This window comes from Pan troglodytes, chromosome 15, assembly GCF_028858775.2.
Source record: "Pan troglodytes isolate AG18354 chromosome 15, NHGRI_mPanTro3-v2.0_pri, whole genome shotgun sequence".
Lineage (NCBI taxonomy): Eukaryota > Metazoa > Chordata > Mammalia > Primates > Hominidae > Pan > Pan troglodytes.
Window position 1 is genome coordinate 17,765,619 of NC_072413.2, and position 144,179 is coordinate 17,909,797.

Consider the following 144,179-nt stretch of genomic DNA (forward strand, 5'->3'; position numbering starts at 1 on the left):
GGTAAAACTTCATCTCTACAAAAAATACAAAAAAATTAGCCAGGTGTGGTGGTGTGTGCCTGTAGTTCTTTCCAGCTATTTAGGAGGCAGAGGTGGGAGGATCACTTGTGCTGGAGAGGTCAAGGCTGCAGTGAGCCATGATCATGCAACTGCACTCCAGCCTGAGTGACAGAGTGTCCCTATAGTCATCACTTTTATGATTCCCTCAAATTTTCTAACAATTTTTTTGAGACAGAGTCTCATTCTCTTACCCAGGTTGGAGCACAGCAGCATATCAGGGATTGTGAGTCCTCCAACTTAGTTTCTATTTCTCAGGATTCCTTAGACATTCAGGGCCATTTGTGGTTCCATGTGATCATCAGCATTGTGTATTCACATTTCTTAAATTTCTGTGCATAATAAAGTATCTAATTAGAGAGTATGCCGGGACTGTTCTTCCTCTGGGATATTTTGATTCATGTACATTTTTAATAATGATCAAATCAGGGTACTTGTCATATCTGTTCTCTCATACAGGTATTCTTCTTTTGTGAGAACATTGGAATTGCTCCCTTCTAGCTTTTCTGAAAAATATTATTTTTTGTTAACCAGAATCACCGAGCTGTGGTGTAGAGCACAAGAATGTATTTGTCCTAACTGCAACTTTGTTTCCATAACCAATCCTCCCATTCCCTCCTTCCCTCTTCTCAGAAAACCACTACTGTGCCTTCTACTTATCGAAGGCAAAGTTTTCTGGATTCCATATAAGTGAGATGAATCTGCTTGTTTTTCTGTGCTTGGCTTATTTTATTTAACATATTTTCCAGGTTCATCCATATGGCTCCAAATGAAAATTACGTTAGTTTGTTATGGATGAAGAGTATTGCGTTGTGCAGCTATACTGCAGTTTTCTCATCCCTTCATCTGTGGATGGACAGGTAGGTTGATTCCATATCTTCTGTATTGTGAATACTGTCATGAAACATGGGAAGGCAGGTAACTCCTTAAGGTACTGGTTTCCTTTGCTTTAAATGCATACGCAGTGTGAGGAACATCCCAACTTTTTCACAGTATATTCACTAATTCACATTGGCATCAACAGTATATAAGAGTTTCCCTTTCTGTAAATCTACATTGGCTGCTACTTTCCAAAAATGTTATTGCTGTTTCTGGTAATATTCATTCTCAGTGGAGTTTGATGGTATCTGATGTTGGAGTGTGATTCTGACTTACATGTTTGGAGTGATTAGTGATGTGGAGAAACTTTTTTTTTCACCTGTGAAATCAGTTTCATGGCCTTTGCAGAAGTGGTTGTGCAGGTCCTTTGCATATTTTTAGCTTGTGTATTTTTTTTTAATCTTTTCTCCACTTAGTAGCTTTAGTGCTTGAATATGTTAGATAACAACCACTTCCAAAATTGCGATTTTCCACAATTTTAACCCAATCATCCTTTCCGCCAAGGTAAGATGCTTTCTCTTTGGGTTCATTGTTTTCTCCCCAATGCAGAAGCTCTGAAGTGTTGCTCTCAGAGGTTTATATTTGCTTTTGTCAGCAGAGATTTCTGTGTCCAATCAGAGAGGGGAAAAAAGAGATCACAAAGTCATTGTATTGTGTATAGGTATTTTTGCCTGTAAGTGAGAGCATGTGGTATTTAGTTTTCTGTTATTGTGTTAGTTTGCTTAGCATAGTGACCTGCAGGTCCATCCTTATTGCTGCCAAAGCCATTAATTTTTTTTTTAAGCTGGGTAGGATGTTGTGGTATCTATGTATAGCACTTTTAAAGCATGTAATCAACTGTTAAGGAGGGACATAGGTCGATGTTATTTTATATTTCCATGTGAATAGCACTTCCAAGAACATACCCATGCCTGTGTCATTTTGAAAGGAGGATTTATGATTTATTTTCCTTTGTGTAGATACCCAGTTATGCGATTGCTCATTTGGATGGTAGTTCTAAGTTCTTTGAGGAACCTCCAAACCACTTCTCATAGTGTGAGAACTAGTTTTTATTCCCACCAAGAGTGTAGCGGGGTTTGGTTTCCTCCGCTGCCTTGCCACCATGTTAATGCTTGGACTTAGGACAAATGGCCATTCTGACCGATTTGAGATGGTATCTCAGTGTGCGTGAGAGTTGCATTTCTCTGATGATGAGTGATGTTGAGGTGTTTGTTCATGTTCTCTACCCATTGTTTGAATGGTTTGTTTTTCTGCCTCTTGATTTTTTTAAGGTCATATTAGAGTCTGGCTATCAGACCTTGGTGAGAAGCATAGTGTTTGGGAACATTTTCTTCCATCCTGTAGCCTGTGTGTTTACTGTGCTGGTGATTTATTTTGCTATCTGGCAGTGTTATAGTTTCTTAGGCCCAGCTTGTCCTTTTGGTTTTTCTTACTGTTGCTTTTTGTTTAAATGCTTTTCCAAAGCCCGTACTGAGAAAGATATGTCCTAGGTTTCCTTGTAGGACTTTTATAGTTTGAGGTATTCTCCTGAAATCTTTCATTCACCTTGGGTTAGTTTTTGTATCTGACGAGAGTTAAGGCTCCAGTGTTGTCCATCTGCATGTGTCTAGCCACCTAGCCCAGTGCCCTTCACTGCATAGTGAGCCTTTTGTCCATCTGACGTTTGGTGTTTCAGCATGGCTTTGGAGTTTCAGGGCATTTTGTGGTCCCATGGGAATTTTAGCATTGTTTGTTTATGTTGTTTTTAGGAAACAAAATTGGCCCTGTCCTAAATATGTACAACTAGAGGGTAGAGTGGGACATTTGGGTCCATGCATGCATTGTATAGGGATGAAATCAGGGTATTTAGCATCCTTTTATGCCTGGTAGAGTTTTCATGTCTTTGAGTGAGGAGAGCGAGAACCCTCCTTTCTGGCTGTCTTGAAGACCACCCTTTGGTAAAAATTTTCCCTAGTCATCCTGCTGAAGAATAGAACAGCAGGTTTCATTCCTCTCATGCAACGTGTCACTTTGTACCTGTTTCCTATGCCCACCCATGCCCAGCCTTCTGTTCCAACCCTGGCAAGCACGATGGTGCTTTGTAGGTCTCTGTGAGATAAAGTTTCCTAGATTCCTCATGAGTGAAGTGATGCGAGGTTTGTCTTTCTCTGCCTAGTGTGTTTCGTTTACCATAATGTTCTCCAGGTTCCACAGTGTTGCCGCAGATGACCTGATTTCAGTACCCGTGTCTGGCTGAAGAGTATCTGGTTGTGACTGGATACTGCAGTTTCTGGATCTCATCCTCTGTGGGTGGACAGGCAGGTTGATTGCTTATCTTGGCTATTGCGACTGGTTCCACAGTCAGCGTGGGAAGGCAGATAACGTCTTCTGTGTACTGATTTCATATGATTCCAGTAGCAGCACAGCTCAGTGAAATGGTAGTTGTAATTTTAGTTTTCTGAGGAACCTCCAGGTGGCCTCTGTAGTGTGCATACTAATTACCTGTTAACAGTTGTGGATAAGGAAGCTAACCTCTCTGGAAATTCACAGCAGCTTCTTTTAGGATACACAAAGGTCTTTGTAATAATCGTTCCACCAAGAGAGACAGAGTATCTGAGTCTTGTTCTGATTTTCATTTTTGCCATGATTAGTGGTGTTAACCAGGTGTTAACAAGCATACTTATTTTCAGTTTTATGTGTTCTTTGCAGAAAAGCCTCTTTGGTTTCTTTATCCAGTTTTGGTTTGGTAATTAGTTTCTGTTTTCTGGTATTTTTTGCTAGTTAGTAATGTTAGTTACTTACACCTTTTCCAAAAAATGCCTCATCAGCTGTGTTTTTCTCCAAATGCTTCTTATCATCCTTTGTATGTTTCTTTCTTTTCATTCATGTTTTTCATTCTTTCTTGCCCACAAGCCATGTAGTCTGATGCAGTTTCAGGTGTGTGGAGTGTTCTGGTTTTCCCTTACTTTGGTGACTGATGAAGTTAAAGAAATTCACTAGCTTATCAGTCTGTTGTCAGTGAGTTTTGGTTGTTGCTTGTTTGTATTCTTTTTTGTCTTCTTTATTTTTTCTGTTTTCCTTTTTGCAAACCATGAGCATAGATCCAAGTTGACCCTGGTATCTGCACACTATATGCTTTCTTCTTAGAGAGTGACTTGATCAGTTTTGGGTTTAGGTCTTTCTTTCATGTTGAATGAATTGCTGTGAATTTCGCACAATAAGGACCATATGTTATTTTGCTTAGGGATATCCAGTTCCCCGAACACTGTATTGGACAGACTCTCCCTTCCCAGGGTGACTTTTGTGGTTGTTTTCAAACATATGCTTACTCGTATGTTGTTAAAGGAAAGTATCTTGGTCCCCCAAAATCACTAAGGAAAACTCAGGCTGGAAACTGCTTAGGGCCAACCTGTCTCTCATTCTATTCAAAGCCACCCCTCTGCTCACTGAGATAGATGCATATCTGATTGCCTCCTTTGGAGAAGCTAACCAAAACCTCTAAATAATGTAATTATTTGTGTATCTCTTATCCGTGACCTTGAAGCTGCTCCCTCCCTGCTTCCAGTCTTCCTGCCTTTGCTTAAAGTTGTTCCACCTTTCCAGAACAAACCTATGTAGTTCTTAACATACATTGATTGTTGTCTCATGTCTCGCTAAAATGTATAAAACCAAGCTGTGCCCTGACCACCTTGGGCACATGTTTTCATGACTTTCTGAGGCTTTGTCATGAGTGTGTCTTCAACCTTGGCAAAATAAACTTTCTAAATTAACTGAGACCTGTTTCAGATTTTCAGAGTTCACCTTTTGGTAACCACGAGGGATTCTGAGTGGAGATGCCCCTGACCTTTGGCAAATCTCCTGTCAGTGCTTGGGACCAGTGTGAGCTCACTTTATGACCCAAACCAATAGGACAATTTGCTGAGATCTGAGAGCACCCCCTCCAAAGAATCCTTCATCTCCAAAACTTTGGTCAAGATCTAAAGTTTATTTTGCTGTACAACTCCTCTTTTTTTTTTTTTTTTTTTTGGAGTTTTACTTGCGTCCAACAAGACAAGTTTTCACACCTCCATGATGTTGGAAGGCAGGTAACTACTTTATAGAGTTTGAGCTCACTTCTTCTATTAGGCAAATTTGTTTTGTGTGTTTGTTTGTTTGTGTGTTTTTCCTGCTTCTAGGATAGTAGAGAGTAGTTTGCAGCCTGAGATCCATCACTAGGTAAGAAACTAGTTTTGGATTCTGTCTTGCAAATTCCTTTTAAAGAATAAAGTTAACATTTAATAACCAGCCGGTGTTAATTTCTGCTTACACGTTAGAGTGCTCAGAAATCATATAATTTGTGTGACCATTGTTAGTTTAGCAGCATTTTGTCCTCGCTGAAATATGGTAATAAGATTAAAAGAGTTTTGTTTAAAGGAGCACAATTGTGTAAAAGTCAGCTTAATTAAAAGGGTAACATCCAGATGTGTGTGCATGTGTGCATGTTTGTATTTGAAAGGCCTTCATGTTTTTGGTTTTTTTGTTTGTTTTACTCTCCTAAGACCTTGTTTTTTGCTGTTGTTGAGCAAATGTGTTTATGTTTTTTTGGTCTTTTTTTTCTCAGTTGACTGAATTCTGTTTTCACTTGATTTTTCTTGACTAAAGTAGTTATTGCAACAGAGGCTACTCTTGGGTTTTTAAGGAAGAGTGTAGTTTAATTTTATGTTTAATTTGGCTCGAAGAAAATATTAGTGTCTCCCTCTAGCACCACCAGACTCTTTCTTTGTGTGCTTTATGTAGTAAATTTTGCTATTTGATTTTCACCTGAATTGTTTCCCTTAACGTTCAAATTTAAGGCTGTTTAGTTGACAACGGCCTAGGGTTGTGAAACAAGTTACCAAGAATCTGAAAGTCTAAGAGAGAAAAAAAGGGGGAGTTCTTCAATCTATAAAATGTACTGTGACAGCCCAATGCATTCACCTTGCCCGCTGCCTAGACAGAACGGATTTATCAAGATAGAGGAATTGCAGTGGAGAAGGAGTAATTCACGCAGAGCCGGCTGTGTGGCAGACCAAAGTTTTTACTCAAATCGGTCTCCCCGAGCATTCGGGGGTATCAGAGTTTTTGAAGATATTTGGTGGGTAGGGGCTTGGGAAGTGGGGAGTGCTGATTAGTCAGGTTGGAGATGGAATCATAGGGGGTCGAAATGAGGTTTTCTTTCTGTCTTCTATTCATGGGTATGACGGCACAACTGGTTGGGCCAGATTACTGGCCTGGGCAGGGTCTGCAACACAAATCAAGCCCTGATCTTAGGTTTTACAGTAGTGATGTGATGTTACCTGCAGGAGCAGTTTGGGGAGGTTCAGAATTTCAGAGCCAGAGACTGCATGACCCCTAAACTGTACATTCTAATCTTGTAGCTAATATGTTAGCCCTGCAAAGGCAGACTGCTCCCCAGGCAAGAAGGGGTTCTTTTCAGGAAAGGGTTGTTATCAATTTGCTTTCAGAGTCAAACCGTGAACTAAATTCCTTCCCAAAGTTAGTTGAGCTTACACCAAGGAATGAACAAGGACAGCTTAAGGGTTAGAAGCAAGATAGAGTCGGTTAGGTCTGATTTCTTTCACTGTCATAATTTCCTTAGTTACAGTTTTGCAAAGGTGGTTTCAGTACTTCCATAGATATGCCTGATAGATTTTTAGATGTATTTATGTATTGTGTACAGAATGTTGAACTACTAAAAATATATAAAAGCTCTAATCGGCTTAAAGAAAAATAAAACCACTTAAGTTAAATACTAAGAAAGACTTGTCAAATGCTTTTTCAACTTTATGTAACTTAAGCAAAATCTTTAATAAATAAGCTATCTTTAAAATTATTGGTAAAATAATATTAGAAATGTCTTAAAAATTCGCAGCATACATTTTTGTTTACATTTAGTAACCAACCAATTTCATACATATTCCTGCCAAATACTATAAGGTGTCAAAATTTGGCTTTGGGGTTTCAAAAGTATAAACCCAGCCCAAAACAGAATGATCTTTACTTGTGTAATTTTTAATAAGTAAGACATTGATATGGGGTTTAATAAAAACAGCTGCATGTTGAATTTAGTAAGATTACTAGCACTTCTAATCCTGTGGCATTTGGCAGTCTAGTCTACAGACAATAAGGAAAGGACTGTTACTGCCTTTGTTTCAAATCTAAACTATAAACCAGGTTCCTCTCAGTGTTAGTTCAGCCTATGCCCAGGAATGAACAAGGACAGCTTGGAGGTTATGAGCAAGGTGGAGCCAGTTAGGTCAAGTCTTTTTTTCACTGTCTCAGTTATAATTTTGCAATGGCGGCTTCATAACTTTAAATCATGACTATCACAGATTTCATAAATAATCTAGATAAACAATTAAAATAATTAGGTAATTGTAATGGGATAAATACTTGTAGACAAACTGGTCATAATTTAGAATATAAAGTTAAGTTAAATAATAGATATTTCATTATTTGGGTATTTTCCAATACACATACATTGTAGGAAAACATTCTTGCCAAAAAAGTGTCTTTTTTTTCTAAAAAAAAAAAAAAAAGAACAAGTTTTGTCTAATTCAAAGGTTATTTAAAATTATATATAAAACAAAGTAAAAGGAACCAGGAAATAAAAAAAATGTAAAGAAAGTTGTAAAGAGGTAGTTTTTGAGGTAAAAAGAGTTTAAAGAGAAATACTATTATATAAGAAAGAATCCTGTGTAGTAAGTTTAGTCCTAAAATAAAATAACTGGTTGTTTAAAAAGAAGGGATGTTCACAACAAATCAGAAAGTCTGACCATGTCATGAACAATGTAAGTTACAATAAGGATTTATATATTTAAAAAATCCAAAAACTTTTATATAATAAAGTTGTCACATTAAGTTTTGGTTTACTTAGGAAAAAAACCGAGATTTTTTAAAATTGAAGTTATTACATCCATGTATCTTCCTGTATATGCTTTCAAAATCCTTGCAACATTGAGTTACAGGGCTTTTTAACTCCTATGTCTAAAAACGAAAACCAATTCCTGCTAAATCTTAAATACCCACAGCAATTAAAGCCTCATCTTCAGGACCAGTAGAAGATGCCAATTTAAATAAACTGCTGCATTCCTGAGACACAGGGCAGGAAATGAAAGCTATTGAACTCCTCAAGACCAAGAGACTATTGTGAAAGAGGTGGGAGCATAAGATTTAAGGGCCGATTTTGAAAGATAAAGTTGGTTCAGTTTCTCTATACATTAATTATCAATGTCAAAGTCAACTGATGCAAAACCAGTATATGGACGCCTGTGTCAGATTAACAAGGTTTTCTTGAAGCATTTACCAACTCCTTAGTACAGGTTATAAAAGGCTTATGGAAGTTATATTTTATAATCAAGATTACATTTTATAGATTTAGAAAATTTTTAAAAACAAATGTAATTGGCTTCATGCTGTTTTTATTAGGGCTTCTTGTTTAAAAAATTAAGTCTCCTGTCTCAAAGGATGCAGGTTTTCACTTTTAAAAAATCCTTGAATTATCACTTTGGTTAAATAAATGACTTTACAATGACCTGTAATCCTATTATTTAATATCAAGTGTTTTAAACATTTTATATTTGACAAACTGTCCAAAATCAAATTATATATTATGTCTTTTTTCATCCTAAATAGAACATTAGTTTCTCTAAAGTCTAAAAATGACATAATTTGGCTTATCTGGTATAAAATTTATACAGGAAAGTATTGTCAGATAAGAAATGGTGTTTGGCTTTCTTTCATATCCATTTGTATAAATATGTTATTGGCTTGTGTTCCAAAATGATGGGAAACTCCTGTAATTCTGATATAACTTAGTGTACATTATTCGTAATAATCATAATTGCTATGTTAAAATTATCGTGTGCCACGGAGGTAACACATTCACTTGTCAATTGTATCTTTTAACTATGGCTGCCTTTACTTTTTTTTCATCCACAGACAGTTGTCTTGTTTTGTCTTGTTTTGTCTTGTTTTAAACCCTCTTTATAAGGTGGGTTTATAATCAGCTGTAGGACTCTTAACAGGTGCACTTAAATTCAGGTTTTCTGATAATTTTGGAAATTGTTACATTGGAATAAAGCAAAAAATGTCGGAACTCTCTCATGGAGAGCTGAAATGTTCCTATCAAACGGAACAGGAGTTAATTGAAATAACTGAACCAACAGAAAATTGAAGTAATCTTTTTGACTTTTTGCTTAAAACATTGCTGGTACTTTGTTTAGTTTTTCAGAGTTAAGAAAACTTTGTTAGTTGCAGCTTTTAACAATAAAGTATATTCCTGTGAACAAAATTTGGAGCATATTTGTTTTTCTCTACCTAATTTCTCCAGAATTTGGAAACTGGGGGTATTCTCAATTTATGGCAATATAGTTATTTGCATAAGTGCAATAAGAATCTGTTTATTTTGCAATAGGACACATTTGGAGAAGTTGGTTATTTTATCAAGGGTTTGACTGAAATGGTGTGCTTTCCTTTAAGGAATCAAACTTGACTTATAGAAGTCAATAAAGCCCGTGGAAAAACTGGCCTCATATTTTGTGTACACAGTCCCTGTACAGGGTTTTGACCTGTGGTAAATAAAGAATGTCACTTTCTGACAGGTGCAGAAGCCCCAGGTTTATCTTGGAACCTCAAGAGGAGAGGAAATTCACTGAAATCATAGGTATTTGATGGCACAAATCCATGGCTGGGCTTGGCTTTAAAAAAGTCTTATCTAAGATTCCTCCTATGGAACAAAGTTCCATGAAAGCCAATTTAAAAGCCTGTGTAAAAAATAATTACTGTTGTTGCACTGTATGCAAGTAATTAGGCCAAGAATAATAAAGCAAATCAGTTCTAACATGATTTATCTTTAGTAAAAATGGAAAACTGGAGATAGAAAAAATTATGTTTCAAAACTACAGTAGACCTGTTTTTAGATTCTAGTCTTGCCTAATATTTTTTTCAATTTTTATTTTCTACAGTTGGGACCAAATTCTAATTTTTCTTGGCTACAAGTCTTTAATGTTTTCAATTTTTTTTCAATTATTCCTAACTTGGAGTCACTGAAAACTAAGCTGTGCTTTCTTAAAACCCTGTGAACTGAAGCCAGACAAATTAAACTTCAGAAGAAAATAACAGCAACCTGTTTACATACCTAAGCCACTTTCATACCTGCCTACTGAGGCATGGATTGCAGAGTAATGTGGCTTACATTGATTTTTCCAGGATTGTTCTTTTGTTTGTTGTTGTTTTTTCTCACTTCCTCCCCCCTATTTTAACTTCAAAGGATGTGAGACATCACAACCTGCTAAAAATGAGCTTTTGGGACCTACCTCTCTAGGAATAAACCCTCCTAGCCATGAGAGATCAGATGAAACTCGAGACCAGAGACTCATTTTCTTGTAAAATGCTTTTTCCAAACGATTTTTTAAAAAGAAAAGGGGGGAAATGTGAAAGGAAAATATCTTGGGCCCCTAAAATCACTAAGGAAAACTCAGGCTGGAATCTGCTTAGGGCCAACCTGCCTCCCATTCTATTCAAAGTCACCCCTCTGCTCCCTGAGATAGATGCATACCTGATTGCCTCCTTTGAAGACTAATCAGAAACTCAAAAGAATGTAACCATTTGTGTATCAGTGATCTGTGACCTGGAAGCTCCCTCCCTCCTTCCAGTCTTCTGAGTTAGCTTCAACTTGTCACACCTTTCTAGACCAAAGCAATATACTTCTTAGATATATTGATTGATGTCTCATGTTTCCCTAAAATGTATAAAACCAAGCTGCGCCCCTGACCACCTTGGGCACATGTCATCATGACCCTGAGGCTGTGTCACGAGTGTGTTCTCAACCTTGGCAAAGTAAACTTTCTAAATTAACTGAGACCTTCATTTGAGTTTGCTGCTGGACACCCTCATTGTGTTTGTCGGCCTGTGTTTCTCTGTTAATGCCTATCACGAATCGCTTGGGTATCTAAAGCTTTGGGAAGTAGTTGAAAGTGGAAGAGTGTGATGGCACTCCACTGACTTTGTATGTGCAGAAACTGCTTTGGGAATGCGGGGCATTTCATTGTCCCACGGGATTTTTAGTAGTGTGTTGTGATCCTATTTGGAAAACAAAAATATCACATGGTCTATGTTTTTATTTAAAGGGTGCAATGGACCTTTTTACATGAATCAATGAAACTACAGGACCTAGCATCTGTTTCATGCTACAGTGAGGATTTCTTGATGGAGAGAGCATTCCAAATTCTTTCCAGCAATATTGAATATTATGCTATGATATTGTTAAGCCTAGTCACCCTGCTGTGCTGTAGAACACCAGGGTACCTGTGTCTCATCTGAGCATCCCTTTGTAGCCATTTCCAATCCTCCCCCGAGCCTCTGGTACCCACTGTTGACATTGCTACTGTATGAGATTCACTTTGTTAGATTCCACGTGCATGAGATTGCACAGTATTTGTGTTTGTCTTCCTCTGCCTGGCTTATGTTTTTTTAACTTAATGTCCTCCAGGTTTCTCCATCTTGCTGGTAGTGAACTGATGTCCGGAAGTTTGATGGCCGAAGAGTATACCGTTGTGCATATATCCTTCAATTCCTGATTTTATCATCTGTAGAAAGACAAGTAGGTTGATTCCCCACCTTGGTTATTGTCCAGAGTACTTCAGGAAACACGGGAAGGGAGATACCTCCTTAAGGTAGGTTTCCTTGGCTTTGCAGGTATACCCAGTGTTGGGATGGCTAACTGGTGGTTGTGTTGTTAATTGTTTCAGAAACCTCCAGCTGTTTCCCAGTGGGTATACAAATTTGCATTCAAACCAGTAGTATGTAATAGTTCCTCTGTCTGCAAATCTACACTGCCCTTATCTTCCAAAGTTTTATTGCTGTTTCTGGTCATACTCGTTCTCTGTGGAGAAATTCTTCTGATGTGGAGAAACTTCTATTACCTGAGAGGCTGTTTCAGGTTTTTTCAGAAATGCCTATGCCAGTCTTTTGGGCATTTTTAGCATTGGTTTTTGTCCACTTAGGTGTGACAAGCATTGTATATTGGTTTTTGTCCACTTAGGACCATTAGTTTCTTGAATATGTTAGATAAGAAGCCCTTCCAGATCCACAGTTTTCCATAATTTTCTCCCAGTCCATAGGATGTTTTCTGTTGGGTTCACTGTTTTCTCTCCAGTGTTGAAGCTGTGTGAATCTCTGAAGTTGTCCTTAGTTTCACATGGTCACATTAGCTTTTCTTAGTGGTGATTTCTGTGTCCCTTTGAGAAGAAAAGCAAGATGGTGAAGCCATTGTATGGTCTATGGGTATTTGGTTCCTATGTCTTCATTTTCTGCTTGTAGCTTAGGTTCACAGGTTCAAGTTTCCCCACAGTAGACATACACCCTATGCGTTTTCCTTGGAGATTTTGGTTTCAGGATTGAACTTAGGTGTTCAGTAGATGTTGTGTCACTTTTTGTGTCTTGGGTAAAGGAAGGGTTCAGTCCTTTGCACGTGACCCCCCCCACCTCACAGTTTCCTCAACCATTGTGCCTTTGGTGTGCTTTTGGGGTAAAAGCAAGAATCCCATGGGTTCAGTGTTTATAACTGTGGGTTGATTATTTGGCTCCTTCGTTGTGTCCATTCTGTTATCTTTCTGTGTTCATGCCACTAAGAGGATGGATTGGGTCACTGTAGGCTTTTTGTTTTGTTTTGTGTGTTTTCTTCCTTTTTTCTATTTTTATTTCCAAAGCTGGGTTTTCTAAAATGATAGCTACTTTTATTGTGATCAAGGGGTACGCCTGCAGGTTCACTTCACTACATGGCTATACAGTAGAATTTTGATGCTTGAGGTCCTAACGTACCTGTCGTCCAGGCAGTGAACACAGCAAAAGTTGGGTCTTTCTTCCTCCAAGGCTCCCTGTCTCCCTTCTTTTTCTGTCTGGTAGTACCCAACGTCTGTTGATTTCATATTTATGTTGATATGTATTGGGTGTTGAGCTTCCACTTATAAATGAGAACCTGCAGTGTTTGGTCTTCTGTTCTTGCCTCAGTTGCTTAGCAGAGTGGCCTCCAGTTCCACCTATGTTCCTACTGAGGGCATGATTTTGTTTCTGTGTTTGATTTTCCTTAGTGGTTTTTTCAGCGTTCTGTGATGTATAGGTACCACATTTTAAAAAATCCAATTTTCTGTTGGTGGGCATCTAGGTCAGTTCCACATCTTTATTCCTGTCAGTAACACTCCCATGGACACGTGAGTGTCTGTGTCTTTTTGATAGATGCATGTGTTTTTCCCTGGGGTAGATGCACGGGGTGGGATTGCTGCGTCAAAGCGTAGCTCTGCTTTCTGTCCTTTTTTTTTTTCCAGAAATCTTCAGACTGATTTCCACAGTTTGAGATCTAGTTTGCATTACCTCCAAGAGAATAGCCATGTTTGCTTTTCTCTGCTGCCACACCAGCATGTTATGTTTTGACTTAGGACAAATGGCCACTCTGACCAGCGTGTGATGGCACCGGTACCTCATCTCTGATGATTGGTGATGTTGAGCATTCCCCATGCCTGTTGGAATGGCAATCCCTTGGAAATGTCTTCTCAGTAGTTACTACCCATAGGTATGTTGCTCAGGCCACTGTGTGGCCCCAGCACTTGGTTTGCATAGGGACTTGGGGATTGTTTGTCATCATTAGCCGGGACAAATGTTACACTGCTGTTCCTACAGTGAGTAGTGGGAGTGGCGTATGGGGGCATATGCTTATGTCCACAGTTCCATTAGAAATGCCACTGCCTTAAGACAGTCTTACGGAAACTGAGTCCCAGCCTTGCAGCACCGGGTAGCCCTGTGGCATTTTGACATTGGGTGTGTCTGCATTGTTGAAGTCACTCAGCATGTTGCCATGCGTTTATCCACTTAGGTCAACCTTAAGGGAAGTTCATTGCCTCTGCTTCTTCAGTGACTCATGTCTGGTGCATCAACTGAATGCATTTCAGGCTTTTAAGCAGTTCCCCCAGATCTGTGGGTAAAAAAAGGTTTTCACCATGCCCACCTCCCCAGTGAGTGACCAATGTCTCATTGTTAATGCATCTGATGCACAGAGTTTAGTGGTCTGAGGGAGGTCAGTTGCCAAGCAGAGATTGAAATCACATTTGTATTTACATTATTACTTTTCTACAGTTTGGTTTCTTGCAGGCTTTCACACCTAATCTGGACTGAATCCTTGAATTACTTTGTCTACCAAGGGTTTCAAAGAACTTGATAAACTTGTTCTAATTAGCCAACATATTCATCCATGTTGTCCGTATACCAGGTGTAAAAATAAAACGTTTCTTAATGCACACAGGACATGGAAGGCAATCTACACATTTTCAAGTGTAGACTTTGCTTGTGACTCTTTTGTGAGGAATAGTCATTGTTACTTTAGGAAAACCCTGAGTTTATCCAACTCTTGTTAGAATTGGATAAGTGTAAAAACCTACAATAGAATGCAAGTGTGAGAGCCAATTCCTCTGGTAAAATAAACTCATATTATTATTTATATATGTCTGGTCATTGTATTAATAAAATCAGTTTGTTTTGGCTGAAACACATGGTTGGCTTTTACAATAGATGTGAAAATGGGCTTATAGATCGTTGCTCTTTATTGTGAATATTAGGTTGTATTTATTGCCAGACCCTTTCAACAGCTTCTAAGTAGTGAATTTTCAGTGCATTGTTGTTGTTCTCCAAGTACAAGCAGCCACTTCAGTTTTACCACATTCATCTTCCACACACTGATGAGCCATATGGAGACAGCAGGAATTGAAGTAGAACCAGAGGGAGTAGTTAGGACAGACATTCTGATTCATTCATTCTGATTCTCACTATTGTCAGTGAGTAAAGGTTCATTGAATTTTTCTTCTGATGAATAAAATGGTCAGTTTTCTCAGTGCAATGGCTTACTTTTGGAAGAGCAGCTCTAAAGACTTTACTACTGATTAGTAAAGTCTAAACTGCTTTCTGTATGTTTTTTTTAAATTCAACTTTTATTTTAGATTGAATAAAAATGTGCAGGTTTATTGTGTGATACTGAGTTTTGGGGTATGATCGAAGCCATCACTAAGGTAGTGAGCATCTCACTTTCTCCTTCTCTTCACTCTGTTACAGAGAACAGACCCTCCCAGTCTTCAGTGCACTCTAAATACTGGCTAATTCTGGCCAGTGGAAGGCATCTGTGGAAGAAAAAAGCCTCAGATCATGTGCTATCTGTCTTTATTCACTGTGACATATTAGGTAATGGTCACAGACACTCACCATGGCCCCAGTTTTTAATAACATGACCCTGCTTTTGTGTTCCAGTAACTTCTGTCGTTTTCCCAATCCTAAGTATGATAGATACTTCCTGCTGCTGCTAATCTCTGGGTTCCATTTAAAATCCTTCCATCACATGAATACTATGCTGTGTTCTAAATTTTTCCATAATTAAATACTTAAAATTATTTTTGCCTACTTCTTTTGCCCCTTAGTGATATGTTTTAAAAACACTTATAATGTGTCACAATATATTTAGCAAATGTAGGGAATGACATTTTTACTTTCATCAGCATTTACACTAGCATTTATGGAGCGATGCTATATAAAGTATTTTTAGTAATTTAAACGTTATATAACATATCCTTTGATTCCTTTGTTTCTATGTAAATAAGTATACTTGAGATATTCAGTAAACAGTATTAAATACGTTTCATTTGTATAATATAAAATTATGATTATTCTTTTTAAACAGTACATCATATTTGCTTGTTGGCTTTATGATAACTTAGAAATAATATTCTGGATTAACTGTGTGACTCATGAGAAGATTTGTGCAACTATGTTTCCAAATTTACTTGATTTTCAAGACTTACACTAGAACTGTGAGAACAGGGTAATAAATAAGCATATGTATTAATATCACCTTTGGTCAACTCTTGGGTCGCCCCAACGGTAGTGTAGGAATTAATGTAATTTTTCCTACTAAAAGTATTGGATTTGTTTTGAGAGACCACAGTTGAAAATCATTGACATACAGTTTAAAAATTGTTGGGTTAAAAAATTTTAAATGCATTTGAAGTGGTTTTATAGAAAAATAATTATCTAACTTGGTTTACGTTGACAGGTTGTTTTCTTGGATAAGAACTAGATGAACAGAAAGGGAGAGTAGTGATAAATGTCCAGGTTTTCAAGTTGAAAAGTAACAATCAGTGTATTACAACAGATGGATGTGATGTCAAATTACAAATGCTGAAAATGTTATATGTAATCATGTAGCCAGAGTAATCATACAAGGCAAAGAACGGAAAGGCATCCAAATAGGAAAGAGGCTGGAGTGCAGTGGCACCATCTCAGCTCACTGCAACCTCCACCTCCCGGGTTCAAGTGATTCTCCTGCCTCAGCTTCCCAAGTAGCTGGGACTACAGGTGCGTGCCACCACGCCTGGCTAATTTTTATATATTTTTTAGTAGAGACGGGGTTTCACCATATTGGCCAGGCTGGTCTTGAACTCCTGATCTCGTGATCCACACACTTCGGCTTCCCAAAGTGTTGGGATTACAGGCATGAGCCACCATGCCCAGCCAATATAGAGATAATCTTTAAAGACTCCATAAAAAAGAAAAAAAGTGTTAAAGCTGATAAACGCATTGAAAGTTGAGTTACAAAATTAACATACAAATAGTATTCTTGTTTCTATACACCAATGACAAACTATTAACTGAAAAACAAATTAATAAAGCAATTCATTTTATAATAGCATCATAACATATATAAGTAAATAAAAGACTAAGGAGTAATTTTAATGAAGGATGTGAAATATTTGTATAATGAAAATTTATAGCATTGTTGAAAGAAATTGAAAGTGACATAAGTAGAAAAACATCCCATATTTATGGATTTGAAAAATTAATATCGTCAAAATTTCAGTGCTACCGAAAGCAATCTACAGATTAATGCAATCACTATCAAAATCCAATGCCATTCTTCACAGAAATAGAAAAATTAGTCCTAAAATCTGAGTGGAACCACAAAAGACTCTGAAAAACCAAAGCAATCTTGAGCAAAAAGAACAAAGCCAGAGGCATCAGGCTACTTGATTTCAAACAATATTAAAAAGTTATAGTACTTAAAACAGCATAGCACTGGCATAAAAACAGACACCTAGACCAGTGTGAAGGAATGTAGAACCTGTAAATAAATCCATGTGTCTGTGGTCCGTTGATTTTTGATAAAAGGACAAAGAATACACAATGCGGAAAGAAAATTCTCTTCAATAAATAATGTAGAGAAAAACTGACTATTCACGTACAGAAGAATAAAATTGGATTGTTATTTCACTCTTTATACCAACATCAAGTAGCAGTGCATGAAAGACTTAAATATAAACCTGAAACCATAAAACCGCTACAAGCAAAGATAGGAGAAAACCATATGACAGTGGCCTCAGCTATGATTTTCTACAGATGACCCCAAAAAGTACAGGCAACAAAAGCAAAAATACACAAACGAGATGCCATAAAACTAAGAAGCTTCTCTGCACAGCAAAAGAAACAGTAATAGAGTGAAGAGACAACCCACAAATGGGAAGAGAATGTTTTTAAACCGTATCTCAGGTAAGGGGTTCATACCAATAATATGTAAGGAACTCAACCCAGAAATGAGAAAACAAGCTTACTAAAAAATAAGTAAAGGAGTTGAATAGACATTTTCTAAAAACAGACATACTAAAGGCCAGATTTTTATTAAAAATGTTGATAAAAAACATCAACATTCCTAATTATCAGAGAAATAGATGTCAAAACCATGAAGATATTATCTCACAGATGTTACTGAGGTTATTATAAAAAAGATGTGGCCGGGCACGGTGGCTCACACCTGAAATCTCAGCACTTTGGGAGTCCAAGGCAGGTGGATTGCCTGAGGTCAGGAGTTTTAGATCAGCCTGGCCAACATGGTGAATCCCCGTCTCTACTAAAAATACAAAAAATTAGCTGGGCGTGGTGGCATGCACCTGTAATTCCAGCTACTTGGGAGGGTGAGGCAGAAGAATTGCTTGAACCTGGGAGGTAGAGGTTGCAGTGAGCCAAGATTGCGCCCCTGCACTCCAGCCTGGGTGACAGAGCAAGACTTCACCTCAGTAAATAAATAAATAAATAATTAAAAAAGGGTGGAAAATAACTGTTGATTAGAATGTGGAGAAAACGGTTGTACACTGTTGGTCGGAATTGAAATTATTACCACCATCTTGGAAAATAGTATGAAGCTTTCTCAAGAAATTATAAATATATTTACATTATGATTCATCAATGCCTCTTCTGGATATACGTCTAAAGAACTTAAAATCAGTATGTCAAAGAGACATCTGCAATTTCATGTTCATTGCAGAGTTACTCATAATAGCTGTGATTTAGAAACAACCTAAGTGTTTATCAACTGAAGAATGGATTAAAAATATGTGAAAATTTGAAACCCTTATACACTGCTGATGAGAGTTTAAAACAGTCTGGCAGTTCTTCAAAAGGATAAGTATAGAATTACCATATGACTCAGTAAATTAACTCCTATGTATACTCCAAAAAGAAATGAAAACAAACGTCTACTCAAAAGGTAGCATACAAGTACTTAATAGCAACAAAATGTGGGAAGCAACAGAAATGTCCATGAATTGCAGAGTGGATTAATAAAATGTGGTCTGTCCATGAAATACAATAGTATTTGGCAATAAAAAAGAAAAAGGTATTAATATGCATGCTTCAAAAAGGATGAACGTTAAAAACATAAGTGAAAGCAGTGGGTCACATGTAACTATGTATTATTATGATTCCATTGACATGAAATGTCCAGAACAGGCAAATCCTTCCAGAGTAGGCAAATCCTTAGTTAGGAAGTGGGTGGATGGTTGCCTAGGGCTGGGAGGGGTTTAAAGGAAGTGGAGAAAAAGGGAAAAGATTGCTAATGAGGGCAAGGTTTCTTTTAAGGAGCATAAAAATGTTCTAAAATTATATTGTGATTGTTTATCCACCCAGTTAATACACTAACAAATTGAAATTTACACTTTAAATGAGTGAATTAAATAATATATAAATTACATCTCAATGAACTTGTGAAAAAAGTTAAAAAATATGTGATGCATACACAGATACACAAAAACTTATTGTATTTTTTAATTTCCATATGTTTTTGGGGAACAGGTGGTGTTTGATTATATGAGTAACTCCTTTAGAGGTGATTAGTGAGATTGTGGTGCACCCAACACCTGAGCGGAATACGCTGTATCCAATTTGTAGTCTTTTATTCCTCACCCGCCTCCCATCCTTTCCCCCAAGTCCCTAAAGTCCACTGTAGTATTCTAATGCCTTTGCATCCTCATAGCTTCGCTCCCACTTGCGAGTGAGAGCAAACTGTGTTTGGTTTTCCATTCTTAAGTTACTTGACTTAGAATAGTAATCTCCGATCTCATCCAGGTTGCTGTGAATGCCATTATTTTTTTCCTTTTTATGGCTGTGTGTGTATATATATATATTATATCGATTATATATATATAATAATTTCTTAATCTACTCATTGATTGATGGGCATTTGGGCTGGTTACATATTTCTGCAGTTGTGAATTGTGCTGCTATAAACATGCGTGTACAAGTATCTTTTTCACATAACGACTTCTTTTCCTGTGATAGATAACCCAGTAATGGAATTGCTGGATTAAATGGTAGTTCTACTTTTAGTTCTTTAAGAAATTTCCACACAGTTTACTGTAGTGGTTGTACTAGTTTACATTCCCACCAGCGGTGTAAAAGTGTTCTTTTTTCACCATATCCCCACCCACATTTATTATTTTTTGATGTTTTGATTATGGCCATTCTTGCCAGGAGTAAGGTGGCATGGCATTGTGGTTTCGATTTGCATTTCCCTGATCATTAGTGATGATGAGCAGTTTTTCATGTTTGTTGCCCATTTTTATATCTTCTTTTGAGAATTGTGTATTCAAGTCCTTAGCCCATTATTTGAAGGGATTGGTTTTTTTCCTGCTGAGTTCTTTGTGGATTCTGGATATTAGTCCTTTCTTAGATGTATAGAGTGTGAAGATTTTCTCCCATTCTGTGGGTTGTCTGTTTACTCTGCAAATTGTTTCTTTTGCTGTGCAGAAACTTTGCGGATTAATTAAGTCTCACCTGTTTATCTTCATTTTGTTGTCGTGCTTGCTTTTGGGTTCTTGGTCATGAAGTCTTTGCCCAAGCCAATGTGTAGAAGGGTTTTTCCAATGTTATCTTACAGAACTTTTATGGTTTCAGGCCTCAGATTTAAGTTGACTTTTGTATAAGGTAAGAGATGGGGATCCAGTTTCATTTTTTGGCATGTGGTTTGCCAGTTATCCAAGCACCATATGTTGAATAGGGTGTCCTTTCCCCACTTCGTTTTTGTTTGCTTTGTCAAAGACCAGTTGGCTGTAAGTATTTGGGTTTATTTCTGGGTTCTCTATTCTGTTTCATTGGTCTATGTCCTTATTTTTATACCAGTATTATGCTGTTTTGCTAACTATGGCCTTGTAGTATAGATTGAAGCCAGGTAATGTAATGCCTCCAGATCTGTTCTTTCTGCTTAGGCTTGCTTTGGCTATGTGGGCTCTTTTTTGGTTCCATATGAATTTTCGAATTATCTTTTCTGTTTCTGTGAAGAATGATGGTGATATTTTGATGGAAATTGCTTTGAATTTGTAAACTGCTTTTGGCATTATGGTCATTTTTACAATATTGATTTTACCCATCTATGAGCATGAGAAGTGTTTCCATTTGTTTGTGTCATCTGTGATTTCTTTCAGCAGTGTTTTGTAGTTTTCTTTGTAGAGGTCTTTTACTTCCTTGTTAGGTATATTCCTAAGTGTTTTATTTTATTTTTTTGCAGCTATTGTAAAAGGGGTTGAATTCTTGATGTGATTCTCAGCTTGCACATTGTTGGTGTATAGCAGATCTATTGATTTGGGTACATTAATTTTGTATCCTGAATTTTTGCTGAAATTATTTATCAGTTTTAGGAGCTTTTTGGAGGAGTCTCTAGGTATACAATCATATCATCAGCAAACAGTGACAATTTGACTTCCTCTTTACCGATCTGGATGCCCTTTATTTCTTTCTCTCATTTGATTGCTCTGGCTGGGCCTGTCAGTGCTATGTTGAATAGAAGTGGTGAGAGTGGGCATCCTTGTATTTATTGTTCCAGTTCTCCGAGGAAATGCTTCTAACTTTTCCCCATTTAGTATTATGTTGGCTGTGGGTTTGTCACAGATGGTTTTTATTACCTGAAGCTATGTCCCTTCTATGCGTTTTTTGCTGAGGGTTTTAATTATAAATGGATGCTGGATTTTGTCAAATGCCTTTTCTGTGTTTATTGAGATGATTATATGACTTTGCTTTTAATTCTGTTTATGTGATTATCACATTTGTTGACTTGCCTGTGTTAAACCGGAAGAGCTGGGGTGTTCTCAGGAGCCACCGTGTGCCACAGCAGCTTCGGGATAACTTGAGGCTGCATCCTGGGGAAGAAACACCTCCTGTCCGTGGCGCTGACGGCTGAGGACAAAGCTTTGGTGTGGCTTCTCTGCGGCCGGCTTCTTCGGGGAGTTCTTCCGTCATGGTGAGTACAGAAGCTTTCGTTTTCTGGAATGTTCTATGTATTCCTGATGGGTCTTCCTTTTTCTTTCTTTCCATCTTAGTATGAATTTTATAGTAGTACTCAGTCCCTGAAGGCTTTTGAGGTTGGAAAGAGTAGGAGGCTTTAGGGCTGTTTCTGAGGGAGACTCCCCATGTAGATGGAGAGAGAGGAAAGCTCTGGCTGTGGGAGGAAGAGGAAGCCCGTCCCAGGTGGGGTTTTGGGACCAGGCCCCAGTTTGGCTGCCTTGCATCCAAGCCTCAGGTGGAAGGAAAGGATCCCAGCCACCTCCAGGGTTTGCTGATTTTTTAATTGTTTTTATTTTTTTGGAGATAGGGTCTGGCCCTATTGTGCATCCTGGAGTGCAGTGGCAGATCTCAGCTCACTGCAGCCTCCACTTACTGGGCTCAAGGGATTCTCCAGCCTCAGTCTCCCCATTAGCTGGGCTTGTGCCACCATGCCCAGCTATTTTTTTTTTTTTCATATTTTTGGTGGCCATGGGGTTTCACCATGTTGCCCAGGCTTATCTTGAACTTCTGAGCTCAAAGCAATCCTCCCACTTCGGCTTCCCTAAGTGCTGGGATTACAGGTGTGAACTACTGTGCCTGGTCTGCTGAATTTTGTTTTTCTTGTATTTTTGGTAGAGGCAGGGTTTCGCCATGTTGCCCAGGCTGGTCTCAAACTTCTGAGCTCAAAGCAATCCTCTCGCCTCGGCTTCCCAAAGTGCTGGGATTACAGTCATGAACTACTGCACGTGGTCTACTGAATTTTTACATTTGTTACCCAGCCGTCGGGACATAGGGGTCACTTTTCTCAACACCCCCCGCCCCCCACAGCGTCTGCCTAACTCTGTCCGTCTAGTCACAGCCACCTGACTGTGGAGGAAGCTCCCTTCCATGTGGTTTAATGTGTTCTTTGCAGAAATGTCTATTCAGGTTCCCTGCTCAGTTTTGGATGGATCATTTGTTTGTTGTTGCTACTTAGTACTATTAATGTGTTGCATATTTTCCATAACAACCCCCATTAGCCGATATGTGATTTGTTCTCCCAGCCTTCCTCTTTGGGCTCATTGTTTCCTTTTCCTTGCAAAAAGTTTTCACTTTGATGTAGCCATGCATGTTATTTTATGGCCAGGCATGATGGTTCATGCCTGTAATCCAAGCACTTTGGGAGGCCAAGGTGGGCAGATCACTTGAGCCAAACAATTTGAGACCAGCCTAGGCAACGTGGCAAAACTTCATTTCTACAAAAAAATACAAAAAAATTAGCTAGGCGTGGTGGTGTGTGCCTGTAGTTGCAGCTATTCAGGAGGCAGAGGTGGGAGGATCACTTGTGCCAGAGAGGTCAAGGCTGCAGTGAGTCATGATCATGCCACTGCACTCCAGCCTGAGTGACAGAGTCCCTGTCTCAAAAAAATTTTTTTGATCTGTTTAGTAACATTCATTTCAATAAGAGTGAAATGACATCTGAGTGTGGTTTTGAAGTACTTTTTTTTGATGAACAGTGATGTCGAGGACCTTTTCTCTTACCTGTTAGTTTTATGTCATCTTTGCAGATAACTCTATTCAAGTTTTTTGCTCAATATGAGTTCAGATATGTATTTTTATGCTACTTAGTATTGCTTTTTTCTGTGTACATGTTTGGTAACAGCAATTTATCACTTCTATGATTCCCTCAAATTTTCTAACAATTTTTTTTTGAGACAGAGTCTCATTCTCTTACCCAGGCTGGAGCACTGCGGCATATCAGGGATTGAGTCCTCCAACTTAGTTTCTATTTCTCAGGATTCCTTAGACATTCAGGGCCATTTCCATGTGATCATTAGCATTGCATATTCACATTTCTTAAATTTCTGTGCGTAATAAAGTATATAATTAGAGAGTATGCTGGGACTGTTGTTCCTCTGGGACATTTTGGTACATGTATATTTTTAGTAATGATCAAATCAGGGTACTTGCTGTATCTGTTCTCATACAGGTATTATTTCTCTGTTGTGATAACACTCAAATTGCTCCCTTCTAGCTTTATTGAAAAATGTACTATTTTGTTAACCAGAGTCACCCAGCTGTGGTATAGAATGCAAGAATATGTTGGTCCCAACTAACTGCAACTTTGTTTCCATAACCAATCCTTCCATCTCCTCCTTCCCCTGTCTTCGGAAAACCACTACTATACCTTTTACTTATTGAAGGCAAAGTTTTTTGGATTCCATATAAGTGAGATGAATTTGCTTGTTTTTCTATGCCAGGCTTATTTTATTTAACAATATATTTTCCAGGTTCATCCATATGGCACCAAATGAAAATTACATTATTTTGTTAAGGATGAAGAGTATTATTGCATTGTGCAGATATTCTGCAGTATCTTCATCTCTTGATGTGTGATTGGATAGGTAGGTTCATTCCATATCTTCTATGTTGTGAATAGCGCTTCATAAAACATGGGAAGGCAGATAATTTTTTATGGTACCAGTTGCCTTTGCTTTAAATGCATACCCAGTATGAGAAACTCCCAAGTTTTTTTCACAGTATGTTCACCAATTTACGTCGACATCAGTAGCATATATGAGTTTCCCTCTCTGTAAGTCTACACTGGTTGCTGCCGTCCAAAATTTTTATTGCTGTTTGGGTAATATTCCTTCTCAGTGGAGTTTGATGGTATCTGATATCGGAGTGTGATTCTGACTTACATGTTTGGAGTGATTAGTGATGTGGAGAAACTTCTGTTTTACCTGTGATTCAGTTTCATGTCCTTTGCAGAGGTGGTTGTGTATATCCTTTGCATATTTTTAGCTTGTGTATTTTTTTAAATCTTTTCCCCACTTAGTAGCTTTAGTGCTTGTATACGTTAGATAACAACCCCTTCCAAAATTATGATTTTCCACAGTTTTCCCCCAATCATCCTTTCTGCCGAGGTAGGATGCTTTCTCTTTGGGGTCATTGTTTTCTCCCACATGCGGAAGCTCTAAAGTGTTGGTCTCACAGGTTTATATTTGCTTTTGTCAGCATGGATTTCTGTGTCTCATGAGAGAGAGAGAGAGAGAGAGAGAGAGAAAGTGAGAGAGAAAGAGATGGCAAAGTCATTGTATTTTCTATGGGTATTTTCCCCCTAAGTGAGAACATGTGGTATTTGGTTTTCTGTTCTTTCCTTAGTTTGCTTAGCATAGTGGCCTGCAGGTTCATCCTTCTTGCTGCCGAGAGCATGAATTTGTTTAAGCTGTGTAGGATTTTGCAGTATCTATATACAACACTTTAAAACATCGAATCAACTGTTAAAGGGAACATAGGTCAATTTTATTTTATTTTTTCTTGTGAATAGCACTACCAAGAACATACCCATGCCTGTGTCATTTTGAAAGAAGGGTTTATGATTTATTTTCCTCTGTCTAGATACCCAGTTATGCGATTGCTCATTTGGATGGTAGTTGTTAAGTTTTTTGAGGAACCTTCAAACCACTTCTCATAGTGTGAGAACTAGTTTTTATTCCCTCCAAGAGTGTAGCAGTGTTTGCTTTCCTCCGTTGCCTTGCCAGCATGTAAATGTTGGACTTTGGACAAATGGCCATTCTGACCGGCGGGAGATGGTATCTCAGTGTGTGTGTGAGTTGCATTTCTCTGATGGTGAGTGGTGTTGAGGGTTTTTTTTGTCTATTGGTCACTTGTACATCTTATTTTTACAAGAACGTCTTCATGTCTTTTACCCATTGTTTGATTGGGTTATTTGTTTTTCTGCCTCTTGATTTTTTTAAGGTCACGTTAGAGTCTGGCTATTAGGTCTTGGTCAGAAGCGTAGTTTGGGAACATTTTCTCCCATCCTGTAGGCTATGCTTTTACTGTGCTGGTGATTTATTTTGCTGTCTGGCAGTGTTTTAGTTTCTTAGGCCCAACTTGTCCATTTTGGTTTTTCTTGCTGTTGCTTTTAGGGACTAAGTTATTTAAATTCTTTACCAAAGCCCGTGTTGAGAAAGGTATTTCCTAGTTTTTCTTGTAGGACTTGTATAGTTTGCGGTCTTCTGCTGAAATCTTTCATTCACCTTGAGTTAGTTTTTGCATCTTGTGAGAGGTAAGGCTCTAGTGTTGTTCATCTGCAAGTGGCTAGACACTATCCCAGTGTCATTCATTGCACAGTGAGCCCTTTCCACATCTGAATTTTGGTGTTTCAAAGGTCAGATGGTTGCGGGTATGTGGGGTTGCTTCTGGGTTTCCTATTCTGTCTAGGTGGAGGTGGGTCTGTAGCTTTTCTGTGAAATTTGAAATTGGAGAGTGTGGTCCATCTGACATCATCTGGATCTCCCAGCCTGGCTTTGGAGTTTCAGAGCATTTTGTGGTCCCATGGGAATTTTAGCATTCATTGTTTCTTCACATTGCTTTCAAAAAACAAAATCGACCCCATCCTAAAGGTGTACAGGTAGGGGGTAGAGTGGAATATTTGGATCCATGCATGCATCACATAGTGATGAAATCAGGGTATATAGTGTCGTTTTTTGCCTTGTAGACTGTTCCTGTCTTTGAGTTGAGGAGAGCCAGAACCCTTCTTTCTGGCTGTCTTGAAAACTATCCTCTGGTAAAGTTTTCTCTAGTCACCCTGCTGAGGAATAGAACAGCAGGTTTCATTTCTCTTATGCAATGTGTCACTTTGTACCTGTTTCCTGTCCCCACCCATGCCCAGCCTTCTGTTCCAACCCTGGCAAGCACTATGGTGCTTCGTAGGTCTATGTGAGATTAAAGGGTCTTAGATTCCCCATGACTGAGGTAATGTGAGGTTTGTCTTTCTCTGCCTAGTGTGTTTCATTTACCATAATGTCCTCCAGGTTCCACAGTGTTGCCGCAGATCAGGTGATTTCAGTACCTGTGTATGGCTGAAAAGTGTTTGTTTGTGAATGGATATTGCGGTTTCTGGATCTCATCCTCTGCAGGTGGACAGGTAGGTTGATTCCTTATCTTGGCTATTGCGACTGGTTCCAGAGTCAGCATGGGAAGGCAGATGTGTCTTCTGTGTACTGATGACATAGGATTCCAGTGCACACCCTGCGGTAGCGTGGCTCAATGAAATGGTCGTATTTTTAGTTTTCAGAGGAACCTCCAGGTGGCCTCTGTAGTGTGCATACTAATTTACCTTGTCAACAGTTGTGGATAAGAGAGCTCCCCTCTCTGGAAATTCACAGCAGCATTTGTGTTTTCCCTTCTTTTAAGATATATGAAGTTCTTTGTAATACTCTTCCCTTTGAGAGGGACATGATATCTGAGTCTTGTTCTGATTTTCATTTTTCTTATGATTAGTGATACTAACTAGGTGTTAACAAGTACATTTTTTTTCAGTGTTGTGTGTTCTTTGCAGAAAAGACTCTTTGGTTTCTTTGCCAAATTTTGGTTTGCTAATTACCTTCTCTTTCCTGCTGTTTTCTGCTAGTTAGTAGTGTTAGTTACTTACACCTTTTCCAAAAGTCTCCTTAGCTGTGTTTTCCCCGATATCTTTCTTATCATCCTTTGGATGTTTGTTTCTTTTCATTCATTGTTTTCATTCTTTCTTGCCCCCAAGCCATATAGTCTGATGAGTCTGATGCGTATTCAGGGGTGTGCAGTGTTGTGGTTTTCCACTATGTTGGTTACTGATGAAATAAAGGAAATTCACTAGCATACTAATCTGTTGTGAGTTTTGCTTGTTTGTTGTTTGTATTCTTTTCTTTCCCCCATATTTTTTCATTTTCCTTTTTGCAAACTGTAAGCATAGATCCAGGTTGACCCAGGTATCTGCACACCATATACTTTCTTCTCAGAGAGTGATAGTTTCAAGTTTTGGGTATAGGTCTTTCATTCATGTTGAATAGATGGTTGTGAATTTCACACAATAAGGACCCTATGTTGTTATTTTGCCTAGGGATATCCAGTTCTCAGAACGCTGTATTGGACAGACTCTCCGTTCCTGTGGTGACTTTTGCGGTTCTTTCTAAACATGTGCTTACGCTATATCAATTTGAATTTACTCCTGGGCATCCTCATTGTGTCCGTTGGCCTGTGTTTCTCTGCTAATACCTATCACAAATCATCTGGGTAACTAAAGTTTTGGGAAGTAGTTTAAAGTGGAAGAGTGTGATGGCTTCACCGACTTTGTGTGTGTAGGAATCTGGGTAACTAAAGCTTTGGGAAGTAGGTTAAAGTGGAAGAGTGTGATGGCTCCACCGACTTTATGTGTGTAGGAATCTGGGTAACTAAAGCTTTGGGAAGTAGTTTAAAGTGGAAGAGTGTGATGGTCCACTGACTTTGTGTGTGTAGGAATCTGGGTAACTAAAGCTTTGGGAAGTAGGTTAAAGTGGAAGAGTGTAATGGTCCACTGACTTTGTATGTGTAGGAATCTGGGTAACTAAAGCTTTGGGAAGTAGTTTAAAGTGGAAGAGTGTAATGGTCCACTGACTTTGTATGTGTAGGAATCTGGGTAACTAAAGCTTTGGGAAGTAGGTTAAAGTGGAAGAGTGTGATGGTCCACTGACTTTGTATGTGTAGAAATCTGGGTAACTAAAGCTTTGGGAAGTAGTTTAAAGTGGAAGAGTGTGATGGTCCACCGACTTTATGTGTGTAGGAATCTGGGTAACTAAAGCTTTGGGAAGTAGTTCAAAGTGGAAGAGTGTAATGGCGCTCCACTGACTTTATGTGTGTAGGAGCTGCTTTGGGAGTGCGGGGCACTTCTTTGTCCCACAGGACTTTCAGAAATGTGATGTGATCCTATTTGAAAACAAAAATTTCACATGGTCTATGCTTTTACTTTAAGGGTGCAAGGGACCGTTTGACATATGGATCAGTGCTGTTGTGATCAGATTACAGGAACTCGCGTCTCTGTTTCAGGCTACAGTGAGGATTTCTTGGTGGAGAGAGTACCCCGATCACCCCTTCACACTATATCGAATATCATGCTAGGATATTGTTAAGCCTAGTGACCCTGCTAAGCCGTAGAACACCAGAATTCTTGCCTTTCATCTGAGCGTCACTTTGTAGCTGTTTCCAAGCCTCCCCTCAGCCTCTGGTACACACTATTGACGTTGCTCCTCTATGAGATTCACTTCGTTAGATTCCACGTGCGTGAGATTGTGCTGTGTTTGTGTTTGTCCTCCTGTGCCTGGCTCATTTCCTTTAACTTAATGTCCTTCAGGTTTCTCCACCTTGCTGGAAGTGACCTGATATCCAGAAGTTTGATGGCTGAGGAGTATACCATTGTGCTTGTGTCCTTCATTTCCTGCATTTCTTCCTCCATGGATGGACAGGTAGATTACCTCTATACCCTGGTTATTGTCCAGAGTACTTCATCAAACATGGGAAGGCAAATATCTCCTTAAGTTTCAAGTTTCCTTGGCTTTGCCGGTATACCCAATGTTGGGATGGCTAGAGGAACTGGTAGTTGTATTGTTGTTTCAGAAACCTCCTGCTGTCTCTCCCAGTGGATATAGAAATTTGCATTCCTACCAATAGTGTGTGAGAGTTTCTCTGTCTGCAAATCTACACTGCCCTTATCTTCAAAAAGTTTTATTGCTGTTCCTGGTCATACTCGTTCTCTGGGGAGTTTGGCAGTATCTCAGTGTAGTTGGGATTTACATTTAGGGGATGATTACTGATGTGGAGAAACTTCTGTTACCTGCAAGTCTGTTTCAGGTCTTTTCAGAAATGCCTATGCCAGTCCTTTGGGCATTTTTAGCGTATGTATTGGTTTTTATGATTTTTTCCACTTAGGACCATTAGTTTCTTGAATATGTTAGATAAGAAGCCCTTCCAGATCCACAGTTTGCCATAATTTTCTCCCAGTCTGTGGGATGTCTTCTGTTGGGTTCACTGTTTTCTCTCCAGTGTTGAAGCTGTGTGAAGCTCTGAAGTTGTCCTTAGTCTCACGTGGTCACATTAGCTTTTGTTAGCGGTGATTTCTGTGTCCCTTTGAGAAGTAAAGCGAGATGGCAAAGCCATTGTATGGTCTACGGGTAGTTGATTCCTATGTGTTTTCTGTTTGTAGCTTAGGTTCACAGGTTCAAGTTTCCCCACAGTAGACACACACCCTATGCGTTTTCCTTGGAGGTTTTTGTTTCACAATTGCTCTCTGGTGTTCAGTGGATTTTGTGTCATTTTTTGTGTCTTGTGTAAGAGAAGGGTTTATTTCAGTCCTTTGCACATGAACCCCCCAGTTTGTTCAACCATTGTACCTTTGATGTGCTTTTGGGGGAAAAGCAAGAATCCCATGGGTTCAGTGTTTATAATTGTGGGTTGATTATTTGGCTCCTTTGTTGTGTCCATTCGGTTATCTTTCTGTGTTCATGCCACTAATGGATGGATTGGGCCACTGTAGGCTTTTTCTTTTGTTTTGTGTGTTTTCTTGTATTTTCTTCCTTTTTTTCCATTTCCATTTCCAAAGCTGGGTTTTCTAAAATGATAGCTACTTTTATTGTGATGGAGGGGTGTACGTCTGCAGGTTCATTTCACTACATGGCTATACAGCAGACTTTTGATGCTTGAGGTCCCAACTTACCCGTCACCCAGGCAGTGAACACAGCACCAGTTGGATCATTCTTCCTCCAAGGCTTCCTGTCTCCCTCCTTTTTCTGTCTGGTGGTACCCAGCGTCTGTTGATTTCATCTTTATGTTCGTGTGTGTTCAGTGTTGAGTTTCTGCCTGTAAGTGAAAACCTGTGGTGTTTGGTCTTCTGTTCTTGCCTGAGTTCGCTTAGCAGAGTGGCCTGCAGTTCTATCTATGTTGCTGCTGAGGGCATGATTTTGTTTCTGTGTTTGATTTTCCTTGGTGGCTTCTTAGTATTCTGTGGTGTATAGGTAACACATTTAAAAACATCTGATTTTCTGTTGGTGGGCATCTAGGTCAGGTCCACATCTTTATTCCTGTGAGTAGCACTCCCATGAACATGCAAATGTGTGTGTCTTTTTGATAGACACATGTATTTTTCCCCGGGGTAGATACACAGGGTTGGATTGCTGGGTAGAAGGGTAGCTCTGCTTTCTTTCCCTCTTTGTTGTTGTTGAGAAATCTTGAAACTGCTCTCCGCAGTGTGAGACCTAGTTTGCATTACCCCAAGAGTGTAGCTGTTTTCGCTTTTATGTACTGCTACACAAATATGTTTTGTGTTTGGACAAATGGCCATTCTGACTGGTGTGTCATGGTACCTCATCTCTGATGATTAGTGATGTTGAGCATTTTCTCGTGTCTGTTGGTCTTTTTTAGGTCTTGTTTTGACTAGTGTGTTTGTGTCATTTGTCCATTTTTTACTTGTGTTATTTTTCTGCTTCTTGATTTAGGTAAGGTCCTCTAGATTCTGGCTGTTTAGAACTTGGTCAGATGCTTGGTTTGGGAACATTTTCTCCCATCATGTAGGCTATGTGTTTACAGTGTTGGCAATTGCTTTGCTGTGCAGCAGGTCCGTAGTTTCTTAGGCCAGACTTGTACTTTTTGTTTTTTCTTGCATTTCTTTTGGGTACTAAATTGTCTTAAGTGGTTTGCAAAAGCCTATGTTGAGAAAGGTGTTTAATAGGTTGTCTGTTAGGACTTTTATATTTGAAGTCTTCTATTTCAATCTTTGGTTCATCTTGAGTTAATTTTCCATATGATGAAAGCAGGGCTGCAGTGTTAATTGTCCTGCACATGGCTAGTCATGTATCCCAGCGCCATTCATCGCATAGTGAGCCTTTTCTTTATTTCTTATTTCTGTGGTTTTGTGAAAGGTCAGATGGTTGTAGTTCTGCCAGGCTACTTCTGCATTTTCTAACTTGTCTAGGTGAAAGCTAGGTCATTTTTTTTCTGTTACGATCTATTCTGATTTCTTGGGTTCAAGAACAGATAAATAAATTTTAGAAACTGAAGAACCCACTTACATTCTCAAGGTTAGAAACCATCACCATCATCCTATTCTGTGATGCTATGGACTTTATTGAGTTACATCTTTGCCCTTTTCCCTCAAGTCTCTCCTCTGGATTTATTTTGTGAAATTAGATTCTGAATCACATTTTGTTGCATAAACTGTGTTTGAGCAAAAAAAAATTTTTTTTTCTAAAAACATCCTTAGTATACATGGGGTGAAGAACAACAAACGTGTCTCCTCTTTCCAGTAGTTACACCATTACACTCCTTTCCAGCCTCTTTGCTGCTGCATATGGCCATTCAAATGAGCCCTGGCTAAGTACACGTCGATAGAAGTCAATGTTTGCTTCTTGCAAGCCTGGCCCGTGATTCTATGTTCTGATTTAGAACATTCTGATTTAGAACATAAAAAGGAAGTGAGACTTGCTGAATGAGACAGAGAAAGCACTCTTGAACACTTCCTCTGACAAGCTCCAAGGCACACTAGTTGTCTTGCAGTGCTTTGGACAGCTACTCGTTTGTTGGACAATAATTTCCCAACATGGGGACAACCCAGAGCATTTTCCACGTTCATATTCTGCTTCAGTTGCTCATGTTTTTGATCAAAGCTAGACAGTGACTAATCCAGGAGACTCAGACCCCAGGCCAGCGTGGAGTCCTGTGGTTGAAGACAGGCTGGACCATCAGAGGAAGAAAACAGCCATTTTTTCTGGATTTTCACTTTCTCTGTTTTCAGGAAACCTGAAGCCGGCTATGTTATTCAGGCATGACTGAAAAGAGATTATTTTGAGTTGTTTTGGTGGCACCAAGAAATGTGCCAATGTGACGGCCAAAAAAGCAGAAAGACCAAGGCATTGAGAGTGGGAGAGCCACTGATGATGCTGGGTTTGGTAGGCTTTTCGAGATCTCCCAGCCCCAAAACAGCCAAGCAACGTTGTCCTGGGTTGTGAGTGGGCTCAGCCCCTGTGTACACCCATGCTTGGATTCTGGCACACATGGCACCCACAGGAGGCAACGCCCCCTCCAGGAGACCGGTTGGCAGGACCCTGTCTCCACACGTGAAGACAGCAGGCAGAACCCACACGTCCTCTACTTCTCCCAGTGCCAGTCACCCGTGGGGGTTCACGATGAGACCCACAGGTCCAACCTGCAGGCAGAGTTGCCACCCCAGCCTGAGTCAAAGTGGACCTTTTTCTGCCAGAGAGGTCGGCTTTCCCATTGGCCAAAATGGCCTCAAATGACAGAGACAGAACAAGGCACAAGTGCCCATTAGAGTGTCTGAGCCCACCTGGTGTCTGCTCCCACACATCTCCTGGGAGGTCCCAGCAGGCACCCAGGCCTGGGCCACAGCTTACCCCACATTCAGAAGTGGATAGCACAGCTGCCCTGTGCAGGCCTCAGGGAGGAAAGGGAGAAAGAGAGATGACAAAAGCAAGACAAGAAATGCAGCAAAAGCACACACACACACACACACACACACACACACACACACACACACACTGACACTCATCTGGGGCAGGCCATCCTGTCACCATGATGAGCAGTGCAGGCAGCCGAGAGCCGGGCAGGAGGCGGTGCCGCTGTCCCCTGAGTTAGGGTCTGGATCCAGGGAAGAACATAGAGTCCATAGAGTCAAGGGCCACTGACCTCAGGACCTGCAGTTTGCAGGGAGGGGATGCTGTGAGAAGAACTGTTCCACGTCACAGCTAAATATGTCTGACTTCAAGAAAATATTTCAAACCAAAGTACATTTATGGAAGATTCTCGATGATATAAAAAAGCACAGTTTAGAAAATGTGAAAGCAATCACTGGACAGATTCATATATTTTCATCTAAATTTAGTTACAGAGTTTTTCTAAAACTGGGATCAGGCCAGGTATGGTGGCTCAGGCCTGTAATCCTAGCACTTTGGGTGCCTGAGGCAGGAGGATCACTTGAGGCTGGGAGTGGGAGACCAGCCTGGGCAACATGGTGAGACCCCTTATCTCTACCAAAAATAGAGAACTTGGCCAGTCATGGTAGCACACCCCTGTAGTCCCAGCTACTCAGAAGGCTGAGGTGGGAGGATTGCTTGAGCCTGGGAGGTTGAGGCTGCAGTTAGACAAGATTGCACCACTGCATTCCAGCCTGGGTGACAGCCCGTCTCAAAAAATAATAACAATAATTCCTGATTTTAATAACGATTCTGGAGTTGTGTAGGTTCTCACTCACGTGGGAGCTAAAAAAGCTTGATCCCATGGACAAAGAGAATACAATGGCAGTACCAGAGGCCGGGAAGACTGGGTATGTGGCAGGGAGAATGAAGAGAAGTTGGCTATTGGATACAAACCTACTGTTAGAAGAAATAAGCTGTAATGTTTGACAGCAGGCTGTGGTGACTAAGTAACATTATTCTGTGTAAATATTCAAAGTAACCAGAATACACATTTTATGCATGTAACAAGTATTTGTATGTACCCTACAAAGAGGTAAAATATTATGTGTCAGCAAGATGGAGAGGTTATGCCCAAGCCTCCAGAGAGGGGCTCCTTGGATCCACACAGCACATCTTGCCCACCTGCATCCACTGCTGCACTATGCTCGTCATATCTGGGCCTTCATGTTCTGGTCCCCAAGGCCGGTGATGCTGACTCAGGTGGCCACACTGTGGACCTGGGTGTTGGTGGCCCAGAGGGTGGGTGCTAGAGGCTTCCTGCCCTTCTTGTTTCACTGGGACCAGATGGAGCCAGGCAGTGACAGGCTACCACCTTCTTGACCAGATCCTGGAACACAGGAGTGTCACCTGGCCCCTCGTCATCCCAACTTAGCACCCAAAGTACCTTCGGGCCTGGACCATGGCTGGGCCAGAACTCAGGATGGTTAGGATGCAGCTCAAGCCTTGTGGCATCTCTAGGTTCTCTGTCCACTGAGGGTGCCCTGGGACACAAAGCTGGTGGGAAGAGGTTGGCATTTCCCCAGCCTATCCTTACTCATGCCAAGCACCCCAGACTGTCCTTCCTGGTGCATTGCCCTGGTCACATTCCCCAGGGCAGCTCAGGGCTTTGTTTAGGGATTTCCCATAGTCAGGTGCCTGATAGGTGTTGAGACGTGCAAGGCTACTTGGGCAGATGGGTAGGTGCTCTTTGGTGAGCACCCCCAGCAGGGCAGTCCCCCACCCAGGTGACTACCTGCCCCTGCTTGTGTTTGACTGTTACAGCACTTCATGCCAGGGCCACCAGCTCCCATCCCTCCTGTCAGGAAAGACACAGACAGCAAGTGTCTGGGGGTAAGGCATTTGCCAGGTAACACAGGTGGCGAGTGCCGGAGCTGGGATTTGAACCCGGATCATGGCACTCTGTATGGGGCAATGGAAGGTTTGAGGATGCCCATGTAGGAAGGAAGGGCAACGTGGCCCCACTGAGCCCAGCTGCTCCCTGTGAGCCTGGAGGAAATTGCTCAGCCCCCCAGCTGGGGAGAGAGTCCAGGAGGCCAGGCTTCCTCTTGCTTCCTGGCTCAGGGGATCACAGAGGAACAAGGAAATTTAGTGTGTGTGTCTTCTTTTTGTTTCATTCAAAATTTAATTTAGTATCAAGCAAGAGGAGCTTTAGCTTAACCCTGCATATCAGGCAAGATTTCAGTTACAAAATAGTACTTTTTTTTTTTTTTTGCACTTGCGATTGGCTTTTCCTCTACTTCTTTTGGTAAGAGCAGGTTGGTGTCCAGGCTCAGAATCCATTTTTCCTCCCACACCAAAGCACCTGTGGTTTGGGTGAAGCAGACTGGAGCCTGGCTGCATAAAGCTTCGCAGCAGGAGAGTCCTGGCAGGAGCGTTGAGGTGCCACTGCCCTGGTCCAGCTGAGAGGCCAGCACCAGGGAGGCTCAGTGTCCTGTTCTCAGGATCTGCACATGGGGTTGCCTTTCTGCATCTCCCCATCAGTGGTAGGTTCTCCTCCAAGCCCCCTCTTGCTGGCCTGGACACAGCGGCCTGCACCTTGACCCTATTGCATGCCAGTGGAGCAGAGCCCCCCAGGCCAGAAGCCCCACAGATGTTGGCCCTGGCTTGGACAGGCAGGGGGCACCGGGGCAGGAGCTGGCTGCGATCCTGTGGCCCCAAATGCCCCCTCGCTGATGGCCTCGTGTTCTGGGTGTGGAGCAAAGAGGAGCAGGTATCGAAGGCACCTCAGGCAGGTGCTGGGCTCGGTGGGCGTCTTGTGCTCCATGATTTTTTTTCAAATTTTATTATTATTATACTTTAAGTTTTAGGGTACATGTGCACAAGGTGCAGGTTTGTTACATATGTATACATGTGCCATGTTGGTGTGCTGCACCTATTAACTCGTCATTTAGCATTAGGTATATCTCCTAATGCTATCCCTCTCCCCTCCCCCCACCCCACAACAGTCCCCGGTGTGTGATGTTCCCCTTCCTGTGTCTGTGTGTTCTCGTTCCATTCCCACCTGTGAGTGAGAACATGCTCCGTGATTTTGAGGCCATTTGCAGCCTGCTCCGCCAGCCGGTGCTCCGAGCTGCAGCAGCTGCCATGCACAACAGCACCACCGGGAGTGTCCTGGGGGCTTTCTTCAGAGGAGGCTGTCAGCATCCTCAAGTTCCAGCCACTTAGCCCCAGTCCTGCTTCAAGAAGCTTTTTCTTTCGCCAGAGGCTTCTCAATGGCCTGAAAGCTCGGCTGACTCCCAGGAAGTTTGCCGGGAACACCAGGCTGTCAGTGACATTCGTGGTGCCAAGGCTTATGCAGGTTGCACGCATCGGCCACTGTCTGTGACACGTGCACTGACATCACCTGAGATGCGCACGCCGCACGCGCGCGCCGCACGCGCGGCAGTGGCTTGGCTGGCTTGTAACGGCTTGCACGTGCATGCCGCGCGCGCACGCCGCGCGCGCACGCCGCACGCGCAGCAGTGGCTTGGCTGGCTTGTAACGGCTTGCACGTGCATGCCGCGTGCGCACGCCGCGCGCGCATGCCGCACGCGCAGCAGTGGCTTGGCTGGCTTGTAACGGCTTGCACGTGCATACCGTGCGCACACACGGGACGCGTATAACGGTTTGGCTGGCCTGTAACTGCTTGCACGCGCATGCCGCACGTGCGTAATGGCTTGGCTGGCCTGTAATGGCTTGCACGCGCATGGTGCACGCGCATTAACGGCTTGGCTGGTGTGTAACAGCTGGCATGCGCACACTGCACGTGCGTAACTGCTTGGCTGGCCTGTAGCGCTTGGCTTGGTTTTGCGTTCTTTGCTTGGCTTGGCGTCTGTCGCTTGGATTGACATTTCTTCCTTGGACTGACGTTTCTTCTGTCACGTTGCTTTTCTGGACTTGACCTTTTCTCTCCTGGGTTTGGCATTCCCTTGGGTGGGCCGGGTGTTTTCTTGGGGGGTGGGGTTGGCCCTTCCTGGGGTGGGCGTGGGGTCACCCCGGGTGGGTGTGGGCTTTCCCCAGGTGGGTGTGGGTTTTCCCTGGGTGGGGTGGGCTGGGCTCCCCTGCTGGGGTTGGCAGGTTTTGGCCCGGACTTTCCTCTTCAAACAGATTAGAAACCCGGAGTTATCTGCTAGTTGGTGAAACTGGTTGGTAGACGCGATCTGCTGGCTACTACCGGCCTCCCCTGGCTGTTAAAAGTAGATGGTGGCTGAGGCTAGTTCAATGCCGGCTTCCTCCTCTGTGAAGAAGCCATTTGGTCTCAGAAGTAAGATGGGCAAGTGGTTCCGCCACTGCTTCCCCTGGTGCAGGGGGAGCGGCAAGAGCAACGTGGGCACTTCTGGAGACCACGACGACTCTGCTATGAAGACACTCAGGAGCAAGATGGGCAAGTGGTGCTGCCACTGCTTCCCCTGGTGCAGGGGGAGCGGCAAGAGCAACGTGGGCACTTCTGGAGACCATGACGACTCTGCTATGAAGACACTCAGGAGCAAGATGGGCAAGTGGTGCTTCCATTGCTTCCCCTGCTGCAGGGGGAGCGGCAAGAGCAAAGTGGGCCCTTGGGGAGACTACGACGACAGCGCTTTCATGGAGCCAAGGTACCACGTCCGTCGAGAAGATCTGGGCAAGCTCCACAGAGCTGCCTGGTGGGGTAAAGTCCCCAGAAAGGATCTCATCGTCATGCTCAAGGACACTGACATGAACAAGAAGGACAAGCAAAAGAGGTAACCAGGCCTGGGCTGGGAGGAGGTGGGATGTGGGAGGATGATGGGGACATACCCTCCTGGTGGGGGAGGAGGGGAGCCTGGTTTTCTTGCCTCCGCAGGCCTCACACCACCCTGGATGTGGAAACCTCAGAGAGGTCAGGGCACAGGCCCCTTTATGAGCAGCAACACAAAAACAAAACTTTAGCTGATTTCCAATCAAATTATAATTTTCCTCCTAAAACACTAATAGACTGTTTTGAAGTGATCTAACTCACAACATTGTCGATGCAGCAGATTATTTTTAATGTACAGATTTTAAAACAATGTTCTATGCATTAAAAAAGTGTATATTGAGAACTAAGAATGAAGCCCCATAACACATCAACTTCAGGGCTAAATATTCTTCCAATAAAATCCAGTATGGATTTTATATCAATGTACACTATGTAAATATGTTCTTTACTGAGTAATCTTAGAAGGAAACTGAAATGGGAAGATGGTTCTTGTGCTTGAATAGGAAGATTGAATTTTCTTAAGATGTGAGCTTTTTGGCTGGGCGTGGTGGCTCACACCTGTAATCCCAGCACTTTGGGAGGCTGAGGAGGGCAGATCATGGGGTCAGGAGATCGAGACCATCCTGGCTAACACGGTGAAACCCTGTCTCTACTAAAAAATATTTAAAAAATTAGCTGAGCGCGATGGCAGGCACCTGTAGTCCCAGCTACTCAGGAGGCTGAGGCAGGAGAATGGCGTGAACCCGGGAGGCGGAGCTTGCAGTGAGCTGAGATCACGCCACTGTACTCCAGCCTGGGAGACAGAGCAAGACTCCGTCTCAAAACAAACAAACAAAAAAAAAGCTTTTTTTACTTATCACTTTTACTTAAGCCAAATAAAAATAGCAGTTTTAGAGTTTTTAAATTACACATGCTCTCTTTTATTATTGTGATAAGTTAATTTTTTTGTAGCAGAATGGACAAAGGCTTGCTTTTCCAGATGTCAAAATGTGCATGTTATTTATTTCCACAAATTGTTTACTAACAGCTGAAAAGACATCAATGAATAAAACAGAATAGGAAATTTAGAAATACCCAAATATATGTAGGAATTTAGCGGTTGATAATGGTGATGTTTTGTATTATTTAAAAAAGATGGATTGTTAATAATTCATTTTTGGAGAAAACTAGCTAGATGTTTATATCACAAAAATCAAGAGTATAGATTAAAAATTTTAAATATACAAAAAGAGAAACATACCAGAAGAAAACACAAGTGCCTATTTATATATGCAGATATCTATATCTATCTATCTATATATATATAGATATATAGATATATATTTCTTTTTTTTTGATGGAGTCTCACTCTGTTACCCAGGCTGGAGTGCAGTGGTGCGATCTCGGCTCACTGCAACCTCTGCCTCATAGGTTCAAGCAATTCTCTGCTTCAGCCTACTGAGTAGCTGGGATTACAGGCGCGTGCCACCACGCCTGGCTAATTGTTTTGTATTTTTAGTAGAGATGGGGTTTCACCATCTTGGCCAGGCTGGTCTTGAACTCCTGTCCTCGTGATCCACCCACCTTGGCATCCCAAAGTGCTGGGGTTACAGGCGTGAGCCACCATGCCTGGCCTATATATGCAATAAAATAAGCACATTTTAAAATTGGGGAAAGTACTTTTTTGCATATCTACCAGTGACCTATGTGCATAGGAAAAGATAGCATTCCTGGTAGAAGAAGAAATTTAAGTTAGAAGAGGAATGAAATACTGTTTTCTATTTAAGTTAGAGGAGGAATGAAAGGCCAGGTGCAGTGGCTTATGCCTGTTACCCCAGCACTTTAGGAGGCTGAGGCAGGTGGATCATGAAGTCAGGAGTTTGAGACCAGCCTGGCCAGTGTGGTGAAATCCTATCTCTACTGAAAATACAAAGAATTAGCTGGGCATGGTAGCATGCACCTGTAATCCCAGCTACTCAGGAGGCTGAAGCAAGAGAATTGCTTGAACCAGGGAGGTGGAGGTTGCAGTGAGCCGAGATCGTGCCACTACATTCCGGCATGGGTGACAGAGTGAGACCCCATCTAAAAAAAAAAAAAAAAAAAAAGAATGAAATACTGTTTTCTATCCACAAAGTTTGTGAGGATGAATAACAGTGGTACTTATATAGTTGTTTAAAGTTGAAGTTGCTGCAGCTTTTCAAACAGACACTTTAGTGGTAAGAACCACATTTTAAAAATGTTATGCTTTTTACTCATCAGTTCCATTATACTGAAATATCTTTACCAAATAGATGTCTGTTTTTCTTAGTATTGCTTAAAATAGCAGTGTATTTAGAAAAGCCCATATAAAGATTTCATGAACAAATTTCAGTGCATCCATAGGACGGAATAATATGTAACTATTGAGGGTGTCAGTACATAGAGATATGTCGACATGCAAAGATGTACTTTGCTATAGCAAGTGAGAAAAAAATCAGTTTGTTACACATATACATGAACAGAATCTGCTCTTGTGTTAGCTGAAAATATGTAGAAAATATAATCAAACTTGTTTCTGGGGATTTGTAAGTGAAGTTTTTCCTTTTATCTGTGATTTCTGCAATGAACATCTGAAGTTTTAATTAAGGTTCATTAGTAATGCAATAATCCTTGGGAAGAGAAGGAATATGCTTCTTGCATAGATGCAAATAATTTCTCACATTCTATTATTTATTTTTATTTCTGTGGTTGGCTATCTTCTGTGAACTTTTACCCTCTTCAGTAGTAGAGGGATTGTGTTTACCTGTTCCTGTAGATTTTATTGTATATATATATTTTATTACATAATTACCTTTTCATTATATATAGATTAACGTGTAAAAAGTATGAATTAATCATTTTAGTTGAGTTATATATTTATGAAAATTAAAATAGCAAATATAAATGATTATTACTATTGCAAATGTATTGCCCTACTCTACAGGAGTTTTCTTTAAAAATATTGAACTCCCAAGCTGTGTTCATCCATTTTTTTCAATCCGTTTAGTCATCAGACATAAGCCAGACACCTATTATGTGGCAGGCATATTCTACTATCTCTCAGGATCCTTCCATCTTTGAAAACATTTATGTTTGCCTGCTGGGCTTGAGCAAGCTGAGAGATTTAAAATTGGGGCGCATTAGGACTTAATCTCAATTGAAGCTTTTCCTCCCTCCTTTCAAACAGAAGCATTTCTGAAGGTAGAAAATAGTAAAAGACAACCCTTAACTGCCCTTTTGAAAATGTATAAGTCTTGGATAAAGACTTTTAGTTGTTTTAAGAACTAAAATGTGGTACATAAACAGCATGGAATACCATGCAGCCATAAAAGAAGGAACGAGAGCCTGTCCTTTGCAGGAACATGGATGGTGTTGAAAGCCATTATCCTTAGCAAAGTAACATAGGAAGAGAAACCAAATACTGCATGTTCTCACTTATAGGTGGGAGCTAAATGATGAGAACACACAGATACCTAGAGGGAAGCAACACACACTGGGGCCTATCAGAGGGTGGAGGGTGGGAGGAGGGAAAGAAGCAGGAAATAGAATGAACGGTTACTGGGCTTAACACCTGGGTAATGAAATAATCTGTACAACCAACCCCGTTGGTGCACGTTTACCTATGTAACAAACCTGCACATCCGGCACATGTACCCCTGAATGTAAAAGTTGAAAAAAGCTCCACAAATAGTTTCATAAATCCGTTTTAAAAAGAGAAAATGTATAACAGTCTTAAATCCTAATATGAATGATTGGAAATATCTGATGTACATACATTGTATAAATCTAAGTATTGACAAAAATGAGCCCGTGCTATTCATTTGAATTCCAAGTTTTCTTTGGCTTAAAGTTTATTGAAAACCAAAGTAAGAATTGGTTTATCTTAGAAATTTGTTCTTGTTTTCACTTCAGCTCTCTTATTCCATAGTACTTTTAAGAACTAAAATTTAAATGCTGGTCATCTGACTGGAACCGCCCCAGACCTGTTATATTATAACATATTCTACTTAATGTAAGGCACCAGAGATTGTATGATGCCCCATTATTTTATGTCTCAATAAGAGAATTATTTAAATGCCCCCAATTATAGTAAATCATGAATTGTAAGTGGTATTTCAGTGGAGACAACATGGAGACAATGATCATCTTAGAATCACTAAAATACAATGTTACGTGTAATATTTAAAACACACCTGAAAGTGTAGGTATAATTGTATCATCTCACTTAATTCAAATGTTGTCTTTAGTGGTATTAGTAAAAATTATAATATCTAACAATTATTGAGCTGTTATTTGTGTTAGGAACTATTCTGTATCTTTTGTGCAGAGTCTCATTTAAGCATTACAGTGGTTTCCTGTGAGAAAGCTACTATTTTCATTCCTATTTTATTGATGAGGAAACTGAGACCCCAAAAGGCTAAGCAACAGCCAGAAAGTGACAGAGCTTCAAGTAGGATTCCAGCCCAAGTTGAATGTCATCCAAGGGCTATGCTCTTTGTATTCATGTAGGCTGCTCTTTCATTAATACAGCGAGTAATGAGAGATAATAAATCGTGTGCTTTTTTCATGGGAAAGTTAAATGTTTGTTTTGAAGGCAGAGTAATAGCAGGCTATTCAGTGTTTGCAATTATGTGTATCATTGATATGGCTGTAGCTAGTGCACTACAATTTCCTAAAAAGTCTTCTCACTTTCATAGGACTGCTCTACATCTGGCCTCTGCCAATGGAAATTCAGAAGTAGTAAAACTCCTGCTGGACAGACGATGTCAACTTAATGTCCTTGACAACAAAAAGAGGACAGCTCTGACAAAGGTACGCAGTAGCCAACTATGTCAGCGTGAGGTGGGTTTGATTTCAATACATAGCATAAAAATGAGTTTTCTCCTTTAAATATAACTAGTTGGTGAAAGCTGTGGAATGTTATTTTGAAATCCTAGGATTTGTAATTTGTTTATGGTGTAATACTGACAGGCCGTACAATGCCAGGAAGATGAATGTGCGTTAATGTTGCTGGAACATGGCACTGATCCAAATATTCCAGATGAGTATGGAAATACCGCTCTACACTATGCTATCTACAATGAAGATAAATTAATGGCCAAAGCACTGCTCTTATACGGTGCTGATATCGAATCAAAAAACAAGGTATAGATCTACCAATTTTATCTTCAAAATACTGAAATGCATTCGTGTTAACATTGACCTGTGTAAGGGCCAGTTTTCCATATTTGGAAGCTCAAGCATAACCTGAATGAAAATATTTTGAAATGACCTAATTATCTAAGATTTTATTTTAAATATTGTTACTTTCAAAGAGGCATTAGAGGGTACAGTTTTTTTTTTTTTTAATGCACTTGCGGTAAATACTTTTTTTTGAAAACACTGAATTTGTAAAAGGTAATACTTACTATTTTTCAATTTTTCCCTCCTAGGATTCTTTTCCCCTAATGAATGTAAAATGGCAAAATTTGCCCTGAAATAGGTTTTACATGAAAACTCCAAGAAAACTTAAACATGTTTCACTGAATAGAGATCCTGCTTCTTTGGCAAGTTCCTAAAAAACAGTAATAGATACGAGGTGATGCACCTCTCAGTGGCAAGCCTTAAGATATTTCTGATTGCTCATGAGGCAGAAGTGGAAAGGGAAAAAGAAAGCAATCAGAAATATCAGGGCCAATTTGGAAATTAGGCAATAGAGGGAAAAGACCATGAAGAGGTTGTGTGTGTGTGGTGGTGTTGTTGTTCATTTATTTGTTTCCTTTGTATGGTGAGACAAAGTTCTCTTTGATTTTATAGAATGACAGTTTTCAGTTTGGGAGAGGGAGTTAGTGGGTTATAAACTACCTAGAGATTAATTTTAGGCGGCCTCTGAGGAAACAGATTGGCAGTGAATAGGTGGGTAATGTAAGGGGAAACCCTTGAGCAGGGGGAATATCAGTAATTAACTGACTTAGTATCCTATTCTGGTAGAAATGGCCAATTAGAGCCTCAGCTCTGCTTTCAAATCTAGAGTGTCTGGATGGGAAGGTGGAAGATAAATGAGTAACAAGATCAAGTTGGATTTTGAGTTGACTAGACCCTGTTGTGTTACCGGGAAAAATTATGTGGTGTTTTCAGCAAATGGGTCTCTCTCCTACTCTTTACTCTTTTTGGCCAAATCTTCAAATGAGAAAGGGAATTGGTTACGTGGGTGGTGAGAAATGAGACTGAAGTAATTGTCTATTGCACTAGCTTTCAGCTAGAATTGTGCATCCCAGTAACCTGAGGAAAAATTTTAAATAATCAACAAGTCTAGGCTTTTTCCTGAAGATTTTGATACAGTAAGTCTAATAAAGCTTGGATATGTATATTTAAAAATGTTTCCTTGAAGCCAGGCATGTTGGTGCATGGCTGTAGTCCCAACTGTTAGGGAGGCTGAGGTGGGAGGATTGCTTGAACTCAGGAGTTCGAGTCTAGCCTTGTCAACATAATGAGACCCTGTCTCTAACAACGACAGCAACAATAACAACAGCAACAATTTTCTCAAAATCTGGATACACTCCTGCTTAAGAACCACTGAATACATAAATGTAATATATAAATTCTTATATCTCAGAAACTTAAGATATCTCTAGAAGAGTTGGAGTTGGATATGTGCTGATTTCTTTAAATCTTTCCTCTCCAATAACATTAATCTGACTTTTTTTTTTTTTTTTTTTTTTTTTTTTAGATTGAGTCTCACTCTGTTTCCCAGGCTGGAGTGCAGTGGTGTGATCACAGCTCACTGCAACGTCGACCTCCCGAAGCTCAGATGGTCCTCCAACCTCAGTTTTTTTTTTTTTCTTTCTTTCTTTCTTTCTTTTTCTTTTTCTTTTTTTTTTTTTTTTAGTAGAGAGGTTTTTGCCATGTTTCTCAGGCTGGTCTTGAACTCCTGGGCTCAAGCAATTCATCCCCCTTAGCCTCCCAAAGTGCTAGGATTACAGGTGTGAGCCACCATTCCTGGCCTAGTCTGACTTTTATCTCTGTGGTTGAGACATTAAAATGAATATTATTGGTAGTATCTATCAGGTTACAGAATAATATATTTTCCTTTCTACCATCCTACCATCAGTTATTCACTGCCATTCAGAAGGTCTTTAGTAGTTTGCTGTGAGCAGTCTTTCAATAAGTAGAGGGTGGCCCTCTCAGGATTTTGTGTCTCTTTGTTCAATCATTCAAGTGCTTAGGTCAGTAAGTCATTAAGAGCAGTGTTTTCTCAATTGGAATTAAGCAAATTCTAAACTGTTTTTTATCAATTGAAGCTGTATTATGGACTGTCCAGTGTGTCTCTTTAAGTATGTAGAGCTTTGGCATAATCAGCATGGCAGTTTTAAACACTTAAAACCATGGAGTTATTAAGAATACAGATAGGAATTCTGTTAATTTAGTTTCAGTAGTCCTATGAACTGATTATTTAGTAACAATCTGGGAAAATTAAATATAAATAGATTTTAAATAAATAAATGTTGGAAAATTTTTTCAGATGGGCAGTGTGAGTTTTAATAGCAATTTTTGTTGCATGTTAGAGGTTGAACTTTCAGTAAAACATGAAACTAAAGAAATATTTTACATGCAAATTCTTGCTTTATACGCAATTTGTCTTAGGGTTGAGGATATAGAAACAAAAGATACAGCCCCTGCCCTCAAGAAGCTCTTTGTTTAGATGGGAAAAAATATTATCATCCAATAATACCATGTCAAATGCTGGGTTAGAAGCAAAGAGCCTTGGAAGCAGTAAATGTTTAAAGTGAGTTTTTGAGATGAGTAGAGTTACTGTGGTGAGGCAGAGAAGGGGTGTTTCCAAGGGAAGGAGCAGCGTGTGGGAAAGCACAGAAGAGTGAAAAGGAAGCGACTACATTTTATTTACTTTCTATGCATGTAAGTCCATAAGATCTTATATAAAGTTTCCACTTCGGTTGAGGAATATGTACTTTTTTGAATTACATACGTTTTTGCTTTATATTGTTTTACAGCATGGCCTCACACCACTGTTACTTGGTGTACATGAGCAAAAACAGCAAGTGGTGAAATTTTTAATCAAGAAAAAAGCGAATTTAAATGCACTGGATAGATATGGAAGGTATAGTTCTTTCTTTTAATCTGTGTGTTCTAGATGGATAGCAGTCACTCAAGTCATAAATATTAAATTAATAAGATTAATGTATACTTATTGGGATATAGTGATCAGTATGAACACATATCAGTTAGGTAGAAAAACAATTATTTGGACTGGGCAACATAAAAGTTTTAGTGGGATTCATCTTTTATTATATTGACTGATGTTATTTGCTATGTGATGTTTTTGGTTACATGATCTTATGTTAGCTAAAGGGATTTCATATTTTATGAAGTTTGAACTTTAACTTTTAGTTTACTTTATGACTCAGTATTGAACTTCTTAACCCTTTCTAATAGTTTTTAACTTGTGTCTTACATGCTTTTCCAGTAAATACGCTGTATTAAACATAAATAGGGGTTGAAAATCCTTTTGTCTTTTCAATGATTCTGCCTTAAGTTGCTTTCTTTGAAGAATATTAATGTTAGCTTATCCCTGCATGACAATTAATTGCTGTTCCCACATACTGTGGGTTCAACAGCTTTTTTCCTTTTTTATTTCCAGTGTATTTTGATGTTTTTATTTTTAATTGGTATGGAGAGAGGGAGTGAAGATAGTTTTAAGTGGATACACTTTTGCTTTAATGAAGACAAGCCGTAGGTACGTGATAAAGAGAAAAGAGCTAGGCTTTAGATTCACACAATACTGGGTTTAATTCCTAACTTTCTTACTTGCTAGGTGTGTGACCTTGGGAACGTTATTTACCACCAAATATGTTGTCATATATGAAAAGTAGGAGAATATATCCTTCAAAGCTGGCTGTGCATAAGAAAGATATATGTGGCATTTAATTCAGTGCCTAGCACTTGCTTATTGGCATCATTAACTGAAACTCCTGTGACTACTATTCTTACCATTATTATTAATCTTACTTGCTTTCAGCATGCAGAGAGCTCTTATTTATTTTACCCCCTAGCTGATTTTCTATTACAGCATATCAGTCTAGGGAAGCTGTGATGAAATCTTCACTTAAATCTTTGTTCATTTCAGATAAGTGGCCCTAATATTGTTTCTTGTCCATCAAAGGACTTTAAATTAGTAGTTTCTGCTATGCAATACCCCACTGAGATAAGAGGGTTTTTTTTTTTTGTCCCTTCCTTTTAACCTTGGTGGTATTTTACAAAGATGAACACTTGAGCACTGAAGATGCTTATGTCTTTTAGTGCATGTAAATGTTTGATTCTGCACGGACAGGCAAGATGTTAAATTGGTAAAGTATATCAAATTAACTTTTAAAATAACTTTATTACTGTTCCTATCTCTGTCATTTTAGAACTGCTCTCATACTTGCTGTATGTTGTGGATCGGCAAGTATAGTCAGCCTTCTACTTGAGCAAAACATTGATGTATCTTCTCAAGATCTATCTGGACAGACGGCCAGAGAGTATGCTGTTTCTAGTCGTCATAATGTGTAAGTGTTTACATTAAAAGGCTAGTTAATGCTAAATTGAGGTTTAAAATAATTATAACAGTTACATCTTACATATCAGGTGAGATGTCATAGTTTAGTTCAGGTAGTTTTCGAGTGGCAGTGAGTTAGTCCCCTGCATCAGCCAGAAATCAGACAAAAAACAAGACAAGTTAGAAGTACCAGTGGGTGCAGGATTCTTTATCTCAGGACCTCTAAGACCTTTATCCATAGAGATCCCAACATTGTTCATTTGATCCAAGTGTAGCACCTATGCATGGGATAAAAAATGGTATCACATCTTTGATTTTTCTGATTAGTTATTTGGGTCTTGAAATGTCCAGTTTATCAGAAAGTCTTGTACTGTCTTCTGGGGACTATGTCCTAGATACTCCTTGAATTTTTCAGGAACCGAAGGGGTTCACTAAATCCAAGGAAGACAGTCCCTTTTATCAAGTCAGAAGGAGGAGGAGAAAAAAGGACATTGCAATCATTCTGTTGTTTCCATTGATTCTGCTGCTGCATTGTTGCCACTCAAACTGGTCCTGCTGCCTTAAGATGAATCGGTAGATTCAGGTCCCTCAAGTCTTCATGGCAATTGATACAGTGACTTTGATGTTTTTTGTTCCCATACCTATGGTTATATGCTCAACCATTGTTCCCAAAGCACCAGCCCCCTGCTCTGGCCCCTGGGCATCTTGACTTTATCCACACACAAAATGAGCAAATTGACCTTTCCCCCCATATTCAGAACCTAATGTGGAACCCACATCTTGGCCAAGAATTAGCTGAGATCTTCATGGTAAGAGATCCTTTGAGGCCGTTGTTGGTCTTTTCTCTAGCAGATATTAGGTAGGCTTGTTCTAAAGGGTCAGAGGAGTTCCAAAGGGTCAGAGGGGTGGCAGAAAGAGATCAGTGTTTGTTTCTTCTTCTTTGCTACCAGATCTATACTGTGAGGCACCTTTATATCCTGTATAGAACTTTGGGCAGTAGAAAGTCCCATATGAACCTTCCCTTGAGCAGTGGCTCCCAGCTGTGGTTGGCCCCTTGAGTGACCCGATTTACATGATAATGAAAATCGTCCAAGCTACTTCCATCTCTAGCTCAAGATTTTAAGATATTTTCAAACTCTAGCTCACAGGAAGCCATTGAAGAGAATTCTCAGAATCTCAAGTAGGTTAGTTGGACTTAACAGAGCCAAGCCTTGTCCATGACTCATCACTAATCATGTGTAAAAGTAGGTCTTTGTGCTTGCTTTGGCGGCACATATCCTAAAATTAGAACAATACGGAGAAAGTTAGCATGACTTCTGCATAAGGAGGAAGCACAGATCTTTGAAGCATTCCATATTTTGTGCAGTCACTGGAAGGTCATTTGACTATTTGCTGACTAGCTGTAAGGAAACAGTGTGAATCAAAGCAAAATGGGTGCCACCAAAATATTGAAATTGTGATTTGTGCTGCATAAATAGTCATGTAAGATGGTCTATGAGATGACTTAGAGCTGAATAACATGTTTGGTGCAAAATATATTGTTAGTATGTATGTCAAAAATTACAGAATGTCAACTTGCAACTTCTTCATGGAAACTAAAAAAAATAAAAGTAGACTTTTGGTCTCCCATGTCAGCCGGAATTGAACATCAATATAAAGCATCATTGTAACCAACATCTGCTGGCTGAGAGTTTGAGTCTGTAGAGAAGGCTCATTGGTCCAAACCAGGTCTTAACATCCATTGGTTTTTCTGCCCTTGGTGTGATTGATCAACTCCGTAATAGTGGACAATCACATTATCTACTTTAATGAGATATTTATGAATACATTTAGTTACAAACTATGACATAGTCGAGATGCCCTGAAATATAAGCCATAAAGAGTAGGACAACTAAGAGGCAAAATTAGGACTTAATAACATTCTCTGAAAACTACAACATTTGCAAATTAGAACCTATGAACAAAATATGCATTGGGTTTTATTTGTGATTCCAAGATAATTTTAGTCATAAAGTTTAGGAAGAGATTATTCCATTGCTTTACTATTTCTCTCAGCATTTAAAAAATGTTATCTCATTAAATTTTTATAAGAACCTAGGGAAATAAGGCAGCAAAATCCTCACTTTGTTGAAGAAGACATTGAGCCTAAGAAAAGCAAGTTGTCCAAGAACAAATAGCTGTTCATTATGGAGCTAGGACTTATGCAGAGTTGGGACACTTTCTATTATGTCAGGTTAATGCAACCTAATTTACTGGGTCACATGCCCTCGATTTATGAGTATTTCACCCTACATTTTTTTCTTCTTTAATTAGAAGCTTAAAGAGAAGTTTGCAGAATGTACTCGTAAGTGGATGGGATAATACTGTTAAGTTCTGATATTCTGATATTGTTTGAAATAGTCTCAAGAATTTTACTTTTGGTAAGTATTTTTTATATCAGTATTAAAATAGTAATTTGGTTTATTACAATTTTATACATAGAATTTGCCAGTTACTTTCTGACTAGAAAGAAAAACAGATGCCAAAAGTCTCTTCTGAAAACAGCAATCCAGGTAAGACTTACAACAGTGAATCACTTTAGGTCAGTTTTCCCCAACCTTTTTGGCACCAGGGACCGGTTTTGTGGAAGACAGTCTTTCCATGGGCTGGGGAAAGGTGGGGATGGTTTCAGGATTATTCAATCATGCTACATTTATTGTGCTATTTTATATTATTATTACATTGTAATATATAGTGAAATAATTATACAGCTTACCATAATGTAGAATCAGTGGAAGCTCTGAGCTTATTTTTCTGCAACTAGATGGTCTTATCTGGGGGCAAAGTGAGACAATGATAGATCATCTGGCATTAGATTCTCATATGAAGCACACAACCTAGATCCTTCGGATAGGCAGTTCACAACAGGGTTCATGCTCCAATGAGTTTCTAATGTTATCACTGATCTGACTGGAGGCAGAGTTCAGGCTGTAATATGAGCCATGGGGTGTGGCTGTAAGTACAGGTGAAGCTTCCTTGGCTTGCCTACTGCTCACCTCCTCCTGTGTGGTGTGGTTCATAATAGTCCGTGGACTGGTATGAGTCTGTGGCCTGGGAGTTGAGGACCCCTGCTCTGGGTGGTTCTACCATAGATAAAAAAGTAAAAGTAAGGAATTTTTGATCACAAAAGAACACTGAAGCACAGGTCATGTTACACATGCTTGTCCCAATAAGGTCTCACTATTACTGACTTCATTCCTCCTCATTTGAAGTTGGAAAGAGATATATTGACTTTTTTGGAACAAGATGTGTTCTTCTACCTGCTGGTTATTTGTCATCATAACAGTAATTTTGTTAGAACAAGATGCTCTGCTACAATTTGCCAAAAGAGTGTCATAATAAATATGCAAATTGCCCAACTCTAGGCTCAGCAGATTATCATAAAAGTAGAAAAATGTTTCACACTAACAAAAATGCTAGTATGCTACCTGATTGTAGACACCTAATACATTGTATAGTCCAAACTGTATGAGGACACCTTTAATTTAGCCATCTATTTATCAAAGAGCTTCTGTAAGTTAGGTTTTATAAGTTGCAGGAGACAAAAAGGGAATAGATGTAGTTTTCATCTTTAAGGTGCTCATAATAGAGCTGTCTCTATTTCATTTCTGTGCTTTTTCAACAGAATTTACACAGAAAACATTTCTATTTATATTTTCACTTGTCCACTTAAATAACTATCAAATGTCTTTTAGATACTAGCCATTTTTTCTAATGCTACAGAGCACAAACAATTAAAAGTAGAGACAGGAGCTTGTTATTATCATTGTCATTTTCATTATTTTACTACTTTATTCAGTGCTTTCTGTGTGCTAGATGCCCACTGGAAGCTTATAATTATGATTTATTATATATTGATTATGTGCCAGACATATGTAATGAGGAATGAAAATTTTGGAAAAAAGTAGGTATGATTTAAGGTGAGCATGCAGAGAGAGAAGAATTTTCCTAGGTAAAGAAGCAGAAGAATAATGTTTGGCAGAAGGAAGATGCAACGAGGTTGTGTGTTTGCCAAAAGGAACATCTAATGAGATTGCCTGTTTGGCAGAAAGAGCAGCAAGTGCAAAAGACAAGATGCTTGAGTGAACTTTGCAGGGATTCTGAGCAATTCACTTTTGCTAATACCAAAAGTGTGAGATACGAGAGGTTGGGAATGAGGTGAATACTTAGCTAAGGCAAGTTCATGATAGACTTTTTAATACTATAGAAATGAGTAGGTTTTACCCCGTGGGCCATGGGAAGTTTACCAGGTAGAATGCTTTGGACTGCAAATACTAGATGAGCAGTGGCTAAAACAGTAGGAACCAGAGTTGTTTTGTTTGTTCATTGATATCCTAGGATCCCACTTGTCCCTCTTTCAGCTGTGCTGTTGGCCATGTTTTATTCATGTAACTGGGAGAAAACTTAGAAGCATGCAAGGGCTTCCTGTAATATTTCATTGGCTAGGTCAGAGTACCTGCTCATTCCCAAACCAGGCACTGGGAAGGAAAATACATGATTAGCTTAGAATAAACATTTCTCTTTCTGAGGCTGAGGAGGGGGATTGGGATAATAAACATCCCAATAGACTTGTGTTTCTTCTGCAAGAATAAAGAATGGCTATTGATAGGGAGCCAACAATGTGTGCTGCAGGGGCTCATTGGAGAAATTTGAGCAGGGGAGTCACAAGATTAAATTTGAGTATTAAGGCTTCTGGTTATGGTGTAAAACGGGTTAGAAAGCTTTTTCTGTAAAGGACTAGGTGGGAAATATTTTAGACTATGTGGTCTCTGTCATGTCTTCTTAACCCTGCTGTTGTCTGCTGTTGTAGTGTGAAAGCCACCAGAATTATATGTAAGCAAACAGGCATGACTGAGCTCCTATAAAACTTTACTTACAATGCCATAATGCAGATTGGATTTGGTCTGTAGCCTATACTTTGCTGGGATTGATGGAACGTTCTTTACTATGTAAAGAAACCAGGAGACAAAGGAAGCTTTTGCAGTAGTCAGCTATGGTTTCCTTGTCATACATCCTTGGAGTAGCATCAATGTATTACAAGGTTTTCACCTGTCCATAGTGAAATAAATAAAGTTAGGAATCTCAATTACTCGTTTTAATATGTTGGCCTTTGTTTTTTTTTTTTTAGTGTTATGCTTTTTTCATTTGTTTAGGTTAATTTTTTTCCTGTAAGAAATAACATTAATTGTTGGCAGGTTTTTTTTTTAGTAAAAGTCATTTTGTAAATGTTTATGTTCCCAGTGGCAGTGGGAATACAAAATGGAGGCAGAAGAGAGGTATCGTCAATATGATTTAGTGATAATTGAATGAGAAAGGCTTGGGGGACAGAGAGAAATCTCAGATGATGTACAGGTTTCCAGGTTGTACACTAGTATTTAATCTAGATGTGAGGAAGGAGTAGGAAATTTTCTGGTGAATACAGAAGAGCAAAGAACAGCAGGTCAGCAGGAATGACTAATGTTTTTCTGTGCATGTTTAATGGAATATTCGTGTAGGATATTTTGAGTAGGTAATTGGATAATCAGCATTTGTAACTTGCATCCTACTAGTTTGACTCTCACTAATAAGACTTGTCAAAGATCTAAGAATCTGAAAGTGGATGATAAATGTCCATGTGTATCACCATCCATGACTGAAAGTCAGCATCCACAGAACACAGGATTGGGACAGATGAACTTAATAGATAAAGATGAATATCGGAGTTGTTCCTCTTAGGGAATGATACTCTCCATGACCTGTGTGAGTCACAGCTGCCAGAAAAGAAAGAGCAAGGAGCGTATGAAGGCAGCAGAGCAAATTCAGTCCTAGAGTGCCCTGCTTGGCTTCGTGTCATAGTTCTGACTTCTAATAAATCATTTTCTGCAAAATATGCTTTGTGTTTTTCCCTCTTGCTGCCTGCAGCCAAACAGAATCCCTTTAGCAGTGCATTTTTGTGTTCTGCCTTTAAACAAATCAACATATAAATAACAAAATGAAGAAAGAGAGTGTTTTTTGTATAGGCTAGTGTTTAACATAAACTTGAGAGTGCGTACGAGGATGATAGTTAGAATTTACGGACTGGGTAGGAAGACTAGATAGAAATCTAAAGATTGCTGACTCAAACACAATGTGGTTTCTTTGCTTTATTGTCACAGCTCTGACTTCACAACTATTGGTTAAATTCATATGCACTATAACTTTAGAAAGCACCTGCCCAAACCAAGTATTAAGTGATTTATTATAATTTCTCTGACTTACTATAGAACTGACTTTCCACGTGTTCATGAGAATTGAATTTGCTTCATAGTATCATCTTAGCTTTGTCCACATGAGCTGTCACCTTGTCTTAATGAATAATGGTTCGCTAAGAATATTGGTTTTGGCATTTAAAGTGATCTATATCTAAATGCAGATAGGACCAGGGACCACTCTTGAACATTAATGTCCAAGCATCTTAAAATTACACATAAGGCTTTCATTATCTGACTTCTTCCCCACTCTCCATCTTTAGCCCTTTTCCCTGTGTGCCCTTTCTCTGGCATTACTGAGCTGCCGGTAGTGCCCTACTCACTCATCCTTCTATTGTAGGCAAATACTTTCACTCTTTCAGGCCTCGCTCCCACTCTTGCTGCTGCCGGGCATGCTGTCACCCTTTCCTGCCCTCTACCCCTTTTAATCTGGCCAGCCTCAATATTTAAGTCTCTGCTTGGGCATGTGTTCTAGAAAAGCCATCCCTGAGATGCTTTATTTTCATTCTTTTTAAACTCTGATGCCTAGCATGTATTTAGCAGGACTCAATAAGAAATTTCTGAGTAAAATGTGAGTAAGATGATGTGCAAGTCTCTCCTCTGCAGTTTTGGAGCAGAGGGGACAGACGTGTGGAGGAATAATGTACAGCTTAGGGGGTAAAGATGCAGTGGAAAAATCAGTAAACTATTAAGGCAGCCTCAAGTAAGGAGGTACCTATTTATCTGGGGAAAGACATGCAGAATCAAGGAAGACTTCTCATAGCATTGTGTTAAAAGATGACAATAAGGCTGGGTGTGGTGGCTCACACCTGTAATCCCAGCATTTTGGGAGGCTGGAGCAGGCAGATCACAAGGTCAAAATATCAGGATCATCCTAGCCAATGGTGAAACCCCATCTCCACTAAAAACACGAAAATTAGCTGGGCGTAATGGTGCATGTCTGTAATCCCAGCTTCTCGGGAGACTGAGATAGGAGAATCCTTTGAACCAGGGAGTCGGAGGTTGCAGTGAGCTGAGATTGTGCCACTGCACTCCAGCCTGGTGACAGAGCAAGAGCCTGGCTCAAAAAAAAAAAAAAAAGAAAAAAAGAAAAATGAAAATAAATATGTCAGAATAGTGGAGGGAAACATTTTTAGATATTAGGAAGTCATTGTACACTAATAAAGGTGTCATTAGTACTTTTGGAAATCATTTATAAGGTACTATTGTTGCAGAAAACAGGAGGCAGGAGAGACCCAGTGGGTGAAACAGGAGGATTTCATTTAGGTGCATGCGAGCTCAGTGGATTTGCAGCCAAAAGCTGAGCCCTGAACAAAGACAGGGCTTGGCTTATGTAGGCAAGCTTACAGAAGCAAAACAAAGGCAGTTAATCATATAGTGGCAGTTTTGCAACCTCAGCGTAGCTTGTGACCTTGCAACTGCAATGAAGGAAAACAGGAACTTGCAAATAATATGCATTTGTAAAAATAGCTATGAGTAAATGCTGAGGGGAAGGGGAGACATTAAAGGAATTTGTTTTCTTAACCTTGCTCTGGGATGTCTGGAACCCATACCTGTGGGCTCTGGCTTCTCAGGCAGGGTCACCATGACCTTTCCTGGGCCCTGCTTGTTACTATCCTTAGAGTCAGACTAGCTAAGTGCAGGAAAACTTGTTTCTCCTTAAAACTAAATTTCCTTTTCTTTACATTTACTGCTTCACTATTAGGAAGTGGAGAACAACATACTGTGTTACCATATGTGCTTCTACTGTGTTTTAAAGTTGCGTTTCTGGTGGTTTTGTTCATTTATGTTGGGTGGATGAATTTGTGAGTGAATGACATCAGGTGTCTCCCCAAGTGGTTTGTTGAAGTTTGGGAGGATTATTTCCTAAATAACTATTTCTTGAAAAACTAAACACTCAACTTATGAAATAAAATGTTGTCTTACATCTATTTTTATAAAGGCAATAGTTTTTAACTGTTGTGAGTGGTTCATTTTAACTGAATATATGGATTTCTCAACAGAACAAGACTTAAAGCTGACATCAGAGGAAGAGTCACAAAGGCTGAAAGGCAGTGAAAATAGCCAGCCAAAGGCATGGAAAATTTTAAATTTAAATTTTTGATTTAATGTTGTTTTCTTTGCTTTAATAATATTAGATAGTCCAAATGAAATTACCTTTCAGACTAGGTTTTGAGAATCAATAGATTCTTTTTTCAAAGAATTTTTAAATAGATTCTTAAAATTTATTTTAATAAATTCAGCAATCTCATTAACAGAAGAATGAATAGATGCTAATTTAACATTTGATATTTAATTTAAAAAACATAACCACTATAAAATTTAAAATATTCTTATTTTACAATATTCTTCTTTAAAATATTCTCATCTGCCTTTTTGATTAGCTTACAACTAATCTTTCCTTTTGGAATAGAGGCAAAAACAATTCCAGAACTTTATTTATTCTTTTATATTTACAACACCCTAACATGATGAAGAAGGTAACATCAATTATTGGATTATATTATTAAGCAATAGAATTATGAACAATGTAACTCTGATGGTCCCTGAGCTGGATTCATGCTTAAGGAGTAATCATGGCCAGTGATTGAAAATCTGCAGTTTTATATTGTCAGTCACTGATACCAAGGTTACAGATATATTCTCCCTTGTAGTCTCTCACTGACCTCAGCATTTCTGTTCAGGGAGGGAACCAGGTCATAAAACCAACCCAACTGCCTATTAAAAGAATCATATCTTGCAGAATGGGACCTTTGGTATTAGTGCACAAACACAATAACATTCTAACTTATTTCAGTTGCAGAAAATCAGTATATATTATTAAAAATTTTTTATCTGCTGTAATTAGTACACATTAGAATATATTAGAACTGGACTTAAGCAGATAGTATAGATACATAACACTATCATATTATAGTATATAATTTCAATTAAAATTTAAGAATTTGCATCTCTTTCTGTTTGGTGTTGATTTTGGCTCCTAATAGTTTAAAGGGTGCCTACAACCCAGTTAGAAATCTTTTAAAAAAGCACTTTAGTGCACTGTAGGGGCTCACTAGTTAGGGTTTCGTGAGGTAAACTCTTTTCAAGTGAGGAAGCCTTTGGAACACTACAAATCATCTGCTAATTCATTTTTGGTAGATTTAACACATAACAAATTAAGTTTAGTCCGAACAAATAGTGACCAAGTTAAGTTTGCTGCTTCATGTTTTTCTTCTCCCTTTGGCTAAAGTGAATTATTTTTCCCATGTTAATCAGAAGCCAGTGATGTGGCAGTAGCTAAACATAGATTAAAAAGTTAATTCTTAATTGTAATTATTATTTATTTATTTTAATAATTAAATTTTAATTTTAATTATTTTCCAATTTTTCATTGTCCATACTTGATTACTTAAGAATAAAATTTTTTTAAAACATGCATTCCAAAAGAGGAGACATCACAGAAATACAATAAGCAAATTAACCTTCTGTTTTTGCATCTGCAGAAAATGTCTCAAGAACCAGAAATAAATAAGGATGGTGATAGAGAGGTATAACTTCATATTCACATGTTTCTGTTAAATTAGATTTTTACATTATGTTGTTTAACAAAGTGCTGTAAGTGTAGGCATACATGATCCTATCATGTAAGTAGCATAAATCATCAGTGAAAAAGTTAATATTTAACTCAGAAAGAATTCTGTACATTGAGTTTTCAAGAGATACAAACCCTAAGATATTCTTTGATTATTATGGAACAATCCTGAATGGTGCCATAAAATGCTAGGTAATGCCATTTTAGGAGCTTTGGACCAATCATTTTATCTTTCTTGGTTTTAGTCTGATTATCAATAGATTATGTGGCTAAAGAAGATAGTTTCTTTTTCTGTGTATCTTCCAGCTAGAAAATTGTATGGCTATTGAATGTGAAATTTGGGGAGCCTCTCATTTTCTGGAATTCCACGTTTGCACCTCAGCAGTTTCACTCTGCTCCTTGTGTTGTGGCAAACTTTGGTTCCCACATTTCAGTGAGCACCGTCATGTTTTTGATATCCCAGCAACCAAATGAAAAAAGAATGCTCAAAGGCAGTGGGGGAGAAGAATATCTTAGTGCAGAAAAGGGCAAACTTCCTTTCTATTCCTGAAGCCCCAGAGTGTCTCATCCTCTAAATCTGACTGTTTAATGTAAAATCTAGGTAGTAAAGACAGAAGAAGACACATTTTGCATCTTTCTTTGTCTTTTCATTTGTGTGTTCCCACGAGCCAAATAGGGTAAATACATATATAAGATTCTGAAGAGTGATTGAGAATAAAAGCACAAAATGAAGGAGGGCCCTTTTTGAATTTTGGAAAATTCTGTTTTATTCATTGAAACAGAAATGAAGCAAACTTCACAAAAATTTCTGTGATATATTAATGATACGATAATTACATCTTAAAGTTATATGGTGATAGTTCTGTATATATGATCAAATTTAAGTGTGAAATATTTTTAGTGACTAAAATAATGGCAAACTGAGTCAATTGGTAAAATCTTTTTAGGTTCTTTTTATTCAATAAAGTGATAACCATCCTTAATATCCCACTCAAGGTTGAAGAAGAAATGAAAAAGCACGAAAGTAATAATGTGGGATTACTAGAAAACCTGACTAATGGTGTCGCTGCTGGCAATGGTGATGATGGATTAATTCCTGAAAGGAAGAGCAGAACACCTGAAAATCAGCAATTTCCTGACACTGAAAGTGAAGAGTTTCACAGGTAAGCCTATGGCAACATTGAACAGGAGATAACTATGAGCTGGCAAACTAACCCTAATTTGGGCTAATATTCATGATGAACAAATTTTATAGTTTTACTAGGATATTCAGCCTTGCCTGTTAATCAGAAAAATGAAAATCAGCAAACAATGAGTTACCATTTTTTCCAGTCATTACTTTATTTGAAAAACAACCAGTATTGGCAAATGTGCGGGAAAAGGCATTTTCTTTTCTTTTTAGTGAACTTTTCTTTTAGCTTCAAGGGTACATGTGCAGATTTGTTATATAGGTAAAGTGTGTCATGGAGATTTGGACTACAGATTATTTCATCAGCCAAATAATAAGCAAAACACCGGAAAGGTAGTTTTTTGTTCGTCTCCCTCCTGCCATGCTCCACCTTCAAGTAAACCCTGGTGTCTGTTATTCTCCTCATTGTGTCCATGGGTTCTCATTGTTTAGTTCCCACTGATGAGTAAGAATATGTGGCATTCGATTTTCTGTTCCTGCATTAGTTTGCTTAGGATAATGGCCTCCAGCTCCATCTGTGTTGCTGCAAGGGAAATGGTTTCATTGTAAAAGACATTTCATACACTGCTGGTAAATACATTTTGAACATTAATTTAGTAGCATATTCACAAACACATGTATAACATTAAGGATATGTAATATATGTAAAGGATATTTGTATAGATTTGTTACATACATACTTATGTATAAGGACATTTATTACAGCATTATTATATCAAAAAGATGGATCCTTATCAATAGGAAATTATCCTTGTGAAAACTAAATCCTTACCAATAGGAAATAGCTCAATTTTCATATCCAGAAATTAATGTAGTATGAAGCCATTTTTTACAAGTGAGGTTAGATCTAGAGTATACTGATTATTTCACAATTAAAATATATTTAAAGCATTAGTGATAACACATCTTAAGATAATTTTGTTAGAATTCTTGTAATATTTGCTGTGTTGCAAATGGAAGCTACATGCTACATTGACACTGTACCTTGTTAGCAACAAGATTGCTAGTTATTAAATTTTTGTTGTCAGTGCCTGAGTGCTGAAATATTGAACCCTCAGTCTGAATATTGCCAAGGGATTGTACATGGGGATCTATATTTAATATAAACATTTCAGTATATTGGGTAAAACTTTTATTAAAATACATCAAAGGGTCTTTCATCTGCTAAACCAGGAGTTGGCCAGCTTTTTCTGCAAAGAGCCAGTTAGTAAATATTTTAGGCTTTGTGGACTATATATATATATATATATTTTTTTTTTTTTTGAGACAGGGTCTCTGTTTCCCAGGCTGGAGTGCAGTTGTGTGATCATGGCTCACTGCAGGCTCACTGCAGCCTCAACTTTCTGAGCTCTAGTGATCCTCCCACCCCAGCCTCTCTACTAGCTGGGACCACAGGTGTGCAGCATCACACCCAGCTAATTGACACTATGGACTGTAAAGTGAATAAGCATGGCTGTATTCCAAGATACTTGACTTACAAAAACAGTCAGTGGGCTGGATTTGGCCCACAGGTTCTTACTTGCTGACCCTTGTGCTAAAAGGAAGGTGCTGCTAATGCATTGACTCTTACATGTAAAAGTGCCCTGCATGGGTGACATTATCTTTTCTTTGAGAAAAGGATATATTTGAGTATTCGCCTCACCACGTTTTTCCACAGTGACTTCATATAATTTTAAAAACTTCATTTATAAAATAAGATTATTTTCTGCATTTCTCTCTCTTTATTCCTGTTAATAGAACTCAGTATTTTACTGTGATCAATTACTTTGTATATTTGATGAGTGTCAGCTGTCCTAGAATTGGCTGATTTTATCAAGCAAGAAATACTCTCCTTGAAACTTTTAGTATTTCTTGGTCGTTATGTATAAGCATGAACAAAATGATAATCAGCTTATGTAATCTAGAAATGTTCAAGGCAACTTTTACTCTATAGTTATAAGAATTTAACACCTCAGTCTGGCATTTGTAATGCCACATGTATAATTTTTATAACCTTTAAAATATATAATTGTTATATAAAATTTGAAAACTACACCTGTTATATAAAATTTGTAACTATTTGTCTATTACTTTTCCATGACTGTGGAAGAAAATTACAACATTCTCAGTCATGACTCCTAAGTGTGATGTCCTTAAAAGAACTGTCTACACTCACGAACTCAAATTTTCTTTTCATTCACTCTTGATCTCACACCAGTGTCTTCAGTTTCAGCAGTCCTCCAACGTTGTTTTTCTTCAAGATTATCACTAATTTTTTTCTGTAATAAATCTATGCATTTTTCTTACACCTCATTTTATTTAATCTGTCAGCAATATTTGAGCCAATGGAGGGCATCTCCTCCCTAGCGGCGTCTTCACTTGGCTTTCAGGACATCACTCCCTCAGGCTTTTCCTCCTGCCTTTCTAGTCCATTCATCATGGTCTGTTTTGCTTGCTCCTCCTCATCTTTCTCTTTTTGGACATTGTTGTTTCCCAGGGCTCAGTCCTCAATCTTCTTTCTTGTGACTTATTCTTTTTCTTTTTTTGAGACAGAGTTTGACTCTGTCCCCCAGGCTGGAGTTCAGTGGTGTGATCTCGGCTCACTACAACTTATGCCTCCTGGGTTTAAGCGATTCTCCTGCCTCAGCCTCCTGCGTAGCTGGCATTACAGCTGTGTGCCACCATGTCTGGCTAATTTTTGTATTTTTAGTAGAGACAGCATTTCCCCATGTTGGCCAGCCTGGTCTCAAACTCCTGACCTCAGGTGATCTGTCTGCCTTGGCCTCACAATGTGTTGGGATTACAGGTGTGAGCCACTGCACCTGGCCCCTCGTGACTTTTTCTACTGTGTATATGCTAGTGATTTCCAAATGTATGTCTCCAGCTCAGATCTCTCTCCTTAATTCCAGATTTCTATATCAGCCTGCCTACTTGACGTCTCTATTTGGTATCACACACTTCTCAGATCCAAAATTGGGCTACTGATGTCCTTCCTGAAATCCACACCTCATGTAGTCTTTCCTACTTTGGTTAAGGGTAACTCTTAACCACAAATCTGCCAGAAATCTCGGTGTCATTCTTGACTCATCTCTCTCTCTCTGACACCTCACGTCTAATCTCTCAGTAAATCTTGTGAGGTCTACCTGAAGAATATGTCCAGAAGCCAGTCATATCTTGTACATCTGAGCCACGGTCATCTGCAGTCTAGATGAGTGTCATAGACTGGGAATTGATCATCCTGGCTTTTAAAAACTTCCCTTTTCATCCATTCTTAACTCAGTGGATGTATTTAAAACATGAGTCAAATTGTGTCATTCCCCTGCCCTAGCCCTTCTGATTGCCTCCCATTTCACTCTGAGTATATGTCAAAGTTCCTCCTAATTATCTCCCTTGCTGTGCTTCAGCCACACTGAATTCTTGTCGTCCCTTATCTACCCCTAGTGCTTAAAGACTCCAGGCACACCTCTGTACTTGGCAGTTCCCTGTGTCTGGAATGCTTTTTGCCCAGATATCCTCCTAGCTTTCTCTTTCCATTCCTTCAGTTCTTTATTTAAAACCCCCTTTCTAAGAAGAAGAGGAAAAAGGGTAAAAAGAAACACATTAAGTAACAACCACTTTCTGAGGAAGAACCATGTACTACCCAGATGCATCATGCTTAAGATGCAATTGGGAGCATACAAGGAATGCTCTCTAATGTAATCGTGGGAAGGTTCAATGAAACAAAAGTGATTTATCATCTCCAACTTCAAACCTATTTGTATCTTGACATCAACGCTGTTAACCTTATGTCATCGTTTCTTAGAGTCTTTGATATACAAATAAAAGGTTTTTTGTGTTAGAAAAAAAAAAAACCCTTTCTCACCAGGGACTTTTCTGGCCATCCCAACTTTCCCACCACCCTCCCCATCAAACACATAAACGTTTTGTTTTCCTGCTTTAGTATTTCTCCTCTAACATACTGTATATTTTGCCTTATCTTTCTGTTGTTATTGTGTGTTTTTCTCACTCTCATGAATAGGGTTTTTATTTTTCACTACCGTATCCTCACTGCCTAGAAAAAGGCTTAGCATTTTGGACGTAGCTACCTAATAAATACTTATTAAATGAGTGAATGGAGTTTATCCTGAGTATATTGTTTGATTGATTCTCACTTTAAAAATGTTTGACATGGGCCGGGCGCAGTGGCTCACACCTGTAATCCCAGCACTTTGGGAGGCCAAGGCAGGTGGATCACAAGGTCAGGAGATTGAGACCAGCCTGGCTAACATGGTGAAACCCCATCTTTACTAAAAATACAAAAAAATTAGCCGGGTGTGGTGGTGTGTGCCTGTAGTCCCAGCTGCTGGAGAGGCTGAGGCAGGAGAGTGGCATGAACCCGGGAGGCGGAGCTTGCAGTGAGCCGAGATCACACCACTGCACTCCAGCCTGGGTGACAGAGCAAGACTCTGTCTCAAAAATAAATAAATAAATAAATAAAATGTTTGACATGGTTCATTCTAACAGTTTTGCCTGGTAATTGTATGCATTTTTAAAATTGTTATGGCTTTTTATAATAAGCTACATTCTTTATATTAATTTTTTTATTTAGGGAGAAAAGCCCAATATTGTGGTTATTCACTATTTATTGTTTTACTAGTAATCATAATTGTAATTATGGTAAACTGAGTCAGAGGAATTGCAAACTTTACTGGTATCTTATTTTTTTGAGATGGAGTCTCACTGTATCACCCAAGCTGGAGTGCAGTGGCGCAATCTCAGTTCATTGCAACCTGGGTTCATGCATTTCTCCTGCCTCAGCCTCCTAAGGAGCTGGCCCTTGCATAAGGTGGCCACACAAATTTTGGAAGCATTCCACATTTTTCACAGTCACTGGAAGTTCATTTGACTGTTTGCTGACTAGCTCTAAGGAAACAGTGTGAATCTAAGCAAAATGGTGCCACCAAAATATTGAAATTGTGATTTGCGCTACAAAAATAGTCATGTAAGGTGGTCTGTGAGATGACACCAGAGCCAAATGACGTGTGGGGTGTTGTGTGCAAAATATATTGTTAGTATGTACTTTAAAAATTAGAGAATGTCAACTTGCAGCTTCTTCATGGAACCTGAAAAAAAAAAATAAAAGTAAGATTTTGGTCTCCCATGTCAGCTGGAGATGAACATGTACATAAAGCATCATCGTAACAAACATCTGGCTCAGAGTTCGAGTCTGTAGAGAAGAATCGTTGGTCCAAGTCAAGTCTTAACATCCATTGGTTTTTCTGCCCTTGACGTGATTGATCAACTCTGTAATAGTGGACAATCACATTGTCTACTTTAATGAGATATTTATGAAAAAATTTAGTTACAAACTATCACATAGTTGAGATGCCCTGAATTATAAGCCATAAAGAGTAGGACAACTAAGAAGCAAAATTAGGATTTAATAACATTTCCTGAAAACTATAACATTTGCATATTAGAACCTATGAATAAGATACACATTGGGTTTTATTTGGGATTCCAAGATAATTTCAGTCATAAAGTTTAGGCACAGATTATTCAATTGTTTTACTATTTCTCTGAGCATTTAGAAAAATGTTATCTTGTTAAATCATAACAACAACCTAGGAAAATAAGGCAGCATAGTCCTCACTTTGTAGAAGAAGACATTGAGCCTAAGAGAAGCAGCTTGTTCAAGAGCAAATAGCTGTTCATTATGGAACTAGGACTTACGCAGAGTTGGGACACTTTATATTATGTAATGCTAATGCAAGCTAATTTACTGGGTCAAAGTGCCCTCGATTTATGAGTATTTCACCTTTTTTTTTCTTCTTTAATTAGAAGCTTCATGAGAAGTTTGTAGAAAGTACGCATAAGTGGATGGGATAATACTGTTAAGTTCTGATATTTTACATTTGGTAAGTTTCCAGATCAGTATTTTAAAACAGTAATTTTATTTATTATATTTTTATACATAGAATTTGCAAATTACTTTCTGACTACAAAGAAAAACAGATGCCAAAATACTCTTCTGAAAACAGCAACCCAGGTAAGACTTGTGATAGTGAATTACTTTAGGTCAGTTGTCCACAACCTTTTTGGCACCAGGGACTGGTTTTGTGGAAGACAATTTTTTCATGGACTGGGGGAAGGTGGGGATGATTTCAGGATTATTCAGTCACATTACATTTATTGTGCTACTTTATATTATTATTACATTGTAATATATAATGAAATAATTATACAACTTACCATAATGTAGAATCAGTGGAAGCTCTGAGCTTGTTTCCCTGCAACTAGATGGTCCCATCTGGGGGCAAAGGGAGACAGTGACAGATCATCAGGCATTAGATTCTTATACGAAGCACACAACCTAGATCCCTTGGATGGGCAGTTCACAACAGGGTTGATGCTCCAATGAGTATCTAATGTTATCACTGATCTGACTGGAGGCAGAGTTCAGGCTGTAATATGAGCCATGGGGAGTGGCTGTAAATAGAGATGAAGCTTCCCTGGCTTGCCTGCTGCGCACCTCCTCCTGTGTGGCGTGGTTCCTAACATGCCATGGACTGGGACCAGTCCGTGGCCTGGGAGTTGTGGAACCCTTCTCTGAGTGGTCCTACCATAGATAAAAAAGTAAAAGTAAGGAATTTTTGATCACAAAAGAACAGTGAAGCACAGGTCACGTTACATATGCTTGTGCCAACAAGGTCTCACTATTACTGACTTCATTCCTCCTAATTTGAAGTTGAAAGAGATACATTTACTTTGTTGTAACAAGATGTGTTCTTCTACCTGCTGGTTAATTGTCATGATAACAGTAATTTTGTTAGAAGAAGGTGCTCTGCTACCGTTTGGCAAACGATTGTCATAATGTACAATTTGCCCAACTCAAGGGTCAGCACATTATAATAAAAGTATAAAAATGTTTCACAGTAACAAAATTGCTAGTATGCTACCTGGATGTGGACACCTAATACATGGTACAATCCAAGCTGCATGAGGACACCTTTAATTTAGCTATCTCATCATCAAAAAGCTTCTGTAAGTTAGGTTTTATAAGTTGCAGGAGACAAAGATGGAATAGATGTAGTTTTAGTCTTTAAGATGCTCATAACAGAACTGTCTCTATTTCATTTCTGTGCTTTTTCAACAGCATTTACAAAGGAAACATTTTTATTTATGTTTTCACTTGTCCACTTAACAAATAACTGTCAAATGTCTTTTAGATACTAAGCATTTTTTCTAAGGCTACAGAAAACAAAAAGACATACAGGAGCTTGTTATTATCATTGTCATTTTTATTCTTTTGCTACTTTATTCAGTGCTTACTGTGTGCTAGATGCCCACTGGAAGCTTATAATTATGATTTATTATATATTGATTATGTGCCAGACATATGTAATGAGGAATGAAAATTTTGGGAAAAAGTAGGTATGATTTAAGGTAAGCATGCAGAGAAAGAAGAATTTTTCTAGGTAAAGAAGCAGAAGAATAATGTTTGGCAGAAGGAAGATGCAACGAGGTTGTGTGTTTGCCAGAAGGAACATCTAATGAGATTGCCTGTTTGGCAGAAAGAGCAGCAAGTGCAAAAGACAAGATGCTTGAGTGAACTTTGCAGGGATTCTGAGCAATTCACTTTTGCTAATACCAAAAGTGAGAGATACGAGAGGTTGAGAATGAGGTGAATACTTAGCTAAGGCAAGTTCATGATAGACTTTTTAATACTATAGAAATGAGTAGGTTTTACCCCGTGGGCCATGGGAAGTTTACCAGGTAGAATGCTTTGGACTGCAAATACTAGATGAGCAGTGGCTAAAACAGTAGGAACCAGAGTTGTTTTGTTTGTTCATTGATATCCTAGGATCCCACTTGTCCCTCTTTAAGCTGTGCTGTTGGCAGTGTTTTAGTCATGTCTCCTTTCATGGTTGGCTAATCCGCAGCAGCTCCAAACATCTTGTTCTCACAACACAACATCGCAAGGGCTGCTTTTCTTCACATGTGTCTTTTAAACAGTGAGAAAACTTAGAAGCATGCAAGGGGCTTCCTGTAACATTTCATTGGCTGGGTCACAGTACCTGCTCATTCCCAAACCAGGCACTGAGAAGGCAAATACCTGATTAGCTTAGAATAAACATTTCTCTTTCTGAGGTTAAGGAGGGGGATTGGGATAATAAACATCCCAATAGACTTGTGTTTCTTCTGCAAGAAAGAATAAGGAATGGCTACTGATAGGGAGCCAACAATGTGTGCTGCAGGGGCTCATTGGAGAAATTTGAGCAGGGGAGTCACAAGATTAAATTTGAGTATTAAGGCATTCTGGTTATGGTGTAAAACGGGTTAGAAAGCTTTTTCTGTAAAGGATCAGGTGGGAAATATTTCAGACTATGTGGTCTCTATCATATCTATTTAACCCTGCTGTTGTCTGCTGTTGTAGCGTGAAATCATGATTATACATAAGCAAACAGGCATGACTGAGCTCCTATAAAACTTTACTTACAAAGCCATAATGCAGATTGGATTTGTCCTGTGGCCTATAGTTCCCTGGGATTCATGGAAGATAACCATGTAAAGACCAGGAGACAAAGGAAGCTTTTGCAGTAGTCAGCTATGGTTTCCATGTCACACATCCTTGGACTAGTATCAATGTATCATAAGGTTTTCACCCATCCATGGTGAAATAAATAACGTTAGGAATCTCAGTTACTCATTTTAATATGTTGGCCTTTGTTATGCCTTTTTCATTTGTTTTGCTTATTTTTTTTTTCATGTAAGAAATAACATTAATAGTTGGCGGTTTTCTTTTAAATAAAAGCCATTTTGTAAATGTTCATGTTCCCAGTGGCAGTGGGAATACAAAATGGAGGCAGAAGAGAGGTATTGTCAATATGATTTAGTGATAATTGAATGAGAAAGGCTTGGGGGACAGAGAGAAATCTCAGATGATGTACAGGTTTCCAGGTTGTACACTAGTATTTAATCTAGATGTGAGGAAGGAGTAGGAAATTTTCTGGTGAATACAGAAGAGCAAAGAACAGCAGGTCAGCAGGAATGACTAATGTTTTTCTGTGCATGTTTAATGGAATATTCGTGTAGGATATTTTGCGTAGGTAATTGGATAATCAGCATTTATAACTTGCATCCTACTAGTTTGACTCTCACTAATAACACTTGTCAACGATCCAAGAATCTGAAAGTTGATGATAAATGTCCATGTGTATCACCATCCATGACCGAAAGTCAGCAACCACAGAACACAGAATTGGGACAGATGAACTTAATAGATAAAGATGAATATCGGAGTTGTTCCTCTTAGGGAATGATACTCTCCATGACCTGTGTGAGTCACAGCTGCCAGAAAAGAAAGAGCAAGGAGAGTATGAAGGCAGCAGAGCAAATTCAGTCCTAGAGTGCCCTGCTTGGCTTCGTGTCATAGTTCTGACTTCTAATAAATCATTTTCTGCAAAATATGCTTTGTGTTTTTCCCTCTTGCTGCCTGCAGCCAAACAGAATCCCTTTAGCAGTGCATTTTTGTGTTCTTCCTTTAAACAAGGCAACATATAAATAATGAAAACAAGAGAAAGAGTGGTTTTTGTATGGGATAGTATTTAACGTAAACTTGAGAGTGAGTACCAGGATTATACTTAGAATTTATGGACTGGATGGGAAGACTGGATAGAAATCTAAAGATTGCTGACTCAAACACAATGTAATTTCTTTGCTTTATTGTCACAGCTCTGAATTCACGACTCTTAGTTGTATTCATATGCACTATAACTTTACAAAGCATCTTCCCAAACCAAATCTTTACTGATTTATTATAAATTGTATGACTTTATTATAGAATTGACTTTCCAAGTGTTCATGAGAATTATTGAGAATTCACTACATAGTATCATTTCAGTTGTGTCCACATGAATAATCAGTCACCTTGTCTTAATGAATAATGGTTCACCAAGATTATTGGTTTTGGCATTTAAAGTGATCTATATCTAAATGCAGATAGGACCAGGGACCACTCTTGAACATTAATGTCCAAGCATCTTAAAATTACACATAAGGCTTTCATAATCTGACTTCTGCCCCACTCTCCATCTTTAGCCCTTTTCCCTGTGTGCCCTTTCTCTGGCATTACTGAGCTGCTGGTAGTGCCCTACTCACTCATCCTTCTATTGTAGACAAATACTTTCATTCTTTAAGGCCTCGCTCCTGCTCTTGCTGCTGCCGGGCATGCTGTCACCCTTTCCTGCCCTCTACCCCTTTTAATCTGGCCAGCCTCAATATTTAAGTCTCTGCTTGGGCATGTGTTCTAGAAAAGCCATCCCTGAGATGCTTTATTTTCATTCTTTTTAGACCCTAATGCCTAGCATGTATGTAGCAGGACTCAATACAAATTTTCTGAGTAAAACAAAGACTGTTTTTACAAAGATGATGTGCAAGACTCTCTCCTGCAGTCTTGGAGCAGAGGGGACAGACATATGGAGAAATAATGTACAGCTTAGGGGGTAAAGATGCAGTAGAAAAATCAGTAAAGTACTAAGGCAGCCTCAAGGAAGGAGATACCTGTTTATTTGGGGAAAGACATGCAGAATCAAGGAAGACTTCACATAGGATTGTTTCAAAAGATGAAAATAAGGCTGGGTGTGGTGGCTCATGCCTGTAATCCCAGCACTTTGGAGGCTGAGGTGGGCGGATAATGAGGTCAGGAGATTGAGACCATCCTGTCCAATGGTGAAACCCCATCTCTACTAAAAATACAAAAATTAGCTGGGTGTGGTGGTGCTTGCCTGTAATCACAGCTACTCAGGAGACTGAGGCAGGAGAATTGCTTGAACCAGGGAGTCAGAGGTTGCAGTGAGCTGATCGCACCACTTCATTCCAGCCTGGTGACAGAGCAAGACCCTGGCTCATAAAAAAAAAAAAAAAAAAAAAAAAAAAAAAAAAATTAAAATAAATTTGTCAGAATTATGGAGGGAAACATTTTAGATATTAGGAAAATGTTGTACAGTAATAAAGGTGTCAGCAGTGATTTTGGAAATCATTTATAAGGTACTATTAGGAAGTGGAGAACAATATACCTTATTGTGTCACCTTATATGTTTCTACTGTATTTTAAAGCTGTGTTTATGGTGGTTTTGTTCATTTATGTTGGGTGAATGCATTTATGAGGGAATTTTTAACATGTGTGTATGTCTTCAATCTGGTGACATCTGATGTCTCCCCAAGTGGTTTTTTGAAGTTTTTGAGAATTATTTCATAAATGAAAATTTCATGAAAGATTAAACACTCAATTTATGAAATAAAATGAAATGTTGTCTTAAATCTGTTTTTAAAAGGCAATAGTTTTTAACTGTTCTAAGTGGTTGACTTTAACTGAATATATGGATTTTTCAGCAGAACAAGACTTAAAGCTGACATCAGAGGAAGAGTCACAAAGGCTTAAAGGAAGTGAAAATAGCCAGCCAGAGGCATGGAAACTCTTAAATTTAAACTTTTGGTTTAACGCTGTTTTTTTTTTTTTTTTTTTGCTTTAATAATATTAGATAGTCCAAATGAAATTACCTTTGAGACTAGGCTTTGAGAATCAATAGATTCTTTTTTTAAGAATCTTTTGGCTGGGGGGGTGGCTCATGCCTGTAATCTCAGCACTTTGAGAGGCCGAGGTGGGCAGATCATGAGGTCAGGAGATCGAGACCATCCTGGCTAAGACGATGAAACCCCGTCTCTACTAAAAATACAAAAACTTAGCCGGGTGTGGTGGTGGGCACCTGTAGCCTCAGCTACTCAGGAGGCTGAGACAGGAGAATGCCATGAACCTGGGAGGTGGAGCTTGCAGTGAGCCGAGATCTGCCACTACACTCCAGCCTGGGCGACAGAGCAAGACTCTGTGTCAAAAAAAAAAAAAAAAAAAAAAAAGAATATCTTAATAGATTCTTAAAATTTATTGTAATAAATTCAGCAACCTTATTAAAAGAAGAATCAATCGATTCTAATATTTCATATTTAACTTCAACATAACCCACTATGAAATTTAAAATACTCATTTAAAAATATTCTTATCTGCCTTCTTTATTAGCTTATAGCTAATCTTTCCTTTTGGAATAGAGGCAAAAACAAATTTCAGAACTTTGTTCTTTTATTTTTACAACACCCTAACATGATGAGGAAGGTAACATCAATTATTGGATTATATTATTAAGCAATAGAATTATGAACAATGTAACACTGATGATCCCTGAGCTGGATTCATGGTTAAAGAGTAATCATGGCCAATGATTGAAAATCTGCAGTTTTATATTGTCAGTCACTGATACTAAGGTTAAAGATATATTCTGCCTTGTGGTCTCTCATTGACCTCAGTGTTTCTGTTCAGGGAGGGAACCAGGTCAAAAAAGCAACCCAACTGCCTATTAAAGGAATCATATCTTGCAGAATGGGACCTTTGGTGTTAGTGCACAAACACAATAACATTCTAATTTATTTCAGTTGCAGAAAATCAGGACAGATTAAAATTTTTATCTACTGTCATTAGTACATATTAGAATATATTAGAACTGGACTTAAGGATATAATCTAGATATATAACACTATCATACTACAGTATATAATTTCAATTAAAATTTAAGAATTTGCATCTCTTTCTGTTTGGTGTTGATTTCGGCTCCTAATAATTTAAAGTGTGCCTACAATCCAGTTAGGAATCTTTTAAAAAAGCACTTCAGTGCTCTGTAGGGGCTCACTAGTTAGGGTTTCATGAGGTAAACTCTTTTCAAGTGAGGAAGGTTTTGCAACACTACAAATGATCTGCTGATTCATTTTTGGTGGATTTGACACATAATAAATTAAGTTTAGTCTGAACAAATAGTAACCAAGTTAAGTTTGCTGGTTCATGTTTTTCTTCTCCCTTTGTCTAAGGTGAATTATTTTTCACATGTTAGAAGCCAGTGATGTGGCAGTAGCTAAACATAGATTAAAAAGTTAATCTTAATTTTAATTATTATTTATTTTTTTAAGTTTAATTTTAATTATTTTCTAATTTTTATTGTCCATACTTGATTACTTAAGAATAAAATTATTTTAAAAACATGTGCTCCAAAAGAGGAGACATCACAGAAATACAACAAGCAAATTAACCTTCTGTTTTTGCATCTGCAGAAAATGTCTCAAGAACCAGAAATAAATAAGGGTGGTGATAGAAAGGTATACTTTTATATTCATATGTTTGTGTTGAATTAGATTTTTACATCATGTTGTTTAACAAAGTGTAGTAAGTGTAGGCACACATGATCCTATCATGTAAGTAGCATAAATCACCAGTGAAAAATGTAATACTTAACTCAGAATTCTATACATTGAATTTTAAAGAGCTGCAAACCCTAGAGATATTCTTTCATTATTATGGAATAGTCCCGAATGGTGCCATAAAATGCTAAGTAATGCCACTTTAGGAGCTTTGGATCAATAATTTTATCTTTCTTGGTTTTAGTCTGATTATCAATAGAAAATGTGGCTAAAGTAGATAATTTTTTATTCTGTGTATTTTCCGGCTAGAAAATTTTATGGCTATCGAATGTGAAATGTGGGGAGCAACTCATTTTCTGGAATTCCATGATTGTACCTCAGCAGTTTCATTCTTCTCCTTATGTTGTGGGAAACTTTGGTTCCCATGTTTCAGTGAGCACCTTCGTGTTTTTGATATCCTAGGAACCTAATGAAAAAAGAATGCTCAAAGGCAGTGGGGGAGAAGAATGTCTTAGTGCAGAAAAGGGCAATCTTCCTTTCTATTCCTGAAGCCCCACGGTGTCTCATCCTCTAAAATGACTGTTTATAATGTAAAATCTAGGTGGTAAAGAGGGATGAAGACACATTTTGCATCTTTGTCTTTTTATTGGTGTTCCCACCAGTCAAATGGGGGTAAATACATATATAAGATTCTGAAGAGTGATTGAGAATAAAAGCACAAAATAAAGGAGGGCCCTTTTTGAATTTTGGAAAATTCTGTTTTACTCATTGAAACAGAAATGAAGCAAACTTTACAAAAATTTCTGTGATATATTAGTGATATGATAAGTACGTCTTAAAATTATATGGTAATAGTTCTGTGTATATAATCCAATTTAAGAGTGAAATGTTTTTAATGACTAAAATAATGATAAACTGGTCAAGTGATAAAATCAATTAAAAATATTCTTTCTATTCAATAAAGGGATAACTATCCTTAATATCAAACTTTCATTCAAGGTTGAAGAAGAAATGAAGAAGCACGGAAGTACTCATATGGGATTCCCAGAAAACCTGACTAACGGTGCCACTGCTGGCAATGGTGATGATGGAGTAATTCCACCAAGGAAAAGCAGAACACCTGAAAGCCAGCAATTTCCTGACACTGAGAATGAACAGTATCACAGGTAAGTCTGTGGCAACATTGAACAGGAGATAACTATATGCTGTCAATCTAATTCATGATGAACAAATTTTATACTTTTACTAGGATATTCAGCCTTGCCTGTTAATCAGAAAAATGAAAATCAGTAAACAATGAGTTACCATTTTTTCCAGTCATTAATTTATTTGAAAAATAGCCAGTATTGGCAAATGTGAGGGAAAAGGCATTTTCTTTTCTTTTCAGTGAACTTTTATTTTAGCTTCAGGGTACATGTGCAGGTTTATTATATAGGTAAACTGTATCATGGAGGTTTGGGGTACAGATTATTTCATCAGCCACATAATAAGCAAAATACTCGAAAGGTAGTTTTTTGGTCGTCTCCCTCCTGCCATGCTCCACCCTCAAGTAGGCCCCAGTGTCTGTTATTCTCCTCTTTGTGTCCATGAGTTCTCACGTTTAGTTCCCACTAATGAGTAAGAATATGTGGCATTCGATTTTCTGTTCCTGCATTAGTTTGCTTAGGATAATGGCCTCCAGCTCCATCTGTGTTGCTGCAAGGGAAATGGTTTCACTGAAAAAGACATTTCATACACTGTTGGTAAATACATTTTGAACATTAATTTAGTAGCATATTCACACGCACACGGATATATAACAGAGTAAGGATGTATAATACATGTAAAGGATATTTGTGTAGATATGTTACATGCATACTTACATATAAGGACATTTATTATAGCATTATTATATTAAAAATTTGGAGCTAGTCTACTTCCTTATCAATAGGAAATAGCTCAATTTCCATACCCCCAAAATAATGTATTATGCAACCATTTTTGAAAAGTGAGGTTAGATCTAGGGTATACTGATTATTTCACAGATAAAATGTATTTAAAGCATTTAGTTTGATGACACATCTTAAGAGTTCTTGTTAAAATTCTTGTAATATCTGCTGTGTTGGAAATGGAAGCTACATGCTACATTGACACTGTAACTTGTTAGCAACAAGATTGCTAATTCTTAAATTTTTGTTGTCAGTGCCTGAGTGCTGAAATATTGGACCCTCAGTCTGAATATTGCCAAGGGATTGTACATGGGGATCTATATTTAATATAAACATTTCAGTGTATTGGGTAAAACTTTTATTAAAATACATCAAAGATCTTTGATCTACTAAACCAAGAGTTGGCCAGCTTTTTCTGCAAAGAACCAATTAGTAAATATTTTAGGCTTTGTGGACTGCATATATTTATTTTCTTGAGACAGGGTCTGGCTCTGTTTCCCAGGCTGGAGTGCAGTTGTATGATCATGGTTGTGTGATCACTGCAGCCTCGACTTTCTGGGCTCTAGTGATCCTCCCACCTCAGCCTCTCTACTAGCTGGGACCACAGGTGTGCAACATCACACCCAGCTAATTGACACTATGGACTGTAAAGTGAATAAGCATGGCTGTGTTCCAGGATACTTGACTTACAAAAACAGTCAGTGGGCTGGATTTGGCCCACAGATGATTATTTGCTGACCCTTGTGCTAAAAGGAAGGTGCTGCTAATGCATTGACTCTTGTATGTAAAAGTGTCCTGCATGGGTGACATTAACTTTCCTTTGAGAAAAGGATATATTTGAGTATTCACCTCACCATAATTTTTCCACAGTGACTTCATATAATTTTAAAAACTTCATTTATAAAATAAGATTATTTTCTGCATTTCTCTCACTTTATTCCTGTTAATAGAACTCAGTATTTTACTGTGATCAATTACTTTGTGTATTTGATGAGTGTCAACTGTCCTAGAATTGGCTGATTTTTATCAAGCAAGAAATATTCTTGTTGAGACCTTTAGTATTTCTTGGTCTTTATGTATAAGCATGAACAAAATGATTATCAGCTTATGTAATCTAGAAATGTTCAAGGGGCCTTTAAAACCTTGGTCTGGCATTTAATGCCACATGTGTATAATTTTTGTAACCTTTGAAATATATAATTGTTACATAGCATTTGAAACCTCCACCTGTAATGTAAAATTTGGAAACTATTTCTTGTCTATGACTGTGGATGAAAATTACATCATTCTCAGTCATGAGTGTTAAGTATGTTGTCCTTTAAGTAACTGTCTACACTCACGAACTCAAATTTTCTTTCCATTCACTCTTGATCTCAATGCCAGTAAGTCTTCAATTTCAGCACTCCTCCAGAGTTGTTTTTCTCGAGGTTATCACTACTTTTTTCTGTAAATAAATCTATGCATTTTTTCTTACACCTCATTTTATTTAATCTGTCAGCAATATTTGAGCCAATGGAGGGCATCTTCTCCCTAACGGCGTCTTCACTTGGCTTTCAGGACCTCACTCCCTCAGGCTTTTTCTCCTGCCTTTCTAGTCCATTCATCATGATCTGTTTTGCTTGCTCCTCCTCATCTTTCTCCTTTTGGACATTGTTGTTTCTCATAGCTCAGTCCTCAATCTTCTTTCTCATGACTTTTTTTTTTTTTAAGATGAAGTCTGGCTTTGTCCCCTAGGCTGGTGTTCATTGGCACGATCTTGGCTCATTGCAACCTCTGCCTCCTGGCTTCCAGCGCTTCTCCTGCCTCAGCCTCCTGAGTAGCTGGGATTACAGGTGTGTGACACCATACCTGCCTAATTTTTGTATTTTTAGTAGTGACAGGGTTTCCCCATGTTGGCCAGGCTGGTCTCAAACTCCTGATGTCAGGTGATCTGCCCGCCTTGGCCTCATGAAGTGTTGGGATTACAGGCCTGAGCCACAGTGCCTGGCCCTTCATGACTTTTTCTACTGTATATATGCTAGTGATTTCCAAATGCATGTCTCCAACTCAGATCTCACTCCTTAATTCCAGATCTCTGTATCAGCCTGGCTACTTGACGGGCCTAGCGTATCAGACGTAGCTACCTAATAAATAGTTATTTGATTAGCTGTTGGGTATCACACACTTGTCAGATCCAAAATTGGGCTACTGATGGCCTTCCTGAAATCTACACCTCATGTAGTCTTTCCTACTTTGGTTAATGGCAACTCTTCCAGGTGCTCTGCCAAAAACCTCGGTGTCATTCTAGACTCATCTTTCTCTCTCTCTTGACACTTCACATCTAATCTCTCAGTAAATCTCGTCTGGTCTACCTGAAGAATATGTCCAGAAGCCAGTCATATCTTGTACATCTGAGCCACCATCATCTGCCGTCTAGATGAGTGTCATAGACTGGGAATTGATAGTCCTGGTTTTTAAAAACTTCCCCTTTCATCAATTCTTAACTCAGTGGATGTATTTAAAACATAAGTCAAATTGTGTCATTCCCCTGCCCCAGCCCTTCTGATTGCCTCCCATTTCACGCTGAGTATGTGTCAGAGTTCCTCCTAATAACTAAAAGGCAGTCAAAAATCTGGCATGTTATCTCTCCTGCTTAAACTTCTGTTTCTTATCTCTTTTGCTCTGTTTCAGCCACACTGAACTTCTTGCTATTCCTTACCTATCTCTAGTGCTTAAAAACTCCAGTCACACCTCTGCACTTAGCAGTTCCCTGTGTCTGGAACGCTTTTTCCCCAGGTATTCTTCTAGCTTACTGTTTCCATTACTTCAGTTTTTTACTTAAAATCCCCTTTCTAAGAAGAAGAAAAAGGGTAAAAAGAAACACGTTAAGGAATAACCACTTTCAGAGGAAGAACCACGTACCAGCACAATTCCTAGTCCAGAGAAAAATGAAGAAAAAGAAAAAGAGATAACGAGGACTAACAGAAAGGAATTAGGATTGTATCACCAGGACGCATCAGGCTTAAGATTCAATTGGGAGCATACCAGGGATTCTCTCTAACGTAATTGAGGGAAGGTTCAATGAAACAGTGATTTATCATCTCTAACTTCAAACCTATTTGTGTCTTGACATCAACTCTGTTACCATCATCATTTTTTAGAGTCTTTGATGTACAAATAAAAGTTTCTTTGTATTAAAGAAAAATCCTCTTTCTCATCAAGGACTTTTCTGGCCATCCCAACTTTCCCACTCCCTTCCCATCAAACAGGTAAACATTTCATTTTCCTGCTTTAGTTTTTCTCCTCTAATGTACTGTATATTTTGCCTTATCTGTCTGTTGTTATTGTGTGTTTATCTCACTCTCATGAATAGGGTTTTTACTGTTCATTACCATATCCTTACTTCTTAGAAAAAGGCCTAGCCTATCAGACATAGCTACCTAATAAATAAGTATTAAATGAATGAATGGAGTTTATCCTGGCTATATTGTTTGATTGATTCTCACTTAAAAAATGTTTGACAGGGTTCATTTTAATAATTTTGCCTGGTAATTATATGTATTTTTAAAATTCTTTTGGCTTTTTATAATCTACATTCTTTATATTAATATTTTTTCACTTAGGGAGAAAAGTCCAATATTGTGGTTATTCACTATTCTTTTACTGGTAATCATGATAATTGCAATTATGGTAAAATGAGTCAGAGGAATTGCAAACTTTACTGGTATTTTATTTATTTAGAAATAGAGTCTCGCTCTGTCACCCAGGCTGCAGTGCAGTGGCGTGACCTCGGCTCACTGCAACCTCCGCCTCCTGGGTTCAAGTGATTCTCCTGCCTCAGCCACCTGAGGAGATGAGATTACAGACGCGTGCCATGATGCCAGGCTAATTTTCGTATTTTTAGTAGAGACGGGGTTTCACCCTGTTGGTCAGGCTGGTCTCGAACTCCTGACCTCAGGCAATCCACCCGCCTTATCCTCACAAAGTGCTGGGTGGATTACAGGCGTAAGCCACCATGTCCAGCCACTAGTATTTTATTTAAAAAAATATTAGGGTGGTAAATGTAATGGACTCACAAATTCTTTCCAAGGGATTATAGACCTTTGTTATTTGAAATAAAAAGACAGTTGGAATCTTTTGCTTCGGATAGTAAGACTATACTGGTCAGGCACTGTCTATTCTGACGGAGCAGCTGTTGCTGCTTGGCTGTCTTTCAGAAGCAAGCTGCTCACATTGATATTGGTTGGTGAGCAAGGCCAGTGGTCATTGATTGATTGACTAGATTTTGAACTGGCTCTGGGTGGCTTCTTGTTACCATGGCTACAGGTCAATTCTTTCCTAAGTTTGAATCAACTTTAAACAGAAATTTTCTGTTCAAAAGTTGCCTTCCATTAACTATGTTCAAAATGAAATTTTTTAATATTTCAGAATTGTGGATTTAAAGTTTTGGTTATGATGACTTGGTTAATAACAGCTCTCACGAAGATTTTTTTTTGATACATCGTCTTAACCAGAAGAGTTCTCTGTATAATTTATTTCTTAAAAATAATTGTTTTGTGTTTGTTTTTAGTATTTTTAGAAGCTTTTGCTCAAGTCCTAACATAATCTCCAGTAGGAGATTTTAGTCTGTCAGTTCATGTATGTATATGATAGTCATATTGTCTTTTTAAATTCCTTTTTATGTTCACTTTTTTCTCTGTACAATAATAGTGATGTTGTTATACATTTTTATCTCATTAAAAAGTAGTTACAATATTCTGCTGGCAAATCTAGCTTTTTCTATATTTTGACTGAATAGGTTAAAAGTGAAGAAAATTTATCAGATCATTCTATTTTCAAACAAAACCATAACTAATAAAAATTACTATTTTGAATTATAAATAATGACATTTAGATATTTTAAAAATAAGGATACTCCCCCCCCCCCAATAGTTTGGCTTTGTGTTTCTATGCAAATCTCATGTCAAATTGTAATTCCCAGGTGTTGAGGAAAGACCAGCTGGGAGGTGATTGGCTCATGGGGTCGGTTTCCTCCATGCTGTTCTTGTGATAGTGAGTGAGTTCTCACAAGTGCTGACGGTTTCATAAGGGGCTCTTTCCCCTTCCATTCTCTCTCTCCTGCCGCCTTATGAAGAAGGTTCCTGGTTCCCCTTCACCTTCTACCATGGTTGTTAAGTTTCCTGAGGCCTCCCCAGCCATGCATAACTGTGAATCAATTAATCCTCTTTCCTTTATGAATTATCCAGTCTCAGGTATGTATGTGTATGAATTACCCAGTCTCGGGTATGTACATATGTATATGTGTGAGTGTATATACACACATACATATATGTGATACATATATGTGATGTGAGATATATATATTTGTATATATCTCCATTTTCTTTATTCCACTCATCAGTTGATGGACACTGGCTGATTCCATATCTTTGCATATTGTGAATTGTGCTGCAGTAAACATATGTGTGCGGGTGTCTTTTTGAGAGTACGATTTCTTTTATTTTGTGTAGATATCCGGAAATGAGAATGCTGGATAAAATGGTAGGATCTATTTTTAGTTCTTTGAGAACTCTCCATACTGTTGTCCATAGATTTGTATGAATTTGCATTCCCACCAGTAGTGTATCACTGTTCTCCTTTCACCACATCCACACCAACATCTGTTGTTTTTTGTTTTCTAATAGTGGCCATTCTGGCTGCAGCGAGGTGATATCTCACTGTCATTTTATTGTGCATTTTCCTGATGATTCGAGATATTTTTCATGTTTTTATATGCTTGTTTACCGTTTGTACATCTTCTTTTGAGAAATGACTATTCATGTAATTTGGCCACATTCTAATAGAAATATTTGTGTTTTTCCTGTTGATTTGTTTGAGTTTCTTGTAGGTTATAGATATTAGTCCTTTGTTAGATTCATAATTTTCAAATTTTCTTCCCATTGTATAGGTTGTTGGTTTACTCTGATGATTATTTCTTTTGCTGTGCTGAAGCTTTTTAGTTTAATTAGGTCTTATTTATTTTCATTTTTGTTGCATTTGCTTTAAGGTCTTCATCATAAATTCTTTGCCTAGGCCAATGTTTTCAGGTCTTAGGTTTAGGCCTTTCATCCATCTTGAATTAATTTTTGTATATGTTGAGAGATAGAGATCCAGTTTCATTCTTCCACATGTGGCTCTCTTTTTTTCCCAGCACTATTTACTGAATAACCTGTACTTTCTCCAGTGTATGTTTTTGTATGCTTGCTCAGAGATCACTTGGTTGTAGTTTCTTTATTTCTGAGTTGTCTGTTCTGTTCCGTTGATCTATGTATCTGTTTTTATACCAGTACCACGCTGTTTCTGTTACTGTGGCCTTAGAGTATAATTTGAAGTCAGGTAATGTGATGCCAACATATTTGTTCCTTTTGCTTGGTACGTCTGTTGCTATTCAGGCTCTTTTGTGGTCCTACATGAATGTCAGCATTTTAAAATAATTCTGTGAAGAATGACATTGGTACTTTGGTAGGAATTGTATCGAATATGTAGACTGCTTTGGGCACTATGGTCATTTTCACTATATCAGTTCTTTCAGTCCATGAACATAGGATGTATTTTCATTTGTTTGTGTCATCTGTTATTTTCTTTGGTGGTGTTTTCCAGTTATCTTTATATAGATCACTCACCTTTTTCATTAAGTATATTCCTAGGTATTTCACACTTTTTTGCAGCCACTGTAAAAGGGATTGGATTGTTGATATGAACTCTCAGCTTGGTCGTAGTTGGTGTGTAGTGGTGCTACTGATTTGTATTCATTCATTTTGTAACCTCTGAGACTTTACTGAATTCATTTATCAAATCTAGGAGTGTTTTGTAGGAGTCTTCAGGGTTTTCTAGATATAAGGTAATATCATTGGTGAAGAGATAGTTTGACTTCCTCTTTTCCAATTTGGATGCCTTTATTTCTCTTGCCCAATTGCTTTGCCTAGGACTTCCCAGTTTTATTCTTAATATGCATGAAATAAAAGTAAAATGGAAAGTGCTTAACGATGAGTTTATTTCACATCTCTCTCTCATACACAGATAAAATTATTTCAGAGTCCTATGTTAAAAACATAATATTAGACCCTGTCTTGTTCTAAAGGGAATTTCTAAGTTGTTTATAAAATACATAGGAATCAAGAACGTACGTGGAAAATGTTTCCAAAAAATAAACATAAAAAGTATGAGTTATAGGCCATAGACCAGTACCAGTCCCTGGCCTGTTGGGACCTGGGCCACACAGCAGGAAGTTAGAGGCAGGTGAGCAAGCAAAGCTTCATCTGTTTGCAGCCACTCTCTGTCGCTCGCATTACCACCCGAGCTGCTCCTCCTGTCAGATCAGCGGTGGCATTAGATCGTCCTAAGAGTGTGACCTGAACCCTGTTGTAAGTTGCTCATGCAGGGGATATAGGTTGTTCACTCCTTATGTGAATCAAATGCCTTTATGATCTGTCACCATCTCCCATCACCCCCAGATGGGACCATCTAGTCGCAGGAAAGCAAGCTTAGGGCTCCCACTGATTCTACATTTTGGTGAGTTATATAATTATTTCATTATATATTAATAATAATAGAAATAAAGTGCACAATGAATGTAATGTACTTGAATCATCCTGGAACCATCCCAAACCTCAGGTTCCTGGAAAAATTATCTTCCGCAAAACCAGTCCCTGGTGCCAGCATGGTTGGGGATACTCGGTTAACAGATGTGAGACCCCTTTGCCTTGTCTTGGAATAATGTGCAGATATACATTGTGTGAATGACATCTGATGGTGCCATCTTGCCCTGTAGATCATTTTGGGGACACCTCCAGTATTTCATGAAAATTAAATTTTTTTCTAGTGATGAACAAAATGATACTCAGAAGCAACTTTCTGAAGAACAGAACACTGGAATATTACAAGATGAGATTCTGATTCATGAAGAAAAGCAGATAGAAGTGGCTGAAAATGAATTCTGAGGTATTTAGTTATTTTCAAATGTTTTTATATGTGTATATATTTTTTAAAAACTATGTATTTTGGATATACAAAGGATTTTTAAGTCATATATATGTGTGTATATATTCTATATATCCTTTGTCATGTATGTATATCTGTACATATAGGATAAAGCCATGTTCTTAATTCAACTCCATTTGCCTGCAACAGTCGAGTAGTGACCTTCACAATGGCCTCAATCCAAAGGAGAAGCATTTGATATTTTTCATAAGAATTGATGATCTTTCCATATCAAAAATAAGTTTTGCTACTAAAAACAAATTTTCTAGTTTTTGGACATTAGTTTTTTTTAAAAAATGTTAATAGAGAAGTCAATTGATTGTTTTCACTGATAGGAAAGTAGGAAATGTATAGTTGGGTCAGAGGCCACATTGTGGATGTCATCATCCTTACTTTTGTGGAGAGGAACACTTTGCTCCAAGTAATTTCTCATTTCAATGTAAAGAGGTTTGAAAACAATGACATGCCATGATACACATTTAGTGATAATTTATTGATAAGTATTTTGTTCCTAGAGAAATAGTTGAGTATATTTCCCCTATTTCACAGTTCCTCTTTTATAAAGAGGAAATAAAAGTTATCACAATGGCAAATAATCTCATGATTTCTAAGAAAATCTCTATAAGTTGTATCTTACTTACCATTCATATTTTGAAACAAAAGGCTTCTTTTGTATTCATATATTTACACCACAGAAGTAACTGTGGTTTTGTGGAGGATCACTAGAAGTAGCATCAGCAGACCTGGGGAGAATCCTGCATCTTGTATTGTATGTAGGAGTGCAATGCTTAGATACAGATGTGTACAGTGTAGAAGGGTACAGTGCTTAGATTTAAGTTATAAATATAATTCTTATAACTGAGTATAAAAATATTAGAAATGTAGAATATCGGTAAAATGTTCTTCTGTAAAAGAAACTTAAAGAACTTTGAGAAATTGCTTCTGTCCAAATATATGCATAGCTAAGGCTCTTAGGATGGTGTGGTTGATAGGTTAGATATCAGAGTATAAACCTAATCTTAAAAATATAGTCAAATGTATTAATCTTATATTTTATGCCTCTGGGTTTTTTGTAACTCAGAGAAAGGCTTTTTTAATTCTGAGATTCTTAAAAATCCTCTAGTGATTTATTTTTCATCGTCTTTAAATAAAGATTTAAACTTTTAGGAATTCAGGAGCAGATTCCTAAAAGTTTAAATCTTTATTTAAAGACGATGAAAAATAAATCACTAGAGGATTTTACACTCTGTTAGGTTTGAAGTTTTGTCCAGTTTTTTCCAGTTAAATATCCACTATGGGGATTCTTTCATTATACAAATACAGATGTTATTTTTTAATTTCAGAAGAAATCATGATATGTCAATCTATTGAGTGCTAACTAAAAGTTCCCTTTGTTTACTTAGCTTTCTCTTAGTTATAGGAAAGAAAAAGACCTCTTGCATGAAAATAGTACGTTGCAGGAAGAAATTGCCCTGCTAAGACTGGAACTAGACATAATGAAACATCAGAGCCAGCTAAGAGAAAAGAAATATTTGGAGGAAATTGAAAGTGTGGAAAAAAAGAATGATAATCTTTTAAAGGGTCTACAATTGAATGAGCTCACCATGGATGATGATACCGCCATGCCCGTCATTGACAACGGCTCTGGCATGTGCAAGGCCAGCTTTGCAGGTGATGATGCCCCCCGGGCTGTCTTCCCTTCCATCATGGGGTGCCCCAGGCACCAGAGCATGATGGGGGGCATGCATCAGATGGAGTCCTATGTGGGCAATGAGGCCCAGAGCAAGAGAGGCATCCTGACCCTGAAGTACCCCATGGAGCACGGCATCATCACCAACTGGAACGACATGGAGAAGATCTGGCACCACACCTTCTACAACGAGCTGCGTGTGGCTCCCGAGGAGCACCCCATCCTGCTGACCGAGGCACCCCTGAACCCCAAGGCCAACCACGAGAAGATGACCCAGATCATGTTTGAGACCTTCAACACCCCAGCCATGTACGTGGCCATCCAAGCCGTGCTGTCCTTGTACACCTCTGGCCGTACTACTGGCATTGTGATGGACTCTGGTGACAGGGTCACCCACACTGTGCCCATCTATGAGGGGAATGCCCTCCCCCATGCCACCCTGCGCCTAGACCTGGCTGGCCGGGAACTGACTACCTCAGGAAGATCCTCACCGAGCGTGGCTATAGTTTCACCACCATGGCCGAGCGGGAAATCGTGCGTGACATCAAAGAGAAGCTGTGCTATGTTGCCCTGGACTTCGAGCAGGAGATGGCCACAGCGGCCTCCAGCTCCTCCCTAGAGAAGAGCTACGAGCTGCCCGACGGCCAGGTCATCACCATTAGCAACGAGCGGTTCCGCTGCCCCGAGGTGCTCTTCCAGCCTTGCTTCCTGGGCATGGAATCCTGTGGCATCCACGAAACTACCTTCAACTCTATCATGAAGTCTGATGTGGACATCCACAAAGACCTGTACACCAACACAGTGCTGTCTGGTGGCACCACCATGTACCCTGGCATTGCCCACAGGATGCAGAAGGAGATCGCTGCCCTGGCGCCTAGCACGATGAAGATCAGGATTGTTGCTCCTCCCAAGCGCAAGTACTCCGTGTGGGTCGGTGGCTCCATCCTGGACTCGCTGTCCACCTTCCAGCAGATGTGGATCAGCAAGCAGGAGTATGATGAGTCAGGCCCCTCCATTGTCCACCGCAAATGCTTCTAGGTGGATGCTGACTTAGTTGCATTACACCCTTTCTTGACAAAACCAAACTTCGCAGAAAACAACATGAGATTGGCATGGCTTTAATTGTTTTCTTATTTCATTTTTTGTTTTGTTTTTTATTGGCTTGACTCAGGATTTAAAAACTGGAATGGTGAAGGCGAGAGCAGTTGGTTGGAGTGAGCTTCCCCCAAAGTTCTACAATGTGGCTGAGGACTTGATCGTACATTGTTTTTCTTTTCAATAGTCATTCCAAATATTGTGAGATGCATTGTTTCAGGAAGCCCCTTGCCCTTCTAAAAGCCACCCCACTTCTCTCTAAGGAGAATGGCCCAGTCCTCTCCCTAATTCACACAGGGGAGGTGATGGCATTGCTTTCATGCAAATTACGTAATGCAAAATTTTTTGAATCTTTGCCTAAATACTTTTTAATTTTGTTTTATTTAGAATGATCAGCCTTCGCGGCCCCCCTTTTTTGTACCCCAACTTGGGGTGTATGAAGGCTTTTGGTCTCCCTGAGAGTGGCTGGAGGCAGCCAGGGCTTACCTGTACTCTGACTTAAGGAGAGTTGGAAAAAAGTGCACACCTTAAAAAAAATTCAATGAAGAAGCATTAACAAAAACAGTATTTCTGTACAGTGGACAGCTTAGCATGTTGACAACTGAGAATAAAATGCTCAGTTCTGAACTGGACAATGTAAGACACAACGACGAAACACTGGAAATGGAAATTCAATTACATCATTGTAGACTGGCTACTGCTCTACATGATTGTGACCAAAGTCAGAGAGCTGAAAGAGACTTCTTTCCAGAGAACAAGACATGAACAGGTTTATTTACAGAAGACAATGAATTCTCATTTGTCTAACCTAAAAGATTACAGATTCTTTCTCAACAAGTCTAATGTAGACAGTAAAATCAACAGGCTAAAAATTAAGTTCCATGAAACAAGATAAAACTCTGAGAGAAAAGATGGGGCAGGCCGCCATCTTTCCCGTTCGGGCAACTTAGTCATTCCAGCCTGAGGGCTTTAGGGAGTACAAACCGACCAGGGAAAGAAGAGATCCCACAGCACAGCATAGCTGCTTTACCAAATCATGGCCAGACTGCTTCTGTAAGCAGGCCCCTGATCCTGTTCCACCTCACTGGACAGGACCTCCCAACTGGGGCCTCCAGCTACCCCCACCAGCATCCCTTGGCCAATGGAAATTTGAAATGTTCCTGGGACAGAGCTCCTGGAGAGAGGGGCAGGCCACCACCTTTGCTGTTTGGGTGACTAGCCGTTCTGGCCTGCAGGCTTTGGAGAGCCCAAGCTGACAAGGGGTAGAAGAGGTGCCTCAGCACTGCACAGCCACGCTACAGAAACATCGCCAGACTCTTGTTTAAGTGAGTCCCCGACCACATTTCTAGTCAGTGGGTGAAGTCTTTCAACCAGGGCCTCTGGCTACCTTGACTGCTCTTCTCTGGCCGACAGAGGTCTCAGGCCTCCCTGAGTCAGAGCTCCCAGGGGGAGGACCAGATTGTCATCTTTGCTGTTTGGGTGACCCAGCCATTTCAGCCTTAGGGCTTCAGAGTGTCTGAGGTAGCCAGGGGCTGAAGTGAACCCCAAGCACAGCACAGCTGCTCTATAAAAACGTGGCCAGACTTTTTCTTTATTCAAGTCCCTGTTCTTATTCCTCCTGACTAGGTAAGACTTCTCAACTTGCCTCCAGCCACATCTTATTGGTGTGTTCAGATTGGCAGCAGGTTCGTACCTCAGTGGTACAGAGCTCCCAGAGGAAGGGGTAGGCTATCATCTTCCCTGGAAAATACGAGTCAATTAGGGACTTGAGGGGACCCCCAGCATACCACAGCAGCCCTTCAGAAAAGTGGCCGGACTCTGTACTTGATGGGCAGATCCTCCTGGCCTGTGTCTCTAGCCAGCCCACCACGGGAGCTATCAAGCCAGTAGCAACTCAGCAGTTCCTTGGACAGAGCTTCCAGGAGCAAATGAAATCCTTCCTGCCACTGCCTTTGCAGTGAACTGCCCTTGCTATCCTCAGAAGATATATCAAGGGAGCAAAGACCCTAAGTGCCATATCAACACCTCCAGTAAGCTGCAGTTGACCCGAAGAACAAGCCAATCCATCTCCCACAGGTACCACACACACTCCACTACTCATCACCTGACAGGGAACCCTGGCTTTGGCCCACAGCACAGACCCTCCATCCTGGGCTGATTACACTAAGTGATTGCTAACTCACATGTCTCTGGGATGGAGCACCCAGGAGACAAGCAAAGTGGTGGAGCAGCAAGTCAGGTGATGTGGAGCCCAGAGGGCAGGGACAGCTATCTCTCTAGGCTCCACTTGCCCTTGTGAGACACTTTATCCCAGCACTTTAGGAATGCTGAGGTCAGACCAGCCACATCTCATGTGCAAGATTGCCCAGCAGACATCAGGTCTGAGAGTTCCCCTTTTAAAAAAGGGGACTTGCTTAAAAAAGAAGTCTAGCCACGATTGTGTAGAGCAGCTGTGCTGTGCTGGAGATTCACTTTTGAGAGAGTTCTCTGAGACCTGATCTTTAGAGGCTGGGCAGTCTTGCACATGAGATGGGGCTGGTCTGATCTCAGCACTCCTTAGTCTGCTTGCCTCTCCCAGGGCCCCAGCCTGGCCACACCTGCTTACAGGGCACTCTCAGATGCCCACACCATAGTTTCTGTGCTAGTGGAGCATACCGTATCAGTGGAGAGCTGCAGCAAGGTGGCCCCTATGGCCACGCACCAGCCTGCACATTACCTCTCCATACTGCAGCCCTTTATATGGAAACTTCCTACATCACTTTGCTGTGTGTGTTTACACAGGTGGATTTTGCTTTACTTGCACTGACAGCACACAGGAGTGCAGCACACACCCCAACCCACATCAACTGCCATTAAAGAAAAGAAATTTCAGCCCAAAATTTCATGTCCAGCAAAATTAGGCATCATAAGTGAAGGAGAAATAAGATCCTTTTCAGACAAGCAAATGCTGAGGGAATTCAATATCACCAGATCTACCTTACAAGAGCTCCTGAAGGAAGCACTAAATATGGAAAGAAAAAACCATCACCAGCCACTACAAAAATGCAGTGAAGTACGCAGTCCAGTGATGCTAAAAACCAACCACATACGTTAAGTCTGCAAAATAACCAGCTGACAGCATGACGACAGGGTAAAATCCACACATACCATTACTAACCTTAAATGTAAATGGGCTAAATGCTCCCATTGAAAGACACGGGGCAAGCTGGATAAAGAACCAAGACCCACTGGAGTATGCCGTCTTCAAGAAACCCATCTCACATGCAGTGGCATACATAGGCTCAAAATAAAGGAATGGAGAAAAATATTTCAAGCAAATGGAAAACAGAAAAAAGCAGGTGTTGCACTCCTACTTTCTGACAAAACAGACTATACGAATAAAGATAAAAAAAGAGAAGGACATTACAAAGGTGGTCCTGACCTTTGATAAATCTCATTGCTTGATACCAACCTGGGCTGTTTTAATTGCCCAAACCAATAGGATAATTTCCTGAGGTTGTGGAGCTTCTCCCCTGCAGAGAGTCCCTGATCTCCCAAAATTTGGTTAAGATGTAAGGTTGATTTTGCTGTACAACTCCTTTTCTGAAGTTTTACTCATTTCCAACAAGGAAGGCAAGTTTTCCTGCTTCCATGACGATGGAGAGCAGGCATCTCCTTTCCTGAGTTTCAGCTTGCTTCTGACAGGGAAGGTGAGTGTAAGTTTTTTCCAGCTTCTAAGATGGCAGAGAACAATCACCAGCCTGAGCCTTATTTCCAGGTAAGTAGCTGAATTAGAGTTTTGTCCTAAAATTTTTCCTTAATGATTAAAATTTAAGATTACCCACCAGCTGCTTTTAATTTCTCCTTACCATTAGAACACTCAGTAATCATATGAATTGTGTATTTGTTTGTTTTGCTTAACTCTTTCTGTTTGTTTATGTTTGGGGTTTTATTGTTGTTGTTTCACTTTTCTCCCATCTCTTCCTGACTTGGTCAAATCCAAAGGAATGTTCCAAATTGTGGGGAGCAAGGCATCTGAAATGGCTAAAACTCCTGTGGCTGCAAAAAAAACAAAAACAAAAAAACACACACACACACACACACACAAAATGAAAAACAAAAACAAAAAACACAAAAAAGCCAAAAAAAAAACCCAAAAACAAAAAAAGGCAAAAAAAAAAAAAAAACCAACAACAACAATAAAACCCAAAAAAAAACAAAAAAAACAAAAAACAGAAAATCCAGTTGGAAATTTTTTAAAACTTTTTTTTTATATAAGTGGTCTCATCTACATAACAAGGCCATCTTTTGCTAGCAAAGGGGAAACTGAAGGCGTAATGGTGGCGACCCAATGTTAAGATTCTGCCCTGTTCACTACAGAAACCTGAGTTTGGTTCCTAAGTCTAGTTCTTTCTGTTTGATATTTGTGTTGCTTTTAAAATATCAGCAGTTTATCCCAGCTATGATGTGGTAGTAAGAGTCTCAAAATGATTTTCTTTACAAGTTCTATGATTAAAAGCTTAATTAAAAGAAAATTTGTTTTTTTTTTTATTTTACTTTAAGTTCTGGGGTACATGTGCAGAACATACAGGTTTGTTACGTAGGTATAATATACACATGCCATGGTGGCTTGCTGCATCCATCAACCCATGATCTGCATTAGGTATTTCTCCTAATGCCATCCCTCTCCTAGCCCCCCACGCTGACAGGCCCTGGTGTGTGATATTCCCCTTCCTGTGTCCATGTGTTCTCATTTTTCAACTCCCACTTATGAGTGAGAACATGTGTTTCTGTTCTTGTGTTAGTTTGCTGAGAATGATGGTTTCCAGCTTCATCCATGTCCCTGCAAAGGACATGAACTCATCCTTTTTTATAGCTTCATAGTATTCCATAGTGTATATATACGACATTATCCAGTCTGTCACTGATGGGCATTTGGGTTGGTTCCAAGTCTTTGCTGTTGTGAACTGTGCCGCAGTAAACATACGTGTGCATGTGTCTTTATATTAGAATGATTTATTATTTTTTCAGTGTATACCCAGTAATGGGATTGCTGAGTCAAATGTATTTCTAGTTGTAGATCCTTGAGGAATCATCACACTGTCTTCCACAATGGTTGAAATAATTTATACTCCCAGCAAGAGTGTAAAAGCATTCTTATTTCTCCACGTCCTCTCCAGCATGTGTTGTTTCCTGATCTTTTAATGATGGCCATTCTAAGTGGTGTGAGATTGTATCTCATTGTGGTTTTGATTTCCATTTCTCTAATGACCAGTGATGATGTGCTTTGCTTCACGTGTTCTTTGGCTGCATAAATGTCTTCTTTGGGAAGTGTCTGTTCATATCATTTGCCCGCTTTTTCATGGGGTTGTTTATTTTCTTGTAAATTTGTTTAAATGCTTTGTAGATTCTGCATATTAGCCCTTTGTCAGATGGATAGATTGCAAAAATTTTCTCCCATTCTGTGTGTTGCCTGTTCACTCTGATGATAGTTCTTTTGCTCTGCAGACTCTCTTTAGCTTAATTAGATCCCATTTGTCAATTTTGGCTTTTGTTGCCATTTCTTTTGGTGTTCTAGTGATGACGTCTCTGCCCATGCCTGTGTCCTGAATGGTATTGCCTAACACAAGGACATTTCTGTGCCTGAATGCCATACCACCCAAAGTCATTTATAGATTCAGTGCTATCCCCATCAAGATACCACTGACTTTTTTCAAAAAATTAGAAAAACTACCTTAAATTTCATATGGAATCAAAAAAGAGTCCGCATAGCCAAGACAATCCTAAGCAAAAAGAACAAAGCTGAAGGCATCACAGTACCTGACTTCAAACTACTCTACAAGGCCACAGTAACGTAAACAGCATGGTACTGGTACAAAACCAAGTATATAGACCAATGGAACAGAACAGAGGCCTCAGAAATGACACCACACTTGTAAAACCACAAGATCTTTGACAAAACTGACAAAAGTAAGCACTGGGGAAAGGATTCCCCATTTTATAAATGGTGTTAGAAAAACTGGCTAGCCATATGCAGAAAACCGAAACTGGGCCACTTCCTTACACTTTATATACAAAAATTAACTTAAGAAGGATAAAAGAGTTAAATGTAAGACCTAAAAGCAAAAAACCTAAAAGAAAACACAGGCCACCAACCTCAGGGGAAATATACTTGTAGTGAAATGCATGGTACAAACGTGCATTCCCTGCTTCCTTGAGTGGGTGAGGTTGGTGGCTGGTCCATCTGCTCCAAGCGTACCCTTACAGAGGTGGCTGGTTGATCTTGGAGGCAGCTTGGCCTTGCCTGGCATGCACAAGCTTCAGTGCAACAACTGTGCTATAAATGGAGCCACATAGGGGAAATGAGCAGCAGGCTTAGGACCAGGGTGTACACTGCCTTTGGGGCTCCAGTCCGTGCCTCAGGGATGGTATGGCACTGCGAGCTTCTTGGTTGCCAAGAGGCAGACCACAGGCCGTTTTGAGAAGGACTTCATGTTCAACTGCAGAAAGCAGCCAGGATTACCATCTAGGGTACTTGTCCTTCTGTGGCCCTGGCCAGACTTAGAATTTGGGCCAATGCAGGACAAGCTCACTCGGAGCAGTGTGGCAGTAGCTCGGGCGTGTGCATGCCAGGCAAGGGCAAGCTGGCTCAAAAAGCAACAAGCCACCTATTTGAGGGTGGACCTGCAGCAGGTAGACCAACCACAAACCTCACTTAACCAAGGAAATACATGGCCTGGTTCCCACAGCCCGAGTGGCTGCCACGTGATGGCTGATAGAGCAGAGGACTTCAGAAAAGCAGATGGCCCTTTGGTCCTACCTTTAGGGTAGAAGAACTGATGTGCCATTTGCGGGAGCGAGTGAGGTTGGTGGCTGGTGAACCGGTGCCTGGCACACCCTGGCAGAGTTTACTGTTTGCTCTTTGAGCCAACTTGGCCTTGCTCGGCCTGCACAAGCCTCAGTGCAACAACTGTGCTACGAATGGAGCCACAGAGAGGAAACAAGCAGCAGGATCAGGAGCAGGGTGTACGCTGCCTTTCGGGCTCCAGTCCATGCCTCAGGGGTCATATGGCACTGCAGGCTTCTTGGTTGCCAAGAGGCAGACCACAGGCCGTCTTGAGGAGGACTTTACATTCAAGTGCAGAAAGCAGCCAAGATTACCGTCCAGGGGACTCGGCCTTCTGTGGCCCTGGCCAGACTGAGAATTTGTGCCAAGGCAGGACAAGCTCACTCGGAGCAATGTGCCAGTAGCGGGGGCCTATGCATGCTAGGCAAGGCCAAGCTGGCTCAAAGAGCAACCAGCCACCTGTGCAAGGGTGCGCCTAGAGCAGGCGGAGCATCCACCACCTCACCCACTGAAGGAAGTGGGGATGGCCAGCTTCCCACAGCTTGATTGGCTGCCACCTAATTGCTGATGTTGCAGAGGCCTTAGGAAAAGCAGATGGCACTGTGGCCCTACCTTTAGGGTAGAAGAAGTGATGCACATGTCTGGCTGCTAGTTGGTGACTGGTGCACCTGCTCAAGGCACACCCTTGCAGAGGCGGCTGGTTGCTCTTTGAGGCAGCTTGGCCTTGGCCGGCATGCCCAAGCTTCAGTGCAACAACTGTGCTACAAATGGAGCCATATAAAAATGCGCAGCAGGCTCAGGAGCAGGGTGTGCACTGCCTTTGGGGCTCCAGTCCATGCCTCAGGCTTCATATGGCACTGCGGGCTTCTTGGTGGCCAAGAGGCAGACCACAGGCTGTCTAGAGGAGGACTTTATGTTCAAGTGTAGAAAGCAGCCAGGATTGCCACCCAGGGCACTCGGCCTTCTGTGGCCCTGTCCAGACTTAGAATTTGTTCCAAGGCAGGACAAACTCACTTGGACCAGCGTGTTAGTACCTGGGGCCTGTGCATGGCAGGCAAGGCCAAGCTGGCTCAAAGAGCAACCAGCCACCTGTGCAAGGGTGCGCCTGGACCAGTTGGACCAGCCACCAAGCTCACCTACTCAAGGAAGCAGGGATGGCGAGATTACAACAGCCTGAGTGGCTACCACCTGATGGCTGATGGAGCAGAGGCCTGAGGTAAATCAGATGGCACGTTTAACACTTTAATGGATCTTAAGTTGATTTTTCTATAAAGCACATGGCAGCAGTCCATGCCTCAGAGTTCGTACGGCACTGCGGACCACAGCAGGCCGAGTCCCGTGGGTGGCAATCCTGCCTGCTTTCTGCACTTGAACATAAAGTCCTCCTCAAGATGGCCTGTGGTCTGCCTCTTGGCCCTACACTTAGGGTAGAGGAAAGGATGTACCATGTTTGGCAGGGAGTGAGGTTGGTGGCTGGTCCGCCTGCTCCTGGCCCAGCCTTGCAGAGGTGGCTGGTTGCTCTTTGAGCCAGCCTGGCTTTGCCTGGCATGCGCACAGCTCAGTGCAACTACTCTGCTACAAATGTAGCCACAGAGAGGAAACGAGCAGCAGGCTCAGGAGCAGGTTGTGCATTGCCTTTGGGGCTCTAGTCCATGCCTTAGGGGTCGTATAGCACTGCGGGCTTCTTGGTTGCCTAGAGGCAGACCACAGGCCATCTTGAGGAGGACTTTATGTTCAAGTGCAGAAAGCAGCCAGGATTACCATCCAGGGGGGCCTTCTGTAGCCCTGGCCAGACCTTGCAGAGGTGGCTGGTTGCTCTTTGAGTGAGCTCGGCCTCCCTGGCATGCACAGGCCCCAGGTACTAACACGCTGCTCTGAGTGAGCTTGTCCTGCCTTGGCTGCCACCTAACTGCTGATGGAGCAGTGGCCTTAGGAAAAGCAGATGGCGCTGTAGCCCACCTTTAGGGTAGAAGAAGTGATGTACCATGTCCGGCCGCTAGATCGTGACTGGTACACCTGCTCCTGGCATGTCCTTGCAGAGGTGGGTGCTTGCTCTTTGAGCCAGCTTGGCCTTGCCCGGCATGCACAAGCTTCAGGGCAACAACTGTCCTACAAATGGAGCCACAGAGAGGAAACAAGCAGCAGGCTCAGGAGCAGGGTGTGCGCTGCCTTTGGGGCTCCAGTCCATGCCTCGAGTCGTATGGTACGGCAGGCTTCTTGGTTGCCAAGAGGCAGACCACAGGCCTTCTTGAGGAGGACTTTACGTTCAAGTGCAGAAAGCAGCGAAAATTACCATCCATGGGACTGAGCCTTCTGTGGCCCTGGCGAGACTTAAAATTTGTGCCAAGGCAGGACAAGCTCACTCGGAGCAGCGTGTCAGTAGCTGGGGCCTATGCATGCCAGGCAAGGCCAAGCTGGCTCAAAGAGCAACCAGCCACCTCTGCAAGGGTGCGCCTAGTGCAGGCGGAGCATCCACCACCTCACCCACTCGAGGAAGTGGGGATGGCCAGGTTCCCACAGCCTGAGTGTCTGCCACCTTATTGTTGATGGAGCAGAGGCCTTAAGAAAAGCAGGTGGCACTGTGGCCCTACCTTTAGGGTGGAAGAAGTGATGTACATGTCCGGACGCTAATTGGTGACTGGTACACTGGCTCCTGCCACACCCTTGCAGATGTGGCTGGTTGCTCTTTGAGCCAGCTTGTCCTTGCCCGGCATGCACAAGCTTCAATGCAACAACTTTGCCACAAATGGAGCCATATAGAGGAAACAAGAAGCAGGTTCAGGAGAAGGGTGTACCCTGCCTTTGGGGCTCCAGTCCATGCCTCAGGTGTCACATGGCACTGCGGGCTTCTTGGTTGCCAAGAGGCAGACTACAGGCCATCTTGGGGAGGACTTTATATTCAAGTGCAGAAAGCCAGGATTACCATCCAGGGGGACCTTCTATAGCCCTGGCCAGACCTTGCAGAGGTGTCTGGTTGCCCTTTGAGCCAGCTTGGCCTCCCTGGCATGCACAGGCCCCAGGTACTAACACACTGCTCCGAGTGTGCTTGTCCTGCCTTGGCTGCCACCTAATTCCTGATGGAGCAGAGGCCTTAGGAAAAGCAGATGGCACTGTGGCCCACCTTTAGGGTAGAAGTGATGTACCATGTCTGGCCGTTAGTTGGTGACTGGTGCACCTGCTCCTGGCACACCCTTGCAGAGGTGGCTGGTTGCTCTTTGAGCCAGCTTGGCCTTGCCCAGCATGCACAAGCTTCAGTGCAACAACTGTGCTACAAATGGAGCCACAGAGAGGAAACAAGCAGCAGGCTCAGGAACCAGGTGTGTGCTGCCTTTGGGGCTCCAGTCCATGCCTCGGGTCGTATGGCACTGCAGGCTTCTTGGTTGCCAAGAGGCAGACCACAGGCCGTCTTGAGGAGGACTTTACGTTCAAGTACAGAAAGCAGCCAGGATTACCATCCAGGGGACTCGGCCTTCTGTGGCCCTGGCCAGACATAGAATTTGTGCCAAGGCAGGACAAGCTCACTCGGAGCAGCGTGTCAGTCGCTGGGGCCTATGCATGCCAGGCAAGGCCAAGCTGGCTCAAAGAGCAACCAGCCACCTCTGCAAGGGTGTGCCTAGAGCAGGCAGAGCATCCAGTACCTCAGCCACACAAGGAAGTGGGGATGGCCAGCTTCCCACAGCTTGATTGGCTGCCACCTAATTGCTGATGGAACAGAGACCTTAGGAAAAGCAGATCGCACTGTGGCCCTACCTTTAGGGTAGAAGAAGTGATGTACATGTCCGGCTGCTAGTTGGTAGCTCGTGCCCCTGCTCCTGGCACACCATTGCAGAGGTGACTGGTTGCATTTTGAGCCAGCTTGGCCTTGGCCGGCATGACCAAGTTTCAGTGCAACAACTGTGCTACAAATGGAGCCATATAGAAACAAGCAGCAGGCTCAGGAGCAGGGTGTGCACTGCCTTTGGGGCTCCAGTCCATGCCTCAGGCATCATATGTCACTGCGGGCTTCTTGGTTGCCACGAGGCAGATCACAGGCCATCTTGAGGAGGACTTTACGTTCAGTTGTAGAAAGCAGCCAGGATTGCCACCCAGGGCACTCGGCCTTCTGTGGCCCTGGCCATACTTAGAATTTGTGCCAAGGCAGGACAAACTCACTCGGAGCAGCGTGTTATTACCTGAGGCCTGCGCATCCCAGGGAAGCCCAAGCTGGCTCAAAGAGCCACCAGCCACCTGTGCAAGGGTGGGCCTGGACCAGTTGGACCAGCCACCAAGCTCACCTACTCAAGGAAGCAGGGATGGCCAGGTTGCAACAGCCTGAGTGGCTGTCACCTGATAGCTGATGGAGCAGAGACCTGAGGAAAATCAGATGGCACGTTTAACTGTTTAATTGATCTTAAGTTAATTTTTCTATAAAGCACATGGCACCAGTCCATGCCTCAGAGCTCGTATGGCACTGCGGACCACAGAAGGCCGAGTTCCCAGGGTGGCAATCCTGGCTGCTTTCTGCACTTGAACATAAAGCCCTCCTCAAGATGGCCTGTGGTCTGCCTCTTGGCCTTACCCATAGAGTAGAAGAACGGATGTGCCATGTCCGGCAGCAAGTGAGGTTGGTGACTGGTCCACCTTCTCCTGGCCCAGCCTTGCAGAGGTGGCTGGTTGCTCTTTGAGCCAGCTTGGCCTTGCCCAGCATGCGCAAAGCTCAGTGCAACTACTCTGCTACAAATGTAGCCACAGAGAGGAAACGAGCAGCAGGCTCAGGAGCAGGTTGTGCATTGCCTTTGGGGCTCTAGTCCATGCCTCAGGGGTCGTGTAGCACTGCGGGCTTCTTGGTTGCCTAGAGGCAGACCACAGGCCATCTTGAGGAGGACTTTATGTTCAAGTGCAGAAAGCAGCCAGGATTACCATCCAGGGGGGCCTTCTGTAGCCCTGGCCAGACCTTGCAGAGGTGGCTGGTTGCTCTTTGAGTGAGCTCGGCCTCCCTGGCATGCACAGGCCCCAGGTACTAACACGCTGCTCTGAGTGAGCTTGTCTTGCCTTGGCTGCCACCTAACTACTGATGGAGCAGCGGCCTTAGGAAAAGCAGATGGCGCTGTAGCCCACCTTTAGGGTAGAAGAAGTTATGTACCATGTCCGGCCGCTAGTTGGTGACTGGTGCACCTGCTCCTGGCATGCCCTTGCAGAGGTGGGTGCTTGCTCTTTGAGCCAGCTTGGCCTTGCCCGGCATGCACAAGCCTCAGGGCAACAACTGTCCTACAAATGGAGCCACAGAGAGGAAACAAGCAGCAGGCTCAGGAGCAGGGTGTGCGCTGCCTTTGGGGCTCCAGTCCATGCCTCGAGTCGTATGGTACGGCAGGCTTCTTGGTTGCCAAGAGGCAGACCACAGGCCTTCTTGAGGAGGACTTTACGTTCAAGTGCAGAAAGCAGCGAAAATTACCATCCATGGGACTGAGCCTTCTGTGGCCCTGGCGAGACTTAAAATTTGTGCCAAGGCAGGACAAGCTCACTCGGAGCAGCGTGTCAGTAGCTGGGGCCTATGCATGCCAGGCAAGGCCAAGCTGGTTCAAAGAGCAACCAGCCACCTCTGCAAGGGTGCGCCTAGTGCAGGCGGAGCATCCACCACCTCACCCACTCGAGGAAGTGGGGATGGCCAGGTTCCCACAGCCTGAGTGTCTGCCACCTTATTGCTGATGGAGCAGAGGCCTTAAGAAAAGCAGATGGCACTGTGGCCCTACCTTTAGGGTGGAAGAAGTGATATACATGTCCGGACGCTAATTGGTGACTGGTACACTGGCTCCTGCCACACCCTTGCAGAGGTGGCTGGTTGCTCTTTGAGCCAGCTTGTCCTTGCCCGGCATGCACAAGTTTCAGTGCAACAACTTTGCCACAAATGGAGCCATATAGAGGAAACAAGAAGCAGGTTCAGGAGAAGGGTGTACCCTCCCTTTGGGGCTCCAGTCCATGCCTCAGGTGTCACATGGCACTGCGGGCTTCTTGGTTGCCAAGAGGCAGACCACAGGCCATCTTGGGGAGGACTTTATATTCAAGTGCAGAAAGCAGCCAGGATTACCATCTGGGGGAACTTCTATAGCCCTGGCCAGACCTTACAGAGGTGTCTGGTTGCTCTTTGAGCCAGCTTGGCCTCCCTGGCATGCACAGGCCCCAGGTACTAACACACTGCTCCGAGTGTGCTTGTCCTGCCTTGGCTGCCACCTAATTCCTGATTTAGCAGTGGCCTTAGGAAAAGCAGATGGCACTGTGGCCCAACTTTAGGGTAGAAGAACTGATGTACTGTGTCCGACCTGTAGTTGGTAATTGGTGCACCTGCTCTTGGCACACCCTTGCGGAGGTGGCCGTTGCTCCTTGAGCCAGCTTGGCCTTGCCGGGCATGTGCAAGCTTCAGTGCAACAACTGTGCTACAAATGGAGCCACAGAGAGGAAACAAGCAGCAGGCTCAGGAGCAGGGTATGCGCTGCCTTCGGCTCTCCAATCCATGCCTCAGGGCTCCTATGCCACTGCACGATTCTTGGTTGCCAAGAGGCCAACCACAGGCCATCTTGAGAAGGACTTTATGTTCCACTGCAGAAAGCAGCCAGGATCACCATCCAGGGGACTTGGTCTTCTGTGGCCCTGGCCAGACTTTTAATTTGTGCCAAGGCAGGACAAGCTCACTCAGAGCAGCGTGTTAGTACCTCAACTCTGTGCATGCCAGACAAGGCCAAACTGGCTCAATGAGCAACCAGCCACCTCTGCAGGGGTGCGTCTGGAGGAGGTGGACCAGCCACCAACCTTACCCAGTCAAGGAAGTGGATGGCCATGTTCCCACAGACTGAGTGGCTGCCACCTGATGGCTGATGGAGCAAAGGCCTTAGGAAAAGCAGATGGCCCTTGGCCCTACCTTTTTGTTAGAAGAACTGATGTTCCATGTCCTGCAGCGAGTGAGGTTGGTGGCTGTGCCCCCAGCTCCTGGCACACCCTCACAGAGGTGACTGGTTGCTCTTTGAGCCCTCTTAGCTTTGCCCAGCATGCACAAGCCTCAGTGCAACTACTGTGCTACAAATGGAGCCATATAGGGGAAACGAGCAGCCATCTCAGGAGCAAGGTGTATGCTGTCTTTGGGGGCTCCAGTCCTTGCCTCAAGGGTCTTATGTCACTGCGGGCTTCTTGGTTGCCAAGAGGCAGACCATAGGCCGTCTTGAGAAGGACTTTATGTTCAAGTGCAGAAAGCAGCCAGGATTAGCACCCTCGGGACTCTGCCTTCTGTGGCCCTGGTGAAACTTAGAATTTGGCCTAGACAGGACAAGCTCACTTGGAGTAGCGTGTCCGTAGCTGGGGTCTGTGCATGCCAGGCAAGGCCAAGCTGGCTCAAAGAGCAACCAGCCACCTCTGCAAGGGTGCGCCTAGAGCAGGTGGAGCAGCCACCAGCTCACCCACTCCAGGAAGCCGGGGTAGCCAGGTTCCCAAAGCCTGAGTGGGTGCGACCTAATGGCTGAAGAAACAGAGGCCTTAGGAAAACCAGATGGCACTGTGGCCCTACCTTTATGGTAGAAGAGCTGATTTAGCCTGACTGGCAGCGTGTGAGGTTGATGGCTGGTCTGCCTGCTGCTGGAACATCCGTGCAAAGATAGCTGGTTGCCCTTTGAGGCAGCTTGCCCTTGCCCAGCATGCACAAGCCTCAGTGCAACAACTGTGCTGCAAATGGGGCCATATAGAGGAAAGGAGCAGCTGGCTCTGGAGCATGGTGTGCACTCCCTTTGGGCCTTCAGTCCATGTCTCATGGGTCGTATGACACTGCGGGCTTGTTGGTTGCCAAGAGGCAGACCACAGGTCGTCTTGAGGAGGACTTTATGTTCCAGTCCAGAAAGCAGCCAGTGGTACCACCCAGGGGACTTGTGCTTCTGTGGCCCAGGCCAGACGTAGAATTTGACAAAGTCAGGACGGTCTCAGAGCAGCATGTCGGTCCCCGGGGCCTGTGCATGCCAGGCAAGGCCAAGCTGGCTTAAAGAGCAAGCAGCCACATCTGTTAAGGGTGTGCCTGGAGCAGGTGGAGCAGCCACCAACCTCACCCACTCAAAGAAGCAGGGATGGCCCGGTTCCAACATCCTGAGTGGCTGCCACCTGATGGCTGATGGAGCAGAGGCCTGAGGAAAAGCAGATGGCACTGCTTTGTAGTGCTCTTCTTTGTCTCTCTTGATCTTTTTCAGTTAATGTCTGTTTTATCAGAGACTAGGATTGCAAACCCTGCTCTTTTTTGCTTTCCATTTGCTTGGTAAATATTCCTCCATCCCTTTATTTTAAGCCTATGTGTGTCTTTGCACATGAGATGGGTCTCCTGAATACAGGACAACAATGGGTCTTTACTCTTTATCCAACTTGCCAGTCTGTGTCTTTTAACGGGGGCATTTAGCCCATTTACATTTAAGTTTAGTATTGTTACATGTGAAATTTATCCTGTCATGATGTTGCTAGCTTTTTATTTTTCCCATTAGTTTGCAGTTTCTTTATAGTGTCAATTCGATATGTTTTTGTAGTGGCTGGTACTGGTTTTTCCTTTCTACGTTTAGTGCCTCCTTCAGGAGCTCTTGTAACACAAGAATGTGGATTTATTTCTTGTAAGGTAAATATGTGGATTTATTTCTTGGGACTGTATTCTATGGCCTTTACCCCAAGAATCATTACTTTTTAAAATGCAATTCAAATGAGCATAAAACATTTACAGCCTATGGAAAGGCTTGTGGCATTAGAATCCTTATTTATAGGATTATTTTGTGTTTTTTTGAGATACGGTCTTTGTCATCGAGGCAGAAGTGCCGTGGTTTGATCATAATTCACCACAGCCCTGAACTCTTGAGTCCAAGCCATCCTTTTGCCTTAATCTCCCAGCCAGTTGGATCTACAAGCATAAGGCATCATGCCTGGCTAATTTTTTCACATTTTTTTTTTTTTTTGTCGAGATTATGGTATCACTATGTTGCTCTGGCTGATCTCAAATTTTTGACCTCAAGGGATCTTTCTGCCACAGCCTCCTAAAGTGCTAGGATTATATGCATGATACACCATGCCTATTGTAGAGTATTACATTATTTTCAAAGTCTTATTCTAAGAGCCATTTATTGCCTTTGGCCTAAATAACTCAATATAATATCTCTGAAACTTTTTTTTGACAAATTTTGGGGCATGATGATGAGAGAAGGGGGTTTGAAACTTTCTAATAAGAGTTAACTTAGAGCCATTTAAGAAAGGAAAAAACACAAATTATGAGAAAAACAAAATTAAGATCAAGCGCAAAAGTTCTGTGGCAAAGATGATGAGAGTAAAGAATATATGTTTGTGACTCATGGTGGCTTTTACTTTGTTCTTGAATTTCTGAGTACGGGTTAACATTTAAAGAATCTACATTATAGATAACATTTTATTGCAAGTAAATGTATTTCAAAATTTGTTATTGGTTTTGTATGAGATTATTCTCAGCCTACTTCATTATCGAGCTATATTATTTTATTAATGTAGTTCAATGATCTTACAGCAAAGCTGAAAGCTGTATCTTCAAAATATGTCTATTTGACTAAAAAGAAGTTATTCAACAGGAGTTATTATCTATGAAAAAATACAACAGGAATATAAAAAACTTGAAGAGGATAAAAAGATGTTGGAAAAAGTAATATTAAATCTTAAAAAACATATGGAAAGTACACATTGGTGAAGACACATTGGTGAAGTACAAAAATATAAATTGGATCTAGAAGAAAGGGCAACGCAGGCAATAGAAAAATTAGTAGAAATCCTTTTACTGGTTAGTTTGTAAAATCAGGTAAGTTTATTTATAATTTGCTTTCATTTATTTCACTGCAAATTATATTTTGGATATAGATATATATATATATATATATATATATATATATATATATATATATATATAGTGCTTCCTCTGCCTGTCTTACAGCAATTTGCCTTGCAGAGTTCTAGCAAAAAGGTGGCATGTGTTTTTACTTTCAAATATTTAAATTTCCATCATTATAACAAAATCAATTTTTCAGAGTAATGATTCTCACTGTGGAGTCATTTGATTATTAAGACCCGTTGGCATAAGATTACATCCTCTGACTATAAAAATCCTGGAAGAAAACCTAGGAAATATTTGTCTGGACATTGCACTTGGCAATGAATTTATGGGTAAGTCCTCAAAAGCAATTGCCAGAAAAATGAAAATTGACAAGTGTGATTTAATGAAACTAAAGAGCTGCTTCTGCACAGCATGAGAAACTCTCAAGGGGGATTGAACAGACAGCCTACAGAGTGGAAGAAAATATTCACACACTATGCATACAGCAAAGGCCTATTATCCAGAATCTATAAGAGACTTAGACAAATCAAGAAGCAAAAAATAACCCCATTAAAAAATGGGCAAAGAACATGAACAGACAGTTTTCTAAAGAACGCATATGTGGCCAACAAACATATTAACACATGCATACCATCACTAATCATTAGAGAATGCAAAGCAAAACATCAATTAGATACCATCTCACACCAGTTAGAATGACTTCTGTTAAAAAGTAAAAATAATAAAAATATTTAAATATTCAATAACGAAATGTTATTTAGGTTGAGATAAATTAATTTGTCATTATCCTCAAAACGTGGATATTCAAGAATAACCTTACTTCACATGTAATAACACAACAACTACCTTAAAAAATAAAAGCTGGGGCCTAGCACAGTGTCTCAAGTCTGTAATCCCAGCACTTTGGGAAGCTGAGGTGGGCCGATCACGAGGTCAGGAGTTTGAAACAAGCCAGGCCAATGTGGTGAAACCCCATGTCCACTAAAAATACAAAAATTAACTAGGCATGGTGGTGGGCACCTGTAATCCCAGCTATTTGGGAGGCTGAGGCAGGAGAATCATTGGAACCTGGGAGGTGGAGGTTGCAGTGAGCTGAGATCAGGCCATTGCACTCCAGCCTGGGCAACAGGGAGAGACTCCCTCTCAAAAATAAATAAATAAATAAATAAAATTAAATGAAGAAAAACAAAAGCTGGAAGTTCTATGAAAATATTAATGCACATACCATCTTTTGAAAATGTTCATGGTTTCTCTAGAGATTTCAATACCTATTCTAGCTTATTATAGTAACCTATAATTTGTATTATACCAACCATGGTATAAAAACCTTAAAATGTATATTTTTGTTTCCTCTCTCCTTTATACTATTTATGTCATGCATTATAGTCTCAAATATTATGAATTCCATAATATAAAGTTACTCTTTTTTTAAAAAAATAAGACAATTATCTCTAGAGCAATGTAAAATAATTGGGCTATATATCTTTATATCTTCTCTGGCACTCTTTATTTCTTTGTGTAGTTTCAACTTTCATCTGCTTCCATATTCCTTTTGCCTCAAGAAATGATTTTGACATTTATTTTAGTGCAGACCTGTTAGCAAGGGACTCTTGCAGTGTTAATCTGAAAATGTCTTCATTTCATTGTTATTTTCACTATATAGTTAATGGATGTAAGATTGGGGGTTGACTTTTTTCCAGTTATTTAAAAATTTTGTATCATTGGTTTCTGACTTGCAGAGTTGCTGACACGCAGTTCACTGTAATGTCTATTTCTGTTTATCTCTCTACACAGTGTTCCTATTTTTCTGTGACTGAATTCAAGATTTTTGCTAATCGTTGGTTTTCAGCAGTTCGACTAGTGTGATTATTCTAGCGTTCTTTAAATTTTGTCTTTATCTTTCTTGGATCTTTTTGAGTTTATTTGGTCTCCTTAGTCATCTTTTTCAAATTTTTCTTCCCTTACATTCTGTTTTTACTCTCCTGGAATTCCAATTAATTGTATTTTACTTAATTTCATGTTACCAGAGAATTCTTGGATTCACTGGAGTATTTTATTTGCTTGGCTCATTGGTTTATTTTGTTTTTCTCTTTCCTCCCTTTGTGCTACCATTCAAATAATTTGTATTGACCTAGCATAAAATTTACTGCTTCTTTCTTTAGCTCTGATGACCAGTCTGCTAATCAGCTTGCTGTTGTAATTCTTCATTTCTGTTCTCATGCTTTCACTTATTTCTAGCTTTTGCCTTTTACTGTTCCCATCTCTGCTGAAATTCCTCATTTTTCCATACATGTTGTCTTTTTTTAAGTAGATTCTTTAACATTTTGATCATTATTATTTTAAATTAGTTGCATTTAGTTCCAACATCTGAATTATCTCTGAATTTGATTCTGTTGACTTTTTATCTTTTGAAAATATTATAACTCATAACCCAAATTTCTAACTTGGTTTTATGTGTCTCCCAATTTCTAAAAAATGCAAATCATCAGATGTCGAAAATCAGTAGATCATGAGATAATTGTTTATGTTGAGATTGTTTTATATTTATGTTTCATTTTGGTTTGTGTCATGCTATTAGTGTGGGCAGGAAGAAAGGTTGGTTTTTGCCGCGGTGTCTGAAACATTCAGTGAACCACGTAACTCAGATTTCTCCAGCAGCAGGCTGCTATATCATGTGACTTGTGTGGGGCCTTAGGCTCTGGAGGCCATATTCCAGTGCTCCTGTTCCAGTTATCTTTCCGTAGTCCTTACCACATATGTCATAGGAGGGTCTCTCTCCACTTTCTTGTTCCTCTCTAACTGTAGAACATCATTTTGTGTGTGTGTGTGTGACTAGGCAGAAAATTCAGGTTGGGGGCAGAGGTATGATTCATGTTATTTTTGAGCCAGTTTCATCATTGGACACTCAGAGAAGGGGTATTTTTAGCACTTCCTGACTCTTATTCTAGTGGGAATCAAACTGTCTCTTATCTGTGTTGTTTTTTGAGGAAGAAATGATACCTTGCCCTCCTCCCACCTCAGTGGTAGAAAACCTTTGATTTGTATCATTGCAAGTTTTCAACCCCACACTAAGGACATACTATTTTATTTCTTCTTCCATAGGAACAATGCACCTTTGTCTGTGTCACTGGATGGAGATTTTCCAACCCTTTACCACAGTAGCACAACTATGCATTAGTGCAAAATCCTGGGCCCCAAAACAATCCTTGTTACTCTCCTGATGGAGAAGTATTTTTCTTGCATCTGTCCCCCAGAAGCAATGATCCTTTGCCTGGTCTCAGGTGGGATAGGGTAGGGTATGAGAGGTTTCTTAACCTTCTCGGAAAGCTGTTGTGTTTTGCTGCTTCTTATCTCCCAGAAACAGTAGACTTTTGCGTGGGTTCATGGACCCAGATGCTTTTTTGCCACAGAAAATGAAGGGTTTTGATTCTTAGGAGAGAAGCAAATGTTCATGTAGTCAATTTTTTTCTTATTTATTTTTTGCTTTGTTTTATTATTTCAGTAGTGATGAGTATGATCATTATTTTCCACTTATGCCACTTGCAACTCTAATATTTTGTTTTTATTAGCCCCCCTTTGACAGTTCAGCACTAAATCAAATGCAGATGATCATCAGTTGTGTGAATAAAGTGTTTTTATTGAGAACAAAATTGGTGATATAGACACAAATTAGGATATTATCCTACTTAGCACAATATGTCACTGGCTCAAGATGTAAAATCCTCTTTAGGCTGAACAAAGAATGGTTCTTAAAACTATTGTCCCTTTTTGACAAATAAAAAAAAAACCCAATGCTTTTTATCTCATGGATAGATTATAAAAATAATTACATACCTGATCTTCATTTTATGTTCTCTCTCTTCAAGATATTTCCTTCAAAACTACTTTGACTGATTAGTCTCTTTTGAATTACGTTAGACTTTGTATTTTCTCCACAAGCTCATCAGGGTAAATCCTGCCTTCACATTTTTTATAAAAATTCTCTTTTTTTCTTTTTCAAATCTTAGTTGAGCTGAAAGATTTCCACCAAATGTCTCCTATGCCACAAAGCCTTATTTTACTTATCTCCCCATCCTCCTTGCTCAAGCTCATTTAGGAATATTTTTTATTAAAACATTAATGCAATACTGTTTTTTAAAAAATCTGAACATATAGTATTTTCAATTTGAACACAAAATAGTGCTCTAACTTGAAAACAAGTTTTAGAAACAAATGTTTCTAGAAGGAGGATCAACAGTGTCATAAATACCCTAATCCAATTTTCCTGTTTGTACTAAAACATTAGCAAATATTTATTGAGAAATTGCTGTCTGCCTGAAAGTATAATGCTTTTGATACACATTATATCATATAAACTATGTACTATTATTTGTAGTATCTTAAGAGTAAAAATATCGAGTCTTAGAGATGTTAAGCAATGTGCTCAAATAGCACAGGGAAAGTTGGAATTCTGAAATTCCGACTATGCCGTAGGTATGATAGGAGAATCAATGTTTGTCAAATGTAAGTGTCAAGTCATTGTGGGGCTTCAGATGCCTCTGATTGCTAGGGTCAATACACTTAAGCAGATCATGTCACTACTTAGTTAAATCTATTTCATTAAAGCAAAATTCCACAAAGATTATTGGCACCAAAACCATTATTTTTCTTCCTCCCTTCCTTCTTTCCTTCTTTGCTTCCTTCCTTCCTTCCTTCCTTCCTTCCTTCCTTCCTTGCTCTCTCGCCTGCCTGCCTGTCTGCTTTTCTTTCCTTCTTTCTTTCTTTCTTTCTTTCTTTCTTTCTTTCTTTCTTTCTTTCTTTCTTCTTTCGAGACAGGGTCTCAGTCTGTTGCCCAAGCTGGAGTACAGTGGCACAATCATGGCTTACTGCAGCCCCAGCTTCCCCAGGCTCAGGTGATCCTCCCATCTCATCCTCCTGAGTAGCTGGGACTACAGGCAAGCCACTATGCCTGGCTAATTTTTTTTTTTTTTTTTTTTTTGTAAAGATTGGGTTTCACCATGTTGCCGAGCCTGGTCTGCAACTCCTCAGCTCAAGCAATCCACCTGCCTTTGCCTCCCAAACTATTGGGATTCCAGGTGTAAGCCTCACGCCTGGACAAAAATATTATTTAACAAGTTCAATTTAACTATTAGATTTTGGACAATGAGGGATAGAATTTTCTACATCATAATTCATCTTGTGTTCTTTATTTAAAGTAATACATAAGGATTTCAATTCAATTCAAATATATTTATTAGCAAATTAAATGGCTTTTTAGGATTCCAAACTTTTGTTGAAGACATAAATGTTAAATGATGTCACTAATTTTAATTAGATTAACAAAAAGGTATTCTGATGTGTAATAACAGTGACAGAATGGGCTATTAATTTTATTTTCTTCCTCTTTCTCTCTTTCCCCTTTTTAAAATATTTTACTTTTTAGGCGCTTTGGAATCCTGCAAATATAATAATGATAATTAAACAAAACACTCAGAGAAACTGCCAACCCTAGGATGAAGTATATTGTTACTGTGCTTTGGGATTAAAATAAGTAACTACAGTTTATAGAACTTGTATACTGATACACAGACGCTAAAAAGGGAAAGGGTTTAGATGAGAAGCTCTGCTATGCAATCAAGAATCTCAGCCACTCATTTCTGTAGGGGCTGCAGGAGCTCCCTGTAAAGAGAGGTTATGGAGTGTGTAGCTTCAGGTAAGATACTTAAAACCCTTCAGAGTTTCTCCATTTTTTCCCATAGTTTCCCCAAAAAGGTTATGACACTTTATAAGAATGCTTCACTTGTGAAAAACAAATATCAAAGTCTTCTTGTAGATTATATTTAAGGACAAATCTTTATTCCATGTTAAATTTATTTAGCTTCCACTGTAGCTAATATTTCATGCTGAACACATTTTAAATGCTGTAAATGTAGATAATATAATTTATGGATCATTAATGCCTCTTTAGTAGTTTAGAGAAAACGTCAAAAGAAATGGCCCCAGAATAAGCTTCTTGATTTGTAAAATTCTATGTCATTGGCTCAAATTTGTATAGTATCTCAAAATATAAATATATAGACATCTCAGATAATATATTTGAAATAGCAAATTCCTGTTAGAAAATAATAGTACTTAACTAGATGAGAATAACAGGCCGCCATTATTTGAATTGTCTCCTATTAGTTTTTCATTTCTTGTGTTACTCATGTTTTACTTATGGGGGATATATATAACTTCCACTGTTTTCAGAATTATTGTATGCAGTCAGTATGAGAATGCAATTTAAGTTTCCTTGATGCTTTTTCACACTTCTATTACTAGAAATAAGAATACAGTAATATTGGCAAAGAAAATTGACCAGTTCAATAAAATTTTTTAGTAAATCTGATTGAAAATAAACATTGCTTATGGCTTTCTTACATCAATATTGTTATGTCCTAGACATCTTATCTGAAATTACGGCTTCAAAATTCTAATTATGTGCAAATGTGTAAAATATCAATACTTTATGTTCAAGCTGGGGCCTCCTCAGGCGTCCTGGGCTGAGAGAGAAAGATGCTAGCTCCGCAAGCCGGGGAGGGAACACCGCCACATTGTTACACAGACACACCGCCACGTGGACACACGACCAGACTCACATGTACAGACATTCGGAGACATTACCACATGGAGACACCATCACACAGTCACACGGACACAGTGGCATAGTCACATGGATGGACACACAGACATATGGAGAAATCACCACACGGACACACCACCACACTATCACAGGGCCACAGACACACGGAGACATCACCACATGGACACACTGTCACACTACCACAGGGACACACAGACACACGAGACATCACCACACTGTCACACGGACACACCATCACACACATGAACACACCGACACACTGCCATATGGACACTGCCACACACACTGCCACACTGTCACATGGACACACCTCCACACCATCACACCACCACACACACTGCCATGTGGACACAAGGACACACAGACACTGTCACACAGATACACAAAACACTGTCACACGGAGACATCACCATGCAGATACACCACCACATGGACATAGCACCAGACACTCTGCCACACAGATACACCACCACACAGAAATGCGGACACACTGCCACACAGACACACCACCACGCTGCCACACACAGACACCACCACATCGTTGCCACACTTTCATGTGTCAGCTGGCGGTGTGGGCCCCACGACTCTGGGCTCTAATCGAGAAATTACTTGGACAAATGGTGAAAGCAAAATTTTTTTTTAATTTTCTGAGACGTAGTGTTGCTCTGTTGCCCAGGCTGGAGTGCAGTGGCGTGATCTCCGCTCACTGCAAGCTCCGCCTCCTGGGTTCACGCCACTCTCCCGCCTCAGCCTCCAGAGTAGCTGGGACTACAGGCGCCCGCCAACTTTTTGTGTGTTCTTAGTAGAGACGGGGTTTCACCTTGCTAGCCAGGATGGTCTCGATCTCCTGACCTCGTGATCCGCCCGCCTTGGCCTCCCAAAGTGTTGGGACTACAGGCGTGAGCCAGCGCGCCAGGCCAAGAATTTCTTTCCATCTCCTGTGTCATTGCTTTGGCAGTGGAAACGCACGTGGCCTCTAAAGAGTGGGTCCCAAGGTCATGAAGGCCTGTGGGGTGGAGGGCAAGGTCTCTCTTTCCAGGCTGGAATGGCGGAAGACGCGGTGGCAGAGGGGCTGCATGTCCTCCTGGCAGCAGGCCCCTGAGGACCTTTATCCTCCTGAGCCATGAATGTCCCTCAGGAGTGTCTAAAGCGCCCGGTGGGGCAGAGGGACCCCTATAGGCCTTAGGAGCTCTGGCCAGTTAGTGGTCAGTAAAACGCAGAGGTGAACACCATGGAACCACAGGTCCAGGAGAATTTGGTAAACGCTCCGAGGATGCCCTTTTTTGTCCTCCCACTGCAAAATTGTTTTAAAAAGGAAAAAAATCCAGCAATGTCTGGGGAAAGTCAATACTGAGTGTCAGCGCGGGATGCTGCCGCTGATAAGATCCCGGCGTCCTGGCCGAAAGTGGCCTCGGGGACCGCATCTCCGCCCACCATGGCAGCAAACACCAGAGGTTTGTGGGCGGATGGTGTCCCTGCGGCCATCCCCGCTCCTGAGTGCGGAAGGACAGACAGGAGCGGGGACTTCTGGGTGTTCCTGATGTCAGCCAGCTTGACGCCGTTGCTGCTCCTTGAAGTCCGGGATTTGGAGAAGCACCTGGTTCCTGATGGAGGCCGTGGGCCTCTTGGTCCCGCTTACCAGGCAGCGGCGCCAGCCTAGTTCTCAGCCCCGCCCCGGATGGGCGCCGCCTTCCATCATGCCAAAGACTTTCCGAAATTGCCCTTCTTGGGCCTGGGAAGCAGATCCTGGGCGTCCCTGGGGCCTGTGGCGCTGGCAGCAGCTCCACGTTGAGGTCGCCTGCAGCCCGCACTGCGGAGTGCTGGAGGTCCTTGAGCCGGGCGTGGGGAGGCCAATCCGCTGGTGCTGGGCGCCCAGGGCCGGTCACAGTCTCAAAAGCGCCCGGAGGTGACATCCGGGAGCACCACCGCGCCGCCCACAGGGAGACCCATGGCGAGGCGCGCCCCCTAAGGCGGCCAAGGAAAAAGCAGAAGGACAGGAAGGTGCCCCAGAGCTCAATCTCAGGCTGCAAGCACCGACCAAGTTCCTGGTCTCCGGGAGGTCTTTTTTTTTTTTATTTCTTCCATATTTTATTATTATTATTATTAAGTTTCAAGATGGATTAAAGACTTAAATGTTAGACCTAAAACCATAAAAACCCTAGAAGAAAATCTAGGCAATACCACTCAGGACATAGGCATGGGCAAGGACTTCATGTCTAAAACACCAAAAGCAATGGCAACAAGAGCCAAAATTGACAAATGGGATCTAATTAAACTAAAGAGCTTCTGCACAGCAAAAAAAAAAAAAAAAAAAAACTACCATTAGAGTGAACAGGCAACTTACAGAATGGGAGAAAATTTTTGCGATCTACCCGTCTGACAAAGGGCTAATATCCAGAATCTACAAAGAACTTAAACAAATGTATAAGAAAAAATCAATCACATCAAAAAGTGGGCGAAGGATATGAACAGACACTTATCAAAAGAATACGTTTATGCAGCCAACAGACACATGAAAAAATGTTCATCATCACTGGTCATCAGAGAAATGCAAGTCAAACCACAATCCGGGAGGTCTTGCCAAAGACGATCTGGGCTTTCCGGGCAACGTGCTAGAGCTTCTGGGAAGCAGTCGTGGCCCTTTGGAGCTTCCACGGCTTCGGATCCCTACTGCAGGATGCTCCACTGTGTCTGCCGGCCTCTGGCGTTTTGCTGAGGGGTAACCTTGGAATGGCTAGAAACAAGAACACTGGGATGGCCCAGTCGTGCCCCAGGCATTACCGCACACGTGGTGGCAAAGGCGCGCAGACAGAATGCCCAGTCAGCTTGGTCAGAGTTCTTTACAGGTTAGTGACAGACTTGGTCCCGCGCTTGGGTCCTCTCATGTTTTCAGTTAACCTGCGGACCCCCAGGGGCTCCTCCATCTCCACCGTGTTCTCCTCGGGCTGAAGCCCAAAGTCCCCCATTTTCTCCTCAAACAGCTCTCCGAGCCACTTCTGCAGGCAGGAGGACAGCGCGTGGACTCAGTGTCTGACTTGGGAAGCCACCTCTGAAGGAACTGCTGAGTGACTATGGTCGTAAGTCAATCAAAGCAGACTTTCCCTGGCTTGCTGCGCTACATTGATTTTGTTTTCGTATTTTAAAAGAAGCAGAAGGGAGGTTCTAGGAAATTTGCCCAGTGCAGATGCTGACAAGAGTGGTGACATGAAAAAGATTACCCAGAAGGAAAACAAGAGCTATTTTCTCAACATCTGAAATCTGTGTAGGCTTTTGGAAAAGTGAAACTAGATGCAAAGCACAATGATGTAATTTTGGCAATTTCCACTGACACAGAACTCAGTCAATCTGAATTAATCTAAGGGTTACAAGGAAAATGGCACTCCAAGAAGTACCTATTAACATCACTCAGCTGCTGTGAAATAGGCTTACAGGCAACATGGAGTGTCAATTATCCAGTGTTTAAAGTCAGTGATACAGATTGGACTACCATCTCTTAGGCTCATAAAGTCTTCTTTAAAGGATTGACAGATGGTTTATCTGATATGTAGACAATGATTCTCAGCAGTTAACTAGCACAACTTGCTAATATCAATTGCTTGAGAAAATCAGATAATTGCTTGAGAAAATTAGGACATTGCTTTGAGGAAGTTACGTAATTAAATAAATTACTTTTTTTAAGAATAGTTTAATATTTTGGCAAGTAGACTTTAAAGTAGATTGGTAATATTTTAAAGGCTACTTTTAAAGAAGTAGCAATATAACATATTTAATTATAAAAATAATGTTGGAAACAATTCAACTTTCTATCACAGATAATTTCACAAATATAGAAATACCATCTCAATAATTAGAAGAAGTAGCAATTTCTGTCATTTTTATGCAAGTTACTCCTAGTCCATTTATTTGGTTTTAAATAGTGTTTTTAAAATTTGTTTTCAAACAGGGCTAATCATAAATAATAGAATATATTTTACAATAGTTGAAGGTAACAAAAAGTTAAGTGCCATTTAAAAAATTGTATTAGATTGTTTAAAAATGTTGTGGGTACATAGTATGTGTATGTATCTGTGGGGTCCATGAGATGTTTTGATACAGGCATGCAATGTGAAATAAGCACATCATGGGGAATAGGGTATCCCTCCCCTCAAGCATTTATCCTTCAAGTTATAAAAAATTCAATTACAGTCTTAGTTATTTCAAAATGTACAATTAAATTATTATTGAATATAGTCACCCTATTGTGCTATCAAATAGTAGGTCTTATTAACTCTCTATTTTTATACGCATTAGCCATCCCCACCTTCCCACAACACCCCCTGCCGCTACCTTTCCCAGCATCTGATAACCATCCTTATACTCTCTGTGTCCATGAGTTTGTTTTGATTTTAGATTCCACAAATTAGTGAGAACATGTGACATTTGTCTTTCTGTGCCTGGTTTATTTCAGTTACCATAATGATCCATAATGTTCCATCAATGTTACTGACAATGACTGGATCTTATTCTTTGTTATGGCTGAATAGTCCTCCGTTGTGTATATGTACCACATTTTCTTTATCCATTCATCTGTTGATGGACACTAAGGTTTCTTCCAAATCTTAGCGTTGTAAACAGTGCTGCAACAAATACGGGAGTGCAGATATGTATTTGACATACTGATTTCTTTAATTTTTGGTATACACCCAGCAGTAAGATTGCTAGATCATATGGTAGCTCCACTTTTAGTTTATTGAGAAACATCCAAACTGTTCACCTTAGTGGTTTTAGTAATTTGCATTCCCAGGAGCAGTGTACAAGAGTTCCCTTTTCTCTGCATCCCTGCTAGCATTTGTTATTGCTTGTCTTTTGCATACAAGTCATACAAACTGTGGTGAGATGATATCTTGTTGTAGTTTTGATTTAAATTTCTCTGATGATCGGTGATATTGAGCACTTTTCTTATACCTGTTTGCCATTTGTAGGTCTTCTTTTGAGAAATACCTATTCAAATCTTTTGCCCCCCCTTTTTTTAGCTAGGTTATTAGATTGTTTCCTAAAGAGTTGTTTGAGCTTTCTATATATTCTGATTATTAATCCTTATCAGATGAGTAGTTTGCAAATATTTTCTCCCATTCTGTGGATTGTCTCTTAACTTTGTTGATTGTATCATTTTCTGTGCAGAAGCTTTTTAACTTAATGTGATCCATTTGTCCATTTTTGCTTTGGTTGCCTGTGCTTGTGGGGTATTGCTCAAGATATTTTTGCCCAGACCAATGTCCTGGAGGTGTTCCCCAAAGTTTTTCTGTACTAGTTTTATAGTTCGAGGTCTTGGCTTTATATCTTTAAACAACTTTGATTTCACTTTTGTGTTTGGTGATAGACACTAGTCTGTTTTCATTCTTCTGCATATGGATATCCAGTTTTTTCAATACCATTTCCCACCAGTGTATGTTCTTGGCACTTTTGTCAAAAATGAGTTCACTGTAGGTATGTACATTTGTTACTGGGTTCTCTATTCTGTTCCATTGATCTATGGGTCTATTTTTATGCCAGTACCATACTCTTTTGGTTGCTATAATTCTGTGGTATAATATGAAGTCAGAAAATATAATTCCTCCAGTTTTATTTATTTATTTATTTTTGCTTAGGATAGTATTATTTCTTATGCTGAAAGCATTCTATGTTATTGATTATTAGTCTAATTTTGTAGTTTTACAATGCTATCCTCTTTTACAAAGCTATGATCAACTCAATGTGTCCAGATCAGGGTCATTTGTAGCTATTTGCAAAAGTAGCAATATTCTGGCTGGGCGTGGTGGCTCATGCTTATATTCCCAGCACTTTGGGAGGCCAAGACAGGCAGATCACCTGAGGTCAGAGGTTCAAGACCAGCCTGGTCAATATGGTGAAACCCTGTCTCCAATAAAAATACAAAAATTAGCCGGGGATGATGGCAGATGCCTGTAATCTCAGCTACTCAGGAGGCTGAGGCAGGAAACTCCCTTGAACCCGGGAGGTGGAGGTTGCAGTGAGCCCAGAATGTGTCATTGCATTCCAGCCTGGGTAACCAAGCACGACTCTGTCTCAAAAAAGAAAAAAAAAGCAATATACTGTGTAATTGTTGATAGCATAATTCACTATTATGTAGATCAGAGAGCAGAGGATTCTGAATGCATGAACATATCATTAACATTTCAATACATTACTCATAATTACTGATGAACTAAAGAGAAACCAAGAAATTATGGTGATAGTTATATTGACCTGGAGAAATGTAGACACAAAAGAACCGTAAGATGAGAAATGTGTTAACACAGTCTATAAGGGCATGCAAGAATAAAAATAGGGGAGAAAACAGGAGAGTTTTTCAAGAGCTTTCTGGTCATGTAAGTCAATTTGTATCGGTTAATTTTTAAAAGTTTTATTTACATGCAATAAACTGCACATACTTCAATTGTACATTTTGATAATTCTTGGCATTTGTAGCTCTATAAAACCAGCAACATATTAAAATAGCAAACATATCCATTACCTTTACCACCAAAGTTTTCTTGTGTTTTTTCTACTCACTTTTTCCTGCCTATCCCCATTCCTTCCACAGGCAACCACTGATCCACTTCCAGTCACTATCCATGAGTTTTTATTTCCAAATACATGAAATCATATGGTATGTATACTTTCTGATCACTCAGCATCACTATTTTTGAGATTTATTCATGTTGCTACATCTATCAATTGTTCTGTTCTTACTAGGGAGTATTATTTCATTATATACGTATACCATAGTAAGTTTATAAGTCACAAATTCACCTGCCATGGACATTTGGAATGTTTTCAGGTTTTGGCTGTTGCAAGTAAAGCTGCTATGAAGATTCATGTAAAATCCTTTGAATGGGCATGTGCTCTTAGTTTTCATCTCTAATAGAAGTGGAATAGACAGCTATCATGTCTGTAATATGCAAACACAAAGGCTGACAAAACTGATTTCTAAAGTGGAAACTCCACTGGATAACCTTGACTCCAGCCTGGCTTTTGAGATTATCTCCTATGTTTGTGCAATGATTGGTCCTGGGGTAGCCACATGACCCAAGGAGGACCATGTTTAAACTGAGTTTTCATCGAGATTAACATGCATTTGTTGAAAGAGAAAGCCCTTTTCTTCTAATCCCCCAGCTGCAAATGCTTTCAGGGATCACATCATGTTGGAACATTTGGTTACAGTGTTTCCTAAACTTCGAGGGTAAAAATTGTTGAAGTAGGTAAAAATGGAGCAAATACAAAGAAAAAAGGAGTCCAGAAACATCAAATAAAAAAGAAAGGGCCTCCATAAAATCATTTGAACTTATGATTAATTCATTAGTCATTAAAACAAGTTTAATGTACAAAGAATCATCCCCCCAACCACCCTTTATACCTTCACCAAGTTTAAGTTACATTTTTTTAACTTGCAAACAAAAGATTTGTCATTAACTTAGACATCAAAACCCCTTGTCTGCAAGAGCAATCATTCAACTCTGTCCCTCTCATTGTTACCATAATATGTTCACTTCATTTTGCATACACCTGCTCTTTGCCCTTGTCTCCCTATTCTATTCTATTAAAGTTACATCCAGACATTTATTTCATTTTGTATCAAAGAAACTGTATACATGTTTTTAATCTTAGAAAAATTTCTGAGTAATTTTTTGTCTCATATTTGATTTTAAGCCACCCAAGAAGCATTATTTTTTCACTTAGTATTTTAACTTTTCTAACCCAGGACTTTTATAGTAGATATTATGTCTTTTTCTAAATGCTCTGCTTCAATTTACATTTTAAATCTAATTTTTAAAAAGTGTATGTTTTCAATATTTGCATCATGTATCTCAGGCCTAAATATCCCTTGATAACCAATACTGCCTTTTTTTCTCTGCATTTTTCACATATTTCAATAGGGAGCTATATTGCCTGACACAATAAAAGTTTTTGCCAATATAACATAACACATAGGCAAAATTTTGTTTCCAAGTGATTGATGATGTGGTGCCTTCAGTCTAGTCCCAATCCCTCAATGTAATCATCATCCCTACCTAATGAAATATGAAATAAATATTTCACTTTGTTTCTAAAATTCAGCAGACAAATATATAGCCTGTCACATATAGCCTGTAACACCAACATATAAAAATTAAAGCAGTTCCTTCTCCACTCCCACTGCTTCACTTGACTAGCCTTGAAAAATAATAACAATAATAAAAAATGAAAGCAAAATTGTTCCTTTACTTATCTTTGAAATTTAATGGATATACTGTCAGAAAAGCTCTTATATATATATGGAGGGCCTCTATAAAATATAGACTCTTAACTAGAAAAGTAGACTTACATGATGGTTAAATTAGAAACACAATTATATATAGTACCTTCACAAATGCACCAGTACTTATTTCAGAATGCACGATGTAATTGACTAAACCATTTAGGGCTAGACCTCTGCAATAAAAGGCATTCACACTTTGTGATTCTAAGGGGAAAATATTATTCAAAATAGAAGCATGCAGAAACTTTACCTGATCATGATAAAAAAATGTTCCTACTTGTTGTTAATATGCCACAGCTTTTACAAGGTCAGCAAAAAGAGATTATCCCACAATATAAGCTGATGGCCAAAATTATCTGCCTTACTTTAGTTACCATAATATCTATTAAGTGTAAATTTCTTCTGAAAGAAAACAGATACATTTTTCTCAGAAATGTCTTTAGATGAAGATCTAGCACATCTGTTTTTCTAACTTTTGAAAATTTTGTTTTTATTGATAAATATATATGGGGTACAATGTGGTACAATACATGTAAATATTGTGACATGGACAAATTAGGCTAAATAATATATCCTTCACCTCAGATATTTATTACATTATGGTGAAACATTTAAAATGTACTATTTTAGCGCTTTTAAGATATGCACTATATTATGAGTAACTGCAGTCACTTTGCTGTGTACCATATCACCAGAATGTATTTCTCCTAACTGAAGCATTATCCCATTGAATATTTCCCTTTTTTCCACCCCCGCCACCCGACCTGCTCAGCCTCTGATAAACCACCATTCTGCTCTTAACTTCTATGAGTGCACATTTTTGGATTTCACATGTAAGTGATATGATGAGATATTTGTCTTTCTGTGTCTGGCTTATTTTACTTAGTATAATGTCCTCTAAATTCATCCGCGTTTTTGCAAATGACAGAATTTCATTCATTTATAAAGATAAGTAGTATTTTTGTATGCATCCTACATATACTTTTAATTTTCCACAGCTTTATTGAGATAGAATTCATACATTATGTAATTCACTCATTTAAAGTACAATCTTCAAATTCTTTTAGGATATTAACTGGGTGGACAAATAATCTTCATAAGATAATTTTAGAACATTTTAATGCTCCTTAAAAGAGACTTGCACCCATTAGCAATCTTTCCCTATTTTTTCCAGCCTTTTTAAAACCCCTCCTAGTCTAGGTGACCACTCATCTAATTTCTGACTATGAATTTGCCTATTCTGGACATTTCACATAAATGGAATCATAATAACACATAGTCATTTCTTACTCACTTCTTTCGCTTAACATATTTTTAATGTTCATCCATTTTGGAGCATGCATTAACACTTTTTTCCCTTTTGTTAACAAATAAGATTCTATTTTATAGACACACCACATTTTATTCATCCACTCCTCAGTTGATGAACATTTCTGTTCTTTTCTACTTTTTGTTGCTATAAACATTTGTGTACTACTTTTTGTGTAGCATTTTTCTTTTCTTTTTGGTAAATACATAGGAGTGGAATTGCTGGGTCATATGATAACTCTATGTTTAACCATTTGAAGAACTGCCAGACTGTTTTACATTTTAAGATCTCACCAGTGGTGTAGAAGGGTTCCAATTTTTCCACATATTTTTATCCATTCTTCAGTTGATAAGCACTTAGGTTGTTTCTAATTCACGGCTATTATGAATATTGCTGCAATGAACATGAAATTGCAGATGTCTCTTTTTGACATATTGATTGAAATTCCTTTGGACACATATCCAGAAGTGGGATTGATGGATCATAGGGTAAATATATTTATAATTTCTTGAGAAAGCTTCGTACTGTTTTCCAAGGTGGCTGTACTAATTTCCATTCCTACCAACAGTGTACAGGGTTTCTTTTTCTCCACATCCTCACCAACACTTATCTTCCATCTTTTTTTATTATAGCCCTAGTAAAATGTGTGAGGTGATATCTCATTGTGGCTTTGATTTGCACTTCTCTGATAATTAGGAATGTTTATGATTTTTTCATGTACCTGGTTGGCCTTTTGTATGACGTAGGAAATGTCTATTCTGATTCTTTGCTTATTTTTTAATAAGCATATTTTTTTCTTATTTTTGAGTAGGTTGAGTTGCTTATATATTACTATATGAGCCCCTTATCTGATGTATGGTTTAAAAATATTATCCCATTTGTGGGTTCTCTTAATTCTATCATTGCTTCTTTTCCTGTGGAAAAGCTTTTAAGTTTTATGCAGTCTCATTTGTGTGTTTTTGCTTTTGTTGCCTTTTGGAATAATCTACAGAAAATCATAGCTCAGGCCAATGTCATACAGTCTCCTTCTATATTTCCTTGTAGTAGTTTTACATTTAAACTTTAATTTTGATTTGATGCTTGTATAAAGAGCAAAATAAAAGTCAAATTTTATTCTTCTGTATGTGGATAGTCAGTTTTTTCTACACCATTTATTGAAAATAATTTTCTTTCTTCACTGTGTATTTTTAGTTATTTTATCAAAAAATCAATTGACCACAGACACACGGATTTATTTACAGGTTCTATATCCCTTTGTACTGTTTTACGTGTCTGTTTTTATGCCATTGCTATGCTGTTTTAATTCCTATAGCTTTGTAATATAGTTTGGAGTCAGGTAGTCTGATGCCTCCAGCTTTGTTCTTTTTGTTCAAGATTGCTTTGGTTGGTCCAGGTCTTTTGTGGTTCCATACAAATCTTAGCAGTAATTTTTCTATTTCTGTGAAGAATGACATTGGAATTTGATAGTGGTTGCATTTAATCTGTAGATTGCTTTGGGTAGCATTGACACTTTTACAATACTAATTTTTGAATCCATCAATAAAGGATGTTTCTCCATTTATTTATGCCATTTTAATTTTTTCATCAATGTGCTATAGTTTTCAGTATGTAAATCTTTTGTGTTTTTGATTTACTCCTGTCTTTTATATATTTATATATGTTTTGATTCTATTATAAATTGAATTGCCTTTAATTTATTTTTCAGGTAATAGTTTGTCATTAGTTAATAGAGACAATAATGATATTTGTATGTTGATTTTGTAACTATTAACTTTATTGAATTTCTTCATCAGCTATAACCATTTATTTTGGTGGAATCTTTAAGATTTTCTCTATCTTAAGATTATATTTTCAAAAAACAGAAACAATCTTACCTCTTCCTTCCCTATGTGGATTTCTTTTACGTCTTTGTCTTGTGTAATTGTTCTGGCTAGGCAATTACACATAATGTTTTCATCATTTGTAATTTTACATCACATCCATCTATTGTGGCACATTGATTGCTACTTTTCAAGTTGTAAACCTGGATATTTATCACTACTCTTCCTCCAGTACAGGAGTCCATGGCGTGGTGTGGGCCCTACTGTGCCACAGTCCAGGGCACGGCTGGGCGGAGGTTCTCTTGTGCAAGAGTCCGTGGCTCTGCGGAGCAAGAGTTCTCCAGTGCCTTAGTCCAGGGTTAGTCAGGGGTGGGGCTCCTTCAGTAGCTTAGTCCAGTGCACCGCCCTGCGAGGGTCCTCCTGAGCAGGAGTACACGATGCGGCGGGGTCCTACTGTGCCTTAGCCCAGGAAGCGGGCGGCTGGGTCCTCTGGTGCCATAGTCCAGGCTGCCAGGAGCTGGGTCCTCTGGTGCCATAGCTCAGGCCGGCGGGAGCTGGGTCCTCTGGTGCCGTAGTCCAGGGTGCAGCAGAACAGGAATCCTGCGGAGCAGTAGTCCAGGGCGCGCTGGGGCGTGGATCCTCAGGTGCCACAGTCCAGAGCGCGACAGGGCAGGATTCCTGCCTTGCTATATCCAGGGTGCAGCAGGGCGGGGGTTCTCTTCTGCAGGAGTCCAGGACGTGGCAGAACGGGAGTCCTCCGTGTAGGGGTCCTCCGGTGCTGCAGTCCAGAGCACAGTGAGGCTGGGTCCTCCCATGCCATAATGTAGGGCATGGCGGGACAGGGATCCTGCCCTGTGATAGTCCAGTGCCTGAGTCCGCAGTAAGGCAGTGGTCCTCCAATGCTGGAGTTCACGGCGTGGTGGGGTCACGGTCCTTCAGTGTCTTAGTCCATGGGTACCAGGGCGGGGGTCCACAGTTGCCATAGTGAGGACCTGGGAGGAGTGTGGTTCCTGCCTCGCTGTAGTCCGGGGAGCAGGGGTCAGGGGTCCTCTCTTGTCAGAGTCTCTGGCGCGGGGTGGGGGTGAGGTGGGGGTTTTCCTATGCGATAGCCCACGGGGCGGTGAGGCCAGGTCCTCGCTTGCCTTTGTCGTGGGCGCAGGGGGGCGAGGGTCTTCGGTGGTGGAGTCCTCGGAGCGGCAGGGCAGGGGTCCTCCAGTGCCATATTCCAGGGTGCGGCGGAGTGGGGGACCTGTCCTGCAGTACTCCAGGGCATGCGGGAGTGGTGGTCTTCCTGTGCCATAGTCCAACGCGCGGCGGGGAGGGGGTCACCGCGGCCTGCAGTGCACCACGCACGAGACCCCGGTCCTGCTGTGCCTCACTCCAGTGCGCGGAGGGACGGCAGTCCTTCTGTGCTGTAGTGCAGGACGCGGTGGGGCAGCAGTAACCCAGAGAGCGCCGTGGCAGGGGGTCCTCCAGTGCTGGAATCCAGTTCATGGCGGGTCAGGGGTCTTATCGTTCCGAAGTCGGTGGCAAGGATCCTCCCGTGCCATAGTCTAGGGGGCGACGGGGCAGGGTTCTCTAGTGCAGGTGTCCAGGGTGCGGTGGGGCAGGAGTCGTCTGGTGCAGAAGTCCAGGACGTAATGGAGTGGGAGTACTCCAAAGCCAGAGTCCAGGGCTCTGTGGGGCGGGGTTCCCCCATGCCAGAGTGTAGGGCGCTTTCAGGCGAGGGTCTTGGCGTGCAGTAGTTCAGGGTGCGGTGGGGCAAGGATAGTCCAGATCTCCATGGCGGGGGTTCCTCTGTGCAGGAGCCCAGTGCCCGGCGGATCGGGGTCCCTCCTTGCTGTAGTCCAGGGCACGGCAAGGTGTGGGTCCTCTGGTGCCCTATCCAGGGGGCGGTGGGTCAGAGGTTCTCCCCTGTCTTGGTCTAGGGCCCGGCGGGACTGAGGTTCTGGAGTCCAGGTGGTAGCCCAAGTTGCCTCAGGAACAGGTCCTCTGGATCCACAGTCCAGAGCACAGAGGGGCAGGAATAGCTCAGGGCGAGCCAGGGCCGAGGTCCTCGGGAGCCACAGTCCAGGGTGTGGAGGGGTGGGGGTTCTGCAGTGGCACAGCCCAGGACACAGCGGGGCGGGGCGGGGCGGGGCGGGGATCCTCCGGCACCTTAGTCCAGGGTGGAGCCGGGGAAGAGGTCCTTCAGTAGCATAGTCTAGCCCATGGCGTTGCAGGGTTCCTCCAGTGCCTGAGGCCAGGGCGGGTCGCGGGTCCCACTGTACTCTCGTTCAGGGCGGAGCAGGTCTGAGGTCTTCTGCTTCAGTCTAGGGTGCTGGAGAGTGGGGGTCCTCTGGTGCCAGAGTCCATGGAGCCATGGGTCGGCGTCCTGCCATGTCTTAGCCCAGAACGGGGAGAGGTGGAGATCCTCCTTTGCCCTAGTCCAAGGCATTGTGAGGCCCCGCTCCTGCACAGAGGCGGTCTGTTCCTCTACCGCCGCGGGGAAAAACTGCACCATCTCTGGCAAGCCTAACCCAGCAGCTGTCCTTAAAAGATTCCCAGTTGTGTGTGGTTCGGAGCAGCCCTGAGAAGTGTGCCCTTAGATGGCTTCAAGGGCTCTGGGCAGTGTTTAAGGAATCCAGCTGACCTCAGTTACTCCAAGCCCTTTTCCACTCAGCAGAACTTCTGGCCACCCGGGTCCTCTATCTGTGGAGCCCTTCTATCATCCCAGATCCCCACAGGGTGGACTCCCTCTCATCCTCACAATCTCAGCTCAGGCCTTATTCATCACCGCATTCCTGGCACCAGGCCTGGCCCATGAGAAATGGGTCAGGTTAAGAGCTAAATGTGTTTTCATGGTCACTTGTTTTCTTCAGGCCTCCTTTGTTTGTGCCAACATCTTTGGGTTTCTGGTTAAAGTTTTCAGCAGCTGCATGCAGTGAACATCTGGCCCCAGCTGAACACTAGTCCCCTGGTGAATACCTAAGCCCAAGGTTGAAATCAGGCCCCATGTGAACACTAGACCCCAGATAAACACTTATGCCTTAAGTGGACATCAAGCCTCAGGTGGTTACCTGTTCCCAAGGTGAACATCAGGACCCCGATAGGTACCAGTTATCAAGTGGATTCCTAGGCTCCAGGTGAATATCAAGCCCTAGGTGGATACCAGGCCCCAGGTGGATACCAGGATCCTGGTAGACATCAGGTCCCAAGAGGACCCTAGAACCCAGGAGTACATTAGGCCACATTAACACGAAGGCCTCAGATGAATACCAGGCCAATTGTGGACATCAGGCCTGAGAAGGGTCCTCAGGCTCCAGATGGACATCAGGCGCCAGGTGAACATCCAGCAATCAGATGAACATTAAGCTTCAGGTAGACATCATGCCTCAGGTGAACTCCAGGCCTCAGCTAAACATCAGGCCCCAGGTGGATGCCCAGGTTCCGGGTGCACATCTGGCCACAGTTGGACATTCAACCCTAGGTGACCATCAGGCCACGGGTGAATACACGGTTTCCAGGTGGACATCAGATCAAAGGTGAACATCAGTCCCCCTGTGGACATCAGGCCCAAGGTGGACACTGAACTAGAGGTTTACATCAGGCCACACGTTGACACCTAGTCCCAGGTGGACATCAGACCCCAGGTGGATACCTAAGCTCCCAGTGAATTTGACACCAGGTTGACATTCAGGCCCCCAGTGGTCATCTGGCCTCATGTGAACACTCAGACCCCAGGTGCACATGATGTCTCAACTGGACACCAAACCCCTAGTTTGATACCCAAGGCCCAGGTGGACACCAGGTCCAAGGCTGACACTCAAGCCCTAAATGAATACCAAATTCTAGGTGAATAATTCAACCCAGGTGGTCATTAGGACCCAGCTGGATACCAGTCCCCAGGTTAACACAAGGCCCCTGGTGGGCACCTAGGCACCAGCTGTACATCAGGCCCCATGTAAACACCCAGGTCTCAGGTGAAAACCATGCCACAGATGGACATCAGGCCCTAGGTGGACACGGGGCCACAGGTGGACATCTAGCCCCTGGGCGACATCCAGCCCCAGGTGGACATAAGCAGTTCCATGGATAAACCATTCCCAGGTGGATATCAGGCCTCAAGAGGATAGCAGTCACCAGGTAGCCATCAGGCCTCAGATAGACACCAAGGTCCCAGATGTACAGCAGGCCCCAACTGAACCCCAGACTCATGTGGACATCAGGCCACAGGTAGACACCAAGCCTTAGGTAGATACCTAACTTCAGGTAGACATCAGACCCCAGGTGGACACCCAGTCCCCAGGTGGACAATCAGGCACCAGGCATACATCAGGCCTTAAGTGGACACCCAGGCCCCAAGTTGATATCTGGCTCCCAGGTGATCACCAAGCCCCAGGTAGACACCAGGCCATAGGTGAGCAACAGGATGCAGTAGATCATCAGGCCACAGCTGGATACCAGTCCCCGGTGAACACAAGGCCCCAGTGGAACACAGATCTAAGGCAGACATCAGGCCCCAGGTGGACATACAGGCCTGAGGTGGAATTCACCCTGAGGGGGACATTTGGCCCCAGGTGCGCATCAGGCCTCAGGTGAATAACCAGTCCCCAGGTGGACATTAGCCTGCAGGTCAACCACAGTCCCCAGGTTGATACCTGATCTCCAAGTGGCTACCCAATCTGCAGGGTAAGTAACATGAGGCCCCTGTAGGATCCCAGGCGGCAAGTGGATTCCTAGGCCCCTGGTGAACATCAGGTGCAGGTGTCCAAGCAGGTCCTGGGTGGACATAACTGTGTACAGGTAAGGAGTTGACCTGTGGGGAGGGTGAGCAGTCAGCAGCCCACTGGGGTCCTGAGAAGGTTTTCTGGAAGGAGGAGGCTGAGGGGATGGAAACTTAAAGAAGCGACCTCACTTCCTTGGCAACAGACCCGAACAAAACTTAGAATTCTGGTAACCAGGCCAGGCACGGTGGCTCACACCTGTAATCCCAGCACTTTGGGAGGCTGAGGCAGGAGGATCATGAAATCAGAAGATCGAGACCAGCCTGACCAACATGGCAGAACCACATGTCTACTAAAAATACAAAAAACAAACAAGGTCAGCAAATCGAGACCATCCTGGCTAACACAGTGAAACCCCGTCTCTACTAAAACTACAAAAATTATCCGGGCATAGTGGTGGGTGCCAGTAGTCCCAGCTACTCGGGAGGCTGAGGCAGGAGAATGGCATGAACTCGGGACGCAGAGCTTGCAGTGAGCCAAGATCTCGCCACTGCACTCCATCCAGCCTGGGCGACAGAGCGAGACTCTGTCTCAAAAACAAACAAACAAACAAACAAACACAAAAAAAACTAGCCAGGTGTGGTGGTGCGTGTCTCATGCCTGTAATCCCAGCTACTCAGGAGACAGAGGCAGGAGAAGTGATTGATCCCAGTAGGCGGATGTTGCACTGAGCCGAGATCATGCCACTGCACTCCAGCCTGGCCAACAGAATGAGACTATGTCTCAAAAAAAAAAAAAAAAAAAAAATTCCGATAACCAGGCACCCACATCCCAGAGTTAGCCCCGTAGCCAGCTCACTTGGTGGGAGACACTCAAGAGAGCAAGATGTTCTTGTGCTGCATCCCCACATCTCCAGGCTGTGGCTTCAGGAATGGCAGGAGTGAGAGCCTTTCTTTGCTGATGATGCCCTCGTAGGCTCATCCCTCACCCCAGATGCCTCTGGCCATTTGGCAGAAGCCCCCCCCCCCCCTCCAGGTACCACAGGACAGGAGTCACCAGGTAGACATCAGGCCCCAGATGGAGCTAGCAGGCCAGGCCTCACCAGTGATCCCACCAGGGCCACATCTGCACATTGTCCTTTTCCAGCTGGAGCCTCTGGAGCTCATTGAGACACAGGCACTTGGTGAGGTCACCTGCAGTCCAGAAGTCTTTCCAGGGACAATGTTTTCAGGCTGAAATTCCTTTAAAGTCAGTGAGGTTGTTTTCATGTTGGGAAATTCCAGTGGAAAGTGAGTGGTATTGGTGAGCTCTCTCCTTTTTCAGCTCCTGCTTCAGGTGCAGAAATACAGCTATTTCCAGTGCCAGCTGTTGAGCCAGTGCCAGCACCAGGGGCAGATTCCCCTCCAGGGACAGCGCTGGAGCTAGAGGAAGCTCCAGAGCCCTCCTGCCGCTGCCCTGGGACTGCCCAGGACCAGCCCAGTGAGGAGCTGCCTGACTTCATGGCACCTCCTGTAGAGCCACCGGCCTCAGCCCTGGAGCTGAAAGTGTGGCTGGAGCTAGAGGTGGCAGAGAGGGGTGACCAGCACAGCTCCAGCCAGCAGCTCCCGCACTGCTCCCAGTCCTGGGCACAGTGGAAGCTATGGAGGCAGAGACCAGGGTGTACAACCTGGGCTCCTCTGCCTCACTGGAGAGGGACTCCTCTCATTCAGCAGAGCAGCAGCCCTGCTGCTGAAGGGCCTGCTGCTACTGCTGCTGGGGGTATTTGCATGCCTGCAGGAGGTGCTGGAGAGCAAGAAAAGGAGCCTGTGAGCAGGGGTTCCAGCAGGTCCTCCTGCTCCCAGAGGCGACCTCCTCCTCCAGGCATGGAGGTTTGCCCTCAGCTGGCCATCTGGGCCATTTGCCTCTACTGTGCTGCCCAGGATGGCCTCTTCTTGACAGGCAGATAGGATGGCCTCTTCTTGACAGGTGGAGGGGGCCAGGGGCATCTCCAAAGGAAGCTTTTAAACTCAGCAGCTGCACCCCAGAATCTCCATGCCTGCACTTGCCCAAGGATTTATTCATAGCTTAACTAAGAATTTCAAATTTCTCCCATTAACACTGAAATAAAGTTTGACTTTTTGAAACTTCCATGACTTCTTTCACTTCCTAATATTGTAGATGGTGTTTTTGAGGCGATGTTGAAAACCTCTGATAGTTGCATGTTTTGTTGTGGTTTTTTCTGGGATTAAATTGCCATCTGATCAAGTGATATTGAAAACCCTTCAAGTATGGCTTTTAGAAGACTTTGACCTATTTTTGCTTTTGTTGACTCTCCCTCCAGCTTTGCGGAAAGAGGGATCATGTAGGTTCATTTCTCAGGCAGATCAGTCACCTTTTGCCATCAAAGTTTTAGAATCCATTTCCAAAATTTGGTGTACAAGTTGATATTTTGGTGCTTTTAGTTAATCTGGGGTCAAAACAGAATGCCATAGGTGAGGAAGCTTATAAACGAATTTGTTTCTCTTAGTTCTGGAGATGGCAAAATTCAAGGTCAAGTGGTTAGCAGATTCCAGGTCTGGTGTGGGCTTGCTTTGTGGTTCATAGACAGCCATGTTTCTACCATGTCCTCACATGACAGAAGGGATGAGGGAGCTCTCTATGGTGCCTTCAATAGGGGCTACTAATCCCACTCATGTGGTCCCTACCTTCATGATCTAATCATTCCCCAAGGCCCTACCTCCAAATATCATCACATAGGGAATTAGATTTCAACACTTGAATTTGAGGGGGACAATAACATTTGGTCTATAGCATCAGGTTACCCAGAGCCTTATGCATTCAGAGGAAATCCAAAATCACCTATAAGTATTCACTGCTCCCCTCTGGGCTTAGGGAAATCTTTAATTGCAGCTCTTGATTCAGCTTGGTCCAAACTTAACTTCTACATTTGCCTGCATAACTTGTTCATGGGACAGAGGGAAGTTTAGAGGAAACTGACCATTTGGAGTTTTAGGACAATTGATGGAAGAGGGCTTGGCATCTGCATGAGAAGTGGAGGGAGAATAGAACAAAGGCACAGAAGGAGAGAGCACAATGAGAAAGGGAAAGAGGGACATCTGGACATAAGGGCCAACTGGAGGGCAGGGAAGGTAATTTTCCTTGCATTTTAAACTCAGACCACATATCACATCAGAATCACCTGAGGGAGACTTTTCAATGCATATTCCTGAGTTTCTTCTCTTGGAAATTTTTATTTCTTAAATCTTGAGTTGTGCTGATTTATCCATATTTATCATAAGAATTTTGGATAATTCTTACTTTGGGAGGCCCAGGCAGTGGATCACTTGAGGTCAGGAATTCAAAACCAGCCTGGCCAATATGGTGAAACCTCATCTCTACTAAAAATACAAAAATTAGCCAGGCATGGTGGTGCACGCATGTAGTCCCAGCTACTTGGGAGGCTGAGGCAGGAGAATCACTTGAGTCAGGGAGGCAGAGACGACAGTGAGCTGAAATCATGCCACTGCACTCCAGCCTGGGCAACAGTGAGACTCCATCTCAAAAAAAAAAAAAAAATTGTGGATAATTCTGATGCAGTTAGAAAACAACGCAGAGCTTGACAACCACTGGGTTGGGACGTATATCAAGAAGACATTTGATTATGTAAAATAACTGCAAAGCGAACTGAAGGGGAATTATTTTAAAATGCTTGAATATAATTATATAATTCAACTCTTCCTATGTACATAGTTTGACCACATATTTCATGTCTGCTATACTAAGATTGGAAATGTGTAGAAGTTTTTTTAAAAATCAGGTAGAAGCACAGAAAAAAGGAGTTGAAGAGAAAAGAAAACTAGCTATTGTCTGGTAACAAGAGAAGAGAAGGGAAACGAAGTAGCATATTTTTGTTCATTGTTTGATGGCATCTAAATTATGATCCCAAATATTTTTTTTCTAAGAAATCCAATAATACAAGTATTCAGAGTGGAGTACCAACACATTTACTGGGAAAGAGAAGTGCACTCTGTTTTGCTGCATAATGTTGAGGGAGAAGGAAAGGAAAATTAGTTGAGTAAGCAAGTAAGAGACTGGTCCTCAGGGAAGCTGTCTGCCTGAAAAATCACAACTACTGCACCTACAGATAAGCCCTGAACAGATAAGCATGCAGGGTCCAGCACCGATGCCTTCTGTTCTTTGTGTAATTGGCAAGCTCCCAGGTAAAATTTTCCTCTCTTTTTCAGGCATATACATGGTGGCCTCTGTGGGAACTTGCACAGGGAGGAGGGGGGCTTACCTAAAACAAACCCACAGTTATACAAACAAGAGAAGCCCACTTTGTGCTTGACTAGAGACATGTCCACAGCTGGATATATAAAGGGAATTGTGCAGACAGTTTTATACATAGCTGAGAGGAGTTTCTTATAAAAGTTTTTTGATTCAACTGTAAAAACGGCAATCCACTTGGACGCCCTTGTCTGCTGCAGAGAGCTTCCTCCTCTTGCTTATTAAACTTTCACTCCCACCTCACCCGTGTGTCCCCGTTCCTTAATCATCTTGGTGGTGAGATGAAGAACGCCAGGTGATACCTCACAAGAGAGACTGCTACATTGCGTTGCCTTGGCGAGACTGCAACTTTAAGAAGTGTGACTTTTATTGCTGCTGAATTATTTTATCTCCTACCCAATTGAAAATAAAGGATATAAAGTGCTTAGGTTGAACCCAAAGTCCTCTGCTCTAGGTAACATCTTCAGCAGCCACATTAGTAGAGGGATGGGTGGTAATGGTGGAGTAGATGTCTCTTTGCTTCTGACAGGGTGTCTGCTTATGTGTTAAACAAAATAGTATGGTATATATTTCATTAAGAAATCTGCTAAAAAATGAAGTAAAACAGGTTCATGTTCTTGAGAGGCACAGTATTTGCTATGGCAGCAAGACCAAAAGGCTTAAGTAGCAAAAATGCGCGTAGTAGTTACAAACATTTTCATATAAACAAAACAATGTGAGCATCTGTATATGACAATAACTCACGCAGAAAATATTTTTTAACTGAGACTGAAATCATTTTATACATAACAAATGTTATCACTGTATTCTGAGGTAACATATTGTTTGTATATAGATGTTGTAAATAATAACTTATTTAAGTTATTCATCATTTATACAACAAATAATTCTTTGGAATCTACAAAATGCTGGTTTTGTTCTAGGCACTGAATGTACAAATTGATTTAAAATATGTGTTCTTAGAGTGCGGTAGATTAAAAAATACAAAATAGACTGAACACAGTGGCTCATGCCTGTAGTCCCAGCAGTTTGGGAGGCCGAGGCAGTTGGATCACCTGAGGTCAGGAGTTCGAGACCAGCCTGACCAACATGGTGAAACCCCGTCTCTACTAAAAATACACAATTAGCCGAGGGTGGTGGCACATGCCTGCAGTCCCAGCTACTCAGGAGACAGAGGCAGGACAATCGCTTGAACCCGGGAGGTGGAGGCGGCAGTGGGCCGAGATTCCACCATTGCACTCCAGCCTAGGCAACAAGAGCAAAACTCTGTCTAATATATATACATACATTTTGTATATATACATATATACATATGTGTGTGTATATATATACACATACATGTATGTATGTATATGTATAATATACATATATCTGTCTTATATATACACATATACATATATAATATATATGTATATGTCTATATATACACATATACATATATTATATATGTATATGTGTATATATATATATACACATATATATTAGAAGTTGTACTGCTGAAAACAAGAGCTATTAATAAAAAAATTTCAGGAAACTGTGATTATTTTTAATAGAAGTGGATATTTTAATACAGGTCTCTTGTTTTTTTTGTGGAAATAAATGACAAGATGGAATTTCTGGGTGTTTGGTATCTGAATATTTAAGTATAGCAGGTATGGTCAGTTTTTCAAAGGCATTTTACCATCTTACTTGTCCATCAGCAACTCATAAGATATTATGTGGAACAACGTCCTCTCCAACAACCTCTAGTATCAGTCTTTGTAAAGTTTGTCAATTAAATGGGTGTTTTTTTGTTTTTGTTTTTGTTTTTTGAGACAGTCTCACCCTGTCACCCAGGCTGTAGTGCTGTGGTGTTATCTTGGCCCACTGCAGTCTCTGCCTTCCAGATTCAAGTGATTCTCCTGCCTTGGCCTCTCAAGTAGCTGGGACTACAGATGCCCCCCACCACACCCAGCTAATTTTTGTATTTTTAGTAAAGACAGGGTTTCACCATGTTGGCCAGGCTGCTCTCAATCCTGACCTCAGATGGTCCACCTGTCTCAGCCTCCCAAAGTGCTGCGATTACAGTCATGAGCCACCGCACTTGGCTGGGTTTCCTTTTTCTTTCTTTTATATATATATACACACACACACACACATATATATGTATATATGTATATATACACGTATATGTATGTATTTATATATACACGTATATGTACGTATATACACATACTTTAAGTTCTGGGATAAATGTACAGAATGTACAGGTTTGTTACATAGGTATACATGTGTCATGGTGGTTTGCTGCAAAATGGGTGTCGGTTTTGCAGGTAATTATTATATTATTAAAAGATAACGGAATACCTAGCTAAAAAAAATGCGACGAGGCATTGATGGGCACATGTTTACTGAGCACATCCTGACTCCAGAATTAGAAATCCAATTTATGCCTCTGCAGTCCAATAAAATTTTTCCTTAAGAATCCAAAGATCAGACTTTCATTTCAGCAAACACTCCAATATGGTTTCTCACCTACTCACTCCAATGAAGCTGCTCTTATCAAAACATAAGTGCTACCCATATTGTTAAATTATAAAATGAACCATAACTCCTTGGACTTCATCTTAATTTATATATCAGCAGCATTTCACATGGTTGATCTCTACCTCCCCTTTGTAAGACTTTTTTTATAGAATTCCAGAAAACTTAACCTACTTTCCCTCCACCATGTTTTTGATAATTACCCCTAGTCCTTTTTTGCAGGTTTCATCTTTAGTATTTTTTAAATGTTAGAGGATGATTAGGCTCACGACTTTGACTGCTTATCTTTCTTTGCTTTCTTGCTGATTTTTGTGTCATTAATTTCCTGATATTTCATATTACACCTAAACACTGGACACTACACACAACACTCCCTGATTTATCCACGTGGATGTCAGTTAGGAATCTCAAAATTAATATGTCTATATGGAGCCACTGAAACTCCCCAAATTTGCTCTTCCCCATTCTGTTTAATGGCAACTCCCATTTTATAGTTTCTCAGCTCAGTACTCTTGGTGTCCCCTTTTAATTCTGTCTCTGTAACCCTGTCACTCTCTTTCTGTATCTATCTGATTCTCTCCCTCTCTCTCCTCTCTCTCTGCTCACTGTCATTCTTGCTCTCTCTCCCTGCTTCACACACACCCAAACACACACAGACAGACAGACACATGCACACACACACACACATATTTTCAGATCTGATGTGTATGGAATTCCTGCCAGCTTTACCTTTAAAGTGTAGTAATTCCAAATGTTGTTTCCAAATTCACCTTCCCACCCCCACCACTTGGTAACTATAGTGCTTCCCTCAGAAGGCCAAGTGCAGAGTTTTCTTGGGGAAATAATGAGAACTATTATACATTCTTATTTCAAGGACCCTTCAAATTATAGGATTACCATATTTGATACTAATTTAAGCTTCTGTCATTGCCCCTTTTTCAATCCAGTCTCCACACAGCTACCACAGTGTGCAAGTAGAAGTCTCAGCCATATCACCACACTCCTGCTTTAATGTCCCTACTCCATTGCTTCTTTTCTCCTTCAGAAGAGTTTAAGCTTCATGAAGCTGGGCAACTTCACATATTTTTCCACGAGCTGGAGATCACTTGGTGTAAGGTAAACGATCAGTAAATATTTTTAAATAACAGAATCCAGGAATAATAGTTTTGTTTCTTTGAGAGTACATTTACTTTTAAAAATCAAGAACATAGATTGGTCAAGAGAATTCCACTTGTTTTGATTTTGTTATCACTCGATTAGATTAACTGTGTTAGTATAAATGTCAGTTTGGAAAGCTATAAGCATTTCCTAAACTTTAAAATGAAAGGCATGGAATTTAAATATCTGCTCCTTTTATTTCAGCAACCAAAAACACAACTTTTTAAATATATTTTATGTATGTATGAAATCTAAATTTATTTTTCTCTCTTTATCCCTGAATACGTTTTAAACTTATTCATGTCCTCATTTTTTATAATCCACTTTAGTAACATTTTAAAATATTTTTTCAACTTCATCAATAATATCTTTGTGTTCCACTGAATAGCTTGCCAAATAATAAAACATTAGCAGTATAATTTCCTCATAAACATTATTTAATTTGTTTGGTTAACCATAGATTTCCTACTCTCAATTCATAATTTCATTCAAGTACAATATATTCTACTTGACCTTTGCGGGGTTTTCATACCATGTATTTGTCATTGAAATTGGTTTTTGATATTTGAACCACTAGTTTATAACTGTATTGTTGGTTAGTCTGGTCTGTAGAATCTTTCTTTGTTTTGATTCTGTGGTTTATTCATTACAGAGTAGCTGTGCTACTGTAAATTTTGAGGTCAAAAGCTGAAAACATTTTATGTATTTTAAAACAAAGTGGATGGCATTTAAATATCTATTCCTTAAAATTTGGAAGAAAGGTTAACACCGTATAAACCCAGAGCCTGTATTTTTAGATTAGTAGCATGTAGACATTTTCAATTTCTTCTAAAGTTGACAAAAATAAACATTTTGTATTCATAGAATGCTTGATAACAGAAGGTAAATATTTAATTTTCACTTAAAAGAAATTTGGTTACATTGAAATGAAATTTGGCTAATATAAGTTAGATACATTTCTAATTAAAACAATAATTTAAGATAAATAATGCTCAAAGAACCGTGGTCGTTGCATTTATTCCAGAGAGAGGACATTGATCCTGATCTGGCTGTAATAACATAGTAGGTAGAACTGCTTGCATGGACACCCAAGCAAGGAAGGGAAGCTGGTGTCTCAAGGGGTCCCGCTGAGATGGAAAGGGGTCAGGGCCCAGACTGTTGTTGTCGCCTGGACCCAACCACCATGTCTCAGAAGAAGAAATGACCCTCCCGTCCTGGTGCCGCCCCAAACAAGGAGCTTAGCAGTGTTGCACACAGGATAGTCCTTGCAGGAGACATGTTTGACAAGCTGCTGAGGTGCCTGATGGGGCCAGGCTCTTGTCGTGAAATGAGTTTGCATCCTGAGGAAGACTTTTTATTGGAAACCTGGCAGGGATCCAATTTCCCCTTTGTCTTAACCCCGTAGGATCACAGTAGACAGGGAGGAGGTCACCCAGGTGGCTGTTCCTGCTTGGCCCCCACTTCCCAGACCCTTCCAGGCAGGGAGAGCCGCTGAGCTCACTCCATGGGCTGCCCATATGGGGTCTGGACCCAGCCGCCCTCCTGTGCCTGGCAGGCAGCTCCTGGGCCATCAGAGGACCCACTGTGTGGTGATCAGTGGCGCATCGCCTGCCCTCGTGGTGGGTGCAGTTCACAGGTGCTGCCCCAGGTCTGGCACAGCGGCCTTTTCAGCCTGTCCGAGGATAGGGGACATGAATGATCCTTGCCTGTGCCCCTTCGGACTACGTGAGTTTGGACACTCACTGCAGAAGTCCCTCCAGGTCCCTTTTCAACTGAGTTGTGGGGACTTGCTTAGTCCTCACGCCCAGGGTCAGGAGAGGAGTGCAGAGTCTGCACCCTAAATCCCCTAGGGCCAGAGGGAGGTCTCCCAGGTGACCTCTGTCCTCTGCAGTGACATGAGTCCTCCCAGATGGCCTCAGCCCTCTCAGGTGACATGCTTCCACGGTGACTCTGGCTCTTGCCGGAAGTGGGCTACCACAGGGACACGAGCTGCCTAACTGCCATCCTCCTCCTGTATCTGCCAGAGGAAGACACCTACTGGGCACTGGATCAGCTGATGGCCGAGGAGAGGCACTCCCTGCAGGGTAGGCGGATAGCTTCCCCCAGGGCCTCACGCAGCCAGGCCATGGGATGGCCACCCTGGCTGGGTGATCCTGACTTCCAAGCAAGGCAGCTTCCTTGCTTTCCAGCTTGTTAGGAGCCTTCAGGATATCCCTGCTGAGGGTCCCACGGGAGCCCAGAGCTGAACAGGGACCCTTTCACTTCAAGGCAGACACCTTTCATCCCCAACAGCAGAGGGCACTGCAGCCTCCCCCTGGACACCCTGTGTGTCCCAGAGCCACAAGTCTCTAGCCCTGAGATCATGCAGGTGACTGTCACTTCCCCAAGAGTCCTCCTACCTCCCAGCTGGCCACACTCCCAGCTGCCTTCCCAGCCCACAGATGGGCCAATGAAGTCGAGATGGCAGTGTCTGCCCATCCCATTTCCCCCAGCCCGACCCCAAGTCTAGGAGATGGCCCTGTAGCCCCTTGGCACCCACCCCGTTCCCTCCACTGGCCACTGCCTGCCTCAGCCCTGCCTCACAGCCTCAAAGGCAGGCCTGCCCTCTGGGCACCTCTACCCAGGATGCTGCTGTGCAGTGCCTCCAGTTAGTGCCCACCTACCTAGAGCTGAGGCCACATGGTAGGGTCACCTGATGGAAGGGAGGAAGGCCTCAGGGTCCGGGGTCCCCTGCCATTGCCCAGCTCTTCCAGCTGACGGCTCCACATCTTGTGAGTGGGCTCTGATGCATGATGGGTCAGGGGCTTCTCAGGTTTCTACAGCCCAAATACTGCCCAGCTCCGGAGGCTCCTATCCCAGCAGGAGCAGGTATAACACAAATCCTTCCCACAGATCATGCGGTACCTGCTGAGTGGATGACACCCTCAACTCTTTCCCAGAGGCCCAGGGTCCCATGGGGCAGGGAAACAGGGAAAGATGGAGCTACTGGAGGGTCTGACAAGAGGCTGAGTCCCAGCCAGGGCCTCGCCGAAGGTGAGGATTCTCCATGGGTTTGGGGTTGGATTTTCTTTTCGTGCCCTGGAGGAGGAGGCAGAGGTACTAGGATGGGGGCTGAGCTCCAGCTGAGCAGGGTTAAAGGAAGTGTGTCCACCAGGCATCTGTGCATGGGGGAGTTGTTGGGGAAGCACTGGCCACTGCCCAGTGTTCTGCCCCAGGGCAGCTCAGGGGGCCCTGAGCACCTGTGGTCCAGGAAGGGCCATGCATTGAGGTTTATTGAGTTGGCTCCTCTGGTGCTTCATTGATGGGGGTAAGGAGGCAAATGGAGACCCCAGGCTAGGGACCCTCCTGTCCCACAGTGCCCAGTTCCCCCAGGAGGACCTGGCTCACCCCAAGCCTAAAGGAAGCACAGGGAAGTTTCTGCATGTCACAGAAACCAGGCTCTCCCCAAGAGGGGGCATCACACAGCAGGGGCCAGGCCTCAGGCCCAGTGCTATTTTCACATTATTCATTTTATAAGGTGATATGGTTTGGCTGTGTTGCCACCCAAATGTCATCTTGAACTGTAATTTCCATAAGCCTCATGTGTCATGGGAGGGACCCAGTGAGAGGTAACTGAATCATGGCGGCAGTTTCCCCCATGCTGTTCTCATGATAGTAAGTGAGTTCTCATGTGATCTGATGGTTTTATAAGCATCTGGCATTTCCCTTTCTTGAGGTGATGAATGCCCCATTTACCCTGATATGATTATTACACATTGCATGCCTGTGTCAAACTATCTCATGTACCCCATAAATATATACACCTACTATGTACTCGTAGAAATTAAAAATAAAAATAAATTTAAAATAAACAGTGGGAGTTTTTAAAGGTGAGGTTTGCCCTCCAGCACTGGTCCCTGACAGGTGTGACCTTCATGTCATCTTTCCACATGATCCAGGCCCCATCTGCAGAGGTCAACATTTCCCAGAGTGAGTGACCTTCCTCAGAAAACAGGGTCTTGGAGGAGACAGAGGAGGGGGCCTTGTCCTCCCCACTGCACAGCCCCTCATGGGGATTGGAAAGTGAGGGTCTCTGCCCACAAGTTGGCAGCCACCCTAAGCTCTTTTGTGGGAGGAAGCATAGGGAATATAGGTCAGCGCTGGGACAGCATTTCCTGATCCTGACTTGGAGAAGGTGTTAAAATCTTGACATTCCCGACTCCTCCTTTGTGAGAGCCCCTGCTCTGCAGGTCTCACAGGGTTGTTGTGAGGGTCACCTGTGGTGATGGGTTTGGAAGTGCTTTGTGAATGACACAGTGGGCCTTCCCATTCCTGTCATTGGCCATTCAACCTTCAATACTAATTGCCTGGGGATCTCCAGGCCCCAAGGTCTAATCCTGGAAGGGTATGTGGTGTCCCTAGTGGAATATTCTACACCTCCTGGGAGGTCTCTCACTTCCACCTTCACCTGACATAACCCCTGCTCCTGTTCCCTCAGCCTGGAGAGCTTGCCCAGGAGCACAGGGTAGTACTGGACTGACCTCTTTGGAAAGGGTGATTACATCCTCATTTCAGCTCTCCCTCTTCCTAGCTTTCCACATAGAATTCCAGGGCTCCATGCAGCATTTGCTGGACATAAGAGGGAAAACTTTTAGGGCAGGGATCTGCCCTGGGTGGGGACAGAGGAGTATCGTGGAGTCTGGGTGTCAGGAGTGTGAGCCCTGCCCAGCTGGCCAGCCCCTGTCCCCATGCTGCTCGATGCATGATGTTTCCTGCACAAGCTTCCTTTAGAGGGAAGCTTCCAGAGTGACTGCAGTGAGGTCCATGCTGTTGGGGGTGACAGAGCAGCCCTGGAGGTGGCCAAAGAGAAGCAGGCAGAGGAAGCTTCTCCAAGCAGGCTTGGAAAGAAATTTCCGCATATCACTTACGTCACTCTTGCCACTAGAAGGACAATTTTTACGGTGGAGTGGAAGAAAACGAATATGCTGTGGGAGAGAATGGATCCATCCAGAAGAGCAAGGCAGGAGGGGAAATGAGCCCATTGCCAGAATTTTGTGTCTTTTGAAGACATTTGCCAGAATTCTACTTTTGAAGGCTGCCCCTTTTGACAGTCAGTTACGGAAGAAGCTGTGGGACATTTTCAAAGCCTTTTATATTAAAAAAAGACACAACATACTGCTGTGGGTCTGTGTGCAGGGACCAGGAAGAGCACAGCTGCCAGGGTTCTGTGTCGCAGGTGCTGTGGGAAGTGCCTTAACACACACAGATGTGCTTCATGCAACCGGGTGAGGAACATCTCTAAAACAGTTTACAGTCAAGAAAATTCAGTGTCAAGTAGGTTGAATTCATTATCCAAGATCACACATATGTCCTGACAGATTCGGGGTTCAACGAAGAATTATGTATCATGAATTATAGGGCTGTATTTTAATTTTGCATTTTAAATTCCTGCAGTTTTCTTCCATCACTTTTCACCATGCATTGTATACATGGAATTGCTTTTTGTGGCTTCTTGATCTTCTTTACTTGTATGTTATTGATTTTCTACAAGTTTAAACATATATGATTAAAGAGTATTTCTTAATGTTTTAATAATTACCCTAGAATAAAATATATTTACTTTGATAGGTGTATGTGTTGGATATTACAGTGTATTGTGTACATTTTCAAACACATTGTGTTATACCGGAAGCATTATTCAACAGTGGTCTTTTTTTTTTTTTTACCTGAACTATGTTCAGAAAATCTTTACACCACAGTACAAAAAGATCGATTTCATTTTGTTAACAGATGGATGTGCCATAGTGCAAATAACTGTTTAATTATCCTGTTATCCTGTTGTGGATATTTAAGTTCAAACAATGCAGTAATAAATATGCAAGAGTGCTTTCAGACATTAAAGAATATGGCTCTAATTTAGGGACCTAGTGCCTGTAATCCCAGCACTTTGGGAGGTCAAGGTGGGTGGATCACCTGAGGTCAGAAGTTTCAGACCAGCCTGGCCAACATGGCAAAACCCTGTTTCTACAAAAAATACAAAAATTAGCTGGGTATGGTGATGCGCACTTGTAGCCCCAGCTACTCGGGAGGCTGAGGTAGGGCAATTGCCTGAACCCATGAGGTGGAGGTTGCAGTGAGCTGAGATCATGTCACTGGACTCCAGTCTGGGGGACAGAGTGAGACTCTGTCCCAATAATAAATAAATAAATAAATAAATAATCTAGAAGTACAATTGCTTAGCCAAATTGCTTATGCATTTTGAATGACGAGAGTTGCTGCCTAATTTCTGTTACAAAGGCTATGTTAATTAACACTCAAAACGCAGAATTGGTTGGTTGTTGTTACATACAGAGTCTTACTGTTGCTGAGACTGGAGTGCAGTGGTGTAATCCTAGATCGTTGTAGTCTCCAACGCCTAGGCTCAAGCAATCCTCCCACCTCAGCCTCCCTCCCAAGTAACTAGGATTACAGGTGCATGCCACCACACGCGGCTAATTTTATTTTTAGATATGGGATCTTGCTATGTTGCCTAGGTTGGTCTTGAAATCCTGGCCTCAAAGTGACCTCAGCCTCCAGTGTAGCTGACATTACAGGCATGAGACACTGTACCTGGCTGAAGGAGTGCCTCTATCCTGACACTTGTGTCCCCACGGGATCCTGCAGAATTCAGAACCCTGTCCACGAAGGGGAAAACTCTCTGTTGCGGTCCTGATGACTGAGGAGGGAGCTTACCCATGGCTCTCCTGGTCATTCTTATTTAATAGTGAGCGCAGAACCTCACATTTTCTGGAATGTTCCCATATGATTTTGTGAGAGAAAAGAGAATAGAGACCCCAACCCCAAGCACACTGTGTCAAAGGGAAAAATAAGCTTGGGAACTGAGTTACACAATATTGCCTTCCTTGTTCTCAAACACATAGCTATAACTTCACAACCCTGTGTCATAGCCTCATCCATAAGCCAGGTTCCCACAGTGACAGAAGGCTGCATGTCTCCTCAGATGTCCTCCCTCACAATTTGCTGTGAGCCCCTAAATCTTTCAGAATGCACATCCCACCTATAAACTAGCCCTAAAAGTGAGTCGGCTCAATTTCACCCTGACAGTCTCAATTACCAAGTTATTTTCATAGTTCTGGGACAAGGTCAGGACCAGAAATCATCCCTCTGCCTGTCCTGAGATGAATGAATCATTGACTTTTCCTCTACTGCACTCCCTCTATTCACATGCTTACTTTATCTTACGTAAAATGAAGATTTACTGAATGTGAGATGAACTCATAATTAACTGTTTCCTCTGCTCCCTCCTTTCCCATGTAAAATGTAGATATCCTGATGCTAATCAGAGCCACACAAGAATGCAAACATTTGCTTCACTGCCTACCTTCAGTCTCACGGGAGTTCTCTGGATTTCTTGTATCAGCTGGTGGAACTCTCTAGCAAGATTGAGGACACTTTCCTGAATTATATCCTCAAAAATGTTTTCCAAGTTGCTTACTTTCTCTTCTTCTCTGTTAGAAATGCCAATAAGTCAGCCAGGCACAGTGGCTCATGCCAGTCATCCCAGCACTTTGGGAGGCCAATGTGGGAGTATCACCCAAGGCCAGAAGTTTGAGACCTACCTGGCCAGCATGGCAAAACCTCATCTCTACTAAAAATACAAAAATTAGCCAGGCATGGTGGCATACACCTGTAATCTCAGATACTTGGGAGGCTGAAGCACGAGAATTGCTTGAACCCAGGAGGTGGAGGTTTCAGTGAGCCAAGATCATGCCACTTCACTACAGACTGGGTAACAGAGTGAGATTCTGTCTCAAAAAAAAATGCCAATATTAAGTCATAGATTTTGTTCCTTTACATAATCCTATATTTCTCAAAAGTTTGGTTCATTATTTTTAAGTTCCTTTTTTATTTTTATCTGACTGGGTTGATTCAAAGGTCTGGTCTTTGAGCTCTTAAATTAGTTCTTCTATTTGGCCTAGTCTGTTGCTAAGGCTGCCAACTCTTTTTGAAATTCCTATAGTAAATTTTTCAATTCAAGAACCTCTACTTGGTTCTTTTTCAATATAGCTATCTTGTCATTCAAATCCAGGATCGTTGTTATGGGGTTGTTGTTGGATTCCAACTTTCTGTTGGATTTTGGTGAATTTTTTTGCCACTTATATCTTGAATACTATACATGTCATTTCAGACATTTCATTCTGGTTAGGACTCATTGCTAGTTTGCTGGTGTAATCCTTTGGAGGTGATGGAAAATTCTGGCTTTTTGTATTGCCAGAGTGCTTGTGCTGATTTCTTCTCATCTGAGAGACTTGATGCTTCTTTTGTTGAATTTGATATCATTTGGAAGGAGTTTTTTTTTTTAATTTTTCATTCTGTCCTTCTCTTAAGGGTGTGACTGTGGTGTATGTTGTATAGGATCACTTTGCTTCATTTCTGGGTACTTTCAGAGGACCAAGGCTCTGTACAAGTTCCTTGGTTGCAGATAGGCTCCTGTGGTGGCTTGGTGTGGTGATGTGTCTTTGTTTGGTGGTGTAATTCAGGCTTCAGTCCAGTAGACAGTGCTTAAGAGTAACAGCTGGCTGCAGGGTCTTCTCCTCTGTATACTTGTCCTCGACAGGTGCAGAAGTGACAAAGTGCCAAAAGCACCCTGTCCCCGTGTGTACTAGTCTTCAGCAGGGGCAGAGCTGCTGGAGAAACCTAAGAAGCAGCCTCTTTCAGCCCACGTTCCTTGGGTCCCAACAGGATGACCACTGCTGGGTCTGCAGCAGTGCACTAGGAAGGTGACAGAGGGCAAGAGATGACCACCTCTCTAAATCTGTTCCCAGGCTTTGGTGTGCCCCTTTCAGCAGCTGATGTCATGATCATGTTTCCTTTGACTCAAGGGGTGTGTTCGGCAAGCTGTATTCCTCCTTCCCTTAGGACTGGTCCTCACCAAAGTTTAGGTCTCCTGGGGAAACGGATTCACCTCCCTCCTGTTTCTTGGAGCTGATGAGGTACTCTCTCAACTGACCAAGGGAGCAGGCTGGGACACCCAGCAATGACACACACAGACCAGTTCCAGGTTGCAAAGCTGTTCTTGGCTGCAAGTCTCACCATCCCTGAGAAACCTCTGCTTTAGCAACTCTCTTCCCACTACAGTCCTGCAAGATGAGAGAGCCTAATTCCAACACCTACTGCTGGGGCACTTTCCACACTCAACACTCAATTCTGGCTGTGGAGGCTGCTCCCCTGCTCCAGAGCAAGCACTTCAATTCCTAGCCCAAGATTAAAGTGTCTGCAGTGGCCACCATTGCCAGGCACCAAAGAATGATTGACTTTGTATGAGACCAGATTAAAAATGGCATCCTTCTCTCAGTCCCAGGTCTGCGGAAATGCCTGCAGCTTTTCTGAGTGTCTTTCCTCTTTCCCCATCTCTCAGCCACTTTTGTGCCAGCTCTAAGCACATAAGTGCTTTCTTGGGAGAAACAGACTGCTCTCCCTTAATCTGGGTTGCACAGATCCCCAGTGGAAAGGTGAGTCGCAGAGGGAGACTGGATGTTCTTCTCTCGTACTGCAGTTTCACTCCCTTTTATGAACAAAATGCTATCGCAGAGGCTGCTTTCCCACCTCTCCCTCCACAGGGTCTGGAGTGTTCTTCTCTATTCCTGTGAATTCCTATTTTTCTTCTTGAATTGAAGCTCACAAAGTTTATCTTTATGCTTATTTTTCTACTTCCAAGTGGCTGAGGCACACCGAAAGCCCCTAATCCATCATTCTAGGAAAAAAGGATGGTTTAAATAAAAGAATGCTCATATAAAATATATATTAATGAACCCAAACATACTTTGTTTGACATGAGTTAGGCGAATCTTGGATACGTTAATTAAGTTTAAAATTGTTAAATAAAATTAGAATTATCTTCGAATTTGCAAGGTATGTTTCTCTCCTGGGATTACTGGTCAGTTTTATTTTTTTCCTCTGATAGATGTTTTAAGCCATAAATCTTGACATAGACCTGACGTAGACCTCCATACCTTTCCCAGATGTGGGACGGAGCAACTGGGACAGGTCCATCCTAGCACTAAGGGATGATTAAGCCTAACTTGTAGTCGCTGTACAACCTCTTGAACACTAAGACTAGCTTTACCCACCACTGTCCCTCACCTATCAGAGCCTGCCAGCTCTCAAAAACCTTACTGGTGCCAGTGATCTTTCTCAAAGAGAAATACATACCGTTTTTCTCTCTGTCTCCCTTTTTATAAAACCTCTAACTTTCTCTTTATGTTTCGGACATACTAAAGACACCCATTCTGCATGTATGTGTCAAATTGTAATACTTGTATCTCAAATAAAACATTTTAATTTCAGATGTTTGTCTCTATATTTATTTGGCTTTGACAATCTGATATTATGTAGCATTATTTCCAGTCTCCCAAATAATGTCAAAATTTTGTTATGTTAGATAGGAATATCTTGTTATTCAACTTGAAGGTAAACTGCTTGATCAATGCATGTAATTCCTTGACACATTGTCAGCACCTCTAAGACAACATGTAGATATTGCTCATTATTAACTCATTTCATCTTTTCATGATAAATTACATAAATCTAATTTTCATTTTTAAAATGCAAACCATTATGCCTTGTATTATGACATTCTTGCATTACTATAAAGGAATACCTAAGCACTACCTAATTTATACAGAAAAGAAAGGTTGACTTGGCTCACAGTTCTGCAGGCTGTACAGGAAGCTTTGCATTGGCAGTTGCTTGGCTTCAAGAAGGGTCCTCAGGGAGGTTTTACACATGGCAGAAGGTGAAGCAAAAGAAGGTATGTCACATGGCCAGAGCAGGAGCAAGCAGGGAGAGGTGCCACACACTTTTAAACAGCCAGATGTCATGAGAACTCACTCACTCTTAAAAGGACAGTGCCAAGAGGATGGTACTAAACATGAGAAATCAGCCCTCATGACCCCATCACCTCCCACCAGACCCCAACTCCAACACTGGGAATTACAATTCAACATGAGACTTAAAGGGTACAACATCCAAACTATTTCATTCCATCCCTGGCCCTTCAAATCTCATGTCCTTCTCACATTGCAAAATACAATCATCCCTTCTCAATAGTCCCCCAAAAGTCTCAACCTGTTTCAGCATCACTCGAAAGTGCAGTTTCTTCTGAGACAAGGCAAGTCCCTTCCACTGATGCGCCTGTAAAATCAAAACCAGTTATTTACTTCTAAGATAAAATTGGGGTACAGGCATTGGGTAAACATTCCCACTACAAAAGAGAGAAATTGGCCAAAAGAAAGGGGCTACAGGCCCCACACAAGTTCAAATCCCAGCAAGGCAGTCATTAAATCTCGAAGTTCCAAAATAATCTCCTTTGAAACCATGTCCCACATCCTGGGAACGTAGAGCATTCCCAGGATGCACAGGGTGGGCTCCCAAGGCCTTGGGCAGCTCTGCTCCCACAGCTTTTCTACACTGAAGACATGAGCTGCTGGTGGCTCTATCATTCTGAGATCTGGAGGGCAGCAGCCCCCCTCCCACAGCTCCACTAGGCAGCCTCCCCCAGTCAGGACCCCGAGTGGGGCCTCCAACCCCACATTTCTACTTGGCACTGTCCTAGAAGAGGTCCCCTTTGAGGGCTCCAGCTGGGCATAGGCTTCTCCCTGGGCATCCAGCCTTTCTCATACATCCTCTGAAATTTAGGCAGAGAATGCCAAGCCTCCTTCACTCTTGCACTTTGCTCACCTGCAGGTTTAACACCACATGGAAGCCACCAAGGCTTATAGTTTGCACCCTCTGAGACCATGGCCTGAGCTCTATCTGGAGCCCTTTGAACCAAGGCTGGAGCTAGAAGGGCCAGGATGCAAGGAACACCCTCCTGGGAGTGGTACAGGGCAGTGGTGCCCTGGCCCCGGTCCAAGTGGAACAGGAATTAAAAGAAATTAAAGAATGTGTAAGCAGAAACTCAGTTGTATGTAAGAAAACCCAAATCCCCCCTGAGAAAGAGAAAGAGCTGGAGCCCTTTAAAAATTAACTGCCTGTTTTTCTGTGGCTAGTGAGCCTCATCTCTCTTCCTTTCCCAGGCATTGTGAAGACCCTGTTTCTCTAGCTGTGCAGCTGCAAGGTCACTAGACAGATAAACTCAAGTCGTAAAACATGTTTTTCCTTGAAAAGTAAGAAATGATATAATGCATGTCTCAATTAATTGAATAACTGTCTTTGTTTCTCGCTTCTGTAATATGCTTCCCCCTGCACAGATCTCCGCACTCCCCACCACCCCACAAAATGCTTAAAAGGTAACTTAAGTCTTTGTTCAGGACTCAGTCCTTTGGATGTTAATCTGACTGGGCCGGTGCACCTAAATAATAAATATCCTCCTCAACCCCATCAGTCTCTCTGATTCCTTAAAAAATCCTGCTACAGCCTGGGCACGGTGGCTCACGCCTGTAATCCCAGCACTTTGGGAGGCTGAGGCGGGCAGATCATGAGGTCAGGAGATTGAGACTATCATGGCTAAGACAGTGAAAACCCATCTCTACTAAAAATACAAAAAATTAGCCAGGCATGGTGGCAGTCACCTGTAGTCCCAACTACTTGGGAGGCTGAGAGAGGAGAATGGCATGTCCCAGAAGGCAGAGCTTGCAGTGAGCTGAGATTGTGCCACTGCACTCCAGCCTGGGTGACAGAGTGAGACTCCATCTCAGAATAAATAAGTAAATAAATTAATTAATTTTCAAAATCCCACTACACAGGAAACCATTCTTTCATCCTGGACCTCTAGGTCTCTGCTGGGATGAGCTGCTGCAAAGATTTCTGAAATGCCTTCAAGGCCTTTTTTTAATTGTCTTGGCTATCAGCACCTAGCTTTTTTTT

The 144,179-nt window shown here is 41.3% G+C and overlaps 1 protein-coding gene, 1 long non-coding RNA gene, 1 other non-coding gene and 1 pseudogene across 3 annotated transcripts; all 4 read left to right on the forward strand.

Annotated features, from left to right (window-relative positions):
- Window positions 1-19,860: 19,860 nt before the first annotated feature.
- Window positions 19,861-87,440, forward strand: LOC129136949 (POTE ankyrin domain family member I-like; annotated as a pseudogene).
- LOC112208446 (U6 spliceosomal RNA) lies at window positions 48,305-48,411 on the forward strand. Its single transcript, XR_002942931.2, has one exon. It is a non-coding gene; the product is annotated as a U6 spliceosomal RNA (small nuclear RNA).
- Window positions 87,441-100,722: 13,282 nt separating the features above from the next.
- Window positions 100,723-116,350, forward strand: LOC134808271 (uncharacterized). The gene is made up of 4 exons (XR_010150861.1): window positions 100,723-100,983; window positions 106,077-106,346; window positions 113,857-113,922; window positions 114,094-116,350. It is a non-coding gene; the product is annotated as an uncharacterized LOC134808271 (long non-coding RNA).
- Window positions 116,351-122,049: 5,699 nt separating this feature from the next.
- Window positions 122,050-125,430, forward strand: LOC112205376 (uncharacterized protein C2orf27A). Its single transcript, XM_024348686.3, has 4 exons — window positions 122,050-122,178; window positions 122,770-122,895; window positions 124,422-124,569; window positions 124,644-125,430. The coding sequence occupies exons 1-4, from the start codon at window positions 122,050-122,052 to the stop codon at window positions 125,330-125,332; spliced, it is 1,092 nt and encodes a 363-aa protein (XP_024204454.3). The 3' UTR covers window positions 125,333-125,430.
- Window positions 125,431-144,179: the final 18,749 nt, after the last annotated feature.

Excerpts from the sequence above, each read along its gene's own strand:
- LOC112205376 (XM_024348686.3), top strand. The coding sequence starts at position 122,050 with ATGCCTCAGGTGAACTCCAGGCCTCAGCTAAACATCAGGCCCCAGGTG. Across the intron at positions 122,179-122,769 it reads AGGCCACGGGTGAATACACG|GTGGATATCAGGCCTCAAGA; the intron begins GTTTCCAGGTGG and ends AACCATTCCCAG. Across the intron at positions 122,896-124,421 it reads ATGTGGACATCAGGCCACAG|GTACCACAGGACAGGAGTCA; the intron begins GTAGACACCAAG and ends CCCCCCCTCCAG.